Raw genomic sequence first — 116,335 nt, 5'->3', positions numbered from 1 at the left:
CAACATCTGCACAGGATCGGTACATCCGAACATCACACCTGGTACAGGATGGACAGGTACAGGATGGCAACAACAGGAAAGCACTCCATCAGTGCTCAGACTGTCCGCAATAGGCTGAGAGAGGCTGGACTGAGGGCTTGTAGGCTTGTTGTAAGGCAGGTCCTCACCAGACATCACCGGCAACAACGTTGCCTATGGACACAAACCCACTGTCGCTGGACCAGATAGGACTGGCAAAAAGTGCTCTTCACTGACGAGATGCGGATTTGTCTCAACAGGGGTGATGGTCGGATTCACGTTTATTGTCGAAGGAATGAGCGTTACACCGAGGCCTGTACTCTGGAGCGGGATCGGTTTGGAGGTGCAGGGCCCGTCATGGTCTTTCGCGGTGTGTCACAGCATCATCGGACTGAGCTTGTTGTCATTGTAGGCAATCTCAATGCTGTGCGTTACAAGAAAGACATCCTCCTCCTTCATGTGGTACCCTTCCTGCAGGCTCATCCTGACATGACCCTCCAGCATGACAATGCCACCAGCCATACTGCTCGTTCTGTGCGTGATTTCCTACAAGACAGGAATGTCAGTGTTCTGCCATGGCCATCGAAGAGTCCGGATCTCAATCCCATCGAGCACGTCTGGGACTTGTTGGATCGGAGGGTGAGAGCTAGGCCCATTCCCCCTCAGAAGTGCCCGGGAACTTGCATGTGCCTTGGTGGAAGAGTTGGGTAACATCTCACAGCAAGAACTGGCAAATCTGGTGCAATCCATGAGGAGGAGATGTACTGCAGTACTTAATGCAGCTGGTGGCCACACCAGATACTGACTGTTGTTGGGAATGAATCAGAATAGTTGGGTAACATAGATAAGATGTTTTATCTTTATTATATGCTTGTGAGTTACTTCTCATTTAGAATGTATCTTGTTGGACTATAGTGGGGGGCATTTGCAGTTATCCTTTCTCTGTACTGGGTTCAGTTACTTGGGCCACAGAAAGGGGAGAAGTCAAGCTTGTCTTCATATGTAAACATATCTTTTAACCTGTTAGTCCTATAGGGGCAGTATTTCATTTTGGATATCGTTTTAAACCATGTGACTATGCTGGGTGAGTTTTGAGAAGACACTCTTACGTTTCCAGAACTGAATTTTCCAGTGCCCTAGAACAAATGCTTCAGGCAAAACCAAGATGTTTGACCGACCAGGAAATGCAGGATTTCCACGTTTTCCATGATGTGGCTGTGTGCCAGGAATCACTTGTTTGTGTCTCATTGTGATAGGCCTGATTGACCAGGAGTGTCCCGCACGGGTGTATTTGTATTTTTCCATATCAGAGAAGAATGCAGGCTTAGCATTTCAATGGATGACAAAACAGATTGATTAATGTCTTGGTACGCTAAATGGTAAGCTAGCTATCACCACTCTTACACAAATTATTGATTTTCTCTGGTTCTAAAGCATATTTTGAAAATCTGAGACGACAGGATTGTTAAGAAAAGGATAAAGCTTGAGAGCAGGCATATTTATTTCATTTCATTTGCGATTTTAGAAATCGCTAACATTGCGTTATATGTGAGGGGGAACCAATTATCTCTTGGCTCCACAATGTCTGTGTGCCAGTCACTGTGTCTCTGTGATCCTGTCCAGGAGGGTGATATATGCTAGTGGATGAGGTAATGTCTTGGTACTATGTTGTAAGAAGTCCTACACGAAAGAAAAACCTTGTTTTACCAAATTATTGGAGAGCAAACTGAACGATAATTTATAGCTAATGCTGTCTGGCTATGGGATACTCCTCTCTCAAGTAAAGTCTTCCTTTGTAATGTTCCTAAGATCTGTTATTCGTCATGTGAGTTGAGATGGGTGTGTCTTGGCTATAAATGATACTAAGAACTGTTTTGTAAGGACTCTCAGAAAATTCATTTATAGACACTGAATTAATCTGAGAGTCACAGGGTTGTGATGGAGCTTATACAATTAAAGATGGACTTTATGATAACTCTGACTTGTGTGTGGTTTGCTCTCATGATTTGGTGATACAGGAAATTTCCACTACATTTGGCGACGAGGATGGGATGTGAATCTTCACTCGGTGACCGTTCCTGACGATCTAGGTAAATAAATCGTGCACGAGGGATCCCCCAAACTTGGGATCTTAGGGAAACCACACTTCGGGAATGATGGACCAACCTTTGATCTGAGAGGAAGTGAGCCGAGTGGATACCACATCTCGAACTGAGTTTTTAAAAGTTTTTTAAAGGTGAGCAAACCACACACAGATTTGAAGTCAAGTTTTTTTTAAATATGCCTGTTACGTATACTCTGAGCGTGAATTCCTTTGTAAGGAAGGAACCTTGGCGGCGTAAGCAGGGCCGAGTCAGAGGAGAGGAATCTGAGAGTTTGTGGACTCAAAAGATACTCTGCCACTGTCCGGTTGCGAGTGACCAAGAGCTGTCCTGACACTGAATTGATCACAGTGTGGATTGGTGCGGTCTGTAGGGGTGAGGGGCCAGGTGACTGTGTGTTCTGAGTGAAACATGGTATTTGGTGAAGCCCTATTGGAAGAAGGACCTCATTCTGTGCATCTGTGTGATTGTCTAAGTGACCCTCAGAGGTGGTGAATTCCAATTATTTTATATGTGCTAGCCAGGTATGCCCTGGGTTACTCTGTGCTAGCCAGGTATGCCCTGGGTTACTCTGTGCTAGCCAGGTATGCCCTGGGTTACTCTGTGTGAGTATTTTGTTATGGGATCACTAGGTAATAGCTGTCGGACCGTTCTGTGTGAGCGGGGTCGGTTGACAAAAGGTTGTGTGGGTAACCTTTTTGTGTTCTGATATGTTCTGTGTGGACGTCTGACCAATCCTGTGTGGGTGATCCTTAAAGTTCTGTGTGGACGTCTGACCAATCCTGTGTGGGTGATCCTTAAAGTTCTGTGTGGACGTCTGACCAATCCTGTGTGGGTGATCCTTAAAGTTCTGTGTGGACGTCTGACCAATCCTGTGTGGGTGATCCTTAAAGTTCTGTGTGGTACCTAAGATTTCTGATAATTCTGTGAATTATTTGAAATTATGATAAATTGTATGTGTGTATAATCAATTACTAGAGATTTGATAAAGTAATGCTGAGAATAATTAGTGTGGACGTCGTAGGTTTTGAGTTGGTATCTTAAAAATTGATCATTTGATAAAGATGGGTTTGAGCACTATTAAGTTCTACAAAATCTGGGAAATTGAGCTCTAGAAACTGATTAAGTGTCTCCACTTTTGTTATCTTACCCTAACGATGTAACTATAAAACCATATTATTATCTCCTTCTGTGAAACATTTGAAAGTAAACTTAAAGTCTGACCAATTTTTCTTCCCAGTATGAGGTGATCATTGAATAAACTGTTTTCTAAAGTTGTGAAGGACTCTGACCATTTATAATGTGTACAAAGCCTAAGGTTTTCCATCAAACTAATTATCATTGCGTGATTAATGTGGTCTGTAAAGTAATTGAAATACGTTGCATAAGTAAACATAATCTACTTTTATTGGGCAATATCTGTTTCTTAGTCATTCTGTGATTTTATTCGTTGATTGCTAATCTATTCATTTGGCATTTGAGAATCATAGCTGGAGTAACGTTTGTACTATTAAACTTGGGCTATTATTTTTCTGGGAATTGCCGATAGTGACGTGTCTTGTTTTTACTTGTAAAGTGGGTTTATTTCTGGAGAATCTTAGTCATTTATATAGCATTGGTGGTTCAGTGGGAGGCCCGGGTTCGTTTCCCAGTCAATGCGCTAACTGAGTTTTTGATTGTCAATAATCCATTTGTATGTTTTGCTGGAAAGTTATGGTCGCTAGTGTTTGTATAAGATATTAACTGAACGTTTTAATAGCTTGTTTGGTTCAAATTGATAGAAGGGATAAATTGAATGTTTTTAATAGATTGTTTAGGTTAAATTGATAGACTAATTCATTCAACTTAAAATAATGAAGCGAATTTTGATGCAAGACGATGTCTGTTCACTAAATTATCTGCTGGAATAATGTATTGAGACTTGAGTCGTATTTAAATTACTGTATCAATAGAGAAGACAGTTACCTAAATTAAAAATCAGAATAGTTGTTACTAAATTTATATCAACAGGTTGAAATTATTAGATTGCTGATTTGTGGTTTGTTTATTTGTTTATTGTTTGTTTTAGGAGTTGATTTAACTTAATTAAACATTGTATTCTGATGTGTTTGAGTAGGATTCTTTCTTCCGGGATGGATGGAAATGATCTAAATATGTAAATTGAAGGAGACATGGGAGAACACGTCTCATTTTTATTTAATAATAATAATATAATATATGCCATTTAGCAGACGCTTTTATCCAAAGCGACTTACAGTCATGTGTGCATACATTCTACGTATGGGTGGTCCCGGGGATCGAACCCACTACCCTTATTATTATTATTATTATTATTATTATATTATTTTATTTAATGCCTGGGATTAAATGACTGATTTCTTACGCAGAGGAAAAAATATTTAGATAGTAAGGATAAATGTATCTAAGGGTAACATGTTCAATTAAGCATACATATACGTTGGTGTTGATTAAAATGTATGATTAATGATTTGAGGTACAGTGGAATTATCATTAGGTTTGGTTTATAGTTCACTTTTGAGTTTCTGAATCGAAGTAGTAACAATAAATATTAACAAAGTGTTTTGTGTTTTTTTTTCTGGGAAAATGGGTATTTCATTGTCTCTCTTTGGAATGTTTCCAGGGACTATACTCTTGGGGAGAGTGAGTGAGATTGAGGTCCAAAAACTACCACACTACCACACCAAAGGGCCTGGAAGTTTTTGTTTTAGTGCAAAGGTATCTTAAAGGGGCACTCACGCACATGGGATTTTAATTAGTTTTTATTTTCTGAGTTTTAATTACACACACAAATGATTTTGATAAAGGAATGTTCTGGGAACCTGGGATACAACATGTAGGAACTATTTGACTATTGTTTGCAATTTTTTTTATATAGTGAAAAACACTGCTTTGAAGGGTTTTGCATGACCTATGACCTTCTGATGACCTTCCGTTGTGGCTTGATCACCCGCATTGGAAAGCCATTTGGATAATGAATTTATGGTCATTTGTAATACTGCTTTCATGATAATTTGTGTAATTGGTAAATATGTTTGAGTTTATAGTTCTTAGCCATATTTGTAATTTGGACCACTGTGAAGAAGGAGATGGCATTGCTTTTAACTAAGGGTATGCTGCTTTAAGTCTATTTTCCTATGACCATAGGGGTTAAATCATTTTTCTTTCTGGAGTTTTTTTCAGTTTAGTGATTTTAATTTGATTAGGTTAGTTGAAATTTTGTTTTAGATTTTTTTCAGTTTAGTTTTACATTACTCTCATACGAAGAGATGTGTGTAAAACATGGGGGAGGATTCAGTTTTTTGAGGGTTTGAAGTTATACATACACCTTAAGTGATATGTGAAGGAGTGTATTGTATTGTTGAGTGTATTGTATTGTTGTGTTTGTTTTGTTCTATTCCCGAGGGGTATAGGTCTAACTTCTTGATCCTTGGCTCTACGATGGAGTTGACAGTGAGATGGGGAGTATAAACCAATTTGAAAGAATAGTTTCAATAGAATGTTTTGATGTTCTCTTTGAGATATGTATAGATATGTGTATTAATAATAATTGGTAAAAGTAATAATTTATCATGTAGTTAATGAACTGAACTAAACTGTTGTTCTAATCTGTTCTTTCGAGGTTATCATGAAAAGTGACATCAGATGGGATCTTAATGCATGTAAATGAGATCTGTATTTCAATTTCAATAAATGAGTCCAATTCTTTACATTTTTTATGTTCATTCAGGCTGAAACAACAAAATGTGGAATAAGTTGGAGTATGAATACTTTTTGAAGGAACTGTATAACTTTATAATGTTACCCCCACTCTAGATTTATTTAAATTAGATGTATGTTTTATTGTCACGCCCACCAGAATGCTCTAACCACAAGGCTACCTGCCTCTCTACAGGCTTTATGTTTCCTTCTAGGCTTTATTTAACTCTATGGTGTGACCCCCACTCTAGAATAGTTTCCTTCTAGGATTTATTTAACTCTATGGTGTGACCCCCACTCTAGAATTGTTTCCCTCTAGGCTTTATTTAACTCTATGTTATGACTCTATGGTGACCCTCAGATGCTGGCCAAGGTGCGTGGGCTGGAATGGGGGCAGCTGCTGAAGCTGTCCCAGGTGCAGGCAGAGCTGGAGGCCTCTCTGGAGAGGATTCTGCGTCTGGTGGCTGTAATACAGCAGAGAGGAGGTCTGTAAGACCCTGGGAATGACCACAGAACAGCTTTGTACAGACCTCCTTAGCCCCAACACACAGCACGATCAGACACCAGTATTACTACTGTATAACTAGTACAGTGTAACTGGTAGACTAGCAAAGAGGAGGTCTGCAAGACCCTGGGAATGACCACAGAACAGCTTTGTACAGACCTCCTTAGCCCCAACACACAGCACGGTCAGACACCAGTATTACTACTGTATAACTAGTACAGTGTAACTGGTAGACTAGCAAAGAGGAGGTCTGCAAGACCCTGGGAATGACCACAGAACAGCTTTGTACAGACCTCCTTAGCCCCAACACACAGCACGGTCAGACACCAGTATTACTACTGTATAACTAGTACAGTGTAACTGGTAGACTAGCAAAGAGGAGGTCTGCAAGGCCCTGGGAATGACCACAGAACAGCTTTGTACAGACCTCCTTAGCCCCAACACACAGCACGGTCAGACACCAGTATTACTACTGTATAACTAGTACAGTGTAACTGGTAGACTAGCAAAGAGGAGGTCTGCAAGGCCCTGGGAATGACCACAGAACAGCTCTGGACAGACCTTAGCCCTTAGAACCCAAACCGTACTGTGTGTGCAGACTGGGAGATGTTATTTTCAGAACAGTTCATTCTCCACATCTGCCTATCCTGCTGTCCCTCCTCGCGAACCGTCTCCTCCATATAATATCCATACTGTCTACTAAAGGTAAATGACCAATTAAATAACAGGTTTGACCTGGTATACCTGTCCTCTCCTCCCAGTGACCCAGTTCAAGCTGTACCAGTGGGCCAGGCATGTATACGGCGATGCGACGTGGTGCTGCGGTTCAAGAGCGTGTGTGTGATGAAACTCCCACCGCCCCGAACGGCGTGCAGAGTCTAGGAGACCTAATGAAGCAGAGCCATACCAGCTGCAGAGACCTGTACGAGTGCAGCTGTCCAGAGCTGGACTCGCTGGTGAAGATGTGTCTGGGAGTCCAGCATCAGCGGGAATGACTTCATTATCTTAGCAAACAGGCAAAACTGGTTGACATTACAACGACGTCCTTTCAACCAAATGATGTGGCAGTTTCTAGGTATAACGACGTCATGTCAACTAAATGATGTGACAGTTTCTAGGTATAACGACGTCATGTCCACTAAATGATGTGGCAGTTTCTAGGTATAACGACGTCATATCCACTAAATGATGTGACAGTTTCTAGGTATAACGACGTCATGTCCACTAAATGATGTGGCAGTTTCTAGGTATAACGACGTCATGTCCACTAAATGATGTGGCAGTTTCTAGGTATAACGACGTCATGTCCACTAAATGATGTGGCAGTTTCTAGGTATAACGACGTCATGTCAACTAAATGATGTGGCAGTTTCTAGGTATAACGACGTCATGTCAACTAAATGATGTGGCAGTTTCTAGGTATAACGACGTCATGTCAACTAAATGATGTGGCAGTTTCTAGGTATAACGACGTCATGTCAACTAAATGATGTGACAGTTTCTAGGTATAACGACGTCATGTCAACTAAATGATGTGGCAGTTTCTAGGTATAACGACGTCATGTCAACTAAATGATGTGACAGTTTCTAGGTACAACGACGTCATGTCAACTAAATGATGTGACAGTTTCTAGGTACAACGACGTCATGTCAACTAAATGATGTGACAGTTTCTAGGTATAACGACGTCATGTCAACTAAATGATGTGACAGTTTCTAGGTATAACGACGTCATGTCCACTAAATGATGTGACAGTTTCTAGGTATAACGACGTCATGTCCACTAAATGATGTGACAGTTTCTAGGTATAACGACGTCATGTCAACTAAATGATGTGACAGTTTCTAGGTATAACGACGTCATGTCAACTAAATGATGTGGCAGTTTCTAGGTATAACGACGTCATGTCAACTAAATGATGTGACAGTTTCTAGGTATAACGACGTCATGTCAACTAAATGATGTGACAGTTTCTAGGTATAACGACGTCATGTCAACTAAATGATGTGACAGTTTCTAGGTATAACGACGTCATGTCAACTAAATGATGTGACAGTTTCTAGGTACAACGACGTCATGTCAACTAAATGATGTGACAGTTTCTAGGTATAACGACGTCATGTCAACTAAATGATGTGACAGTTTCTAGCTATAACGACGTCATGTCAACTAGTTTTCACTGGGTAGTTATTACAATGAAAATATTGCAGATTTCACAGGCTATCTATCCTGTAGTTGTTTGCCAAATGAATGCTACCAACTTATATGCATTGTGCAAAACACTGTAAAAGCACTTTGTGACAACTGTTGATGATAAATGGGCTTTATGCATACAACTTCGTTCAATTATTGATTGATGGGGAGGCTGACCGGAGCAGGCTGGGGAGGCTAACCGGAGCAGGCTGGGGAGGCTAACCGGAGCAGGCTGGGGAGGCTAACCGGAGCGGGCTGGGGAGGCTGACTAAATGATGTGCAGGCTGGGGAGGCTGACCTGAGCAGGCTGGGGAGGCTGACCGGAGCAGGCTGGGGAGGCTAACCGGAGCAGGCTGGGGAGGCTAACCGTGAGCAGGCTGGGAGGCTAACCGGAGCAGGCTGGGGAGGCTGACCGGAGCGGGCTGGGGAGGCTGACCGGAGCAGGCTGGGAGGCTGACCTGAGCAGGCTGGGGAGGCTAACCGGAGCAGGCTGGGGAGGCTAACCGGAGCAGGCTGGGGAGGCTAACCGGAGCGGGCTGGGGAGGCTGACCGGAGCAGGCTGGGGAGGCTGACCTGAGCAGGCTGGGGAGGCTGACCGGAGCAGGCTGGGGAGGCTAACCGGAGCAGGCTGGGGAGGCTAACCGGAGCAGGCTAGGGAGGCTAACCGGAGCAGGCTGGGGAGGCTGACCGGAGCGGGCTGGGGAGGCTGACCGGAGGAGGCTGGGGAGGCTGACCTGAGCAGGCTGGGGAGGCTGACCGGAGCAGGCTGGGGAGGCTGACCTGAGTAGGCTGGGGAGGCTGACCGGAACGGGCTGGGGAGGCTGACCGGAGCAGGCTGTCAAGGTGGAGTCTTTCCTAAAGTGCGTCAGAGAGTTGTACTACACACCAGACCCACACAGAGCTAGAGAAACACAGTTTTGTCACCAAGCCTGGTGGAGGGGGCCATCTTCCTTGAAGACTGAAATCAAAGATTCTTGAATTTACAATTTGACGTGAAATGTGTTTCTTCAGGTTTCACCTTTTCAGTATTGGCATGCAAAAATTACACTTTGATGATTCTGGAGTTTCAATAGTAATGATAATCAAAGCTAGCCAGGTCCCAGACCTGTTGTCTCCTTCTATAGCCTGGTCCCAGATCTGTTGTCTCCTTCTGTAGCCTGGTCTCAGATCTGTTGTCTCCTTCTATAGCCTGGTCTCAGATCTGTTGTCTCCTTCTATAGCCTGGTCTCAGATCTGTTGTCTCCTACAATAGCCTGGTCCCAGATCTGTTTGTGCTTTTGCCAGGTTCATTATTTTTATTTATTTTTATTTCACCTTTATTTAACCAGGTAGGCTAGTTGAGAACAAGTTCTCATTTGCAACTGCGACCTGGCCAAGATAAAGCATAGCAGTGTGAACAGACAACACAGAGTTACACATGGAGTAAACAATTAACAAGTCAATAATACAGTAGAAAAAAGGAGAGTCTATATACATTATGTGCAAAAGGCATGAGGAGGTAGGCGAATAATTACAATTTTGCAGATTAACACTGGAGTGATAAATGATCAGATGGTCATGTACAGGTACAGGTGTGCAAAACAGCAGAAAAGAAAAATAAATAAAAACAGTATGGGGATGAGGTAGGTAAAAATGGGTGGGCTATTTACCGATAGACTATGTATAGCGGCAGCGATCGGTTAGCTGCTCAGATAGCAGATGTTTGAAGTTGGTGAGGGAGATAAAAGTCTCCAACTTCAGCGATTTTTGCAATTCGTTCCAGTCACAGGCAGCAGAGAACTGGAACGAAAGGCGGCCAAATGAGGTGTTGGCTTTAGGGATGATCAGTGAGATACACCTGCTGGAGCACGTGTTACGGGTGGGTGTTGCCATCGTGACCAGTGAACTGAGATAAGGTGGAGCTTTACCTAGCATGGACTTGTAGATGACCTGGAGCCAGTGGGTCTGGCGACGAATATGTAGCGAGGGCCAGCCGACTAGAGCATACAGGTCGCAGTGGTGGGTGGTATAAGGTGCTTTAGTGACAAAACGGATGGCACTGTGATAAACTGCATCCAGTTTGCTGAGTAGAGTGTTGGAAGCAATTTTGTAGATGACATCGCCGAAGTCGAGGATCGGTAGGATAGTCAGTTTTACTAGGGTAAGTTTGGCGGCGTGAGTGAAGGAGGCTTTGTTGCGGAATAGAAAGCCGACTCTTGATTTGATTTTCGATTGGAGATGTTTGATATGAGTCTGGAAGGAGAGTTTACAGTCTAGCCAGACACCTAGGTACTTATAGATGTCCATTATGAGGAGTTGGCATGATAGCACAAACAGTCTGGCTCTCAGGCTAAATCAAAGCCTTCTATTTTGAAAACAGAATAAATAGAGGGTTGTAACTAGGAACTAGAGTTGTAACTAGGAACTAACTTTTTTTTTACAAGAAGGGGAATTTGCTTTGTACTTTGAGTGTGGGGATTTAGTAAGGGACTGTGCTATAGATACATACAATGATTTCCCACTACATTCCTTCCATGTCTGTGTGTGTTGTATGTTTGAAGGGATTAAGAAGTAAAGGCATATTGTTTACTATGTCTGGCTGTTCTATTTGTCTTGTTTCCACGGAAACAGACCATGAACACAATATGAACCAGCTGTATAGTTGTATAAAAATGCACTGCCATTGAAAAACATGATTTCCAAAGCAGCGGACATTAATAAATAAAATTATGGTGTTTCAGTTTGTCGGTAGAAACAAATGTAAAATAAAATGATACATCAGCAATATTTATTTATTTACCTTTATTTAACTAGGCAAGTCAGTTAAGAACAAATTCTTATTTTCAATGATGGCCTGGGAACAGTGGGTTGTACCTTGTCAGCTCAGGGGTTTGAACTTGCAACCTTCTGGTTACTAGTCCAACGCTCTAACCACTAGGCTACCCTGCCATCCAATACAATTTTTTTATTTTTTATTTAACTAAAAAATAAAATAAAACATTCCAATGAAATATTTTCAACATTAACAAATGTACATAATAAATTATTGAATAGAATTATAGAGCACAATGTATCGGCCTAATGGGGAAAAAACATCATTCCTCTTTTGATTGTGGAAACAGCATGTCCTCTGATCTGGCAGACACACTAAACACAAATGCTTTGTTTATAAATGGTGTCTGAGTGTTGGACTGTGACCCTGGCTATCCGTAAATAAATAAAAAATACAATTGTGCCGTCTGGTTTACTTAATATAAGGATTTTTAAATTACCTTTGATACTTAAGTATATTTTAGCAATTAAATTTACTTTTGGTACTTAAATATATTTACAACCAAATACTTTTAGACTTTTACTTAAGTAGTATTTTACTGGGTGACTTTCACTTTTACTTGAGTCATTTTCTATTAAGGCATCTTTACTTTTACTCAAGTATGACAATTCAGTACTTTTTCCACCACTGGCTGTGCTACAGAAGGCGATATATCGATCCTCTAACGCGGGACTAGTAAAGGCCCAGTGCACTACTTTTGTGGGGGTAAAAAAGTTAACGTTTTTTTTTTCTACTGAGAAATACTATAACAGCAAATGAATAAAGACATTCACTACGATAAAGCTGTCTGTCTTTGACAAATAAATCTCTGTGTGAAAAAGGCATCCCATGGTCTGTTTTGTCAACGAGCTTAATCTATTCCAAACACTAGCGATAAGATGATGCCAATAATCTAGGTCGTCCAGTAAACGACCCCCCCCCGGTATGTTCTATTGCCAACTGTTTGTGACTCGTCGTTGTTTCCCTGTTTACTACTCAAAAATATTTTACTTATTAAGTCAAAGTCTAAATTAACTTGCAATAGAGCCCGACAGTGGGGGTGTCATCATATCCATAAAACCCTAGCGGTCAAACAAGGAAATGGTTCTAGTCATTTTTCCACCATAATTTTCCCCCATAGTGCATTTTATATACACTCAAAATAAGGGCAGTGTTGCATGTAGGCTTACCCTGGCATGACATTTTTGGTAACCATTTAAATCTCTCTTGGACAAGGTGACATTGATCCATATTTGATCAATATTCTGTATTTGTTTGTGTTATCTGTGATCGTTTAGTTTGTCTCGTGTAGTTTCTTAATCAGTGTACCTAAACTGTATGTGTAAACATGTATACGCAGGGCCAAGCTGTAAAAGAGACCTTGGTCTCAGTTTGTGTTCCTTGTTGAAACAAAGGTACAATAATAATATTAATAATATATTCGGCTCTATTTACTCTGATTCGAAAATTATCATTAGCATAAAAGTAGACATCATGCAAGACTACAAATCCCTGCAAGCTCCTGCATGTCATCTCTAGCTGACACCTTTGCTAACGGCTATTGTGTTCTTTAGGATAGCCACATTAGCATCTAATTAGAATTTCATTTTGTGGGGGTAAATAGAGACAAATATATTGATAAGTCACCTTGTCCTAGAGAGTTATCAAAACGTCACACCTATCCGAAACACAGCCCTTATTTGAAGTATTTCTAAAATGCCCTATGGGGAAAATGAATGGTGGAAAAACTATTGGAACCATTTCCTTGTTTGACCGCTTGGTTTTATGGGTATTGTTACTCTTAATGTGGTACTCTATACATTGATCTCAAATATATTAGCATAACTGGGCTACACAGAACCATGGCGGACCCATTGTAAAATTAGGATTTTTTTCACTGTATTAAAACGTGTCCCAGTGCAACATGCCTTGTTGCTCTTCCCACATGGCCGTGGCTTACAGAGCAGCGCATGTATCGTCATATACCAACTGATCGACTTATCTCACCACACCGGCAATTAAGGAGAATGAGAGGCTCAATTGAAAGATGTTACAAAACTGCTGTATTTGAAGCACAACTGCCCAGTTTTCCTGATGTTGCTATGGCATTCAAGCTGTTTTTATTTTATTTTTTTTACCATCCCTCATCATTAAAGTGAAGGAGGAAAATGTCGACTCATCTGCAGTCTGGAGAATCTGTGCGTTTCTCTCACTACTGCCAGCAGAACTAACGATAGCTTCAGTTTCCTATGGTAATGAGGAGCCCTTCAAAATAAAAGCCCACATGTCAAAACATTGCAAGGTGGATAACGCATTCAAAATACAGTATATTACATTTTAATCAATGTCAATTTGTATTGAGCTTATAAGCAAATGCAAGAAGGATTTATTTTTATTTTTAATTCAGATATGGAAAAATACAACGTTCAGACTGGTATGTTGACAATATTGGGCTTATAGTGAGAAAAAAACGATTATTTGTGCTGATGTAAAAGTGGGGTTGGGAGTAGTCTGTAGGGTCTGTAGAATCTAGATGTGGTGTCATTTCATGGGGCTCTGAATAATACAGAGTGTTGCTGGCTTTTCAATTAATGTTCCCATTCACTGTGTTGGTGGTGCTCATAAAATGTATCAGAACTTCAAAATGAATAAGAGAGCCGTCTCTGGAAATGTGTAGTGCTTGTAGAGTATATTGTTCCAGCGGGTATACGGTTGTAAGAAAATGAAGAAGAGCAAAAACTTATTGATTTGAGGAATCTTTACTTTAGTATCCGTCCAGGCAACAGAGCAGAAGACAACAGCAGCAATGAAGCAGTGTGACCATGTTCTTAACTCTGGCTCCAGTGGAGAACACTGAACCGAGAGCTGAGTTTGCTCTCATCTCTGGGTAGTGTTTTAACTCTTTGATCTCTGCCCTAACCTGAAGAACCAATCTAACCAATAGCATGTGCATGTCTTACGTGTATGTTAATTGCTTTGATAGTTCCTGTCACACCAAACGTGATTCCTCCCCATCACTGGGTGTGGTGAGATGTTCTCCAAATGAATTACCTGATAAAGCAAACGGAATATTCCTTACACAGTAAAGGCTTCATGGGCTTAGTTCAACTGTTGATAGCCCATCAAAACCCAACATATAAGCTTGTTTTACTAAAAAAAATTGTAAACAAAGTAAATGTAAACAAATACTGTAAAGCTAAAAAATAAATAAAAAAACATGGTTAAAAGTATCATTTTGATATCACGGATGGTCAGTCCTTGCATCCATAGCTCTGTCTATGAATTTGAAAGTGGTACATTTCTCCAAGTCCCAAAACCCAAGTCCTAGAGGCAAATATTGTATTTGTCAGGTCAAGTGGTTGACCTGATTACAATTTTTTGGAATATGTCAAGGCTGGTCTAGGGACGATGTAAATGTGTAAAGCCAAGGCACGGCCGGCACATCAGACATCAGGTTAATCTAGGTTATTATGAGATATGCCAGTCTATCATCGTTTACATTGAAGCAATTTGCTTCTCAACTTAAACACCTACTTGTAGGCCCACTTGGCATCTCCATTAGGGCAAGAGTAATGTATTTACAGTGTAATGCACTGGTGCCAATGGAATCGACAGAGCAAAAGGTCAGCAGTACTTTAAGCTGGACAAAGGCCTAAAACAGGTATGCCTGTCTGTTAGCACTTCATGTAATGACAAACCAGCTTTCCATTGTGTTTTTGCGTTCTCATGTTGATATTGGTATTTGGGTCAAAACTATATTTTTAGTACTTTGATGCAACCTGCTCAAGTAAACATGGACACATTTTTCACCTAATCGGTTTAGGGAATCGAACACAGCAACCCTTCGGTTACTAGCCCAAAGCTCTTAACTGCTAATCTACCTACCACCCTGCACAAGAGCACGATGACTCCAGACCCCTCTGAGTGAACATTTCAAACCTTAATTCCCCTCACTTCTCACGTTTTTATCTAAGATCTTACTGGAACAGTGTTGTGGACTAAAAGATTAAATCACATTTATATGCTTTTGGGCAACGTATTTGTAGATTGGCTGACAGCGTTCCATTCTAAAATGGCAGCTGTCCATGGTTCTGATATGTGTGCCACTGTTCAAACGTCAACCTAAAGCTACAGAAGCAACATGACCTAGCGTTTTGTCCTAACTCATCTGTTTTGTATTCTAGGGATTTTAGTGAGTAGACTGGCATCTGCAACTAGATGCGTTTTTTTCCCCTTATATAAGCCATTATGCAATGCATATGCAGTGTATTGCATTGCAGGAAACTGAGTGAGTGTAGTAAGGAGTCACAAGCACTCTGTATGAAACCCGTTGCCCAGCACAATAGACCAATGTACGTTTTGGAGACTATATATTTGCATTAAAAGTGTATTTTCTAAAGAAATGCTGGTACAAATAATACAATAATAAAAATATATAAGTATGTTCAATTATCCATACATTCTTTTAAAGGTGGTTGCAAACAGTTGTACTGCACAAGAGTACAAAAAAAATCCATATCCCCAAGGTTTATCATGTCTTTGTAAAGGGTCCCGTTCTGTGAGCTTGACCTACCGCTTTGTAACTGAGCCGTTGTTGCACCAAGACATTTCCACTTCACGATAACAGCACTTACAGATGACTGGGACAGCTCTAGCAGGGGAGAAATTTGACGAACTGACTGGTAAGGAAAGGTGGCATCCTATGACGGTGCCACATTAAAAGTCACTAAGCTCTTCAGTACGGGCCATTCTACTGCCAATGTTTGTCTATGGAGATTGCATGGCTGTGTGCTCGATTTTATACACCTGTTAGCGACGGGTGTAGCTGAAATAGCCAAATCAACTCATTTGAAATGGTGTCCACATACTTTTGGCCATGTAGTGTAACAGTAATATATAGTATTTTCGGAAAGTATTCAGACCCCTTCAGTTTTTCCACATTTTGTGACGTTACAGCCTTATTCTAAAATGTATGAAATAAAATACAATTCCTCAACAATCTACACCCCATAATGACAAAGCGAAAACAGGTTTAGACATTTTTGCTAATTTATTTAAAATGAAAACCTTACTTACATAAATATTCAGACCCTCTGCTATGAGACTTAAAATAAAGCTCAGGTGCATCCTGTTTCCATTGATCATCCTTGAGATGTTCCTACAACATCTCAAGGATGTTGACAAAGATTTTTTCTCAGAACGCCCGACAAGGCCAACATCCAAGTTATTTGCAAGAGGAAGTGACACAGGTACTGAGGACACAGAGTGGTGGGGTGCCTCGTAAGGATCCGCAGAATGAGAGTGAGAAAGCTGCCGTTTATCAGCAATATTACTCGCCAACGTGCAATCATTGGACAATAAATTAGATGCGGTACGATCACGAATATCCTATCAATGGGACATCAAAAACTGTAATATCTTATGTTTCACAGAATCGTGGCTGAATGATGTCATGGATATTCAGCTCGCGTGATATACGCTGCACCGGCAAGATAGAGGGGGGGGGGGGCATATTTGTAAACAACAGCTGGTGCACAAAATCTAAGGAAGTCTCTAGATTTTGCTCGCCTGAAGTAGAGTATCTTGTGATGAAATGCAGACCACACTATTTGCCTAGAGAGTTTTCAGCTATACTTTTTGTGGCTTTCTATTTACCACAACAGACGGATGCTGGCACTAAGACCGCACTCAGTCAGCTGTATAAGGAAATAAGCAAACAGGAAACCACTCACCCGGAGGCGGTGCTCCTAGTGGCCAGAGACTTTAATGCAGGGAAACTTGAATCAGTTCTACCTAATTTCTATCAACATGTTAAATGTGCAACCAAAGGGAAAACAATTCTAGATCACCTGTACTCCACACACAGAGACACAACATAACACAACACGACATGACACAATACAACACTCCACACACAGAGACGCATACAGAGCTCTCCCTCACGCTCCATTTGGTAAATCCGACCACAATTCTATCCTCCTGATTCCTGCTTACAAGCAAAAATTAAAGCAGGAAGCACCAGTGACTCGGTCTATAAAAAAGTGGTCAGATGAAGCAGATGCTAAACTACAGGACTGTTTTGCTATCACAGACTGGAACATGTTCTGGGATTCTTCCAATGACATTGAAGAGTACACCACATCAGTCACTGGCTTTATCAATAAGTGCATAGAGGACGTCATCCCCACAGTGACTGTACGTACATACCCCAACCAGAGGCCATGGATTACAGGCAACATTCGCACTGAGCTAAAGGGTAGAGCTGCCGCTTTCAAGGTGCGGGACTCAACATGTCCCTGATTGAGTCTGTAATAACAACATGCTTCAAGTAGACCACCATAATCCCTGTGCCCAAGAACACGAAGGCAACCTGCCTAAATGACAACAGACCCACAGCACATTTACATTACATTTAAGTCATTTAGCAGACGCTCTTATCCAGAGCGACTTACAAATTGGTGCATTCACCTTATGACATCCAGTGGAACAGTCACTTTACAATAGTGCATCTAAATCTTAAAAGGGGGGGGGGGGTGAGAAGGAATACTTATCCTATCCTAGGTATTCCTTGGATATACACAATAGTACCCTCAAAGCTCATCACCAAGCTAAGGATCCTGGGACTAAACACCTCCCTCTGCAACTGTATCCTGGACTTCCTGACAGGCCGCCCCCAGGTGGTGAGGGTAGGTAACAACACATCTGCCAACACTGGAGGTCCTCAGGGCTCAGTCCCCTCCTGTACTCCCTGTTTACCCATGACTGCATGGCCAGGCACGACTCCAACACCATCATTAAGTTTGCTGACGACACAACAGTGGTAGACCTGATCACCGACAACGACGAGACAGCCTATAGGGAGGAGGTCAGAGACCTGGCCGAGTGGTGCCAGAATAACAACCAATCCCTCAACGTAACCAAGACAAAGGAGATGATTGTGGACAAGAGGAAAAGGAGGACTGCGCACACCCCCATTCTCATCGACGGGGCTGTAGTGGAGCAGGCTGAGAGCTTCAAGTTCCTTGGTGTCCACATAAACAACAAACTAGAATAGTCCATACACACCAAGACAGTCGTGAAGAGGGCACAACAAAGCCTATTCCACCTCAGGAAACTAAAAAGATTTGGCATGGGTCCCCAGATCCTCAAAAGCTGCAACATCGAGAGCATTCTGACTGGTTGCATCACTGCCTGGTACAGCAACTGCTCGGCATCTGACCGCAAGGCACTTCAGAGGGTAGTGCGTACGGCCCAGTACATCACTGGGGCTAAGCTGCCTGCCATCCAGTACCTCTACACCAGGCGGTGTCAGAGGAAGGCCCTAAAAATTGTCAAAGACCCCAGCTACCCTAGTCATAGACTGTTCTCTCTGCTACCACACGGCAAGCGGTACCGGAGTGCCTGGTCAAGGTCCAAGAGGCTTCTAAACAGCTTCTACCCCCCCCCAAGCCATAAGACTCCTGAACATCTAATCAAATGGCTACCCAGACTATTTTCACCCCCCCCACCTCTTTTACATTGCTGCTACTCTCTGTTATCATCTATGCATAGTCACTTTAATAACTCTACCTACATGTACATATTACCTCAATTACCTCGACTAACCAGTGCCCCCGCACATTGACTCGGTACCGGTACCCCCTGTTTATAGTCTCGCTATTGTTGTTTTACTGCTGCTCTTTAACTATTTGTAACGTTTATTTCTTATGGTTTCCACCTGTTGTATTCGGCGCATGTGACTAATAACATTTTATTTGATTACACACACACACACACACACACACACACATGCTAACTTCGGTCATCACTAGTTGCCACAGCCAGAAAGTCAAAAAACCTGCCTATTTCTACAATTTCTCTTGTGAAATCATATTTTAAACGGAACCCTAACCTTATCCACACTGCTAATCTTATGCCTAACCTTAAAGCGAATGTTTGTTTTCAGGAATTTTGCCGATATAGCTAATTTTGACTTTGTGGCTGTGATAGCTAGTGACAACCTCCATTTTGGCACTCCTCCCCCCCCCCGTTGTAAAAAGTATTTATTAAAGTCTACATTAGTTTTTGCCAAATGTATTATATTTCAGACAGCTTAAAGCATACTTCTAAATTATATTATGTTAGCTAAACGCCATTTTTTAGACAACTAATGTAAATGTCACCACTAAAATACAAATCATGCTTAAATACATGTCATTTTGTCCTTGATTCATTTTATGGAAATACTGTAGAATTCCATTCTTCCTGTGGAGGACTGCCAATATGGCCGAACGGTGGTATCAGCATTTCAAATCGTCTCTCAATGGCCAATAGATAGCAACTGCAATCCAGTGTTTTTTTTAAATATTTTTTTATTAACAACAAATCAATACAGGAAGTACATGTGGGAACACAAGTATATATATAATATACAATGGACAATTGGGCTAGAGGGTACAATATCACATTACACAAGGACCTTAAGGGTTTATATACTGTTCATCATTGGCAGTGACCCATTGCCAGGCATTTCTTTTGACAATGGTGCCATCATGTGGACAGCTGCACTCAGCAGCTGATAGACGTTCAACAGGTCGATGAGCTTACGCAGTGCAAGTCATTTATGTTTACAACTCATGTTTCTGCACAGCTTCCGTTTGAAGAGGTTTGATCTAGCAGTCGTGCATGTCTTTATTGTGGGCGGAATGTTTTTTTCAAGCGTCATGTCGTCTGGGTTTTGTGAAACGAGGCCAATTTGTACTTACTGTATGTAGTGGTTTACTACGAAAACAATACCACGCAATCGGTGAGACGCTCTCGAGGTGTGTTTAAGACTGAAGGTAGATCGACAGTAAGTTTGACCAGAGCAAGGAGTCTGAGTTGCCAGTCATAGATCGCCAGCCTGCAAGGATCATATCCCGTTTTCGCAACTTTCTTCTTAAATAAGGTAGGTTTCTAACTTCGACGCAACTAATTCTGGGAGTCTGTTGGGACATTGGGCCTCGACTCAGTCCCAGCCCAATGTATTTTTAAGCAATTCAAAATATAAAATATAGTAGGAAAAAAAAGTATACAAACATTACAAAGAACAGTCATGGAATACATACAATATATTTAAATAAACATCTTGTAAAAAGTACAAGCATTCAACGTTTTAATAGCTTTTTATGTTCTGATAAGAAAATGTTTGTTTAATTTCATTCTCAAATAATAGAGGTTTTCAACTCTTACATTTACGAATTTGGAATTGAGCTAAAATAACAATGATTTTGATTAAGAAGGCTTCGCATAGCCTTTGCTATACTTTGTAAAAAAAAAATATATATATAACATTTTCAACTGGAAGAGAAAAATATGCATGTATATAATCTAAAAACATCTTTCCACAACTTCCGGGTATAAAATACATGTAAAACAGTCCAGTTGTTAATTACAGAAGGTACAATAAACATCAATGCCTTTAAAAAAACGTTTTTAAGTTCATGTTTAGTAGAGTAGCATATTTGTATTCATTTTTATGAAACGAATGTAATGTTATTAGTTAAAAAATAAACTTCTGAGAAAGAGAGTAACCAAAGAGATGCATCCCTTGTAACCACTGATTCCCAGCTAGCACAGTGGAGCTGGGATGATTCCTCATTGCTAGCTGGGTTACATTTATTTTGAGTTCTCTCAATGATAGGGTTAAAGTTCAGAAAACATCTAGCTTTTGTTTCTTAGTTATTGCTATTCCCAGATAAGTCATTGTATCCTTAACTGGGATGTCAGATTATTGCGGGCATTTCAATCAAATGACTTGCCTAGTAAAATAAAGATAAAATGAACATACAGACGAAGTAATGAGGATCATTTAGTTGCTAATGGCAGCCTGCACCTGCAGTACCTCGGTCTGCCTTCAATTTGAGAAACTCCATAAGGACAGCATTGAGCTAACCTGCAACATCATTTCCTAGAGTAGCTCAAACTACACATGCAATGTTTCCCCCCCCAAAAAAATCCATGTCGCAAGATTTCGACACTGAAATCACACTTCCTGATCATCAAATACGCCACCGAGCATCCTCATGAAACCCATGGGTTGACGTCATCGATGACATCGCCCATATGTTTTACAGTCTATGGGATCATCAGAGATCCTATCATTCACCATTTAACTGTTGACGAGTGTTTAGAGCCCAATGTCCCGACAGACTCCCAGAATAAGTTGCATTGAAAGGGAAAAGGGGAATAGCTAGTCAGTTGTCCAACTGAATGTATTTAACTGAAATGTGTCTTCTGCATTTAACCCAAGCTAGTAGAGGTCTTGGTAGAATGATGTGAATAGGAGTGAATTGGCTGCTCTGCATAGACTTCAAATCATTTTGCTCAATGTTGTTGTTATTTTTTTGACACTGGGGCTATGAAATATGCATATGTAGTATGTGGGTTGGCATTTAAAAAAAATGTTTTATATATTTTTTACCTTTATTTAACCAGGCAAGTCAGTTAAGAACAAATTCTTATTTTCAATGAGGGCCTAGGAACAGTGGGTTATTTGCCTTGTTCAGATGCAGAACGTCAGATTTTTACCTTGTCGGCTCGGGATTCCATCTGGCAAACTCTCGGTTACTAGTCCAACGCTCTAACCACTAGGCTAACCTGAACTAGCTAGGTTACAGAAGTCCGATTGATAGAACGGTTACCCCTACACATAAGACGAATATAACCAGTAGCCTCAATAAACTGATAATTGTAAGTGTGTGTTTTATGCTTGCACATCTGCTGTTTTTTCCTTTGACTATACTGCCTGTCAATAATCTGTCAGTCACTCGACCTAGGCCCTATGGAATCACTTCCTGTCAATAATCTGTCAGTCACTAGGCCCTATGTATTCACTTCCTGTCAATAATCTTTCAGTTACTGGGCCCTATGGAATCACTTCCTGTCAATCTGTCAGTCACTAGGCCCTATGGAATCACTGGAACTGAATCCTGACTTTGAATCCATTCTAGAGATCCTACAGAAAGGAAAACATGGCTACAGTCAGAGTGGTGCATCGGCAGCGAGCCCTGTGGAGGCAGTGCCATAGGACTGCTGCTATTGGCATCTGTCATCTCCACACCACCACCAGCAGCAGCAGCAGCCATGCCTCCTCCTCCAAAGAGCATTACAAGGTCCTAGTGCTGGGAGGAGGAAGTGGTGGCATCACAATGAGTGCTCGGATGAAGAGGAAGCTAGGGGCGGAGAACGTGGCCATAGTGGAACCCAGTGAGGTATTAAAGACAGTGGGTGGGTCTCAAATGGCCCCCTATTCCTATACAGTCCACTATTTGACCAGGAGCCCGTAGTGCATTACATAAGGAATAGGGGGCCATTTTGGATGTGGAACATGTAGTCTCGTGCACAAGAGTATATATTTAAGCATTAAGGCCCGAGGAGGGGGTGTGGTATATTGGCCATATCACAAACCCCCAAGGTGCCTTAATGATATTATAAATTTGTTACCAATGTAATTAGAGCAGTAAAAATCGATGTTTTGTCATACCCGTGGTATACTGTCTGATATACCACGGCTGTCAGCCAATCAGCATTCAGGGCTCGAACCTCCCAGTTTATAATAAGCAACATTATTCCCGTAGATGCACTACTATCAGCCTATCTGGACATTGGTTGGCGCTGGGGCTAAAGGTGTGGCCTCTTCCGGTCGACCAACCGCCAGTGTTGTGCCGTCTGGTGTCAAGTGGGTTAGATCCAAGGTTCAGGAGATCAACCCAGACACAAACACTGTGCGCACAGGAAATGGCATGGAGGTAGGTAGGGTTGTTTACTTTCCATATCGTTTATTTGATTTAATACACATTGATTGAAGTTTTGAAAAATTAATTATAGGGCTTGGTCTCCATCTAAAGGCAAAGGTCAGTCAAGTGTTGTCATAATCTGTGTTGCTCCTCCTTCCTGCGGATAATAGGCTGAATCTACCACACAGCAAAACCGATTAGTGAAGGTGCTGGAGGCAAAATGCTAAACTGGAGAAAAACAACAGAAAAAGCCATAACACTTAAGAGATAAAATGCTATAGAGCAGGGCTCTCCAATCCTGTTCTTAAACCCTGTTCTCGTAGGTTTACACCAGGGCCTTCCAACCCTGTTCCCAGGGGAGCTACCCTCCTGTAGGTTTACACCAGGGCCTTCCAACCCTGTTCCCAGGGGAGCTACCCTCCTGTAGGTTTACACCAGGGCCTTCCAACCCTGTTCCCAGGGGAGCTACCCTCCTGTAGGTTTACACCAGGGCCCTCCAACCCTTTTCCCAGGGGAGCTACCCTCCTGTAGGTTTACACCAGGGCCCTCCAACCCTGTTCCCAGGGAAGCTACCCTCCTGTAGGTTTACACCAGGGCCCTCCAACCCTTTTCCCAGGGGAGCTACCCTCCTGTAGGTTTACACCAGGGCCCTCCAACCCTGTTCCCAGGGAAGCTACCCTCCTGTAGGTTTACACCAGGGCTCTCCAACCCTGTTTCCGGAGAGCTACCCTCCTGTAGGTTTACACCAGGGCCCTCCAACCCTGTTTCCAGGGGAGCTACTCTCCTGTAGGTTTTCACTCCAACCCCAGTTGTAACTGACATGATTCAGTTTATCAACCAGCTAATTATTAGAATCGGGTTCACTAAATTAGGAACAGGGCTGGAGAGGCCTGCAATATAGATCCTCTTGATATGCAACTGGACAAATGACAGTGAAATCATTCAGCTTTACATGTCCTTTACACTGAGTATACCAAACATTAGGAACGCCTTCCTAACAGTGAGTTCCACCCCATGTTCCCTCTAAACTGCACGCCCGCCTCGGGACTGCCGCCCAGGAGAAACATTGGCCCACGTAGAGAAGCACGAGATTGAACTTTACTCAACTACCTAGAGGTTTTCCCTGTTAGTTAACACTATCAACCTTTCCCTTTTACTGTGGCAATTGATAAAAATCAACACAATATTATCCACTTTCAATGCAACATACCGAAACAAAACTAACTATGCAAGAGATTTTTTTGTTGGCAGAATGCAATGTAGTAGGATTCTATTGCATTGACACGCACGACACCTAAAGCGGCTACAGCCTCAGTGTTCACAGTAAAACTGTAACCTAAAGCAGCTACAGCCTCAGTGTTCACAGTAAAACTGTAACCTAAAGCGGCTACAGCCTCAGTGTTCACAGTAAAACCGCTCTCTGGAAGTTGCACAGAATTTTCACAACGTTCAAGTTTGCGCTCAGCAGACCTGAAATGTGCTGACAATGTTTTGAGGGAACATTGTTTTGTTTTTCCTATGCACCCTCTAAATGGCTCACATACACAATCCATGTCTCAAGGCTTAAAAAATCCTTCTTTAACCTGTCTCCTTCCCTTCATCTACACTGATTTGAAATGGATTTAACAAGTGACATCAATAAGGGATCATAGCTTCCACCTGGTCAGTCTAAATCATGGAAAGAGCAAAGTTCTTCATTGTTTTGTATGCTCAGTGTATGTTTGTTAATAACAAGGAAGTAGGCCTACAATAATTTTACCTTACAACTGACTGTAACTTGTATTGTCTTCCCTGTAACAGATCTCCTACCAATATCTGATAGTGGCTTTAGGTTTACAGCTACACTATGAAAAGGTAATAAGCACCATATTGTTTATTTTATTCCTTTCACCACTCCCTCAATATTGTTTTAAAGGTCTAATGCAGACATGTTTATCTCAATATCGAATCATTTCTGGGGAACAATGAAATAACTTTACTGTGATTTGTTTTCAATTAAAATGTTCGAAAATAAACAAAAATAGCTTCTTAGCAGACTGTCTGAGTGGGGAGGTTTGGAACTCTCTTATTGGTCTATTGATGAATTTATTGCCTGGTGATGTCACCAAGCAGGCCAAAACTCCATTCTACCAAAACAGGCAGAAATTTCAGGTGGCCTTTTCAAACAGCTCTGACACTAAAAGGGCATTATCATTTTTATTTTTTTAAATGTTTTATTTCACAGTATTATTCCAACCTTAGTGTGTAAATATATATATAAAATACAAGTAAATCAAATGTTTTACTGCACTGGGCCTTTGACATAAGTCCTTTTATTGTATGAGTCAGTCTCTGCCAATGATCATCTATTTTTGTCTCTCACAATCACTCTCTAGATCAAGGGTCTGCCTGAGATTGAAGATTGGGTCAAATTTAAGATTGGTTCAAACTATTCTGTACAAACTGTGGAGAAGACTTGGAGTGCACTGCAGAACTTCAAGGAGGGAAATGCTGTATTCTCTTTCCCCAACACTCCGGTGAAGTGTGCAGGAGCACCGCAGAAGATCATGTACCTGACCGATGCTTATCTCAGGAAGGTATTTTGATATAAAATGCATCAGATAAACTGTTGTAAAAAGGTTGCATCTGGGGTGACTTCTGTTCATTAGTGCACATGTAACGGATGTGAAACGGCTAGCTAGTTAGCGGTGGTGCGCGCTAAATAGCGTTTCAATCGGTGACGTCACTTGCTCTGAGACCTTGAAGTAGTAGTTCCCCTTGCTCTGCAAGGGCCGCTGCTTTTGTGGAGCGATGGTTAATGATGCTTCGAGGGTGACTGTTGTTGATGTGTGCAGAGGGTCCCTGGTTCACGCCCGGGTATGGGCGAGGGGACGGTCTAACATTATACTGTTACACACACCATAGCAAAACGTTTTGAAATTGTGTATTTCTTACTGGTACCTAATAAACACAACCCAGCTCTCATCTGTGTCATACCCTTCCTCAATATTATAACAGGTTTATTCTGATCTGATCCCTCTCGAAGACAGGAAAAAGGGCTAAGGCCAACGTTGTGTACAACACATCACTGCCAGTGCTGTTTGGGGTCAAGAAATATGCAGATGCATTGTGGGAGATTGTGAAGAGTCGCGACATCCAGGTGAATCTCAGACAAAATCTCATCGAGGTCCGAGCCGACAAGCAGGAAGCTGTGTTTGAAAACCTCGACAATCCTGGAGAAACCAAAGTGTTTGAGGTAATTTGCTAATGGAAAACACAGAATGTAGCCGAGGGGTTTGTTCACAGATTTCTAACATATTATTTAAGTTGACATAGAAAACTGATGCTCAGTAACGTAGTATGCAGATGTAGTCATAGTTATTGTAGCATTCATAGTTATTGTAGCATTCATAGTTATTGTAGCATTCACTATCTCAGTGGTCTTGTGGTTGGTGTTTCTCCCTGAAGATAAGAAGATTGGGAGTTCGATCCCTGGGTGAATCATACCAAAGACTCTAAAAAATGGTACCTGATGTCCCTCTGTTTGGCACTCAGCATTAAGGAGATAGATTGGGGGTAAGGCCCTGTGATAGACTAGCATACCAGTATACCCCCTGGACAGGACATCAAGCTGACTCGCACTACAGAAACAGGAGATAGATTGGGGGTAAGGCCCTGTGATAGACTAGCGTACCAGTATACCCCCTGGACAGGACATCAAGCTGACTCGCACTACAGAAGCAGGGGATAGACTAGCATCATGTCCAGGGGGTGAACTGGTACATCAAGCTGCCTCACTACATAATTCGGAGATAGGGCAGGAGCCTATGGGTCATTCTGGCTCAGATAAGGCTTACTTGTCTGAAGCTTAACTTACCAACTATCGGAGTATTTGCTGAGCAACAACAAGACAGTAATAGTTTGATTTGTTTGTGCTAATTTTCAGTCAGGGAATCAAGCTTTTCTTTCTTTTTCAGTATGAGATGCTTCATGTCACTCCTCCGATGGGACCCAACCCGGTGGTTAAAGGATCCTTATTGGCTGATGAGGCTGGCTGGCTGGACGTCAACAAAGAGACCCTTCAACATAACAAGTATCCCAACGTGTTCGGGATCGGAGACTGCACCAACCTGCCGACATCCAAAACAGCTGCTGCCGTGGGTAAAGTCATTTTGTTTTTTCAGTTTTGCCACTTGTAAAAAAATTATAATACCACAACTAAACACCAGGGGAAACGGTATTTACCTGCCGAGGTTGAAAACATGTACCTACATGTCCTACGTTTGTTGTTGAGCATGGGGAAGGGCATCAGTAAGAATATGGTGCATTTTATTTCCAGCTGCCCAGTCTAGTATTCTGGACAGAACCATTTCAAAAGTGTTGAAGAATGAAAAGCCGGATAGTAAGGTACGTTACCTTACATAACACTAATTACACTTAACCTACTATTATTATTAGTATTAGTATTTTTAGAATCTTTAAGATGACACAGGATATGTCCCAAATGACACACTTTATAGTGCACTACTTATGACCGGGGCCCTGGTCAAAAGTAGTGCACTATGGGGGGTTGTGGTATATGGCCAATATACCATGGCTAAGGGCTGTATCCAGGCACTCCGCCTAAGAACATCCCTTAGCCGTGGTATATTGGCCATATACCACACCCCCTCGTGTCTTATTTCTTAAATATAGCGCTAAAATACTTGTGTTTACAGTATGATGGCTACACATCCTGCCCTTTGGTGACGAACTACAATGCCGTCATCCTGGCTGAGTTTGACTATAGTGGGCAGCCATTGGAGACATTCCCTATTGACCAAAGCAAGGAGAGATGGACCATGTACCACATGAAAGCTGACGTGATGCCTCATCTGTACTGGCATGGACTTCTCAAGTAAGTAGCTGTCAAAGATAATTACTGGGTCGTATTCGTAAGGCACCAAGTGTGGGAGGGGAGGAGGAGGGGGGGGGGGGGGCAAACAGGGATGGATTTACTTAATTTTACCAATAAGAAATGCTCATTTTTATTTTCCATCGCTAAATGTTTTCTGTTGTGTGCCCTAATAAACCCAACCTTTTATGTAGACTAAACAGCAAATACATGTTTTACAGAGCTTGTTGTTGCTAATATTAGTCTGATATTTTTCCCATAGGGGGTTTTGGGGTGGACCAGGACCATACAGGAAAATCATGCACCTTGGGATGAAATAGAAGCTTATACATCAAATTCAGCTGTTTCACTGTTACAATGTAATCCACTTTTTCTCTGATCTTTGATTCCCAGATAGGGTTGCAAAATTCCTGTGACTTTCCCAAAATTCTAAGGATTTCTGGAAAACCTGGTAGTTTTGGAACGTTCCTAGAATGTTACAACACTATTCCCAGACCACTATTTCAATAACCATAATTTCATAATACAATTAAGCAAGGTATTGAAAATACCATTAGATTATTATATATATAAATACCATTAGATTATTATATATATAATATCCATAAAACCTCTAGTAATACTGTCAGTGCTTAATTTGAGCCAAATCACCTATTTTCTGGGATCTGGTACCTGTTACGGCATGATTTATTAATTGTTTCACTGTTCGCACTATAAACATTCTAATAAAAGCTATCACAGTCCAATAAAATTGCCTACTTGTTATTTCTCCCGACCCCTGGAAAAAACATCAGCTAAAAGCGCGAGGATCCTGTGTAATCATCCTATCCTCCCACACTGATTCCAGACCTGCTTTCTTATTTGTACTTAAAGGTTATGGGTAGGGTCGTGGGGGGGGGTAAGTAACTGATCTTGACACAGGTCTTGGTAGTGGTGGTCAGCTAGGGAAGTGGTCCCTACTGTCTGTAGTCATGTAGCCTAGGCTAGTCATCTCCCTACTGAATTTGAAACGTGGGAAAGACACATTTTTAAAATGGATAAGAAGAAGCAATGATGTTTTTCAAGTAAAAAAAATCCAGAGAAAATCAATCCCGAAACGAGCCAGAGAACTGTCAGTGCCAGAAGAGAGGAGTGGGGAAAAACTGACCCTGATGGCGACGCCTTAGCTAGCAGCGCTGCTAACCCTGCCACCTCCACTACCAAGTAGGCCTTCACATCTCATCACAGACAACTTTAGTATTTCAGCTACTTTTCAACTACTTAGCACGTTAGCTAACCCTTCCTCTAACCTTAACCTAACTCCTAAACTTAACCCTAACCCCTAGCTTATGTTAGCCACCAAGCTAAAATTCATAACATTGTACGTTTTGCAAATTCGTATCATGTAATACGAATTGTAAATCGTAACATACCATACGAAATGGGTGATGGACATTCACAAATTAATACATACCATACAAAATGTCACATATCATACTTAAAGGAACATCTCAGATTTACGTACAGAATCATACGAAATGCTCTGAGACCAGGTTGATCCACTGAAGGGAGGCTCAGTTCAAGAACGAGCAATGGTATGACCCCTGGCTTGTCATGTGAAATTAAAATCTGGGCTGTACAACATGCAGAAATGTAGTGAGATTTGGTCTAGAAACGACTGGATGGATTAAACTAACAAAAGATTGAGTGGAATGTACAGTAATGTCCTCTGCCTCCGATGGAAAAACAAAACAAAGCCCTCTGAAAAGTTTTTTTTACCATGACTGAACCAAGGAGCATTTAGTGGAAGCAAGCATTGTAGACGAGGCTAAAGAGGACAACCAAGTTACCGTTAACATTCAAAATGAGGAAAAAAAATAGGCACTACTGCCAGATTCTTCTGAACAGCCTTACAAGGAGGCTAAACATCACAGATACAGGCCCGCTCATGGCTTTGAGCAAGACATTTACTGTCATGGAAAGTCATTGTGGAAGGTTTTGAAAACCAAGGTAGGAAAGTATTTTCCTTAATCTGAATATGTGTGCTTCATGTTATAGGCAGGGGGCCTATACATTCTCATGTGCTCTGCTGCAACCAACATAAAATAAGAAAAATCTTAAGTTGTATTGTGATGTGCGTTCTACTGTTAGTCTTGATAATGATATGAAATACGGTTATTGTAAACTGAGTATGTGTGCGTGCATATGGCAGGAGATCTGCAGTGACTTAAAAAAAAAAGCTGTACATTTGTCTTGACAATTAGGCTACAAGAAATTGACTTGTGTAAACACCACAGCTACATTCGAGTATGTGGGCATATAGTCTATGCCCCCTCTCGCGCTGAGTGTTCCGGGACCTCCCAATGTGACAAATTAAGCACTGCATATTGGGGCGGCAGAGTAGCCTAGTGGTTAGAGCGTTGGACTAGTAACCGGAAGGTTGCAATTTCAAACCCCCAAGCTGACAAAGCACAAATCTGTCGTTCTAACCCACTGTTCCTAGGCTGTCATGGTACATAAGAATGTTTTCTTAACTGACTTGCCTGGTTAAATAAAGGTTAAAAAAAACAAACACATTGTTTAAAGTGCCATAAGGAAGGGTTTCTCACCTATAAGCTATGTTTTTTATTTATTTAACTAAGCAAGTCAGTTAAGAACAAATTCTGATTTACAATGACGGCCTACCAAAAGGCCTCCTGCAGGACAGGTGCTGGGATTAAAGACAAATCAAATATAAATATAGGACAAAACACACATCATGACAAGAGAGACAACACGACATAAAGAGACCTAAGATGACAACACAGCACGGTAGCAACACAACATAACAACAACATGGTAGCAACACATAAACATATTTATCTGTATATGATAAAGGCTTGTATATAATTAAATGTCTTATAAATGGGAGTAACAGGGATTCTCACAACTCATGAGGATTATTAGGAGAGAATTGACCAGCTTTATACTAACATGTATTTAAATGTGAATTTCCAAAGCAAACATTAGATATGTTTTTATGATTTTATTACATATGATTGTCCTGCTTTCATTCCTATAGGAAATTATAAATATAAAAGTTGAGTAATTTTAATAAATAACACGTATTATTTTTGTTCTATTTTGCTGATAAGCTCCACTGAAGGGCTACTCCTAAACTTCTATAGTATGACGTCCTTCTCTGTTTATAGTACTCACTGTGCTTAGTAGGCTTTGGAAGTATATGAGATCAGACTTTGCTTTCCAAACCTATTTTAGAAAATAAATTGTGTACCAGTAATGCTGAGGTGCGCCTACGCAGGTCATATGTGTGGCGCTGCGTCAAAGGCACTGCATCTCAGTGGTAGAGGAGTCACTACAGACCTTGGTTCGATTCCAGGCTCTATCACAACTGGTCGTGATTGGGAGTCCCATAGGGTGGCGCACAATTGGCCCATCGTCCGGGTTAGGTATTGGCCGGGGTAGGCGTCATTGTAAATAAGAATTTGTTCTTAACTGATTTGCCTATACATTAAAGTATGTGTGTGTATATATATATGTGTATATATAATATATATATATATAGTGTGTGTGTGTGTGTGTGTGTGTGTGTGTGTGTGTGTGTGTGTGTGTGTGTGTGTGTGTGTGTGTGTGTGTGTGTGTGTGTGAATCAATCATCCGGGATTTCTGACGAGTTAGCTCGGATTCGCATTACAGTGGGTACACTCGGTTTACTCCGGTGCAGCAGCCACATATATGCTCCGTATCGCAACACGTGATCCGTCAAACCATGTCATGAAAATAATATCTCTCACAAACCGTTTTACCGCACACTTTTATGACGTTATTCAGTGGTTACTTTTAGCTGCTTTTGCGATGGCGGTGGTACACTGTAAATTGCATGTAATATAATCCACATTCCTTAAGACATCAAAGTAGCGCTGGAGTCCCGAGTAAGCTTTATCGAGTGCACCCTCTCGGGAATTTGTGATGAGGCGGGAAATGGCGTCCGAAGAGCCCGTCGATGGTCTGTGGTTCTGAACACAGCTGGCAGCGATAACGACGGACAGACCTCTCTCTCGGTGGCCGCACCGTTGCGGCTACCAGTGTGGACAGGCAAGCGGCAAGTTTGGTTACGAATTTATTTGCACCATCGGTAAGTAACGTTAATTGTTTAAGGGCTGTGTCAACGGTTTTTTGTTGTTGTTGATTCAAACGATTGCCATATCACCAGTGAGCACCTAGCTAGCCAGCTTGATGTAGCTTTTAAAAATGCTACCAGCTAACGTGACTAGCTAGCTATATCTAGCGACGATACTAGTCATTTGATTTATTAAAACTTAATATTAAAACTGCCGACCGATGTTATGCATGTTGTTTGGTTAGCAATCGTGAAATCAAAATGGCTAGCTAGCCTGCTAATCTTAAGTGATTGATACCGTTAGCTAGTCGACAGACAACTATTCCGTTACTTTTTACAAATGTTAAATCGTTAGTCCCAATTTTGTTGGCTAGCTTTGCCATCTTACTACCTGTAAAACCTGTATCTCGTGTTAGAATGGCCGGAATAAAATAATTGGGGTCGCTAACTGTTTTGGTTAGCTAGCCAAACACTGGTTACATAACAGTTAACTAGCTAATGTAATGTTCATGCTTGTCACTCACTGTTCACTGGCTTGCTAACAACTGCTAGCTAGATACAAGCTAACACATTACTAATGTTTGGAGCTGTGTGTGTGTGTGTGTGTGTGTGTGTGTGTGTGAATGTGGTGGTGGCGGCATTTGGTCAAGTCTCATATTTATTTGGTTTAACGTCCTATGTGACTTGTGTTGTGAAACGGAGTTCTCGTCTTAACTAGTTACCTAGGTCTCGTACTAGCACCTAGTTAAGTTTGCCAACAACTTCAGCTAGAAGGGGGAAAAAAAACTTTGCAGAACGAACACCGCCCACTTTCCTGGTAGTGTTCATAAAATAACTGGAGCATAGATCCCACTGTGGATATGTTATTGTGAATGTAAATCTGAAATATTTATACATTATAATTACATAATTAATAGCTTAATTATATAGTCGTTTTTGGGGAATACAAATGTCAAGAATATGCCAAACAAAGTAAAAATAAACACATTGTTAGGGCTACTTGTAATATATATATTTCCCTGTCTGCTTGCTGTGCTGCCACACCAGTCTTCCATGTAACGTGTAGGATGATGAGGTTGAGAGTGCGGAAAGCTTCTCAGCAGACCAGCGCCAAACCAAAACCTGGTCCCAAATCCAGCCCCGGCCATCCAGCCCCAGCCTCGGCCCCCCGCCCAGCCCAGGCCAAGAGGAAACACTGTGAGGTGGAGCCCACTGCTGCGACCAGGAGAGGCCCCAGAATGCAGAAGAATGAGACAGGCCTGTTTTCCACCATCAAGAAGTTCATCAGGGGAAATGCTGTCAAGGTGTGTTTGTGTGAACTGTTTGCAAATGCTCACATTTTGGGTGGCAGGTAGCCTAGTGGTTAGAGCGTTGGGCCAGTAATGGAAAAGTTGCTAGATCGAATCCCTGAGCTGAAGAGGTAAATATCTGTTGTTCTCCCCCTGAAAAAAGTAGTTAACCCACTGTTCCTAGGCCGTCATTGTACACTGCTCAAAAAAAAATAAAGGGAACACTTCAACACAATGTAACTCCAAGTAAATCACACTTCTGTGAAATCAAACTGTCCACTTAGGAAGCAACACTGATTGACAATCAATTTCACATGCTGTTGGGCAAATGGAATAGACAACAGGTGGAAATTATAGGCAATTAGCAAGACACCCCCAATAAAGGAGTGGTTCTGCAGGTGGGGACCGCAGACCACTTCTCAGTTCCTATGCTTCCTGGCTGATGTTTTGGTCACTTTTGAATGCTGGCGGTGCTTTCACTCTAGTGGTAACATGAGACGGAGTCTACAACCCACACAAGTGGCTCAGGTAGTGCAGCTCATCCAGGATGGCACATCAATGCGAGCTGTGGCAAGAAGGTTTGCTGTGTCTGTCAGCGTAGTGTCCAGAGCATGGAGGCGCTACCAGGAGACAGGCCAGTACGTCAGGAGACGTGGAGGAGGCCATAGGAGGGCAACAACCCAGCAGCAGGACCGCTACCTCTGCCTTTGTGCAAGGAGGAGCACTGCCAGAGCCCTGCAAAATGACCTCCAGCAGGCCACAAATGTGCGTGTCTGCTCAAACGGCCAGACTCCATGAGGGTGGTATGAGGGCCCGACGTCCACAGGTGGGGGTTGGGCTTACATGCAAGACAATGCTAGACCTCATGTGGCTGGAGTGTGTCAGCAGTTCCTGCAAGAGGAAGGCATTGATGCTATGGACTGGCCTGCCCGTTCCCCAGACCTGAATCCAATTGAGCACATCTGGGACATCATGTCACGCTCCATCCACCAACGCCACATTGCACCACAGACTGTCCAGGAGTTGGTGGATGCTTTAGTCCAGGTCTGGGAGGAGATTCCTCAGGAGACCATGCCCAGGCGTTGTAGGGAGGTCATACAGGCACGTGGAGGCCACACACACTACTGAGCCTCATTTTGACTTGTTTTAAGGATATTACATCAAAGTTGGATCAGCCTGTAGTGTGGTTTTCCACTTTAATTTTGAGTGTGACTCCAAATCCAGACCTCCATGGGTTGATCAATTTGATTTCCATTGATCATTTTTGTGTGATTTTGTTGTTAGCACATTCAACTATGTAAAGAAAAAAGTATTTAATAAGAATATTTAATTCATTCAGATCTAGGATGTGTTATTTTAGTGTTACCTTTATTTTTTTGAGCAGTGTAAAAATAAGAATTTGTTAATTGACTTGCCTAGTTAAAGGTTAAATATAAAATAAATTGCGGCACATCCCATTCATGTCACGGTATGGATATTTAGCGGTTTTACACGCTTCGTATTCAAATAATCCAAGTGACTTTGTTGAGCTTCACAATCAATTTGAGATACTTTCAAATGATTTGGACATGATGCGGGAAAGATGCTAATATCGGTCTCATGACTTGAATGGGATTTGTACCTCAAATGCTAAAACATTAGCATTTAGGAACAGTACCAGGGGAAACTAAAGCAAAGCATGGATTCCTGTCGTCAAATTTTATTTGTCTCATGCGCCTAATACTACAACAGGACTTTACCGTGAAATGCTTACTTACATACAAGCCCTTAACCAACAATGCAGATCAAGAAATAGAGTTGGGAAAATATTTACCAAATAATAAACAAAAGTTTAAAAAAAGTAACAATAACATACAATGACAAGGATATATAAAGGGGCTATCGGTACTGAATTAATATGTGGGGGTACAGGTTAGTCGAGCTAATTGTACAGGTAGGTGGGGGTAGGGTGACTTTGCATTGATAAGTGGGATCAATGTTAATAGTCTTTGTGGCCATTTGATGAATGGTTATAGCTTGGCTATAGAAGTAGTTAGGTACCTTTTGGACCTAGACTTGACACTCCGGTACTGCTTGCCGTGCGGTAGCAGAGAGAACAGTATGTCACTAGAGTCTTTGACAGTTTCTTTGGGCCTTCATCTGACACTGCGTTGTATATACAGTACCAGTCAAAAGTATGGACACACCTACTCATTCAAGGGTTTTTCTTTGTTTTTACTATTTTCTACATAGTAAAGACATCAAAACTATGAAATAACACACATGGAATCATGTAGTAACCAAAAAAGTGTTAAACAAATTAAAATATATTTTATATTCTTCAAAGCAGCCACCTTTATCTTGATGACAGCTTTGTACACTCTTGCCATTCTCTCAACCAGCTTCACCCAGAATGCTTTTCCAACAGTCTTGAAGGAGTTCCCACATAAGCTGAGCACTCGTTGGCTGCTTTTCCTTCACTCTGCCGTCCAACTCATCCCAAACCATCTCAATTGGGTTGAGGTCGGGTGGTTGTGATGCCAGGTCATCTGATGCAGCCCCATCACTCTCCTTGGTCAAATAGCCCTTACACAGCCTGGAGGTGTGTTGGATCATTGTCCTGTTGAAAAACAAATGATAGTCCCACTAAGCCCGAACCAGATGGGGTGGCTTTTCGCTGCAGAATGGTATGGTAGCCATGCTGTTTAAATGTGCCTTGAATTCTAAATAAATCACTGACTGTGCAAAGCACACCAGCAAAGCACCATCACACCACCTCCTCCATGCTTCACGATGGCAACTACACACACAGAGATCATCCGTTCACCAACTCTGTGTCTCACAAAGACGTGGCCTTCACCTGCAACCGTTTTCAGTGGCTCATCATTTGTAAAATATATATATATATATATATATATCACACACACACAGAAGGTTACCCACTTCATTACTTTGATACACTTGATAACCCAATTGTAAAACAATTTATGTAAACTGTCATTATTTGTTGCTTTTATTTTCTACTTCTTAGATGCGTATAATCTCCAGGCTATAACCTAGCCTGGTGGGAACCAGCCTGATCACTGTGTTCACCATATAATCTCCAGGCTATAACCTAGCCTGGTGGGAACCAGCCTGATCACTGTGTTCACCATATAATCTCCAGGCTATAACCTAGCCTGGTGGGAACCAGCCTGATCACTGTGTTCACCATATAATCTCCAGGCTATAACCTAGCCTGGTGGGAACCAGCCTGATCACTGTGTTCACCATATAATCTCCAGGCTATAACCTAGCCTGGTGGGAACCAGCCTGATCACTGTGTTCACCATATAATCTCCAGGCTATAACCTAGCCTGGTGGGAACCAGCCTGATCACTGTGTTCACCATGCTATTTCACTTCACATTTTCTGATATCTGAAGAGAAATAGAAAGGCAAATCCATTGATCAGGTTGGTTCCACCAGGATAATCATAACCAGTATTGATCATGTCTGATCAGTGCTCTGTTTGTGTGTGTGACCGTCCAGTATCTTTGAGGAAGGGCTGGGAGCTGATCTACACTGCTGTGTCCATTTAATGAAACGCTGGTAAAGACATATCCTAACTGCCATTGATAATAGAACAGTGACTGTGTTCTCAGAAACATGTATGGAGCCAGCACATGGAGACTTGCGAGATGATGTGATGAAGTCCAGACTGACACAGGCTTGATACTGATGTCTCTGAATGGAGAGAGACCTGGCACTCTGTACTGATGTCTCTGAATGGAGAGAGACCTGGCACTCTGTACTGATGTCTCTGAATAGAGAGAGACCTGGCACTCTGTACTGATGTCTCTGAATAGAGAGAGACCTGGCACTCTGTACTGATGTCTCTGAATGGAGAGAGACCTGGCACTCTGTACTGATGTCTCTGAATAGAGAGAGACCTGGCACTCTGTACTGATGTCTCTGAATAGAGAGAGACCTGGCACTCTGTACTGATGTCTCTGAATGGAGAGAGACCTGGCACTCTGTACTGATGTCTCTGAATGGAGAGAGACCTGGCACTCTGTACTGATGTCTCTGAATGGAGAGAGACCTGGCACTCTGTACTGATGTCTCTGAATGGAGAGAGACCTGGCACTCTGTACTGATGTCTCTGAATAGAGAGAGACCTGGCACTCTGTACTGATGTCTCTGAATAGAGAGAGACCTGGCACTCTGTACTGATGTCTCTGAATAGAGAGAGACCTGGCACTCTGTACTGATGTCTCTGAATGGAGAGAGACCTGGCACTCTGTACTGATGTCTCTGAATATAGAGAGACCTGGCACTCTGTACTGATGTCTCTGAATATAGAGAGACCTGGCACTCTGTACTGATGTCTCTGAATAGAGAGAGACCTGGCACTCTGTACTGATGTCTCTGAATAGAGAGAGACCTGGCACTCGGCATTAAACATTTTACTAGACAACTTTTACTTGTATTGTCTTTTTTTATTATTATTGAATTCAATGGTATCAGTCAATATGGGGAAGGGGGAAAACCCTTTGTATTCTGCACCAGGATCAGGGATCTCCTGGTGTGTGTGTGTGTGTGTGTGTGTGTGTGTGTGTGTGTGTGTGTGTGACACCAAACAGGAAGGTATTACCATGTTTGCCAAGGTCGGCCCCATTACCACCAGAAACAATGCAGATGGGCGCAGCATCTGTATCGCCTGGGAATGACAATGACAGATTAAATATGCACATTGTTATATTAGCAAAACACAGCTTCGATGGTATTATGTAAAGGGTGGTTTATTCTACATCGACCTGTTGATGCAATGTTAAAGTTATCAAGACACTTTGTTTAGAACATCTACATAAAATCAGAAATTGCATTCTTCTCATATGACTGTAGGCTATTGATCTATTCAAAGCTTCCTCTGGCATCTCACCATACATCTGCCTGTAGTTGTACAACACAACCCCCCCAAAAAAGAGGCCAACATCTGCAGGTCCAATTCACCTTTTTTAAAGTTAAAATGGCATTTTGATCGTGAAACGGTTGAAGAGGATTAGCATCCTAAATTAAAGCTACAAGTCAGAAGGGTTCAATATTAAATGTTGCTTTCAGCAAGTTGTGACACTAAATACTAGTCCCTCTACTCTGCTTCCTTTCTGTCAGATGGAGCATGACATCCCAGCTAAGAGGAGTCGTGTTGATTGTAAAGTGGACAGCAGCAACCTGATCACGTCTTCTCCTCATCCTCCTAACAAAGCTATCCCCAGGGGCTGCAGGAGAAGCGCTAACAAACCTGGTGAGTCAAGACATTCCTCTGGCATAATTAAGCAATGAGGCACGAGGTGGTGTGGTATATGGCCAATATACCACGGCTAAGGGCTGTTCTTATGCACGATGCAGCGCGGAGTCCGTTGTATATTGGCCATACATCACAAATCCCAGAGGTGCCTTATTGATATTATAAACTGGTTACCAATGTAATTAGAACAGTAAAAATGTTTTGCCATACCTGTGGTATACAGTCTGATATACCACGACTGTCAGCCAATCAGAATTCAGGGCTGGAACCAACCGGTTCTATAGTCGTTCATAGCGCGAAATGACAAACTGTTGTCACGACGTCATCTTTGAACATCTGCTTTTGGAAATGTTGCAGTGAGTCAATTGGTCATTAATGTTCATGAGATGGAAATGTTCTGTTTTGCTGTAACAGTGTGGATGTTGTCGTGTCCATTGTAAGAGTTCTGGCTGTACGACCACGTGGATAACACTTCCCCTCCGCTGTAAGGAGGCGATGATCATTAATGCTCAGGAAATCGGAAATATCCTGCGTTGCCAAAAAAAGCAGGTGGATTTTGCAGGTTTCATTGTAAATAGTGAAGTTCCTTGTTTTTCCCCTCAGATCCAATGACGTTGAACAGTAAGCCCCTGAAGCCCAACGGTAAACTGGAGGTGCCCGTGGAGGTGGCCATCAGCCCTCCTCGCACTACTCTCCTGGGCACCATCTTCTCTCCCGTCTTCAACTTCTTCTCTCCTGCAACCAAGACGGGTAACAGAATCTGCCTCAAGTCTCTTCATTGTGTCTTGTGTTTGTTTTTTGTTTTTTTCTCAACCAGGAAGACTGGTTACAGATTAAGGCTGTTATTGGACTGAAACACATTTACTCAATGGAGTTCCTCCAACGTGCTTTACTGATCCATGACTCTGTCTGGGATACCAGCCCCATGGTTTATTTTTTTTACCGGTCCTAAAGGAATTCTCTTATATACCTCCCTCCTCTCCACGTCGCTCCTGTGTATTCCCCTGGTCCAGCCAGAGGTTTTAAATCTAAAACATATCTGTGGGTTACACACTTTAAAAACATTTTTTTAAATGTTTTTTTACATGTTCACTCTTCTCTCGTCATTGCCTTATTCCTCTCTGTGTACGGCGTTAACGAGAGAAGATTCAAAGAAAATACTTTTTGAGATTAACCCCCAGTGTCTCTCCTGTATCTCCCCGATCCAGCCACTCTTGGGTCTGACTCACCTGGGCAGGAGCTGGAGGCTGAGGAGATTGTGAAGGAGGTGGAGGAAATGTCGACCAGTACCCCCACATCTACAGAAGGCGTCGTCCTGTCTCCTGTTGCTCCAGTACCACCACCTGCTCCTCTGGCTACGCCAGAACCACCTGTGGAGGAAGGGGAGATGGTTACAGAAACAGATACGCCCCTTTTAACAGGTAACCATGGCGATATGCCCCTTCTAACTTGTAACTGTGGCGGTACGCCCCTTCTAACGGGTTAAAACCCAGTGATTAGTAATCTGGAATATTCAGTGGAATTTTTTACTTGCTGTGTTTGCTATGTTGAAATACCAGGGGAGAAAAGTAAATGCGAATAAATAAAACCTGTGGATATGTGCCATTTTTAAATATGTCATTCAGCTCCGGTATGCACCCCAGTCAGCTGTTACCCCCACGCCCCTCCCATGGCCCCTGCAGACGGCACCTACGAGGAGGACTGGGAAGTCTTTGATCCGTGAGTACCTACCTCTTAGTTTATTTACCAACCAAACAACGTTTGAAGTGCCCCTCTTTAAATGTCTGTAGAATAATTAGTAGTAGAAGTAGGTCGCCCATCTGCGTGTCGTAATCACCATCAAACCAACTGAAGAAAAGTATTGTGTGTGTGCAAATGTTTGTTTTTTTCTTTACTTGAACCAACTAATATCTTCTGTGCCTGCTCTGTTTTCAGGTACTTCTTCATCAAACATGTGCCTCCATTGACAGAGGAGCAGATAGCCAGGAAACCAGCACTTCCTCTCAAAACACGCAGCACACCAGAGTTCTCCCTGGTCCTAGATTTGGTGAGTAGCACTTTTAAAAATATTTTTGTATATATTTGAGTCATTAGCAGAAGCTCTTGTTTAGCCTGGGTGCTGGTGAGTTTCTGCTCTCTTTTAATATAGCCTGGGTGCCAGTCTACGACAGTTGCTTTCCCATTGGAGCGCTACGATTGGTTTCTCAAAATTCTGGGGCTAAGCAAAGGTTAAATTTGGCTTGACAATCGGAGTAGGCAGAAGAAGCACAAACCAATCTGCGACTAGGCTAGCTCTCATCTACAGCATCTCACAGTCGGTGCATTCAACTAAAGAAGGTTGAACAGCCGCTAACCAGAAGGTGTACTGTTTGTCTTCATCAGGACGAGACGTTGGTGCACTGTAGTCTGAATGAGTTGGATGACGCAGCCCTGACCTTCCCTGTCCTGTTCCAAGACGTCATCTACCAGGTACAGGCTGTGACTCTATAGAAATCCACAGGTGTTAAGTGATTGTCAATGGGCTTTTTCTCAATTCTTCTTTCCTTGTGTCCTCTCTCTCCTCACTTTATTCTCACACCACATTGTAAGAGAATATCCAAGGGCTTTTTCTCAATTCTTTCCTTGTGTCCTCTCTCTCTCTCTCTCTCTCCTCGCTTTATTCTCACACCACATTGTAAGAGAATATCCAAGGGCTTTTTCTCAATTCTTTCCTTGTGTCCTCTCTCTCTCTCTCTCTCTCTCTCTCTCTCTCCTCGCTTTATTCTCAAACCACATTGTAAGAGAATATCCAAGGGCTTTTTCCCATGGATTATTTCTCATCATGCAAAACATTTATCTTTCACTGAACAGGGAACGCTCTTGACATAAGGTTTCCATATGATTCTTTCTTCTCTGCAGGTGTATGTGCGTTTGAGGCCGTTCTTCAGAGAGTTCCTGGAGCGCATGTCTCAAATTTACGAGGTGAGGTCCTATGTGTTTAATACATAGACATCAGACCACTGTAGACGAGAGTGAAAATTAATTCCTGTCTTGTTCTGTCAATAAAAAAAAAATCCCCCACCTGTACTATCCTGATCCTACAACAGTTTTATAACCCCAGAACATTCTTGTCCCTTATCACAAAAAAATCGCTGACACCTGTGCTAAATTTTGTGCGCAAAAGTATGTAGGCTATTCAATCAAATGTGTGTTTATAAAGCCCTTTTTACATCAGCAGATGTCACAAAGTGCTATACAGTAACCCAGCCTAAAACACCAAACAACAAGCAATGCCTGTGTATGCGAGAATGTCAAGAGTGTGCAAAGCTGGCATCAAGGGTGGCTACTTTGAAGAATCTCAAATATAAAATTGATTTGTTAAACACATTCTTGGTTACTACATGATTCCATGTGTGTTATTTCACAGTTTTCATGTTTTTTTAGTTTATTCTACAATTTAGAAAATAGTTTAAATAAAAAGTCTGTGACATGACTCTGTATTTCCACCCCTATTACTGCACTGTCCTGTCTGTCCTGTCTGTCCTGTCTGTCTGTGACATGACTCTGACCCCTATTACTGCACTGCCCTTTCCTGTGGACTGTCTGTCTGTGACATGACTCTGACCCCTATTACTGTCCCGAACTTGACTCTCATTCCCTGCCAGATTCCCTTATCATCATTTAGGTCAACATTGGATCATTCAGAGATCCTCACTGAACTTCTGGAGAGTTTTTGCACGCCCAATTATTCAGTTTTTGATTTGTTAAAAAAGTTTGAAATATCCAATAAATGTCGTTCCACTTATGATTGTGTCCCACTTGTTGTTGATTCTTCACAAAAAAATACAGTTTTATATCTTTGTTTGAAGCCTGAAATGTGGCAAAAGGTCGCAAAGTTCCAGGGGGCCGAATACTTTCGCAAGGCACTGTATATAGCACATTAATGGAACGATTTGGAATATATTTCTTTCAAAGTAATATTATCCTTTGTTTTGTATTCTATTTGATATATATATGGGTTTCTTGTCGTTCACAGATCATTCTGTTCACTGCCTCTAAGAAGGTGTATGCAGACAAGCTGCTCAACATCCTGGACCCTAAGAAACAGTTGGTCAGGTCAGTTAAATTAAGTTATTGCATTTGAATGATTACAAATAACCCATGTTGAGTTGCACCGTGACCTGTATCCCAAATGGCACAATATTCCCCAAAAGTAGTGCACCTATGTAGGGATAAGGGCGCGTCTATAAAGCTTGTGCTAATGTCCTAACACCCACTTCTACACTTGGCTAATCATTTGGGTTATTCCGCTACCTCTCCTACAGGCATCGTTTGTTTCGTGAGCACTGTGTATGTGTTCAAGGAAACTACATCAAGGACCTAAACATTCTTGGAAGAGATCTTTCAAAAACAATAATAGTCGACAATTCACCTCAAGCCTTCGCCTATCAGGTAAAAGCCTTTACAGTACAGCTACTCATTCTAATCCCGCAGGAATCGCATACTTAAATTATATGCCCTCAATTTACAATAAGTATTTTGTATAAAAGTTAGGGCAAAGTGGCATATATGCGATTCAAAACGTCATGGTTCTTCATCACAGCTTTCCAATGGGATTCCCATCGAGAGCTGGTTCATGGACAGGAACGATAACGAACTTCTCAAGCTGGTTCCTTTCCTGGAGAAGCTAGTGGAGATGGTATGTACTCATTCTGGAGAAGCTAGTAGAGATGGTATGTACTCATTCTGGAGAAGCTAGTAGAGATGGTATGTACTCATTCTGGAGAAGGGGGAAAATGTTAAATAAATTATTTTTTCTTTTTTTTGAATGTGCATCCAATTCAGACTTCCTTATGTACTCACTCAAACATTTGCCCTTGTACCTGTTAGACTGTCTGTATCCGGCTTGCATAAACAGACCGGTTTCTGTTCTTTCTCTTCCTCCACGAAAGTCACCTCGGTCATTTGTGTTGCTGTACTATTTTATGCAACCTCTGCTGTCTGTTCTAACACTCCTCCACAGAATGAGGACGTAAGGCCTTACGTCAGAGAACGGTTTCGTCTTCACGATCTCCTTCCTCCAGACTGATTTGTGATTGGTTGACCCAGCAGGCTAACCAATAGAAATATAGAATGTATATTTATATTAGAATGTTCATTCTAATTCTATGGATTAGCCCTGCAGTACTTGGAGAGGGATTCCTTCCCTTCAACACAGCGGAGATGAGGAGAATCAAGTTTAACTGACTCTCATGAGGATGTTGTTTTAAATGGATCTCTGTCTACAACTACAACATTTTCATTACTGATGAAAATACCAACAAAACATCATTACAGAGGATTTTCTTGTTACAGAAAACAACAAAACACAAATCTTTATAATTCCTGAAGCTATGTACAGTTTGAGTATTTGTATATGTTTTGTATTCTCGAACTAAACTGTTATACTCAAACTAAACTGTACCCCCAGGGTAGAGCAGTCCCCTTGTATTGTAAAAGGCTTCTGCCTAGACGGATGGACCTCTTTGTTTATTCTTGAAAGCAGGGCCGTGTTCGTTAAGGCACAAACGTTTTGCAACTAAGGAAAATAAAGCGTTTCTGATTGGACAAGTCCGGGCAGAACCTCTCCAATTCGGACCGTTTTCTTCGTTTTTGGTGCCTAATGAACAAGACCGTGGCGACTTTCTGGGAGATTTGTTTCTCATCTGCAGCTACACTTTTGGACTGAATGTCATGCAGTATTTGAGTGTGGGGACCTGACTGCTCCAGACTCATTTTAACAGGAATGGGCAGTCAAACCTGTATAATATACACACTCGATTACATGTGTACATATGACGTATATATTTTTCAACTTTTCACTGTGCTTCTGATTTTATTATGTGTTCCTCTTTTAACTGACGACTGCTTTTACTTTCTTTTCTTTTTTTACGTCTTTTGGAGAGAAAAAAATAGTGATTTTTCTGTTGTCTGCCTGCCATTTTTACATCCCAAATAGCAACCTATTCCCTATATAGTGCACTGTTTGACCACAGTCCTATGGGACCTATTCCGTATATAGTGCACTGTTGGACCACAGTCCTATGGGACCTATTCTCTATATAGTGAACTATACAAAAAGAATAGGGTGTAATTTGGTATGCATGCTTATTTCCTAGTCTGCTTTTTAGTCCCATTTTTAAGTGCAGTTATGTGGTCTCTAACAAGGTGCGGGTTTTTAAGAGGAAATGTTTATGAACTCATCATGATGTGTGTGTATAGGTCGTAATGTTAATGTAGTATAAGGTTTCACTTGGAAGAACATTCAACAAGCCATAATGATGGCCCAGATATTCATTTAGAAAATGTATATTTGAGATTTCACCCCCTTTTTTTTGTAAAGATGTTTAAAAATACCCTTAAGATGCTCTGTTTTTAGGGTGTGATGAAGAGTTTGAAGAAGGAAGGCTCCGGAGCTCCTGCACTTTTTGTATAAAAAAAAAAAAACTTTTAAATGCAGCCCTATGTAAAAAAAAAAAATTTTTGTACACAAGTTATCACCTCAATTGTTATATCTGGACTATTTCGAAATCGTAGCACCAGCAAAACGGCTAACATTTTGTTTTTATCTTTTAAATCATGTTTTTCATTGCTGTTCTTAGTTGTGGGTGTGTGTGGAATCTCTTATGTATGAGTCTAAAAGTTTGGCTGATAAGACTCCGTTGTCATTGACCAGCTTGGACGGTCACTCCTGTTGTACTCGGTGTTACTCAATGGTGTCCTTAAATACATAAATACATTTTTATACAATTAATGAAAATGAATGATTTACGTTTTGTTTTTGAACTGCATCAGTATGAGCGGAGACGCATACATTATTTAGCAAGATACTCTTAGTCACATTTGTATTTTTTATTGTGTGTGTGGACACTCCTACAAATTAGTTGGATTTGACTATTTCAGCCACACCTGTTGCTGACCGGTGTATACAATTGAGCACAGCCATGCAATCTCCATAGACAAACATTGGCAGAATGTTCCGTACTGAAAAGCTCAGTGACTTTCAACGTGGCACCATCATAGGATTCCACCTTTACCTTTTAATGGATTAAAATACTTTTATCCCCCCTCATCAGTCTACACACAAGACCCCATAATGACAAAGCAAAAACTGGTATTTAGACATTTTTGCAAATGTCTTCAAAATAAAAACAAATTAAATACCTTACGTAAGTATTCAGACCCTTTGCTATGAGACTCAATTGAACCAAGCCATTTAGATGAATTAATTGTCCGTAGAGCTCAGACAGGATTGTGTCGAGGCACAGATCTGGGGACGGGTACCAAAACATTTCTGCAGCATTGAAGGTCCCCAGGAACACAGTGGACTCCATCATTCTTAAATGGAAGAAGTTTGGGACCACCAAGACTCTTTCAAGAGCTGGCCACCCAGCCAAACTGCGTTCGGGGAAGAAAGGCCTTGGTCAGGGAGGTGACCAAAAATGCAGTGGTCACTGTGACAGAGCTCCTCTGTGGAGATGGGAGAACCTTCCAGAAGAACAACCATCTCTGCAACACTGCACAGATCAGGCCTTTATGGTAGAGTGGCCAGACGGAAGCCGTGCCTTTTAATGAAGAATGGCTTCCATGACAGCCCTCTTGGAGTTTGCCAAAAGGCACCTAAAGGACTCGGACCATGAGAAACTAGATTCTCTGGTCTGATGGAGCCAATATTGAACACTTTGGCCTGAATGCCAAGTGTCACGTCTGGAGGAAACCTGGCACCATCCCTACGGTGAAGCATGGTTGTTTTTCAGCAGCAGGGACTGGGAGACTAGTCAGGATCGGGAGAAAGATGAACGGAGCAAATTACAGGCGCCAGCTGTTTCATCAGAGTCCCTGGGTTCGCGCCCAGGCTCTGCCAAAGGTGCTTCAACAAAGTACTGAGTAAAGGGAGTAAAAGGGCTGAATACTTATGTAAATGTCATTTCAGTTTATACATTTTTGCAGACTTGTTTAAAGTCTACATATTTTTTGGCTTTGTCATTATGGGGTATTGTGATGTCATTATGGGGTATTGTGTGTAGATTGATGAGGGGGGAAAAAGCTATTTAATCTAATTTTGAATAGAGCTGTAACCTATCAAAATGGAAAATATTGAAGGGGTCCGAATACTTTCCGAATGCATTGAAACAGTACTTTTTCCGTTACTCTCCTCTCCCCAACTTGGGACTTGAACCAGGGACCCAGTGCACACATCGACAACAGTCACCCTCGAGCATCTGTCGTGGAAATTCTACACAGGGACACTCAAAGTCAATCTTAAATGAATCGTTGTTTATTAACAGTTAACTGGAGAGGTTCCAACAAAACTTGATCCACCGTCATACACGTCTGTCAGGAGCTCTATCGGGGCAGTCCCATTAGATATCTACTACTTACGGTCTCGTTATATAGGCATGATTTAGCTTATTCATCATTCATAATTAATTCATTAACGTTTGATTCGTTGCATGAGACCCACCAATACCTCACGAGGCTTCTTCTCTCCAAGCTGAAACCTTAACTGAGATCCTTTCATTCTTAAAACAAAAGGTTCTGTGCGTTCTGCCAAATTGCAGATACTGAGAGTGAGGATTTGTTCAAATCAGTCACTTAAATGAACACAGAAATTGGTTATTAGAAAAGCACAAACATAGCCTCCCGAGAAGCGTAGTGGTCAAAAAATCCATTCTTACTGAAACATATATAACTTGTTGGCTTATCTCTCTGTACTGGTACAGATCTACTACTCACACCACTCCTCTCAGGATTCCTCACCCTTGACCCATCTCCCTCTACTTTCTTCACTGCCTCAGCAAACGACAACTTCTACACTACTCTAATCCTGATAACCTCAACCTGCCTCTCTCTCACCGGACATGCCTGGCACCCCAGCCCCATGGGCACCCCTACAATTACCTCATACCTCTTCTTTCCCCAATGCTACACATTCCTTTGTCTCATGCCCTTCTGCACACCTAGAAACGTCCCTCCTATACACTGCTGCCACATGCCCGTAAGCTTGACACATGTAACAATGTAATGTATTCGGTTACGAAAGCTTACTGATATCCTAACATCACTTTGTCGGGCAAAGACTCAACAACAAAACTCACAAGAAGAGACAACTTTTTTTTGTTTCATCACTCACGCCTCCCTGTCTGCATCGCACCAAACGATAAGCATCACAAACACCGTGAAACTCAGCATAAGACTCACAAACTTTTACAGATGCACAATTGAGAGCATCCTGTCAGGCTTTATCACCGCCTGGTACGGCAACTGCGCCGACCGCAACCGCAGGGCTATCCATTGAGTGGTGCGGTCTGCCCAACAGATCACCTGGTGCACACTGCCTGCCCCTCAGGACACCACAGCACCCGATGTCACAGGAAGGACAAAAAGATCAAGGACATCAACCACCGAGCCACGGCCTGTTCACCCCACTATCATTCAGAGGGCAAGGTCAGTACACGTGCATCAAAGCTGGGACCGAGAAGCTGTTTTTCAGTCTCCATCTCAAGGCCATCAGACTGTTAAATAGCCAAACACTAGCCGGCTACCATCCGGTTACTCAGCCCTGCACCTTAGAGCAACAGTCTCTATGTACATACACAGGGAATCATTGGTCCCTGTAATAATGGAACACTTGTCACTTTAATAATGTTTACATACTGCTTTACTCATCTCATATGTATATACTGTGTTCTATTCTACTGTATTTTTGTCCGTGCCACTCCGACATTGCTCGTTCTAATATTTATATATTTCTTTATTCCATAATTTTACTTTTAGATTTGTGTGTATAGTTGTGTATTGTTAGATACTACTGCACTGCTGGAGCTAGGAACACAAGCATTTTGCTACACCCGCAATAACATCTGATAAATATGTGTATGTGACCAATAAAATTTGATTAGATTTTTCGTTGGTCCACTTTCACCGCTACTCCAGTAATCACTTCTGTCAATGGCGCCATTTTCTTGAGAGCAAAATAATTCACATCTCTTGCCCCCATTCGTTTAACGTGGAGCACCTACTCCCTCTGACCAACAGAAACACAAATATTATCACAAGTCGACTGTGGGTTACCTTCACCGATTCCACAGCACCTAAAGTTCGTTTTCACCCATCATTGAAACCACAAATGGATCAGCCAAAATGCAAGGGTCCACTTTTTCCAAACATGTCAGTCCTACCGTCACAGACTCATCTTTTATCCTGATCCTTGGTGCTTCAGGCTCCGAGAACTTCACCACACCTACCACCTCTGATACTTCGCCCTCATTCACTTCCCTTTCTCATCCTGTCTTCAGCACTCTCTGCTTACACTTTCTACCAGTCTTCTTTAACAAACCATCTCCCTTTTTCCCGACATTTTAATCCAATTCAAGCTCAACCTCTTCCTCCTCCTCTTCTCTCTTCAACCTCCTCTTCCTCTCTTTTTCCCCCCATTCCTCCTCCGCAATCCAAGTATACATCTCCTTATGATAATACTGCACGTCTCCTTTCATACATTTCGTTCTTGCCCTCTCAAGGGATGCCATTCCCCGCTCGCTCCAGCCCTCCACCTCCACAAGTGTGCATTGCACACACTTCAAACCAACGTCTAGCTATCTAAGTCACACATCGATGAGGATTTCTCGCTGTAATAAAGCCTTTTGTGAGGGGGAAAACTCATTCTGATTGGCTAGGCTTGGCTCCGAGTGGGTGGGCCTATGCCCTCCCAGGCCCATCCATGGCTGTGCCCGGGTCATGTGAAATCCATAGATTAGGGCCTAATGAATTGACTGAATTCCTTTATATGAACTGAAACGGTCAAATCATTGAAATTGTTGCATTTGTATTTTTATTCGGTGTCAGAGCAAGGTGTCAGAGAGAGTGGCGTCACCGATTGAAACACCACAAACCAGCTCTTCACAGTCCTCAAGTCCAGAACAGACTATGGGAGGCACACAGTACTACAGAGAGCCATGACTACATGGAACTCTATTCCACATCAAGTAACTGACGCAAGCAGTGAAATTACATTAAAAAATATATTTAAAAACACCTGATGGAACAGCGGGGACTATGAAGCAAGACAAACATTTAAGTCATTACATTACATTTAAGTCATTTAGCAGACACTCTTATCCAGAGCGACTTACAAATTGGTGCATTCACCTTATGACATCCAGTGGAACAGCCACTTTACAATAGTGCATCTAAATATTTTAAGGGGGGGTGAGAAGGATTACTTTATCCTATCCTAGGTATTCCTTAAAGAGGTGGGGTTTCAGGTGTCTCCGGAAGGTGGTGATTGACTCCGCTGTCCTGGCGTCGTGAGGGAGTGTGTTCCACCATTGGGGAGCCAGAGCAGCGAACAGTTTTGACTGGGCTGAGCGGGAACTGTACTTCCTCAGTGGTAGGGAGGCGAGCAGGCCAGAGGTGGATGAACGCAGTGCCCTTGTTTGGGTGTAGGGCCTGATCAAACAAACATTGGCACAGACACATGTATACACACACATGATAACATATGCACTATACACATGGATTTAGTACTGTAGATATGTGGTAGTGGTGTAGTAGGGGCCTGAGGTCACACAATGTGTTGTGAAATCTGTGACTGTATTGTAATGTTTTTAAAATGGTATAAATTCCCTTAATTTTGATGGACCCCAGGAAGAGTAGCTGCTGCTTCGGCAGCAGCTAATGGGGATCCATAATAAATACAAACTAGCGAGCCATTTCACACTGGTTACGCATACACACCAACAGTGGTGGGAAAAGTATCCAATTGTCATATCTGAGTAAAAGTAAAGATAGATTCATCGAAAATGACTCAAGTAAAGAGAAGCTTAATAGAAAGTGACTCCAGTAAAAGTAAAAGTCTCCCAGTGAAATACTACTTGAGTAATTGTCAGATATTTTTTACTTTTTTAAATCTTTTTTTTTTTTACGGATAGCCAACACTTAGATATAATTTACAAATGAAGCATTTGTGTTTAGTGAGTCGCCAGATCAGAGGCAGTAGAGATGACCAGGGATGTTCTCTGTTTAGTGAGTCCTCCAGATCGGAGGCAGTAGAGATGACCAGGGATGTTCTCTGTTTAGTGAGTCCTCCAGATCGGAGGCAGTAGAGATGACCAGGGATGTTCTCTGTTTAGTGAGTCTGCCAGATCAGAGGCAGTAGAGATGACCAGGGATGATCTCTGTTTAGTGAGTCCTCCAGATCAGAGGCAGTAGAGATGACCAGGGATGTTCTCTGTTTAGTGAGTCCTCCAGATCAGAGGCAGTAGAGATGACCAGGGATGTTCTCTGTTTAGTGAGTCCTCCAGATCGGAGGCAGTAGAGATGACCAGGGATGTTCTCTGTTTAGTGAGTCTGCCAGATCAGAGGCAGTAGTGATTACCAGGGATGTTCTCTGTTTAGTGAGTCCTCCAGATCAGAGGCAGTAGAGATGACCAGGGATGTTCTCTGTTTAGTGAGTCCTCCAGATCGGAGGCAGTAGGGATGACCAGGGATGTTCTCTGTTTACTGACTCCACCAGATCAGAGGCAGTAGAGATGACCAGGGATGTTCTCTGTTTAGTGAGTCCGCCAGATCAGAGGCAGTAGAGATGACCAGGGATGTTCTCTGTTTAGTGAGTCCGCCAGATCAGAGGCAGTAGAGATGACCAGGGATGTTCTCTGTTTAGTGAGTCCTCCAGATCAGAGGCAGTAGAGATGACCAGGGATGTTCTCTGTTTAGTGAGTCCTCCAGATCAGAGGCAGTAGAGATGACCAGGGATGTTCTCTGTTTAGTGAGTCCTCCAGATCAGAGGCAGTAGAGATGACCAGGGATGTTCTCTGTTTAGTGAGTCCTCCAGATCGGAGGCAGTAGAGATGACCAGGGATGTTCTCTGTTTAGTGAGTCCTCCAGATCGGAGGCAGTAGAGATGACCAGGGATGTTCTCTGTTTAGTGAGTCCTCCAGATCAGAGGCAGTAGAGATCACCAGGGATGTTCTCTGTTTAGTGAGTCCTCCAGATCAGAGGCAGTAGAGATGACCAGGGATGTTCTCTGTTTAGTGAGTCCTCCAGATCAGAGGCAGTAGAGATGACCAGGGATGTTCTCTGTTTAGTGAGTCCTCCAGATCAGAGGCAGTAGAGATGACCAGGGATGTTCTTTGTTTAGTGAGTCTGCCAGATCAGAGGCAGTAGAGATGACCAGGGATGTTCTGTTTAGTGAGTCCTCCAGATCGGAGGCAGTAGAGATGACCAGGGATGTTCTCTGTTTAGTGAGTCCTCCAGATCAGAGGCAGTAGAGATGACCAGGGATGTTCTCTGTTTAGTGAGTCCTCCAGATCAGAGGCAGTAGAGATGACCAGGGGTGTTCTCTGTTTAGTGAGTCCTCCAGATCAGAGGCAGTAGAGATGACCAGGGATGTTCTCTGTTTAGTGAGTCCTCCAGATCAGAGGCAGTAGAGATGACCAGGGATGTTCTCTGTTTAGTGAGTCCTCCAGATCGGAGGCAGTAGAGATGACCAGGGATGTTCTCTGTTTAGTGAGTCCTCCAGATCGGAGGCAGTAGAGATGACCAGGGATGTTCTCTGTTTAGTGAGTCCTCCAGATCAGAGGCAGTAGAGATCACCAGGGATGTTCTCTGTTTAGTGAGCAGATCAGAGGCAGTAGAGATGACCAGGGATGTTCTCTGTTTAGTGAGTCCTCCAGATCAGAGGCAGTAGAGATGACCAGGGATGTTCTCTGTTTAGTGAGTCCTCCAGATCAGAGGCAGTAGAGATGACCAGGGATGTTCTTTGTTTAGTGAGTCTGCCAGATCAGAGGCAGTAGAGATGACCAGGGATGTTCTCTGTTTAGTGAGTCCTCCAGATCGGAGGCAGTAGAGATGACCAGGGATGTTCTCTGTTTAGTGAGTCCTCCAGATCAGAGGCAGTAGAGATGACCAGGGATGTTCTCTGTTTAGTGAGTCCTCCAGATCAGAGGCAGTAGAGATGACCAGGGATGTTCTTTGTTTAGTGAGTCTGCCAGATCAGAGGCAGTAGAGATGACCAGGGATGTTCTCTGTTTAGTGAGTCCTCCAGATCGGAGGCAGTAGAGATGACCAGGGATGTTCTCTGTTTAGTGAGTCCTCCAGATCAGAGGCAGTAGAGATGACCAGGGATGTTCTCTGTTTAGTGAGTCCTCCAGATCAGAGGCAGTAGAGATGACCAGGGATGTTCTCTGTTTAGTGAGTCCTCCAGATCAGAGGCAGTAGAGATGACCAGGGATGTTCTCTTGATAAATGTGTGAATTGAACCATTTTCCTGTCCTGCTAAGCATTCAAAATATAACAAGTACTTTTGGGTGTCAGGGAAAATGTATGGAGTAAGAAGTATATTATTTTCTTTAGGAATGTAGTGAAGTAAATGTTGTCAAATATAAAAATAGCAAAGAACAGATACGAATTAAGTGGTACCTTAATGTATTTTTACATCACTGCACACCATACAATTTAAATGAACTTGGCCATTCCAACCGGTAATGTGTAGCCTACTACATTATCCTGCTATTCAAAACACTGAACTGAACAAACTACAAGCATCCTCACTTGCAGTGGCAGAAAAAGTACTCAGATCTCATACTTGAGTAAAAGTAAAGGTGCCTTAATAGAAAATGACTCAACTAAAAGTGAAAGTCACCCAGTAAAATACTACTTGAGTAAAAGTTGAAAAGTATTTCGTTTTAAATATACATAAGTATCAAAAGTAAACGTGTGAATAATTTTAAAAAATCCTTATATTAAGCAAACCAGAAGGCACAATTACCTTGTATTTTTATATATTTATGGATAGCCAGGGTCACACTCCAACACTCAGACATCATTTAAAAACAAAGCACGTGTTTCGTGAGTCCGTCAGATCAGAGGCAGTAGGGATGACCAGGGATGTTCTCTTGATAAGTGTGTGAATTGGACCATTTTCCTGTCAAAATGTAACCAGAATTTTTGTGTCAGGGAAAATGTATGGAGTAAAAATTACACAATTTTCTTTAGGAATGTGGTGAAGTAAAAATAAAAGTTGTCAAAAAATATAAATAGTAAAGTACAGATACCCCAAAACACTATTTAAGTAGTACTTTAAAGTATTTTTACGTAAGTACTTTACACCACTGCTAATTGGTGACATCTATATTCAATGGTCTAAAAATTACTATTTTAATGGATATTCTGAAATGATATAACTGACATTATGTTTTGGCTTGAACGAATGATGCTACTAAATATGGGAAAGCAATGACTGAAGAATAGTAATGGGAGCATGACAGCGCACGTCGGTGTGTGCATCATTCTCTCTCGGAACCAAAGAGCCAGTTACCGATTGTACACCCACGGAATTAGTTCTGATCAGATACACAGGCAAATATGGCGGAGGGAGATTCATGGGGTAAGAATCCAATCCACTTGTGTGGGAATGGATCATTCTCCAAGTTTACCGACACATTGCCAATTAGAAATACAAGAGATGCTAGTTGACATTTGTAACATGTGTATTTGTGTTGTCTTAGATGCTGACACTTTCGATCCGGACGAGCCCGCAATCGGGGCCAAGAAGGCTGTTGTGGCAGACAAATGGGAAGGCGAGGATGAGGATGAGGATATCAAGGTAACGATAGCAGGCTAACGTTAGCTAGCAACCACATACACCGTAGTTGATTTCAAGAGCATCTAATCTAATAATCTAAGCATCCTCTTCGCATCCTAAACTAGATCAGTACATATGATGATAGTAGTGTTAACTACATAACAGAGGCTATCTAACCAAAGTTAGCCTAAAGTGACAAGTCAGGAGTAGGACAGACTCGGAAAAAGTGTCCAGAATATTCGGCCTGTCATGCCAAATAGTGTTCCCCCCCTGCGTCACAATGACATTCGAGAAGCTATTCGCTTCCGTTGCTATATCAACGGCGTGATGAGCGAATCCAGGCCTGGGCAACTCCAGTCCTCTAGGGTGGGGCCAGATTGGTGTCACACTTTTGCGCCAGCCCCAGCTAACACACCTAACTCCAATAATTAGCTAATCATGATCTTTAGTTTAAAAAATGCAATTAGTTTAAATCAGGTGTGTTTGCTAGGGGGGGGTGAAGCCAATCAGGCCGGAGGACTGGACTTGCCCAGGCCTGAGCTAATGTGTTGAATTTTGGAGAGCGTTACAGCCAAAATGACTTTATTTTCATCCCTACAATGTAAACAAAGCTTATTTAATGAAAACATTACTTTGAACTACTTTTGGGTACCTTAACATTTCAACAACATTAAAGGTAAACGGTACTTTCAAAATAGCAAAGAACAACAATACAATACCATTATACAGCTATAGACTGAACTAAATAAGTAGAGGCTAACATCAACACAAACAATACAATACCATTATACAGCTATAGACTGAACTAAATAAGTAGAGGCTAACATCAACACAAACAATGCAATACCATTATACAGCTATAGACTGAACTAAATAAGTAGAGGCTAACATCAACACAAACAATACAATTCTATTTAGTTGAAAAAACAGAAGTATGAATGACATGTGCATAATATGATTGGGGGGGGGTGGTCTTGGCAGAAGTAGGGCATGGGTTTTATCTCAGTTCTGGTGTGTGGGACGGAGGAGAGGTGGATGCTACAGGTTGTTCTGCCGGTCACTTTCCCTCGACAGGCAGCCGGTCTCAGGAGGTGGACTTGAAGAGGGAGATTGTAGTCCAGGCACAGCTGTTCTCTTCCCTCTTGGCGTGTTTACAGTGCTAGTGTATGTAGTGCATCTCACTGTGTCCAGGATGATATGTCGAGCTCAGGTCCCTTAGCAGATTACATTCTACAACATGACATTAACAGTAGCTGTAGGTAATTGTAATGAAAAGTGGGATCTTGGAGGGTGGTTGATCATGGAGGACATCATGGGGACCCAGGTCTGGGGAAGGTAGGTTGTCTCAGAGCATGGCAGAACCCCTAGAGGACATCATGGGGACCCAGGTCTGGGGAAGGGATACGGTCGGTGTCTCAGAGCATGGCAGAACCCCTAGAGGACATCATGGGGACCCTGGTCTGGGGAAGGTAGGTGTCTCAGAGCATGGCAGAACCCCTAGAGGACATCATGGGGACCCAGGTCTGGGGAAGGGATACGGTCGGTGCCTCAGAGCATGGCAGAACCCCTAGAGGACATCATGGGGACCCAGGTCTGGGGAAGGGATACGGTCGGTGCCTCAGAGCATGGCAGAACCCCTAGAGGACATCATGGGGACCCAGGTCTGGGGAAGGGATACGGTAGGTGTCTCAGAGCATGACAGAACCCCTAGAGGACATCATGGGGACCCAGGTCTGGGGAAGGGATACGGTAGGTGTCTCAGAGCATGACAGAACCCCTAGAGGACATCATGGGGACCCAGGTCTGGGGAAGGGATACGGTAGGTGTCTCAGAGCATGACAGAACCCCTAGAGGACATCATGGGGACCCAGGTCTGGGGAAGGGATACAGTAGGTGTCTCAGAGCATGACAGAACCCCTAGAGGACATCATGGGGACCCAGGTCTGGGGAAGGGATACGGTAGGTGTCTCAGAGCATGACAGAACCCCTAGAGGACATCATGGGGACCCAGGTCTGGGAAAGGGATACGGTAGGTGTCTCAGAGCATGACAGAACCCCTAGAGGACATCATGGGGACCCAGGTCTGGGGAAGGGATACGGTCGGTGTCTCAGAGCATGACAGAACCCCTAGAGGACATCATGGGGACCCAGGTCTGGGGAAGGGATACGGTAGGTGTCTCAGAGCATGACAGAACCCCTAGAGGACATCATGGGGACCCAGGTCTGGGGAAGGGATACGGTCGGTGTCTCAGAGCATGGCAGAACCCCTAGAGGACATCATGGGGACCCAGGTCTGGGGAAGGTAGGTGTCTCAGAGCATGACAGAACCCCTAGAGGACATCATGGGGACCCAGGTCTGGGGAAGGGATACGGTCGGTGCCTCAGAGCATGGCAGAACCCCTAGAGGACATCATGGGGACCCAGGTCTGGGGAAGGGATATGGTCGGTGTCTCAGAGCATGGCAGAACCCCTAGAGGACATCATGGGGACCCAGGTCTGGGGAAGGGATATGGTCGGTGTCTCAGAGCATGGCAGAACCCCTAGAGGACATCATGGGGACCCAGGTCTGGGGAAGGGATACGGTAGGTGTCTCAGAGCATGACAGAACCCCTAGAGGACATCATGGGGACCCAGGTCTGGGGAAGGGATACGGTAGGTGTCTCAGAGCATGACAGAACCCCTAGAGGACATCATGGGGACCCAGGTCTGGGGAAGGGATACGGTAGGTGTCTCAGAGCATGACAGAACCCCTAGAGGACATCATGGGGACCCAGGTCTGGGGAAGGGATACGGTAGGTGTCTCAGAGCATGACAGAACCCCTAGAGGACATCATGGGGACCCAGGTCTGGGAAAGGGATACAGTAGGTGTCTCAGAGCATGACAGAACCCCTAGAGGACATCATGGGGACCCAGGTCTGGGGAAGGAATACGGTAGGTGTCTCAGAGCATGGCAGAACCCCTAGAGGACATCATGGGGACCCAGGTCTGGGGAAGGGATACGGTCGGTGTCTCAGAGCATGGCAGAACCCCTAGAGGACATCATGGGGACCCAGGTCTGGGGAAGGTAGGTGTCTCAGAGCATGGCAGAACCCCTAGAGGACATCATGGGGACCCAGGTCTGGGGAAGGTAGTGGTCTCAGACCATGGCAGAACCCCTAGAGGACATCATGGGGACCCAGGTCTGGGGAAGGGATACGGTCGGTGCCTCAGAGCATGGCAGAACCCCTAGAGGACATCATGGGGACCCAGGTCTGGGGAAGGGATACAGTAGGTGTCTCAGAGCATGACAGAACCCCTAGAGGACATCATGGGGACCCAGGTCTGGGGAAGGGATACGGTAGGTGTCTCAGAGCATGACAGAATCCCTAGAGGACATCATGGGGACCCAGGTCTGGGAAAGGGATACAGTAGGTGTCTCAGAGCATGACAGAACCCCTAGAGGACATCATGGGGACCCAGGTCTGGGGAAGGGATACGGTCGGTGTCTCAGAGCATGGCAGAACCCCTAGAGGACATCATGGGGACCCAGGTCTGGGGAAGGTAGGTGTCTCAGAGCATGGCAGAACCCCTAGAGGACATCATGGGGACCCAGGTCTGGGGAAGGTAGTGGTCTCAGAGCATGGCAGAACCCCTAGAGGACATCATGGGGACCCAGGTCTGGGGAAGGGATACGGTCGGTGTCTCAGAGCATGGCAGAACCCCTAGAGGACATCATGGGGACCCAGGTCTGGGGAAGGGATACGGTAGGTGTCTCAGACCGGTGTGACCTCGACCTGTCGTCCATAATAAATGACTTGTGTGACCTCGACCTGTCGTCCACTAATAAATGACCGGTGTGACCTCGACCCGTCATCCATAATATATGACTGGTGTGACCTCGACCCGTCATCCACTAATAAATGACCGGTGTGACCTCGACCCGTCGTCCATAATAAATGACTGGTGTGACCTCGACCCGTCGTCCATAATAAATGACTGGTGTGACCTCGACCCGTCATCCACTAATAAATGACTGGTGTGACCTCGACCCGTCGTCCATAATAAATGACCGGTGTGACCTCGACCCGTCATCCACTAATAAATGACTGGTGTGACCTCGACCTGTCGTCCATAATAAATGACTGGTGTGACCTCGACCCGTCATCCACTAATAAATGACTGGTGTGACCTCGACCCGTCATCCACTAATAAATGACCGGTGTGACCTCGACCCGTCATCCACTAATATATGACCGGTGTGACCTCGACCCGTCATCCACTAATATATGACCGGTGTGACCTCGACCCGTCATCCACTAATAAATGACCGGTGTGACCTCGACCCGTCATCCACTAATATATGACCGGTGTGACCTCGACCCGTCATCCACTAATATATGACCGGTGTGACCTCGACCCGTCATCCACTAATAAATGACCGGTGTGACCTCGACCCGTCATCCACTAATAAATGACCGGTGTGACCTCGACCCGTCATCCACTAATATATGACTGGTGTGACCTCGACCCGTCATCCACTAATAAATGACCTGTGTTCTCGACCCGTCATCCACTAATAAATGACCGGTGTGACCTCGACCCGTCATCCACTAATAAATGACCGGTGTGACCTCGACCCGTCATCCACTAATAAATGACCGGTGTGACCTCGACCCGTCATCCACTAATAAATGACCGGTGTGACCTCGACCCGTCATCCACTAATATATGACTGGTGTGACCTCAACCCGTCATCCACTAATAAATGACCGGTGTGACCTCGACCCGTCATCCACTAATATATGACTGGTGTGACCTCGACCCGTCATCCACTAATAAATGACCGGTGTGACCTCGACCCGTCATCCACTAATAAATGACCGGTGTGACCTCGACCCGTCATCCACTAATATATGACCGGTGTGACCTCGACCCGTCATCCACTAATAAATGACTGGTGTGACCTCGACCCGTCATCCACTAATAAATGACCGGTGTGACCTCGACCCGTCATCCACTAATAAATGACCGGTGTGACCTCGACCCGTCATCCACTAATAAATGACCGGTGTGACCTCGACCCGTCATCCACTAATAAATGACCGGTGTGACCTCGACCCGTCATCCACTAATAAATGACTGGTGTGACCTCGACCCGTCATCCACTAATAAATGACCGGTGTGACCTCGACCCGTCATCCACTAATATATGACTGGTGTGACCTCGACCCGTCATCCACTAATAAATGACCGGTGTGACCTCGACCCGTCATCCACTAATAAATGACCGGTGTGACCTCGACCCGTCATCCACTAATAAATGACCGGTGTGACCTCGACCCGTCATCCACTAATATATGACTGGTGTGACCTCGACCCGTCATCCACTAATAAATGACCGGTGTGACCTCGACCCGTCATCCACTAATAAATGACCGGTGTGACCTCGACCCGTCATCCACTAATAAATGACCGGTGTGACCTCGACCCATCATCCACTAATATATGACCGGTGTGACCTCGACCCGTCATCCACTAATAAATGACGGTGTGACCTCGACCCGTCATCCACTAATAAATGACCGGTGTGACCTCGACCCGTCATCCACTAATAAATGACCGGTGTGACCTCGACCCGTCATCCACTAATAAATGACTGGTGTGACCTCGACCCGTCATCCACTAATAAATGACGGTGTGACCTCGACCCGTCATCCACTAATAAATGACCGGTGTGACCTCGACCCGTCATCCACTAATATATGACTGGTGTGACCTCGACCCGTCATCCACTAATAAATGACCGGTGTGACCTCGACCCGTCATCCACTAATAAATGACCGGTGTGACCTCGACCCGTCATCCACTAATAAATGACCGGTGTGACCTCGACCCGTCATCCACTAATAAATGACCGGTGTGACCTCGACCCGTCATCCACTAATAAATGACCGGTGTGACCTCGACCCGTCATCCACTAATAAATGACCGGTGTGACCTCGACCCGTCATCCACTAATAAATGACCGGTGTGACCTCGACCCGTCATCCACTAATATATGACCGGTGTGACCTCGACCCGTCATCCACTAATAAATGACCGGTGTGACCTCGACCCGTCATCCACTAATAAATGACTGGTGTGACCTCGACCCGTCATCCACTAATAAATGACCGGTGTGACCTCGACCCGTCATCCACTAATAAATGACCGGTGTGACCTCGACCCGTCATCCACTAATAAATGACCGGTGTGACCTCGACCCGTCATCCACTAATAAATGACTGGTGTGACCTCGACCCGTCATCCACTAATAAATGACTGGTGTGACCTCGACCCGTCATCCACTAATAAATGACCGGTGTGACCTCGACCCGTCATCCACTAATAAATGACCGGTGTGACCTCGACCCGTCATCCACTAATAAATGACTGGTGTGACCTCGACCCGTCATCCACTAATAAATGACCGGTGTGACCTCGACCCGTCATCCACTAATAAATGACCGGTGTGACCTCGACCCGTCATCCACTAATAAATGACCGGTGTGACCTCGACCCGTCATCCACTAATAAATGACCGGTGTGACCTCGACCCGTCATCCACTAATAAATGACCGGTGTGACCTCGACCCGTCATCCACTAATAAATGACCGGTGTGACCTCGACCCGTCATCCACTAATAAATGACCGGTGTGACCTCGACCCGTCATCCACTAATAAATGACCGGTGTGACCTCGACCCGTCATCCACTAATAAATGACTGGTGTGACCTCGACCCGTCATCCACTAATAAATGACCGGTGTGACCTCGACCCGTCATCCACTAATAAATGACCGGTGTGACCTCGACCCGTCATCCACTAATAAATGACCGGTGTGACCTCGACCCGTCATCCACTAATAAATGACCGGTGTGACCTCGACCCGTCATCCACTAATAAATGACTGGTGTGACCTCGACCCGTCATCCACTAATAAATGACTGGTGTGACCTCGACCCGTCATCCACTAATAAATGACCGGTGTGACCTCGACCCGTCATCCACTAATAAATGACCGGTGTGACCTCGACCTGTCGTCCACTAATAAATGACTGGTGTGACCTCGACCCGTCATCCACTAATATATGACCGGTGTGACCTCGACCCGTCATCCACTAATAAATGACTGGTGTGACCTCGACCCGTCATCCACTAATAAATGACTGGTGTGACCTCGACCCGTCATCCACTAATAAATGACCGGTGTGACCTCGACCCGTCATCCACTAATAAATGACCGGTGTGACCTCGACCCGTCATCCACTAATATATGAATACCACAGACATCACATGTTAATAACCCACTAAAACCGTGTCTATGTCTCATTGTTCTATCTGTGCCAATAGGGGGGGGACTCTATTTGGCATGACAGGCCCGCTGACTTTACTAACGATGTTGCTCTACTTGTGACAGCGTTAACTAGCTAGCCACCCTAGGATGACAGCTGGCAAGGATGGTCTTGATGAGTCCGTTGGCTACCGTTACTCGACAGCTATGCACTATTGGCCTGCTAATGATTAGCTACATCTGTCTGTCATTCTATTTCTAGTTTAGAAGCTATCTAGTTATGTAATTTAGCTGTCAGGAATAAGCACCGTATGTGACACCTTTTACTGAGGTTCAAGTTTTCTTTATTTCACCAAGTAGGCAAGTTGAGAAAAAGTTCTCATTTACATTTTTTTTTTTAAACCTTTATTTAACTAGGCAAGTCAGTTTAGAACAAATTCTTATTTTCAATGACGGCCTAGGAACAGTGGGTTAACTGCAGAACGACAGATTTGTACCTTGTCAGCTCGGGATTTGAACTTGCAACCTTCCGGTTACTACTCCAACGCTCTAACCACTAGGCTACCCTGCTGCCTGGCAAAGATAAAGCAAAGCAGTGAGACACAAACAACAACAGAGAATGGAATAAACAAGTTTACAGTCAATGAAACAATAGGGAAAAAAACTAAGTGTACAGTATGTGCAAATGGTGTAAACAGGCCATAGTAGCGGAGTAATTACAGTTTAGCAGATTAACACCGGAGTGATAAATGAGCAGATGATGATGTGCAAGTAGTGATACTTGTGTGCAAAAGAGCAGAAAAGTAAATAGAAACAAAATGGGGATGAGGTAGGTAGATCAGTGTACTGGTAAGAAAAAAGAGAAGGAACCCGTATGTGCGAGTGCCTTGTGAATTTTGATTTACTGTACTGGTTAACTTCAGTAGATAGCCCAAATGGTGCTAGCATATCAGTCTGATTTAATCAATAACAAAATGAGTTCCTAAAAGGAATGACTGCAAAATCGTGTAAATGTTAGTTACAAGCCAGAAGGTTGTCGCTGGTTACAAGCACCACAGGAGTCGCTGGTGCGCGATGAGACAAGGATATCCCTACCGGCCAAACCCTCCCTAACCCGGACAACGCTAGGCCAATTGTGCGTCGCCCCACGGACCTCCCGGTTGCGACAGAGCCTGGGCGCGAACCCAGAGTCTCTGGTGGCACAGCTGGCGCTGCAGTACAGCACCCTTAACCACTGCAGTATTTGTTTACCCAACTTTTTTGAGCATCATTACTGAAGTTGACATTTTCTATCAACTGTCACAATGCTCAAAACCATGTAAACACCGGCTGACTTCAGTTTTACTACGTGTGCATCTCGTACACACGTGTGTTTGCGAAGGCACGTGCACGAGACTGACGTCAGCAGGTGTTTGCTGATCATTTAACTTTCAGTTTGAATTTCAGCACTCTTAAAAAGTTGGGTTTAACAATACTTTCCTATGGATATTCTGTCTAAAATTGACCATCCGGAAGGACTAACCGAAAGAGTAAGTTCAAATGTAATTTTATTCAACATTCCTGTTTGTAAGGAAAACATTTTTACATGATTTTGCAGTCATTCGGTTTCAGACTGCGTTTCAGACTGCGTTTCAGACTGCATTTACCAATGGTGAACAATGAATAAGCTAAATAGTGATGGCTTTGGTTGTAACTAAAAGCTAGATCCATGACTGGACGCCACATTCTGAAGCATACATCCATTTTTCCCATAACCCTGTGTTCTCTTTGTAGGATAACTGGGATGATGAAGAGGAGGAATTGAAGAAGGCAGAAGAGAAAAAAGCAGGTATTTAAACCGCATGACTTGAACCAGTGAGTTCCTATTATATTAATACAAGTTCAAATTAAATCAAATTCTTTTCCGTTTTCTTTTATTTTGTAGCAGAGACAAAACGTTCAGAAAAGAAGAAATTAGCCGAAAAAATCAAAGAAAAAGAAAGTTTACAACGAAAAAAACAAGAAGAGTTGAGAAAGAGGGTAAGTGCCTTGCATACTGGGATTTCTGCTTGTCGTTGCTATGGACTACATGATAGTAGCCACGGTAACCAATCCAGCTACTGCGACTGCTGGTTTGCTTCTCAAAATTCAGCAGAAACTTGACCTATGCTTCCATAAATATTAGCAAATTTGGGATGCCTTGATGATTTTAATTGTCTTTATCATTTGGATTGGGTACAAATTATTACACTGTACATCCGGTATTCCCAGAGACTATTTTTGTTTTGTTTTCCAGACTCAGATTAAACCTCAAATCCTCCCGAAGGGCTTCACAATGTGTGTGTGTATATATAGACTGAGTATACAAAACATTAAGGACACCTGCTCTTTCCATGACATAGACTGACCAGGTGAATCCAGGTGAAAGCTATGATCCCTTATTGATGTCACAGGTTAAAGAAGGATTTTTAAGCCTTGACCATTGAGCCATGGATTGTGTGCCATTCAGAGGGTGAATGGACAAGACAAAATATTTAAGTGCCTTTGAACATGGTATGGTAGTAGGTACCAGGAGCACCGTTTTGTGTCAAGAACTGCAACACTGCTGGTTGTTTCATGCTCAACAGTTTCCTGTGTGTATCAAGAATCGTCCACCACCCAAGGGACGTGCGCCACTTAGTGTTAGGAAGGTGTCCTTAATGTTTTGTACACTCTGTGTATAGCCTAAAGTGTCCATGACTGACAAGTCATTGTCTGCTGAATTTGAAAGTATACTATTTCTAATTTATTGCTTGGTAGTTAGAGGAATCTAATGAGACAGAACTCACACCAGAGGAGGAGCTAGCAGAGAAACTACAGGAAGAGAAAACGGAACTCACACCAGAGGAGGAGCTAGCAGAGAAACTACAGGAAGAGAAAAAGGAACTCACACCAGAGGAGGAGCTAGCAGAGAAACTACAGGCAGAGAAACTACAGGAAGAGAAAAAGGAACTCACACCAGAGGAGGAGCTGGCAGAGAAACTACAGGAAGAGACTGGTCTTCTACTGGCTCAGGATGCTTTTGGTAAGAGATCAGGGCCCGGTTTCCCAAAAGCATCTTAAGACTAAGTTCATGATTTGAACCATAGATCCTATAGTTCCAATGATGAATTTAGCCTTAAGATGACTTTGGGAAACTGGTCCCAGTATTACAGGAAAAGGAAAAGTTTGGCCTTGTCTCTTTTATATAAAAACCTGTTTGTCTGTTTATATCAAATCCCCGAGCTGACAAGGTAAAAATATGTCGTTCCGCCCCTGAACAAGGCAGTTAACCCACTGTTCCCCAGTAGGCCGTCATTGAAAATAAGAATTTGTTTTTATCTGACTTGCCGAGTTAAATAAAGGTAAAATAAAATAAAACATTTCCGTTACACGTCCCAAATATGTTTTTGCACCATTGCTTGTGTCTGGTGGAAAGCAGATTGAACCTTGTTTTCCTCTAGGATTTTGCCTGTGCTTAACTCCATTTTTTAAAGCGTGTTGTATTGGATTTGCCCCATACATAAGACTGTGTTCAGAACAAAAGTTCATTGCTTTGACAATTTTTTGCATGATTACTTTAGTGCCTTGTTGCAAACAGGATACATGTTTAGGAATATTTTTATTCTGTACAGGCTTCCTTCTTTTCACTCTGTCAATTAGGTTGGTATTGTGGGGTAACTACAATGTTGTTGATCCATCCTCAGTTTTCTCCTATCACAGCCATTAAACTCTAACTGTTTTAAAGTCACCATTTGCCTCATGGTGAAATCCCCGAATTTCCTTCCTCTCTGGCAACTGAGTTAGGAAGGATACCTGTATATTTGTAGTGACACACCATCCAAAGTGTAATAAATATTTGTAAACATTTTGGAAAAACATAATTTCACTTTGACATGGAGGTACCTGTTTTAAATTCTTGCTGCAACACAACAAAATATGGGAAAAGTCGAGGGGTGTGAATACTTTCTGAAGACACTGTATGTATTATAAACATTTTACAGTTGACAGGTTACACATTCCAGATCCATAAAAAGCTTTACAGAGATTCTGTGATTAAAACCAGCCATTTTGCTAGAAGTATAAAGTTTTTTTTTTTTTTTTTTACATTACATTTACAACACAAGTTGTCAGTGGAAACATTTAATATCATAGTACTGAAATATTATTATTTTTCTTCTCAAATCAGGTGTCGTCAACAATGTAAAAGGAATTGACGCTGTAAGCCCCTCTTCTAAAGATGACTTTACAGATTTTGAAAAGTTGCTAAAAGACAAGATAACACCGTTTGAGAGTTCCATACACTATTCCGGTTTCCTAGAGTCCTTGTTTCGAGACCTCTGTCTCTCATGTGAGTATTTGTTTAATAATCCATTGTAAATTGTAATAATATACATTTAGAAATTAACCAATGTTATTAGTCAAATCATATCAACTCAGTGGGTACTGTATTATATGATTTTTTATTTTTTTTAACTGTGCACCTCTTGTGTTACAGTGGAGGTAGAAGACCTAAAAAAGGTCAGCAACTCCCTGACAGTATTACTAAGTGAGAAACAGAAACAGGAAAAGGTAGGTGGTCTTTTTAAATGATAGAAAAGTACACTTTTTTGGCTTGTAATCAGTCTTATCCGGGTCCTGTTCATTAGGCATCAAACAGAAGAAAACGGACTGGAACAGTGAAAGAGCTACTACTAATTTATTTTTGATTTTCTTCTCCATTGCAAAATGTTTTGTAACGTTTTCTATTGCTTGCCCTAATGAACACGACCCTCATTCAATTTGTAGTCCTGTGATATAAGTCAATGCTAATCATCCCCTCTTCATTTCCAACAGCAGCTGAATAAAGGAAAGAAGAAAAAGAAAGGTGTGGTTGCTGCCGGAGGGATGAAGGCCAAGATGAAGGATGACCTAGCGGACTACGGAGAGTTCGATGGAGGTTACGCACAAGACTACGAGGACTTCATGTGACACCAACCGACTGCTGAGTCTCAAACGGCGACCTGTTCAAGTAGTGCCCTTATATTGGGGACATCCACTGTCCTTCCCATTCCCTCTCAGCTCTGCTCGATTCATCCACCTCGGAGCATGACCTATGATCTATTCTGCTGCCCAAAGCCATCCAATGAAAACCACCCTTGTGTCGCCCGCTGCACACAAAGAAGATTCTGAAAGAAGTGTTGACTGGTTTGACGAAGAACACGAACATCTGATCTCGATATGTTTTTTTTTTCTCCTCGTTAGGATTCCTTCAACGATTCCTCGAAACTGATCAATAAAGACAAGAAACTGATCCTTGAGTTCTCTTCACTGTAAGAATGTTCTGAGTTCCAACATGTTTTTACCAGCATACTTCGTTTTTTCCAAATCTACAATGAATTTAAATTTTATCTTTTAAAATAAACGTGTCAACAAAATGAATTGTTACTGTTTGACGACTGAAAGTAGAAGGAAAATAAATGTGTTATTCTATGCAAATGAGATTGACTATATTTGTCTCCAGTATCATTCAATATTATATGTATTTTAATGGCTACTGGCGTTCCATAATATGAGCTACATTTTTTTTTTATTGTGAAAAATGTAGGTCTTCAAATGTCAGTTTGCTTATCCCATATTCCACTGTATTTATCCTTGAGTAGAGATCACATCGACTGCGTTTACACCGTCAGCCCAATTCTGATATTTGTTTGAACTAATTGGTCTTTTGAGCAATCAACAGATTTGATGTGAAAATATCTGATGTGATTGGTCAAAAGACCAATTTGGTGGGAAAACATCAGAATTGGGCTGCCTGTGTAAATGCAACAATAGTATTTGCAGGAGAAAATGTCCAAATAAGACCTGGAGCATAAAATCACTTGAGAAAAGCCACATTGCTATGAAAATGTTGGGTACACACTCAGGAATATGTTTGCGTACTTACAGTGCATTCGGAAAGTATTCAGACCCCTTGACTTTCTCACATCAACACCATTATCCCAGAAACCTTAGACCCACTCCAATTTGCATACCGCCCAAACAGATCCACAGATGATACAATCTCTATTGCACTCCACACTGCCCTTTCCCACCTGGACAAAAGGAATACTTATGTGAGAATGATATTCATTGGCTACAGCTCAGCGTTCAACACCATAGTACCCTCAAAGCTCATCACTAAGCTAAGGATCCTGGGACTAAACACCTCCCTCTGCAACTGGATCCTGGACTTCCTGACGGGCCGCCCCCAGGTGGTGAGGGTAGGTAGCAACACATCTGCCACGCTGATCCTCAACACTGGAGCTCCCCAGGGGTGCGTGCTCAGTCCCCTCCTGTACTCACTGTTCACCCAAGACTGCATGGCTAGGCACGACACCAACACCATCATTAAGTTTGCAGACAACACAACAGTGGTAGGCCTGATCACCGACAACGACGAGGCAGACTATAGGGAGGAGGTCAGAGACCTGGCTGTGTGGTGCCAGGACAACAACCTATCCCTCAACGTAACCAAGACTAAGAAGATGATTGTGGACTACAGGAAAAGGAGGACCGAGCACGCCCCCATTCTCATCGACGAGGTTGTAGTGGAGCAGGTTGAGAGCTTCAAGTTCCTTGGTGTCCACATCAACAACAAACTAGAATGGTCCAAACACACCAAGACAGTCGTGAAGAGGGCACGACAAAGCCTATTCCCCCTCAGGAAACTAAAAAGATTTGGCATGGGTCCCCAGATCCTCAAAAGGTTCGACAGATGCAACATCGAGAGCATCACTGCCTGGTACGGCAATAGCTCTGCCTCTGACCGCAAGGCACTTCAGAGGGTAGTGCGTATGGCCCAGTACATCACTGGGGCTAAACTTCCTGCCATCCAGGACCTCTACACCAGGCAGTGTCAGAGGAAGGCCCTAAACATTGTCAAAGACCTCAGCCACCCCAGTCATAGACTGTTCTCTGTACTACTGCATGGCAAGTGGTACCGGAGTGCCAAGTCTAGGACAAAAAGGCTTCTCAACAGTTTTACCCCCAAGCCATAAGACTCCTGAACAGGTAATCAAATGGGTACCCGGTTTATTTGCATTGTGTGGCCCCCAATCACTCTTTTACGCTGCTGCTACTCTCTGTTTATCTTATATGCATAGTCACTTTAACTATACATTCATGTACATACTATCTCAATTGGGCCGAACAACCAGTGCTCCCGCACATTGGCTAACCGGGCTATCTGCATTGTGTCCCACCACCCACCAACCCCTCTTTTACGCTACTGCTACTCTCTGTTCATCATATATGCATAGTCATTTTAACCATATCTACATGTACATACTACCTCAATCAGCCTGACTAACCGGTGTCTGTATATAGCCTCGCTACTTTTATAGCCTCTCTACTGTATATAGCCTCTCTACTGTATATAGCCTTGCTACTTTTATAGCCTCACTACTGTATATAGTCTGTCTTTTTACTGGTGTTTTATTTCTTTACCTACCTATTGTTCATCTAATACCTTTGTTGCACTATTGGTTAGAGCCTGTTGTATTCAGCATTTCACTGTGAGGTCTACTACACCTGTTGTATTCGGCATTCCACTGTAAGGTCTACTACACCTGTTGTATTCAGCATTTCACTGTGAGGTCTACTACACCTGTTGTATTCAGCATTTCACTGTAAGGTCTACTACACCTGTTGTATTCGGCATTTCACTGTAAGGTCTACTACACCTGTTGTATTCAGCATTTCACTGTAAGGTCTACTACACCTGTTGTATTCGGCATTTCACTGTAAGGTCTACTACACCTGTTGTATTCAGCATTTCACTGTTAGGTCTACTACACCTGTTGTATTCAGCATTTCACTGTTAGGTCTACTACACCTGTTGTATTCAGCATTTCACTGTTAGGTCTACTACACCTGTTGTATTCAGCATTTCACTGTGAGGTCTACTACACCTGTTGTATTCGGCATTTCACTGTGAGGTCTACCTACACCAGTTATATTCAGCATTTTACTGTAAGGTCTACTACACCTGTTGTATTCAGCATTTCACTGTTAGGTCTACTACACCTGTTGTATTCAGCATTTCACTGTAAGGTCTACTACACCAGTTGTATTCAGCATTTCACTGTAAGGTCTACTACACCAGTTGTATTCAGCATTTCACTGTAAGGTCTACTACACCAGTTGTATTCAGCATTTCACTGTAAGGTCTACTACACCTGTTGTATTCAGCATTTCACTGTGAGGTCTACTACACCTGTTGTATTCAGCATTTCACTGTAAGGTCTACTACACCTGTTGTATTCAGCATTTCACTGTTAGGTCTACTACACCTGTTGTATTCAGCATTTCACTGTGAGGTCTACTACACCTGTTGTATTCAGCATTTCACTGTTAGGTCTAATACACCTGCTGTATTCAGCATTTCACTGTGAGGTCTACTACACCTGTTGTATTCAGCATTTCACTGTTAGGTCTAATACACCTGTTGTATTCAGCATTTCACTGTAAGGTCTACTACACCTGTTGTATTCAGCATTTCAATGTTAGGTCTACTACACCTGTTGTATTCAGCATTTCAATGTTAGGTCTACTACACCTGTTGTATTCAGCATTTCAATGTTAGGTCTACTACACCAGTTGTATTCGGCATTTCACTGTTTGGTCTACTACACCTGTTGTATTCAGCATTTCACTGTTAGGTCTACTACACCTGTAGTATTCAGCATTTCACTGTTAGGTCTACTACACCAGTTGTATTCGGCGCACGTGACAAATAAACTTTGATTTGATTTGTAATATTCATTATTTTCTGGATTGGTATTGGACATAGGAGCATTGTATTAGACTGAAGTGTTGTTGTTGTTTTTCATGCCCCCAATTTAAAAAAAAAAATGAATTGTTACAATTATACCTGAGGAATTGTAATGTTATTTTTGTGGGTTGATCTGCTAATTGTGCACAGAGCATAATGGGAAGAGGTCTGGCGAATGAGTTTCTAACTACATTACGTTAATAAACCGTTTCATTCCATTGACGTGAGGGACTTCATCTCCATCAGACTTTTCCCTTTAACTTGTTTCTGCCATAATAGTTTTCAACTGTTGATATTTCATCATTCTTGCGGCAGAGCGGCCCGTTGATTGATGTCAGGTCAAGGGTCAGGTCAAGGGTCTGACCTCAGAGACGTCGTGTACATATTCGTTTTAAGGCACACGACTCGCTAGACGTTTATTACGGGGCCTCCAGACTTCTAGAAAGCACAGAGGGTTGTTCAGATAACCTGCCAATGTCTAATCTTGTCCTTTTGGCCTTGTAAGAAGGTGACTATCTGATCCCACTGAATTGCCCCATTTGGTTGTCGTCATGTGACCTGTATTACAAAGGGTCTTTGTAAGAGTCTTGTACAGCAGACCTGGATCAAGCTAATCTACTGCAAAAATCACTGCGAAAGAAAGATTTATTTGGAATGAACAAACAACAACGAAGGAGATGGTAAAGATAAGGGGGTTGATGGATAACACACACTACACACACTACACACACACCCACTATACACACACACACTACACACACACACACTACACACACTACACACACACCCACTATACACACACACACTATACACACACTACACACTACACACACTACACACACACACACTATACACACTACACACACACCCACTACACACACTACACACACTTACACACACACCCACTATACACACACACACTACACACACACACACTACACACACTACACACACACCCACTATACACTACACACACTACACACACTACACACACTACACACACACCCACTATTACACACACACACACACACCCACTATACACACACACACTACACACACTACACACACACCCACTATACACACTACACACACTACACACTACACACACACCCACTATACACACACACACTACACACTACACACACACCCATTACACACACACACTACACACACACCCACTATACACACACACACAGGTCTACTACACACTACACACACACCCACTTGTACTTACACACACACCCACTATTCACTACACACACACCCACTATACACTACACACACTACACACACTACACCTGTTACACACACTACACACACACTATACACAGCTATACACACACCCACTATCACTACACACACACCCACTATACACACTACACACACTACACACACCTGTTACACACTACACTACACACACTACACACACACCCACTATACACACACCACACACACTACACACACTACACACACACCCACTATACACACACACACTACACACACTACACACACTACACACACACCCACTATACACACTACACACACTACACACACACCCACTATACACACACACACTACACACACTACACACACTACACCACTACACATGTATTCCACACACTACACACACACCCACTTCACTGTACACACACACCCACTATACACACTACACACACTACACACACACCCACTATACACACACACACACTTATACACACACACACATACACACACTACACACACACCCACTTTCACTACACACACTACACACACACCCACTATACACACACACACTACACACACTACACACACACCCACTATACACACACACACACTACACACACTACACACACACCCACTATACACTACACACACTACACATACTACACACACACCCACTATACACACTACACACACTACACACACACCCACTATACACACACACACTACACACTACACACACTACACACACACCCACTATACACACACACACTACACACACTACACACACACCCACTATACACACACACACACTACACACACTACACACACACCCACTATACACTACACACCCTACACATACTACACACACACCCACTATACACACTACACACACTACACACACTACACACACACCCACTATACACACACCCACTATACACACACACACTACACACACACCCACTATACACACTACACACACTACACAAACTACACACACACCCACTTACACACTACACACACTACACACACTACACACACACCCACTATACACACACCACACACACTACACACACTACACACACTACACACACACCCACTATACACACACACACTACACACACTACACACACTACACACACACCCACTATACACACTACACACACTACACACACACCCACTATACACACTACACACACTACACACACACCCACTATACACACTACACACACTACACACACACCCACTATACACACACACACTACACACACACACACTACACACACTACACACACACCCACTATACACTACACACACTACACACACTACACACACTACACACACACCCACTATACACACTACACACACTACACACACACCCACTATACACACACACACTACACACACTACACACACACCCACTATGGGTTACACACACTACACACACACCCACTATACACACACACACTACACACACTACACACACACCCACTATACACACACACACTACACACACACCCACTATACACACACACACACACTACACACACTACACACACTACACACACTACACACACACCCACTATACACACACACACTACACACACTACACACACTACACACACACCCACTATACACACACACACTACACACACTACACACACTACACACACACCCACACACCTACTGCAAAAATCACTGCGAAAGAAAGATTTATTTGGAATGAACAAACAACAACGAAGGAGATGGTAAAGATAAGGGGGTTGATGGATAACACACACTACACACACTACACACACTACACACACACCCACTATACACACACACACTACACACACTACACACTACACACACACCCACTATACACACACACACTATACACACACTACACACACTACACACACTACACACACACACACTATACACACTACACACACTACACACACACCCACTACACACACTACACACACTACACACACTACACACACACCCACTATACACACACACACTACACACACACACACTACACACACTACACACACACCCACTATACACTACACACACTACACACACTACACACACTACACACACACCCACTATACACACTACACACACACCCACTATACACACACACACTACACACACTACACACACACCCACTATACACACTACACACACTACACACACTACACACACACCCACTATACACACACACACTACACACACTACACACACACCCACTATACACACACACACTACACACACACCCACTATACACACACACACACACACACTACACACACTACACACACTACACACACTACACACACACCCACTATACACACACACACTACACACACTACACACACTACACACACACCCACTATACACACACACACTACACACACTACACACACTACACACACACCCACTATACACTACACACACTACACACACTACACACACACCCACTATACACACTACACACACTACACACACACTATACACACACCCACTATACACACACCCACTACACACACACACACTACACACACACCCACTATACACACTACACACACTACACACACACCCACTATACACACTACACACACACCCACTATACACACTACACACACTACACACACTACACACACACCCACTATACACACACCCACTATACACACACACACTACACACACTACACACACTACACACACACCCACTATACACACTACACACACTACACACACACCCACTATACACACACACACTACACACACTACACACACTACACACACTACACATACACCCACTATACACACTCCACACACTACACACACACCCACTATACACACACACACTACACACACTACACACACACCCACTATACACACTACACACACTACACACACACCCACTATACACACACACACACTACACACACCCCCACTATACACACACACACACTACACACACTACACACACACCCACTATACACACACACACTACACACACTACACACACTACACACACACCCACTATACACACACACACTACACACACTACACACACACCCACTATACACACACACACACTACACACACTACACACACACCCACTATACACTACACACACTACACATACTACACACACACCCACTATACACACTACACACACTACACACACACCCACTATACACACACACACTACACACACTACACACACTACACACACACCCACTATACACACACACACTACACACACTACACACACACCCACTATACACACACACACACTACACACACTACACACACACCCACTATACACTACACACCCTACACATACTACACACACACCCACTATACACACTACACACACTACACACACTACACACACACCCACTATACACACACCCACTATACACACACACACTACACACACACCCACTATACACACTACACACACTACACAAACTACACACACACCCACTATACACACTACACACACTACACACACTACACACACACCCACTATACACACACCACACACACTACACACACTACACACACTACACACACTACACACACACCCACTATACACACACACACTACACACACTACACACACTACACACACACCCACTATACACACTACACACACTACACACACACCCACTATACACACTACACACACTACACACACACCCACTATACACACTACACACACTACACACACACCCACTATACACACACACACTACACACACACCCACTATACACACACACACACTATACACACACACTACACACACTACACACACACCCACTATACACACACACACTACACACACTACACACGCTACACACACTACACACAATATACACACACGCACTATACACACACACACTACACACACTACACACACACCCACTATACACACACACACACTATACACACACACACTACACACACTACACACACACCCACTATACACACACACACTACACACACTACACACACTACACACACTACACACAATATACACACACGCACTATACACACACACACTACACACACACCCACTATACACACACTACACACACTACACACACACCCACTATACACACTACACACACTACACACACTACACACACACCCACACACCTACTGCAAAAATCACTGCGAAAGAAAGATTTATTTGGAATGAACAAACAACAACGAAGGAGATGGTAAAGATAAGGGGGTTGATGGATAACACACACTACACACACTACACACACTACACACACACCCACTATACACACACACACTACACACACACCCACTATACACACACACACACTACACACACTACACACACTACACACACACCCACTATACACACACACACTACACACACTGCACACACTACACACACACCCACTATACACACACACACTACACACACTACACACACTACACACACACCCACACACCTACTGCAAAAATCACTGCGAAAGAAAGATTTATTTGGAATGAACAAACAACAACGAAGGAGATGGTAAAGATAAGGGGGTTGATGGATAACAAACACTACACACACTACACACACTACACACACACCCACTATACACACACACACTACACACACACCCACTATACACACACACACACTACACACACTACACACACTACACACACTACACACACACCCACTATACACACACACACTACACACACTACACACACACCCACTATACACACACACACTACACACACTACACACACTACACACACACCCACTATACACACACACACTACACACACACCCACTATACACTCACACACACTACACACACTACACACACTAGACACACACACCCACTATACACACACACACTACACACACACTACACACACTACACACAATATACACACATGCACTATACACACACACACTACACACACTACACACACACCCACTATACACACTACACACACTACACACACTACACACACACCCACTATACACACACTACACACACTACACACACTACACACACACCCACTATACACACTACACACACTACACACACTACACACACACGCACTATACACCCCCCTTCATTCATTGGCTGCCACTGGGGGTGGAGAGGTGGTGCCTTGTACACTGCCTAGGTGTTGCCAATGACGCCCGCATAAAAGATCCTCACCAAGTCCTCTCACCTCATACGCGACACCGCCAGAATGATCATCAGTCATTGTCATACACAGATGTGGCTGTTGGTTGTAGCAGTAGCAGTATCACTGGGGGTGTCAGGGTCAGAGACCTCACACCGATCCGAGGCCCAGTCCCAGACCCTCCAGGCCCTCCACTGTCCGCCCTGTGAGAGGATCCACTGCACCCACCGCCGGGCCCTGAAGCTCCAGTGTAAAGGTGGCCTGACCACTGGGGTCTGTGGCTGCTGCCCAGCCTGTGCCAGGACAGCTGGGGAGAGCTGTGGTGGGACCTGGGACTACCTGGGCAAGTGTGACGAGGGGCTGGTGTGTGTCTACCAGGAGTCTGTCTCGGCTGCTGAGGGAATACCAGACGTAGAGGAACGTAAAGGTATCTGTAAAGCAGGTAGGATACACTGACGGACAACACCATGTTATTCAATGCACTTCTCTTATGGTGATCTGTGCAGGACAATTTGATCACTACAAGTGGTTGAACACTAAAACCATGTTCACTGTGAGCAGAGTGCACTGTCGCGAAATCAAGGAGAATATCCCTGGACCCAGATGATAGAACTGCAAGCATTCTAATACTTTACTACAGGGGGTGCGACTTTCACTGGGGACAGGGACAGGGGGGGACATGTCTGAAATTAGATTTTAGTCCCCCCCTAGTTTTGTAATTGGAATGTGATACAAAACGTGGCAACGGTGTGCTTTAGGACCATGGGGACGCCTCCGATTGGCCGGGTAGGCTATTTGGAGTGTTAATCCGACTGGATGGATAAAACAATTATTAGATATTTATATTTATGTGTCCCCTAAACGTCTAAAAACAAAGTTGCGCCCCTGCTTTACGATACACGATGCATGATAAAATCTCATTGGTTTTGAATGAGAAGCGATGAAACTGTGCTTCTGAATCACGGTCTGCTGCTCGTCCGTGTAATGAATCTTTAAATGATACGACGTACATTCCATACCTGAGATGTAATCAATTGAGCTGTGGAGACGTACGCACCAGAAATTGGCACCAACGAGGCTATTCTTATTTACGAGCTGTGAAATGCGAGTGTCGGTGAAGGAATCCTTTTTAATCAAATATACCTTCTCCTGTTAACAGGTAACACATAAATTACACCTGTTATCTAGACGTACGGTGAAATGAATGGTCCTACCCGTTGTCTAATCTCATGCTGATATTTATGGTCCTATCTGTTACTATCGTCTGTATAGTTAAGGATTCAATTGTTGTAGATTCTCCTATTTAATATATCCGACATCACAGAGAAATAGCCAAATCTGACCGTTACAGACAGCTCTATATAGGATGGATGCTCATGGTGGTCCCCTTCATTGTTTTATACACTATTACTAGTAGTAGTTTTACATGAATAGTAATGTATGGTTTAGGTTATATGACATGAATTTATTTATTTTTATTTATTTTATTTCACCTTTATTTAACCAGGTAGGCTAGTTGAGAACAAGTTCTCATTTACAATTGCGACCTGGCCAAGATAAAGCAAAGCAGTTCGACAGATACAACTACACAGAGTTACACATGGAGTAAAACAAACATACAGTCAATAATACAGTATAAACAAGTCTATGAATAGTAATGTATGGTTTAGGTTATATGGTTTAGGTTATATGACATGAATAGTAATGTGTGGTTTAGGTTATATGACATGAATAGTAGTGTATGGTTTAGGTTGTATGGTTTAGGTTATATGACATGAATAGTAATGTATGGTTAAGATTATATGACATGTATAGTAATGTATGGTTAAGATTATATGACATGAATAGTAATGTATGGTTTAGGTAATATAACATGAATAGTAATGTATGGTTTAGGTTATATGACATGAATAGTAATGTATGGTTTAGGTTATATGACATGAATAGTAATGTATGGTTTTTGTTATATGGTTTAGGTAATATAACATGAATAGTAATGTGTGGTTTAGGTTATATGACATGAATAGTAATGTATGGTTTAGGTTATATGACATGAATAGTAATGTATGGTTTAGGTTATATGACATGAATAGTAATGTATGGTTTAGGTAATATAACATGAATAGTAATGTATGGTTTAGGTTATAAGACATGAATAGTAATGTATGGTTTAAGTAATATAACATGAATAGTAATGTATGGTTTAGGTTATATGACATGAATAGTAATGTATGGTTTAGGTAATATAACATGAATAGTAATGTATGGTTTAGGTAATATGACATGAATAGTAATGTATGGTTTTTGTTATATGACATGAATAGTAATGTATGGTTTAGGTAATATGACATGAATAGTAATGTATGGTTTTTGTTATATGGTTTAGGTAATATAACATGAATAGTAATGTATGGTTTAGGTAATATGACATGAATAGTAATGTATGGTTTTTGTTATATGACATGAATAGTAATGTATGGTTTAGGTAATATAACATGAATAGTAATGTATGGTTTAGGTTATATGACATGAATAGTAATTTATGGTTTAGGTAATATGACATGAATAGTAATGTATGGTTTTTGTTATATGGTTTAGGTAATATAACATGAATAGTAATGTGTGGTTTAGGTTATATGACATGAATAGTAATGTATGGTTTTTGTTATATGGTTTAGGTTATATGACATGAATAGTAATGTATGGTTTAGGTAATATAACATGAATAGTAATGTATGGTTTAGGTTATATGACATGAATAGTAATGTATGGTTTAGGTAATATGACATGAATAGTAATGTATGGTTTAGGTAATATAACATGAATAGTAATGTATGGTTTAGGTAATATAACATGAATAGTAATGTATGGTTTAGGTTATATGACATGAATAGTAATGTATGGTTTAGGTTGTATGGTTTACGTCATTTACCGTCCTTTGTCTCATAAGCAGTTTTTTTCTTGGCAGTGCTGGAGACCCTGGATGTGGAGTCCTGTCGCCCAGAATGCACCTGGGAGTACTGTCAGGCCAATCCTAATGAGGTGTGCTCTGCCAGGTGGGTGAATATATCTGGACCGGGACATCTCAGTCCAAACCCGCAGTCCATTCCCTCTCTCCCTCTCTCCCTCCCCTCAGAGTTTCTACCTGTTTTCCTGGCCTGGAAACAGAACAATTCTCTCAAAAGTTAGGGTCAATTCTATTGAAAATCTGTCAGAATTGGAACGGAATTGATCCCCCCCAACTCTACCTCTCAGTTCTCATCACTTGCCTCCTCCCATGTACTACCCTTTTCGTGTCCTTTAAAAGCTGCATGAATTACTGTCTCTCCCTGCGGCAGGTCAGTGTCCCTGGAGAAGCAGGAGTGTCATGGTACCTGCCAGCACACGTCATGCTCCAGCTGTCTGGTCTTGAGACCCCCATCCTCAGCCTCCTGCCCACAGACCTGTGCCCCCTCAGACCCCACCTGCCTGCACCGCTTTGGGAGGTGTGTTCACAACCACCTGGCCGAGCCCCACCGTCACCACCACCACCCCATCTGCCACCACAACCTACAGGTGAGCTGCAAGCGTGTCAAGTTGCGAACGGACTAATCCTACCCAGAATTCTAACTGTATGATAGATATTTACATTTACATTTAAGTCATTTAGCAGACGCTCTTATCCAGATACAAATTGGTGCATTCACCTTATGACATCCTAAAAGATAGCAATTTCTCTTGTTGGTATCTACACCAGGGTAGCAGTGGTAAATGCTTTACATTCCTTATAATAGATTGAACATTCACAATCTGCTTTGGGATAATACATTTCTTCACCTTTTGAATGGTATATATATTTTCTCAACAGAGTAATGCGGAGGGGTATCTTGTGTGCTTGGTGCCTGGATGTCTGAACTGATGCTTTGAGAAGAAACTCCTGACTAAAATGTTCACTGATACAGTGTGTTACAGATACTGAATGGCAGCTATTTTCAAATACATTATTTGAATAACTTGACAATAATATTTTTTTTTGTGTTATATACAATGCCTGTGTACATTTTTCAATGTAATAAATTGACTGCATCTTGAATTTTGTGAATAAAAATGTTTGTTTTTTGTAGATTATAACATGTCTTTACATATACCAACACGCGCAATTGTATAATGTAGTGGATCAAATATCCATGTTGTTGTTGGGGTACAATAACAACACACATCTGAGTATCCTATCTTTCTGAGTACATGCTTGATTTGTAATAGATTTTAGACCGATGAGGTTGAGGGAGTGAATTTAGACAGAGCAATACTCTAATCCTCTCTGATAAAGTTTTATACAGAGCCTTCAGAAAGTATTCATATACCCCCCCTTGACATATTCCACATTTTGTTGTGTTATAACCTGAATTAAAATGTATAAAAAAAAAAAAATGTAAATGTATATTCTCACCCATCTACACACAACACCCCATAATGAAAAAGCTAAAAACATGTTTTTAGACATTTTAACAAATCTATTGAAAATAAAATACAGAAATATCTCATTTACTTAAGTGTTCACATCCCTGAGTCAATACTTTTTGTAGAGCACCTTTGGCAGCAATAAAAGCTGTGAGGCTTTCTGGGTAAGTAAGAGCTTTCCACACCAGTATAGTATTGTGAAACATTTGCCCATTATTATTTTTTAAATTCTTCAAGCTCAGTCAAATTGATTGTTGATCATTGCTAGATTTTCAAATAGACATATGTCAAAAATGTAACTCGGCCACTCAGGAACATTCACTGTCTTCTTGGTAAGTAACGGCAGTGTAGATTTCGCCTTGTTGTTTTTAGGTTATTGTACTGCTGAAAGGTGAATTCATCTCCAAGTGTCTGGTGAAAGCAGAAGGAAGTAGGTTTTCTTCTAGGATTTTGCCTGTGCTTAGTTCCGTTTCTTTTAAATCCTGAAAAACTCCCCAGTCCTTGATGATTACAAGCATACCTATAAGATGATGCAGTCAGCACTATGATGCAGCCACCACTATGATGCAGCCAGCACTATGATGCAGCCAGCACTATGATACAGCCACCACTATGATGCAGCCACCACTATGATGCAACCACCACTATGATGCAACCAGCACTATGATACAGCCATCACTATGATGCAGCCACCACTATGATACAGTCACCACTATGATGCAACCAGCACTATGATGCAACCAGCACTATGATGCAACCACCACTATGATATAGCCACCACTATGATGCAGCCACCACTATGATGCAGCCACCACTATGATGCAACCAGCACTATGATGCAACCAGCACTATGATGCAGCCAGCACTATGATGCAACCAGCACTGTGATGCAGCCACCACTATGATGCAGCCACCACTATGATGCAGCCACCACTATGATGCAGCCAGCACTGTGATGCAGCCACCACTATGATGCAACCAGCACTATGATGCAGCCAGCACTATGATGCAACCAGCACTATGATGCAGCCAGCACTATGATGCAACCAGCACTATGATGCAGCCAGCACTATGATGCAACAAGCACTATGATGCAACCAGCACTATGATGCAACCAGCACTATAATGCAACCAGCACTATGATGCAGCCAGCACTATGATGCAACAAGCACTATGATGCAACCAGCACTATGATGCAACCAGCACTATGATGCAGCCAGCACTATGATGCAGTCAGCACTATGATGCAACCAGCACTAAGATGCAACCAGCACCATGATGCAGTCAGCACTATGATGCAACCAGCACTATGATGCAACCAGCACTATGATGCAGCCAGCACTATGATGCAGCCAGCACTATGATGCAACCAGCACTATGATGCAGCCAGCACTATGATGCAACAAGCACTATGATGCAACCAGCACTATGATGCAGCCACCACTATGATGCAACCAGAACCATGATGCAGCCACCAACCACTATGATGCAACCAGCACCATGATGCAGTCAGCACTATGATGCAACCAGCACTATGATGCAACCAGCTCCATGATGCAACCAGCACTATGATACAGTCAGCTAGCTCTATGATGCAGCCACCACTATGATGCAACCACCACTATGATGCAACCACCACTATGATACAGCCAACAAACACTATGATGCAACCAGCACTATGATACAGCCATCAATCACTATGATGCAGCCACCACTATGATGCAGCCACCACTATGATGCAGCCACCACTATGATGCAACCAGCACTATGATGCAACCAGCACTATGATGCAACCAGCACTATGATGCAGCCAGCACTATGATGCAGCCAGCACTATGATGCAACCAGCACTGTGATGCAGCCACCACTATGATGCAGCCACCACTATGATGCAGCCACCACTATGATGCAGCCAGCACTGTGATGCAGCCACCACTATGATGCAACCAGCACTATGATGCAGTCAGCACTATGATGCAACCAGCACTATGATGCAGCCAGCACTATGATGCAACAAGCACTATGATGCAACCAGCACTATGATGCAACCAGCACTATGATGCAGACAGCACTATGATGCAGTCAGCACTATGATGCAACCAGCACTATGATGCAACCAGCACCATGATGCAGTCAGCACTATGATGCAACCAGCACTATGATGCAACCAGCACTATGATGCAGTCAGCACTATGATGCAACCAGCACTATGATGCAACCAGCTCCATGATGCAACCAGCACTATGATACAGTCAGCTAGCTCTATGATGCAGCCACCACTATGATGCAGCCACCACTATGATGCAGCCAGCACTATGATGCAGCCAGCACTATGATGCAACCAGCACTATGATGCAGTCAGCACTATGATGCAGTCAGCACTATGATGCAGCCAGCACTATGATGCAGCCAGCACTATGATACAGTCAGTCAGCTCTATGATGCAGCCACCACACTATGATGCAGCCACCACTATGATGCAGCCAGCACTATGATGCAGCCAGCACTATGATGCAGCCAGCCAGCACTATGATACAGTCACCACTATGATGCAGCCAGCACTATGGTGCAACCAGCACTATGATGCAGTCACCACTATGATGCAGTCAGCACTATGATGCAGCCACCACTATGATGCAGCCAGCACTATGATGCAACCAGCACTATGATGCAGCCAGCACTATGATGCAACAAGCACTATGATGCAACCAGCACTATGATGCAACCAGCACCATGATGCAGTCAGCACTATGATGCAACCAGCACTATGATGCAGTCACCACTATGATGCAGTCAGCACTATGATGCAGTCAGCACTATGATGCAACCAGCACTATGATGCAACCAGCACCATGATGCAGTCAGCACTATGATGCAACCAGCACTATGATGCAACCAGCACCATGATGCAACCAGCACTATGATACAGTCAGCTAGCTCTATGATGCAGCCACCACTATGATGCAGCCACCACTATGATGCAGCCAGCACTATGATGCAGCCAGCACTATGATGCAACCAGCACTATGATGCAGTTGAGCACTATGATGCAGTCAGCACTATGATGCAGCCAGCACTATGATACAGTCAGCTCTATGATGCAGCCACCACTATGATGCAGCCACCACTATGATGCAGCCAGCACTATGATGCAGCCAGCACTATGATGCAGCCAGCACTATGATACAGTCACCACTATGATGCAGCCACCACTATGATGCAGCCACCACTATGATGCAACCAGCACTATGATGCAACCAGCACTATGATGCAGTCAGCACTATGATGCAGTCAGCACTATGATGCAGTCAGCACTATGAAGCAACCAGCACTATGATGCAACCAGCACTATGATGCAACCAGCACTATGATGCAACCAGCACTATGATGCAACCAGCACTATGATGCAACCAGCACTATGATGCAGTCAGCACTATGATGCAACCAGCACTATGATGCAACGAGCACTATGATGCAACCAGCACCATGATGCAGCCAGCACTATGATGCAGCCACCACTATGATGCAACCTGCACAATGATGCAGCCAGCACTATGATGCAGCCACCACTATGATGCAACCAGCACTATGATGCAGCCAGCACTATGATGCAGCCACCACTATGATACAGCCACCACTATGATACAGCCACCACTATGATGCAACCAGCACTATGATGCAACCAGCACTATGATGCAACCAACACTATGATGCAGCCAGCACTATGATGAAACCAGCACTATGATGCAACCAGCACTATGATGCAGCCACCACTATGATGCAGCCACCACCACTATGATGCAGCCAGCACTATGATGCAGCCACCACTATGATGCAGCCACCACTATGATGCAGCCACCACTATGATGCAGCCACCACTATGATACAGCCACCATCTATGATGCAGCCAGCACTATGATACAGCCACCACTATGATGCAGCCAGCACTATGATGCAGCCACCACTATGATGCAACCAGCACTATGATGCAGCCACCACTATGATGCAGCCACCACTATGATGCAGCCACCACTATGATACAGCCACCACTATGATGCAGCCAGCACTATGATGCAGCCACCACTATGATGCAACCAGCACTATGATGCAGCCACCACTATGATGCAGCCACCACTATGATGCAGCCACCACTATGATGCAGCCACCACTATGATGCAGCCACCACTATGATACAGCCACCACCACCACTATGATGCAGCCAGCACTATGATGCAACCAGCACCATGATGCAGCCAGCACTATTATTGCATAAAGAGTGAGTCCATGCGACTTATGTGACTTGCTAAGCAAATGTTTACTCCTGAACTTATTTAGGTTTGCCATAACAAATGGGTTGAATGCTTATTGACATCAAGACGTATCAGCTTTTCATTTTTAATACATTTGTTTAAAAAAAGTGTAAAAACATAATTCCACTTTGACATTATGGGGTATTGAGTGTTGGTCAGTGACAAAAAAAATAATATATATATATATATATATATATATACAAAAATCAGGCTGTAACAGAAAATGTGGGAAATAATCAAGGGGTGTGAACACTTTCTAAACGCATTGTCCACCTGCATAGAGGTTACTGAATAACCGTCTTTATGAGCCTACAATAACAAAGTCAGTAGAAGACAGGAATACTGCCTGGCCCAACAATAGGCTGTTTGTTCTCTGAACGTCCTTCAGATGTCTGTCTGGCTTATATAAAGTGGCTTCTGGTGAAGAAATAGTCATCAAGAAAGGGAGGGGGGAAAAAAACGAATTCACAAGTACAGGTGGTCATTTTTGTGAGAAGTAGGTGTTCATTGAGCAGCTGAGTTATCAGTCATTCCGCAGACATTTTTAATATCTCAGTTACAATCACAGGCTTCTGAAAGACCACACACGATCAAATTTAAGGACGGCGATAAAACAAATAAATCAAGATGATGTCAGCTGCTTCTCCGCAACAATTTTAATTCCAAAAGGTATTAATTAATAAAAACATTGTGAAATCTGATAAACCACAGTTAAGTAGGACACAGTCTGAAAGCATTAAAAAAATATATATGTATATATATATTATACACCTAGTTGGATGTTTAGGTTGTTTTCCAGAGGGAATGTAGGGCACGAAGGTACATCAAGGTTGATAAATTAAAAATTAAAAAACTGACAGATTAGTGATTAGATTAGTTTTCAGCTATTAACTTTTTTCTGGAACCAAATTTGTTCTAATGCAAATGTTTAATAAATCTGGTCCGAGGGAACATACTGTATTTATTGATTAAAATATCAGTTGAGAAATATCATTGTTTAAAGTCATAAAATGCTAAGCTATAAATTGTTTTGCAAACCGACCCTTTGCTAAATGTTTTCAGTTTGTAAGTAAACTATTGATACAAGATTGCACAACATATTTCCATATTATTACTACGATTCAAAAGCATGTTCATTAACATAAATACATCCTCACTGACTAAACTAGTGTTTCTTCTTCTCTCCAAAAGCTGATATCCAAGAACATTGACAGGGACATCCTTGTGTTATCTGGACAGGGACAGCCTTGTGTTATCTGGACAGAGACAGCCTTGTGTTATCTGGACAGGGACAGTCTTGTGTTATCTGGACAGGGACAGTCTTGTGTTATCTGGACAGGGACAGTCTTGTGTTATCTGGACAGGGACAGTCTTGTGTTATCTGGACAGGGACAGCCTTGTGTTATCTGGACAGGGACAGCCTTGTGTTATCTGGACAGGGACAGTCTTGTGTTATCTGGACAGGGACATCCTTGTGTTATCTGGACAGGGACAGCCTTGTGTTATCTGGACAGGGACAGTCTTGTGTTATCTGGACAGGGACAGTCTTGTGTTATCTGGACAGGGACAGTCTTGTGTTATCTGGACAGGGACAGCCTTGTGTTATCTGGACAGGGACAGCCTTGTGTTATCTGGACAGGGACAGTCTTGTGTTATCTGGACAGGGATAGCCTTGTGTTATCTGGACAGGGACAGGCTTGTGTTATCTGGACAGGGACAGCCTTGTGTTATCTGGACAGGGACAGCCTTGTGTTATCTGGACAGGGATAGCCTTGTGTTATCTGGACAGGGACAGCCTTGTGTTATCTGGACAGGGACAGCCTTGTGTTATCTGGACAGGGATAGCCTTGTGTTATCTGGACAGGGACAGCCTTGTGTTATCTGGACAGGGACAGCCTTGTGTTATCTGGACAGGGACAGCCTTGTGTTATCTGGACAGGGACAGCCTTGTGTTATCTGGACAGGGACAGCCTTGTGTTATCTGGACAGGGACAGCCTTGTGTTATCTGGACAGGGACAGCCTTGTGTTATCTGGACAGGGACAGTCTTGTGTTATCTGGACAGGGACAGCCTTGTGTTATCTGGACAGGGACAGCCTTGTTGTCACGTTCTGACCTTTATTTCCGTTGTTTTGTATTTATTCAGTATGGTCAGGGCGTGAGTTGGGTGGGCAGTCTATGTTTGTTTTTCTATGATTTAGGGATTTGTATGTTTCGGCCTAGTATGGTTCTCAATCAGAGGCAGGTGTCATTAGTTGTCTCTGATTGAGAATCATACTTAGGTAGCCTGGGTTGCACTGTTTGTTTGTGGGTGATTGTCTATGCTAGTGGCTTGTGTCAGCACCGGTCTCATTTGTAGCTTCACGGTCATTATTGTTTTTGTATGCAGTGTTCAGTACTTTCTTTAATTAAATATTCACTATGAACACATACCACGCCGCGTTTTGGTCCTCTGATCCTTCTCGCCTCTCATCTTCAGATGAAGAGGAGGAAGACCGTGACACTTGTGTTATCTGGACAGGGACAGCTTTGTGTTATCTGGACAGGGATAGAACAGGCAGTGATATATTTACATAATAGCTTGTGTATGGCAGACTCCTCGGTGAACAAAGCTAGCCGCCACTGTTATCAAGCCCGTGTATTGGTCCTGTTGTCCACTGATAATAAACACAGATAAGAATGGACCTTCAGGGATCCAGCTGTCATAAAACATTCCCACGGACAGGCAGCATGATAAAGTTACAATATGGAGGAACACACAGACCAATAAGATGTTATACAACAAATAAGTGTTTTGAATGCTTTTCTGGTTCTTCTCATCTCTCCACAGGATAACATCCACATTCTACTCTCTGTCTACACCTATAGATGTACACTATATATTATACAAAAGTATGTGGACAGCCCATTCGAATGAGTGTATTCGGCTATTTCAACCACACCCGTTGCTGACAGGTGTATAAAATCGAGCACACAGCCATGCAATCTCCATAGACAGACATTGGCAGAAGAATGGCCTTACTGAAGGACTCAGTGACTTTCAACATTCTAACAAGTCAGTTCGTAAAATTTCTGCCACGCTAGAGCTGCGCCGGTCAACTGTAAGTGCTGTTATTGTGAAGTGGAAACATCTAGGAGCAGCAACGGTTCAACCGCAAAGTGGTAGACCACACAAGCTCACAGAACGGGACCGGCGAGTGCTGAAGCACGTAAAATTCATCTGTCCTCGTTTGCAACTGTCACTACCGAGTTCCAAACTGCCTCCGGAAGCAACGTCAGCACAATAACTGTTCGTTGGGAGCTTCATGAAATGTGTTTCCATGGCCAAGCAGCCGCACACAAGCCTAAGATCACCATGTGCAATGCCAAGCGTCGGCTGTAGTGGTGTAAAGCTCGTCGCCACTCTGGAGCAGTAGAAACGTGTTCTCTGGAGTGATGAATCACGCTTCACCCTCTGGCAGTCTGACAGACAAATCTGGGTTTGGCGGATGCCAGGAAAACACTGCCTGCCCGAATGCATAATGCCAACTGTAAAGTTTGGTGGAGGAATAATGGTATGGGACTGTTTTTCATGGTTCAGGCTAGGCCCCTTAGTTCCAGTGAAGGGAAATCAACGCTACAGTATACAATGAAGATTCTGTGCTTCCAACTTTGTGGCAACAGTTTGGGGAAGGTCATTTCCTGTTTCAGAATGATAACACCCCTGTACATGTAACAGTATAATTTTAAACCGTCCCCTCGCCCATACCCGGGCGCGAACCAGGGACCTTCTGCACACATCAACAACAGTCACCCTCGAAGCATCGTTACCCATCGCTCCACAAAAGTCGCGGCCCTTGCAGAGCAAGGGGAACTACTACTTCAAGGTCTCAGAGCAAGTGACGTAACCGATTGAAACGCTATTTAGCGCACACCGCTAACTAAGCTAGCCGTTTCACATCCGTTACATACACAAAGCGAGGCCCATACAGAAATGATTTGTTGAGATCGGTGTGGAAGAACTTGACTGGCCTGCACAGAGCCCTGACCTCAACCCTTTGGGATGAATTTGAACGCCGCCTGCGAACTAGGCCTAATCACCCAACATCAGTGCCCGACCTCACGAATGCTCTTGTCGCTGAATGGAAGCACGTACCTGTGGCAATGTTCCAACATCTAGTGGAAATCCTTCCCAGGCGAGTGGATGCTGTTATAGCAAAGGGGGGACCAACTCCATGTTAATGCCCATGATTTTGGAATGGGATGTTCAACAAGCAGGTGTCCACATACTTTTGGCCAAGTAGTGGATCATCCAACAAACCAGTACATTTTTAATTTACAGCAGGCCACAGTCACCAACAGTATCTACACCAAGAGTATCTACACCAAGAGTATCTATACCAACGGTATCTACACCAAGAGTATCTACACCAAGAGTATCTATACCAACGGTATCTACACCAACAGTATCTACACCAACAGTATCTACACCAAGAGTATCTACACCAACAGTATCTAGAATTCTTTTCACTTTTTGTTTACATAGAAATATCTGAATTACTCCCAACCTCAAATCCTTTGGGTTTAAGAGAAACAGTCCACTAGCTACGCTGGCTTTGTCTAAACTTGTATAGTTTGTAAAGTGCTGTTGAGATGTGATATTTCATGAGAAACAGCCTACTAGCTAATCTTGATGTGTGTTGCAGCTATAATCCACCATTTAAATAAAAATCCCAAATGTATTTGTTACGATTAAGATCCAACTGTAAGAAATTAAAATGTCATAAGCGATACAAAAGCACATTTTATTTGATATGATTGTTGTTTTGGGAATATCGTATAACAATAAAACAATTAAATGATGTATAAAGAATATATAACAGCTCTTTGAGATTTAGGGTCCTCTTGACAAATTCAAGTGGTTTTTCATTATACAAAGGACAACAGCAAAGCATAAGCCAACTCAAATTGTTTAATAACAACCAGGGAAAGTCCTTCACTTGTCATGAGGTAAAAAAAAATTAAAAAACAGATCAACGAAGACGTTGACCACAAAGATGTACAGATACAAGGACTACATTGACAGGACTCCTTGTCCAATAAGAAACACATTTTGTTTTGCTACTGTGTGCCCTAATGAACACAACCCAGAAGTACACTCACTATTGCAGACTGATATAGCAGTGATTACTGATGAAAGCAACAATCTTAGCAGTATTTTATATTCGCTAAGCGTAAGGCAGATGCAGGCAAAATGTAAGTAGTTGTGCAACAAAAACATTTTTTTAAACTGAGCACAATTTAACTGCCTACAATGCATTCGGAAAGTATTCAGACCCCTTCACTTTTTCCACATTTTGTTAGTTACAGCCTTATTCTAAAATTTATTAAAACATTTTTTAATTTGTTTTTATCAATCTACACAATATCCCATAAAGACAAAGTGAAAACAGGGTTTTAGACATTTTTGCAAATGTATTCAAAATAAAAAACAGAAATACCTTATTTACATAAGTAGTCAGAACCTTTGCTTTGAGACTCAAAATTGAGCTCAGGTGCATCCTGTTTCCATTGATCATCCTTGAGATGTTTCTACAACTTGGAGTCCACCTCTGGTAAATTCAATTGATTGGAGCCAAGACTGTAATCGCTTCCAAAGAGGCTTCAACAAAGTACTGAGTAAAGGGTCTGAATACTTTAACAAATGTTATAAATTTGCAAATATTTCTACAAACCTGTTTTTGCTTTGTCATTATGGGTTATTGTTAGTGTGTGTGTGTGTAGAATGGGGGCAATGTAATGCATTTTAGAATAAGGCTCTAACATTTAAAACATGTGGGAGAAGTCAAGGGCTCTGAATACTTTCCGAATGCTCTGTATTTTTGTTAGGTTCAATTCCATTTTAAATCCAGTTATTTTAGGAAGTACACTGAAATTCTTATTCTCTTCAATGTTTTTCAATTGTCCTCTGTTGCGCTTGCTACGCCAAAATAGTGGGTTTGATTCCCGGGACAACCCATACGTAAATATGCATGCATGACTAGGTCGCATTGGATAAAAGCGTCCGACATATTAATGAAGGAAATATGACATTTCAATGTACTGAAATTGACCTCAAAACCTGTTTGTTAGTGATTAAAAAGGGTACTCGGCGATATTACATAGTACTTCATGATAACGTTTACTTTCAACAACAGGAAATGACTCAAAGCATGGTTTCCTTCATGTGAAAACAGTCTTATGTGCTGACCACACCGCTCCGCGTGCGTCCGCAATCACGCGCATGTTGATTTTGTCCACCCAGGTCAAAAAGCATTAAACATATGGCAATTAAGCTTGCTTGCTGTCGCTAGCTAATTTGTCCCATTTGGCTAGGGATATAAACCTTGGGTTGTTATTTTACCTGAAATGCCCAAGGTCCTCTAATCGGATAATTAATCCACAGATAGAAGGGGAAACCTAGTTAGTTTCTAGTAATCTCTCCTCCTTCAGGCTTCTTCTTCGGACAACTACCTCTTCCCCTACTGTATTTATTTATTTAGCTCCTTTGCACCCCATTATTTCTATTTCTACTTTACACATTCTTCCACTACAAATCTACCATTCCAGTGTTTTACTTGCTATATTGTATTTACTTCTCCACCATGGCCTTTTTTTTGCCTTTACCTCCCTTATCTCATCTCATTTGCTCACATTGTATAAATACGTATTTTTCTACTGTATTATTGACTGTATGTTTGTTTTACTCCATGTGTAACTCTGTGTTGTTGTGTGTCGTAAATGAGAACTTGTTCTCAACTTGCCTACCTGGTTAAATAAAGGTGAAATAAATAGAAAATAAATATGGTGGTTGGCAACCAACTTTAAGGTGCATTTACCACCACCAACTGGAGTGGATAGTGGACCTCAGTTCATCTTTCAATCACCCATGTGAGTATATGCTCCTAAAAACCAATGAGGAGATGGGAGAGGAGAGACTCACAGCACGTCAAGCGACACAAAGCGCTGGCCGTCTTCGCAAGACGCTCGTTGACACGCGTGAACAGTGTGGCTGCAATGATTGAATAACATGTATGTGTACACGTATTTTTGCAACGCTCGCTCATGAGACGCGGGCGATGTTGTCAGCATGTGAGGGTGTTATAACCATAGCTGTGATAACCATGTATACTGTACATACAAAGGGATGTAAGATGGAAAACACATGAAATGGGAACAGTGTTAAGGTGTTTGTCCTGTTTGTCCACGTCGCCTGTGCTGTCCATCCATCTGTCCGGTCTGTCTCCTGTGCTGTCCATCCATCTGTCCGGTCTGTCTCCTGTGCTGTCCATCCATCTGTCCGGTCTGTCTCCTGTGCTGTCCATCCATCTGTCCGGTCTGTCTCCTGTGCTGTCCATCCATCTGTCCGGTCTGTCTCCTGTGCTGTCCATCCATCTGTCCGGTCTGTCTCCTGTGCTGTCCATCCATCTGTCCGGTCTGTCTCCTGTGCTGTCAGTCCGTCCGGTCTGTCTCCTGTGCTGTCTGTCCGTCCGGTCTGTCTCCTGTGCTGTCTGTCCGTCCGGTCTGTCTCCTGTGCTGTCTGTCCGTCCGGTCTGTCTCCTGTGCTGTCTGTCCGTCCGGTCTGTCTCCTGTCCGTCCGGTCTGTCTCCTGTGCTGTCCGTCTGGTCTGTCTCCTGTGCTGTCCGTCCGGTCTGTCTCCTGTGCTGTCTGTCCGTCCGGTCTGTCTCCTGTGCTGTCCGTCCGGTCTGTCCCCTTTGCTGTCTGTCCGTCCGGTCTGTTTCCTGTGCTGTCTGTCCGGTCTGTCTCCTGTGCTGTCTGTCCGGTCTGTCCCCTGTGCTGTCTGTCCGTCCGGTCTGTCCCCTGTGCTGTCCGTCCGGTCTGTCCCCTGTGCTGTCCGTCCGTCCGGTCTGTTCCCTGTGCCGTCTGTCCGTCCGGTCTGTTCCCTGTGCCGTCCGTCCGTCCGGTCTGTCCCCTGTGCTGTCCGTCCGTCCGGTCTGTCTCCTGTGCTGTCCGTCCGTCCGGTCTGTCTCCTGTGCTGTCCGTCCGTCCGGTCTGTCTCCTGTGCTGTCCGTCCGGTCTGTCTCCTGTGCTGTCCGTCCGGTCTGTCTCCTGTGCTGTCCGTCCGGTCTGTCTCCTGTGCTGTCCGTCCGGTCTGTCTCCTGTGCTGTCCGTCCGGTCTGTCTCCTGTGCTGTCCGTCCGGTCTGTCTCCTGTGCTGTCCGTCCGGTCTGTCTCCTGTGCTGTCCGTCCGGTCTGTCTCCTGTGCTGTCTGTCCGGTCTGTCTCCTGTGCTGTCTGTCCGGTCTGTCTCCTGTGCTGTCTGTCCGGTCTGTCTCCTGTGCTGTCTGTCCGGTCTGTCTCCTGTGCTGTCTGTCCGTCTGGTCTGTCTCTGTGTTAGGGAAGGCACTATGAATGAGAAGAATGGTCCATGTCTAGATGAACTATTCCTTCTCATAAGAAACTGTTGAAATTTCACAGGTTGTTGAACTTGACACACTGCTCTTCCCAAGTTTGAAGTGCAGTGGTGTCAAACTCATTCCATGGAGGCTCTAGTGTCTGCTGGTTTTTCTTTTCAATTAAGTCCAAGACAACCAGTTGAGGGGAGTTATTTACTAATCAGTCACCTTAATTCATCAATCAAGTACAAGAGAGGCGCGAAAACCTGCAGACACTCGGCACTCCGTGGAATGAGTTTCACGCTCGTGCCTTAGGGTCAAGCCCAAGGGTTGGAAAGGAAACTATTTCCCTAGTAAAACACCAGGGTTTAAGCCCATAGGAAGCCTCAGGCTGGACCATCTTGGGCTGAAGTGGAAAAGCACCATGACGTCACCGGAAGAGCCGGTTCCAGAAGGAGAGGAATGTGGTGGAGTTGAAGGTACCGATGAAGATGAGAAGCAGTAGGTAGAGACTCATCATAATGGCAAAGTGATGTCTGACCAGCCACGACCTGCCCTGGGAATGTCTGGAAACATCACAAAAAAAAAAAAAAAAAAAAAAAAAAAAATCACACAAAGTCAAAAGACTACATCTGCACTACAGAAGAAGTAAACGTATATAGGAGTTGGAACGGCAATGAAAATCTGAAGTGGCTGCTGACGCCAAGCTGGAATCCTTTTCCCAATGTACTGGCAACACACCAAGACACCACTAGAGGGCAGCAAAGATAACACAGATGGTAAAATATATAGGCACACTTGCATGATTCTCTATTTTTGATCAAATCACTTGAAGTTGAAAAAATGTATTTGTTTGATTTACAAATGCACAGGAACAATAAAACAATAATAATCTAAAGTGAAATTGAAGTAAAAATCGACTAAATTATTCTAAATTCAAATACATTTCATTGGAGGCAATGATTCTTGTTTCCTGTGTAATTTATCATCTCACATGTGGTAAATTGCAGGTAACATTGAACCAATTTTGAAAAGAAAAAACAGAACATTCTGCTCTATTTTTAAGTGCAAGGTGCCAATATATTTGACCGCATTTGTGCATCCAGTTAGCAGTTTGTCAAAGAGGTGTTGGACTTTAACAGTAGTGCTCCATCTATACAGGTGACTTACCTGGACAGGTCTCTTCTCTGAGAGTACACTAGCAGGTACTAACCTGGACAGGTGTCTTCTCTGAGAGTACACTAGCAGGTACTAACCTGGACAGGTGTCTTCTCTGAGAGTACACTAGCAGGTATTTGACTCGGAGCAGCTGATTGTTGGTGACCACAAAGTACTTCTGAGGGACCTCTCCTCCTTCACTGTTCCTGGCTCTGGATCGCTGCCGGTCAATGGTCTCCGAATCTGAAACATGTTTAGGGAAATAATTATTGACAGGGTTTAGGAGGTAGCTGTTGTTTACATTTCGGTAGCATTGTCCATCAAATTAATCAAAAAGCCCTTTTTTTTTTTTTTTTTTTTTACATAAAAAGAAGTGCATTACAGTAACCCGGCCTCAACCCCTAAGAACAAGCAGAAGAAAACCTCCCTAGAAGGAAGAAACCTTGAGAGGAACCAGACTCCGAGGAAAGTCATATCCACCTCTGCCTGTACTGGGTCTCCACTCATCTGTTATGAAGTATCCTAGAGGTTGTGCAAACGTACCTTTCCTCTTTGCCTGGCACTTGACGTCTGGGTGGTCAATGACCTCACACATGGCGACGCAGCTTAGCAACGGTCCCAGGAGGCTGTCGCGCCAACCGTTGCCATGGGGACTGTAGAGGACCGCCATGCTGAGGTCACTGGTGAGGTAGGTGCCCTCTCCGAACAATGATGTCTGTGAGGGAAAAATCACCAAACACAACAGCCAGTCAGTCAAAAAAATAAAATAATGGTCTGACAAATTATTAGATTTTACTCTGCAACTTCAAATGATGCTATAGATAATATTGGCTATTGACTCAACATAACAATGATCTGTGAACATATCAACCACACTCAAGTAGGGCGACTGGGAACCAAAGATCATCTCCGTCATGACAGGCCTGGTGGGACTGCCACATTTTCTGCACTAACCTTGTTGAGGTGGCAGTGTAGTCCGTTGTGTATGATAGAATGGAAGTTCTCCAGTCGGCTGCCGTGGAATGCATAGAAGAGGTCACGTCCCGCCCGCGTCTTCTCAAACTTAACGTTCATCTGGTCGCAGTACTCTAGCTCAAACAGAAAGTCTGGGACCGGCGTAGAGATCCCCTCAGCCTCTGTCAGGTTACAGAGCTTGACATACTGGTGAAGGGGCAGCAGAGAGGAGAGAGGGAACAAGGATATTCAAGGGCCGCCCTGGCCAGGACTAAAACCCGGGACCAGCAACTGTCAGCAGAATACCGTAGCAGTTTACGCCAAGAGATCCAAACCCCTTTGACGTGAACGCTATGTGTAGGTTATAAGATGGTAATGCTGAGCTGACAGGAACATCCAATAATCTGAGAATGTTGAAAGTGAGGTGATCATGTTATTGACTTTGCCTTTACCTCGTCTTTCTGTAGTGTCTTCACAGCGAAGCTCTTGGAGAAGAGAACCCAGTGTGTGAGGGCCAGATGATGGTCAGCTTTGCCAGGTCTCAAACTCACCAGCTCCCTCACACCAGGCAAACTGCTCACATCTGACAGCTGGGAGGAACACAAGAGGAGTCTATAACCTAGGAGAGCCGGCTACATCAACACAGTACAGTACTGATTACAGTACATTGCATCACCAACTGGACAGGTGTGGTACACAGTGACGCTGAATAATGTGTTTGAATTCTAGCAGAAAGGCTGCATCTGAAGGTTTAAATTATAAGTCAAAAAGTATCTTTTGATATGAGAAAATATCAGTGTTTCCTGTCCTGTCTAACTCCTCACCAGCTCATCAAACTCCTTGGTGTCAGTGTCTCTGATGTATCTGGGGGGGTAGGGTCTGAGCAGTGAGTCCCTCTTGTAGCTCTGAGCAGCAGCAACAAACAGGCTGCATCTCAGGTCAGCAGCTACTGGGTCCCTGTGAAGACAGGAACACACCAGCTCCCTGACTTCATCTGGTGGGAGTGGCGGCTGCATTTCCAACACTGTAGACAATGGAGATAAGAGACGCCGTCGCAGGTCCCAAGTGTACACGGACATCACTGACAGCTAATAATGGACACGTATAAACAGAATGATTGATTGTGCGAGAACTGCTACTGTGTAAAACCATTCAAATGTGGAGGGACCACTATCAGATTTACATAGAGATATGGCTGGACCTTTCTAATCAGAATTGATTCAGAAAAGCATTAACCTAGTTAACTAACTTAATCTTTACCACCAAAGGCTGAGTGCAAATTGGATGTGTAGCCAGCCACAGGCTATAGCTAGTTAGCTAATAATGTTTATATAGTTGTGCCATATGTCAAAAAACCTGTTGGTTCATTATGACCATGTTAAATAATTAATACACTTCGTTTAAAGAGACACAATGCTACTTTACAAACGTAGCTTAGGCTATCTTTAAAAAAAAACTTGGGTCAGTCATAAAGATGAAAGATAAGTTTAACTAACGTTAGATGAAGCTGGTAGCTAGCTGGGTAGCTAACGTTAGCGTAGCATAAACTAATTAGCATATCCGACAAAAAAAAGCAATACATCTGGCTCACAAACAATACTAAAACGTCTTTATGTACTTGTCAACTTGTAATAGCTAGATGAGATATTAAAAACGTATTGCTTTATAAACCTACCTGAGTGAGCCCGTTACCAACCGCTGGTTCGACTGGTAACGAAGATAATGTAATATATTGACAAGATAGCTGAGTGACCGCTCTAACAATGGAAATGTGCTCAGTGATCGAAGGCAGGCGCGAACAGCTGGGACAATTCTAGTCGACGAGAGGGCAGATACGCGTGTGAACAACAGGCAAAACCAAGTCGTTTTTCTCAAAGTTGTCAGAATTCCACGTGCATCCAATTATATCAGTACATTTTAACAGACTAAACATTGCGAAACTTCTATTCGATCAATTAAGCCTATAGACCTCTTATAGACCTCAATAGAAAAAAAAGGCTTATCTCCACTAAGGTAAAACAAGAACACTTACCTCACGCTGACAGATTTTGGGCTGAGTAAATCCTCTCGCTTTGCCTCTTCCTCTCTGCTGGGGACATCACTTGTTGCCACATCTACAAAGTCATAAACCACGCCCATTTATATAATTGTTCTTCTTAAAATGTGATTTTAAACCTAACCACACTGCCAACCTTATGCCCAACCCTAACCTTAAATGAAGACCAAAAAATACATTTTTGTTTATATGCATTTTCACAATATAGTACATTTTGACTTTGTGTCTGTGGTAAACTTGTCGAAACCCTCTGCTGGTATCATGTATCCGGCCACGTATTGAAGACACACGATTAAAAGATAACTAGTCTTGCAGAGTGTCTCCGGAGTTGTGTCTGTTGCTCACAGGGTTGGATGATGGAGGACGTTGGGTGGCGTGGGCTGGGGGAAGTTGGAATAGTCCCACAGTGTATTTTACTGAAAATGTGCCTCTATGCAGGGGCTGCTTCTTGAGATTATATATACAGTTGATGTCGGAAGTTTACATACACTTAGGTTGGAGTCATTAAAACTAGTTTTTCAACCACTCCACAAATGTCTTGTTAACAAACTATAGTTTTGGCAAATCGGTTAGGACATCTACTTTGTGCATGACACAAGTCATTTTTCCAACAATTGTTTACAGACAGATTATTTCACTTATAACTCACTGTATCACAATTCCAGTGGGTCAGAAGTTTCCATACACCAAATTGAATGTGCCTTTAAACAGCTTGGAAAATTCCAGGAAATTATGTAATGGCTTTAGAAGCTTCTGATAGGCTAATTGACATCATTTGAGTCAATTGGAGGTGTACCTGTGGATACATTTCAAGGCCTACCTTCAAACTCAGTGCCTCTTTGTTTGCCATCATGGGAAAATCAAAAGAAATCAGCCAAGACCTCAGAAAACAAGTTGTAGACCTCCACAAGTCTGGTTCATCCTTGGGAGCAATTCCCAAATGCCTGAAGGTACCACGTTCATCTGTACAAACAAATGTACGCAAGTATAAACACCATGGGACCATGCAGCCATTATACAGCTCAGGCAGGAGATGTGTTCTGTCTCCTAGAGATGAATGTACTTTGGTGCAAAAAGTGCAAATCAATCCCAAAACAACAGCAAAGGACCTTGTGAAGATTGTGGAGGAAACAGGTACAAAAGTATCTATATCCACAGTAAAATGAGTCCTATATCGACATAATCTGAAAGGCTGCTCAGCAAGGAAGAAGCCACTGCTCCAAAACCGCCATAAAAAAGCCAGACTACGGTTTGCAACTGCACATGGGGACAAAGACTGTACTTTTTGGAGAAAAGTCCTCTGGTCGGATTAAACAAAAATAGAACTGTTTAGCCATAATGACCATAGTTATGTTTGGAGGAAAAAGGGGGAGGCAGGCAACCCAAAAAACACCATCCCAACTGTGGCAGCATCACCCCTTTTTTTCTACTGTGTTATTGACTGTATGTTTGTTTATTCCATGTGTACCTCTGTGTTGTTGTTGTTTGTGTCACACTGCTTTGCTTTATCCTGGCCAGGTCGCAGTTGTAAATGAGAACTTGTTCTCAACTGGCCTACCTGGTTTAAATAATGGTGAAATAAAAAATGTTGTGGGGGTGCTTTGCTGCAGGAGGGACTGGTGCACTTCATAAAATAGATGGCATCATGAGACAGAGAAATTGTGGATATATTGAAGCAACATCTCAAGACATCAGTCAGGAAGTTAAAGCTTGGTTTCAAATGGGTCTTCCAACTGAACAATGACCCCAAGCATACTTCCAAAGTTGTGTCAAAATGGCCTAAGGACAACAAAGTCAAGGTATTGGAGTGGCCATCACAAAGCCCTGACCCCAATCCTATAAAACATTTGTGGGCAGAACTGAAAAAGTGTCTGCAAGCAAGGAGGCCTACAAACCTGACTCAGTTACACCAGCTTTGTCAGGAGGAATGGGCCAAAATTCACCCAACTTATTGTGGGAACCTTGTGGAAGGCTACCCGAAATGTTTGACCCAAGTGAAACAATTTAAAGGCAATGCTACCAAATACTAATTGAGTGTATGTAAACTTCTGACCCACTGGGAATGTGATGAAAGAAATAAAAGCTGAAAGAAAAAATTCTCTACTATTATTCTGACATTTCACATTCCTAAAATAAAGTGGTGATCCTAACTGACCTAAAACAGGGAATTTTTACAAGGATTAAATGGAATTGTGAAAAACTGAGTTTAAATGTATTTGGCCAAGGTGTATGTAAACTTCCGACTTTAACTGTATATATATATAATACCAGTAAAATACCAGTCATAAGTTTGGACTCACCTACTCATTCAAGGGTTTTTCAAAATGTTTTACTATTTTCTACATTGTAGAATAATCTTGAAGACATCAAAATTATGAAATAACAGATATGGAATCATGTAGTAACCAAAAAAGTGTTAAACAGATTCTTCCTTGATGACAGCTTTGCACACTCTTGGCATTCTCTCAATCAACTTCACCTGAAATGCTTTTCCAACAGTCTTGAAGGAGCTCCCACATATGCTGAGCACTCGTTGGCTGCTTTTCCTTCACTCTGCTGTCCAACTCATCCCAAACTACCTCAATTGGGTTGTCTGTGATTGTGGTGATTGAATTCTAAATAAATCACTGTCAGTGTCACCAGCAAAGCACCCCCACACCATCACACCTCCTTCTCCATGATTCACGTTGGGAACCACACATGTGGAGATCATCATGTGGAGATCATCATGTGGAGATCATGTGGAGAAGGAGGTGTCACATGTGGAGATTATCAGGTGACTAACTCATGAAGCTGGTTGAGAGAATACCAAGAGTGTGCAAAAGCTGTCATCAAGGCAAAGGATGTCTACTTTGAAGAATCTCAAATATAACATTTATTTTGATTTGTTAAAAAAAAATGGGTTACTACATGATTCCATATGTGTTATTTCATCATTTTGATGTCTTCACTATTACTCTACAATGTAGAAAATAGTCCAAATAAAGAACAACCCTGGAATGAGTAGGTGTGTCCAAACTTTTGACTGGTACTGTATATAAATGAGAGAGAGAGAGAAAGAGAATTGTAGCATATTATGCGCCTCAACAGCTATCATCTACATTTTAAACTATAGTAGTGCAGGCTTAACGCTAATATGTGAAAACAATATTTTTAGTTTTTGCAATATCAGCATGTAAAGTAGCTAGTTTGCAATAACATCGCCTAAACAAACTGCAGTATCAATTTAGGACTACAATCTCACCGTGTTCAAACTGCAGATCATTCGTAACAGCAGATGCACTTCTGAGGAGACGGGAAACGTTTCCCATGCCGCAAAGGGCCGCGCAGTGCATTATGTGTGATTCTGGGACAAGGGGCGCTCTCCTTCAATGATTGAATGGGAGTCTATTGAGCGCAACAAAAAAAAACATTATCACGAATTTCGTCAACAAGAAGTTAACATTACAAATATTTTCCGAGATGTGAAATAATTAACTTACTATGTGTAATATCATATAGTTTTGGAATCGTGACATTACGTACTTTCGAGGAAAATAGGCACGTTATTCGACAAAATACACTGATATTGAGAAGGCATTGCTTGACGAAAAGCTTGGCAACCGCGTTACGTAGCATGACAACGTGAACACGATTGGTCGACTGTCTGCCGGGTCGGGAGTTAAAACTTTCTTCATTAATTAGATTCCCATCTTCTTTGGATAATATCTCTGGTAGACAAATAGGACAAATGTGCTAGAATTCTCTAGGTAGGAATATCGCAAAAAAATATGATCAATGGCTCATTCGAGAGAAGACATCCTTTCCGAGTTATGACATCGGCCAGTATTGAAATCTGACATCAGTGACAGGAATGATAGATGTTTTCGCGATCTAATGAACTTTCAGTGTAGCGAGAGAGACTTTATCACAGTGCTACATCATACCGGACGAATTTCTACCTGCTTGAACGCCAATAAATTAGACACACATGAAAACATGAAACTACCCAGGGAATCAATAGAGCATCACTCGGAGATGCACGAAAACAATATAACACTGAACATGGGTGAACCTTTCCTTTAAGATAGTGAGAGTGAAATACCGCTCGTAAGCAGTTTTCTTGTTGGACAGTTCTGTCCAGCAACGATTCCGTTTCCTCAAACCATTTCCTAGTAGGACCGGTATGTGCGTAAAGAGAGAGGAGAAACGTCACGTCACGGAATAGCTTTCTACCCCCAAACTCTCGTTTGGTTTTTGCAGATTTTAATCGAATATTGAATTTATGTCTCTCGTTTTAATTTCACCAGCGTGTGTTGTGTTTCATAAAGAATATCGTCATATAATGCAATTGGAGAACGTTGCATAGTAACAGCATTCCTGGTTTTGGTAAGAGAAAAAAAAAGAGGTAAGCGATAGATCCTTTCCAAAGTAACGAATCCATACCCTTTTATTTACATTTAATTTCATTCACTCATTCTGTTTCAATTACACGATTGGGAGAATTATAGATGTACTAAATGCCCCGTGCATTAATAGAATGTAGAATAATCATGCGGCAAGATTGGTACAGGATTGGATCGTTTGACTTGTTTATTGAGTCCTGCTGAAAATACTCCATCGTGTCGTAGGCTAGGTCTCTACTACGGTTACTCATCTGAAGGGCGCCCCTTTCTCCATTGACAGTAGTGCTCATCACGATGCAATTGTAGCATACAAACAGCGGAATCTTACATCCTGCCCATCCTTTAAAATGAATAACAACATCGGAGAAACGTAAAATGTTGCATTGATTCGTGCTCTCATAACATCGTTTGTTATCAGTCTGGTGGTATAGGCCCATTTGGTGCAAAAATATATGCTGGGAAAATGCCCTTCATCCAAACACCCTCAACCTATGAGTGTTTGAACGGTAGCTGCAAATATCATAAATATTCATCATCACACTATCAAAATGTATTAAAATTAAATAACAGATTATTTTATGCAGTCTACAATGTATATCTCACTGACAACAATGGCCGTATTCAGGAGGCTATCAGAATGTAGGGTTTGTAGCCATTGAATATTATGCATAATCGACGTAACATGTTACATTGTAATTCCATATTGTAGGTGCGGGGGCGGTGGGCTATAAAGGCTACGAGCGCAAAGCACACTGGGAGGGAGAGTCGGTTTTGGCGTAATTTCACTGTTAGCCGACCCATGCATTGGGCGCTCAAGGTTTTTCATATTTTTTACTGATAGCCTACATACCGGTTTGTTGCTTGGAATAATATGAAGGCAGTTATGGTGTTTATGATCATAAAATTATACTTTCCTTTGCTGAAATATTGATACAATGTAATATTCTTTTCAGGATAATTTCTAAGGTGTTGAGTTTTAGTCTGAATTATATTTATTTCCAACTGGAGGAAAATATCAAATTGTAATGGCAGGTAAGAACAGTCTTTATACATACAAGGATGGTATAGTAGTGGGAATATTTTGTAGAGTGTGATTTCTGTATTGAATATTGAATCATGCTACTCTTTTGTAAGATATATAAGTCATTAGTAGTAAGTTGCTAATAAGCATTTTACTATCATGCAATTATAGCACACAGTGCGTAACCTGACTGCTTTAATATAACTTGTGTGTTGATCAGGTTGAATGCTTATACTTTTAACTTTAATATTTTATCTTGGATTTTTATTTTTTTAATTCAATATTTGACTAACTAAGTAAGTTAAATTCTGAGCCTCTTACTTTTATCCCCCGCAGAAAACAATTTCCCTCCCCTGCCTGGCTTCATCCCTCTGAAGCCGTGTTTCTATCAGGACTTCAATGAGATCCCAGATGTACACCGCTCCATCTGCAAGAAGCTCTACTACCTATGGATCTGTGAGTGTGTTGGTATCCCAAATCGCACCCTATTCCCTATTTAGTGCACTACTTTTGGCCAGGACCAATAGGGTTCTGTCTGGGAAACCGACACAGATGACTCAGTCTCTAACCACAGGATGTCTTCCAAATGGCACCCTATTCCCTATTTAGTGCACTACTTTTGGTCAGGACCAATAGGGTTCTGTCTGGGAAACCGACACAGATGACTCAGTCTCTAACCACAGGATGTCTTCCAAATGGCACCCTATTCCCTATTTAGTGCACTACTTTTGGCCAGGACCAATAGGGTTCTGTCTGGGAAACCGACACAGATGACTCAGTCTCTAACCACAGGGTGTCTTCCAAATGGCACCCTATTCCCTTTTTAGTGCACTACTTTTGACCCTATGGGTCCTGGTCAAAAGTAGTGCACTAAATAGGGTTTCCCAGACAGATTAAGCAAGCCTTATACACCACTTTTTCCATCGAGAATGCTTTTTAGTTCTGAACTTGGTTAAACTGGGTTTTAGTCATCAAGTATAAGAGCTAATATTCTACAAGAGTTGGTCGGTACTCAAGCAGTAGAAGATTAGAGGTTCTGGTGCTGTACCGGGCAGCGCCGGCCCATTCTAACCAAGTCCTTTGCGTATTCATTGTGTAGATTGCTTGAGTGACGTCATAACGGCAAGCTGTTAAGTGCTACTGCTACCGCTTGGCCTTTCTTTTCAGATGACTTTTAACGTCACCCAATGCATTATGGGAAACAAACACAGGTATAGCAGGAAGGCGGGTGTAGCTGGTTTGAAGCTCTTTGATAAGACTTTCAGGCATTCAGACAAGAATTGTTACTAGACGTGGTTTTTCATCTAAATCAACATCCGCTAGTTCAAAGCCTCCCATCTATACCGTTGGCTTGACAACAAGAGCTGAAACTGCAGCTAATAGTTTCAATGGTGATCTTTATAGATGGATGGATGATCGTATACCTTTCATTATCATTTTCATTTCATTTGCATTATCACTCAGGTTGGGGATTGTATAAGTAAGTCCTGTGACATATATGTTATAAATAATCCCAATAGTTTATCATTTGTTTGTGACCTTTAGCCTAGTAGTCGTTGTATTGTGTGTTGAATAGATAGCTTTTTAATTTTGTGTTTGTTTTTTAATACAAATCATACAAATTACAGCATATTCTCTTTATCGTTCAATATTTATATTTGGGACACAGACCATAGAGATCTCTCCCCTATACCGAAGATACAAAATCATAAAGTTACCTTTCCTGTCTCTGCGAACTGTCATACAAATCTGAAGCAACCAATTAAACTTTACTTTGCTCGATTAATCATCCAATAACAGACGGTGCTGTTGTACTTTAATTACATAAGGTCCCCGTCCCAGACAATGTAATTGTACTAACAGGAAATGGGAAAACAGTAACATGATGGTCCTGTTTATTTGGCACCAAACCGTTGAAAACAGACTGAAACAGAGAGGGACTAGCTGGACTTGTCCAATCAGACACCCTCATTCTCCATTACCGTTGAATGCCCTAATGAACACCAGGCCATCATTGTAAATATGAATTTGTTTTTAATTGACCTGAATGGTTAAATAAATTAAATTTAAAAACATGACCAATGCTACTGCATTGTAAATAATGCAAGGTCCACCGTTAATATCATTATTTAATCTTTTTTGACCACCTGTGATCATTACAGTCAACAGTGCCACCTTGGCGGTCAATCTGATTGGCTGCCTGGCATGGATGTGCGGCGGGGGCGGAGCCACTAACTTTGGCATGGCTATTCTGTGGCTCATCCTGTTCACCCCCTGCTCCTACGTGTGCTGGTTCAGACCCATCTACAAGGCCTTCAAGTAAGTACATCCTTCTTTCTGACATCTGGGGTGCGTTCAGTATGGTTTAACGTTCGCCAACATTTTGGTGGTTCAGTACTGTCTTTGTTGAATTAAACGTTGGAATACCGTTCTGACTTACTGAACGCAGCCCGTGTTACATTAGATGAGGCAGAGAGACGTGAGTAAACCCTTTCTTCAGGCTATTCCCCCCCCCCAGATATACAGTGGTTACAGGAGGACGGTCTCGTGGTAATGACTGGAGTGGAATCAGTGGAATGGTATCACATACATCAAACACATGGTTTCCATGGTTTCCAGGTGTTGGATGCCATTCCATTTGCTCTGTTCCGGCCATTATTATGAGCCGTTCTCTCCCCTCAGCAGCCTCCACTGTCTAGGTTAAATCTTGGATTTCTGATCGGATTTACTTCTCTCCTCCCCCCCCTTGTAGGACTGACAGCTCGTTCAACTTCATGGCATTCTTCTTCGTGTTCATGGCCCAGGTGGTGATCAGCATCATCCAGTGTATAGGCATTCCAGGCTGGGGCATCTGGTAAGGATGGAGCCTGGGTGTCCTCTCGGGAATCTGGTTCCTCTCAAGGTTTCTTCCTTCTAGGTTCAGTCTGATGAAGGCCATTGATGGCCAAAATGTCATGTTTTAAAAAAAAAATGTTTTACTTGGAAAAAGCCTGATAAAACACCAATGTTTTTTTGTGGGAGAGTCATGCCCATTATGGCCCTCCAGTCGCCTCTGAGTCTGGTTCCGCTCAAGGTTACATCCTTCTAGGGAAAGGTTCCTCCATAGTTGCCTTGCCACTTCTCCTTGCTCTTTGGGGTTCTAGATCGGGTTACTGTAAAGCACTTTGTGACCACTGTTGATGTAAAAAAGGGCTATACAGTTTGATTGATTTGCTTGATTGATTGACCTGATTTTCGTCCGTAGGCCTAACAGCTGATAGTATTGTTATCATTAGGGAAAACCTGCCTTTAGAACAGGCGTGGACTTGCTGTGACCTTGTTGTGGTTTTCTTCCTCTTTCCTTCCTCCAGTGGCTGGCTGGCTACCATCACCTTCTTCAGCACCAATATAGGCTCCGCTGTCGTCATGCTGATCCCCACCATCATGTTCACTGCCATGGCTGTCCTCTCCTTCACCGGGCTCACCAAGGTACCATAGTACTACGTGTGTGTGTGCTACATACATTTTCACTTTGTTGTGGAATATTTCTGTCCAAAGGAGAGAGACTTTTAGATTTCTTCAAAACAATCAAACGTTATTATTTAATTATAAAAAACTTTTTTTTTTAAATCACCTTTATTTAACCAGGTAGGCCAGTTGAGAACAAGTTCTCATTTACAACTGCGTCCTGTCCAAGATAAAGCAAAGCAGTGTGACACAAACAACAACACAGAGTTACACGTGGAGTAAAAACAAACGTACAGTCAAACATACAATCATACAGCAATAATGGAGCTGGTCAACAATCATCCGGAGGGGATCGCTGAGAACCCACCAGCAGATTTAGGTCACAGCTCTTCAAGGCAAAGTACATCCTCCTGAATGTTCATGACAATCAACAGATGTGTAGAATTATACGAAGGTACATTGTGTTATCGAGTAACAGACAGCAAGATTTACATGTCGCCAGGTTTCTGTCTCTAGGTCATTTTACTGCTTGTTTATACAGGGTCACCTTCTCAGCTTGGCACTCCTTAATAACACACAGATACTAATGCAACAATGGGACACTGGATCCTCCTCACAAGTCCAGTGTTCATCTGCATGTGAGAGAGAAACTGGACGGTTCACCTGGCCCTGGCAGACAGGCCAGCCTTTCACATGCACTAATCATTCAATGGAAGAGGCTCAACTCAGTCCCACAGACACAGATAAGAGAGTACTAATCCAAGTATTTGATACATAAAACAATATTAAAACATTATCTTGTAATGTTCTACCATAACTTCCACACTTTACTCTAAAGCCCTGACTTGTACATTTCTCACTCTGACTAGAGTATAATGGACTTGGCAACACGTTTCTCACTCTGACTAGAGTATAATGGACTTTGTCAACACATTTCTCACTCTGACTAGAGTATAATGGACTCTAGCAATATGTGCAGTGTGGTTTCTGTATATACAGTTGAAGTCGGAAGTTTACATACACTTAGGTTGGAGTCATTAAAACTTGTTTTCCAACCACTCCACAAATCTCTTGTTAACAAACTATAGTTTTGGCAAGTCGGTTAGGACATCTACTTTGTGCTTTTGTGCAAGTCATTTTTCCAACAATTGTTTACAGACAGATTATTTCACTTATAATTTACTGTATCACAATTCCAGTGGGTCAGAAGTTTACATACACTAAGTTGACTGTGCCTTTAAACAGCTTGGAAAATTCCAGAAAATTATGTCATGGCTTTAGAAGCTTCTGACAGGCTAATTGACATAATTTGAGTCAATTGTAGGTGTACCTGTGGATGTATTTCAAGGCCTACCTTCAAACTTAGTGCCTCTTTGCTTGACATCATGGGAAAATCAAAAGAAATCAGCCAAGACCTCAGAAAAACAAGTCTGGTTCATCCTTGGGAGCAATTTTCAAGGTACCACGTTCATCTGTACAAACAATAGTACGCAAGTAGAAACACCATGGGACCACGCAGCCGTCATACCTCTCAGGACGGAGATGTGTTCTGTCTCCTAGAGATGAACGTACTTTGGTGTGAAAAGAGCAAATCAATCCCAGAACAACAGCAAAGGACCTTGTGAAGATGACTTAGGAAACAGAGTCCTATATCAACATAACCTGAAAGGCCGCTCAGCAAGGAAGAAGCCACTGCTCCAAAACCTCCATAAAAAAGCTAGACTAAGGTTTGCAACTGCACATGGGGACAAAGATCATACTTTTTGGAGAAATGTCCTCTGGTCTGATGAAACAAAAGTAGAACTGTTTGATCATAATGACCATAGTTATGTTTGGAGGAAAAAGGGGGAGGCTTGCAAGCCGAAGAATACCATCCCAACCGTGAAGCACGGGGGTGGCAGCATCATGTTGTGGGGGTGCTTTGCTGCAGGAGGGACTGGTGCACTTCACAAAATAGCAAGGAAAATTATGTGGATACATTGAAGCAACATCTCAAGATATCAGTCAGGAAATTAAAGCTTGGCCGCAAATGGGTCTTCCAAATGGACAATGACCCCAAGCATACTTCCAAAGTTGTGTCTAAATGGCTTAAGGACAGCAAAGTCAAGGTATTGGAGTGACCATCACAAAGCCCTGACCTTAATCCCATAGAAAATGTGTGGGCAGAACTGAAAAAGTGTTTGCAAGCGAGGAGGGCTACGAACCTGTCTCAGTTACACCAGCTCTGTCAGGAGGAATGGGCCAAAATTCACCCAACTTATCGTGGGAAGCTTGTGGAAAGCTACCTAAAACATTTGACTCAAGTTAAACAATTTAAGGCCAATGCTACCAAATATTCATTGAGTGTATGTAAACCCACTGGGAATGTGATGAAAGAAATAAAAGCTGAAATAAATCATTCTCTCTACTATTATTCTGACATTTCACATTCTTAAAATAGGGTGGTGATCCTAACTGACCTAAGACAGAGCATTTTTACTAGGATAAATGTTTAAATGTATTTGGCCAAGGTGTATGTAAACGTCCAACATATGATTCAGCTGAAAAAAAACAGTTCCTCCTAACTACTACCGTACTTCTAGTACTGCTCTTGTCTGTTGAGGCAATAGCAAACTGTCAAGACAAACCCACAATTGTATCATCTTATCTTTCTGACCATATTTTCTTGGTGTACGTTCTCCAGGAAATATAGCTTTAGTGTCTTTGACCTGAAGAGGACAACAACTTGATGGGCTGCTATAATAACAGGAGATCAGATCTCTCTGCATCCTTTAGTGTCTTTGACCTGAAGAGGACAACAACTTGATGGGCTGCTATAGTAACAGGAGATCAGATCTCTCTGCATCCTTTAGTGTCTTTGACCTGAAGAGGACAACAACTTGATGGGCTGCTATAGTAACAGGAGATCAGGGCCCACATTCATAAAGTGTCTTAGAGTAGAGGAGTGCTGATCTCGGCTCAGTTTAGCCTTTTATATCAGAATGAATAAGACAGGAAATGGACAGGAGGGATCTGATCCTAGATCAGCACTCCTACTGTAGACACTATGTATTCAGGCCCGGATCTAATTTACAGCAAAGTCCGTATTTCTTTCTTACAAGCTTTAGTTTGACTTTGGCTGTAATATGACTCACATCTCAGGTACTACAGGCGGGTGAATATGATCTCTTCTGCTAACTCAGGCACATTTACCCTTCATTGATGTGAACACTGAAATGTTCATTAATATCCCTGTAAAAAAAATAAAAGTGTACTTTTATTTAACTAGGCAAGTCAGTTTAAGAACAAATTCTTATTTACAATGACGGCCTACCCCGGCCAATTGTGCACAGCCCTAAGGGACTCCCAATCGCAGCCGGGTGTGATACAGCCTGGAATTGAACCAGGGACTGTAGCTACACCTCTAGCACTGAGATGCAGTGCCTTAGACCACTCGGGAGCACAATAGATTCCCTAAATATACAAGAGTAAAAAATATTTCATAAATATCCCTGATTTGTCGACTACATAGTTGATGGACAAGTAATATATATGGCCTGAACTGTGTTATACTTCAGGTAATATAAATATATCTCAAACACCAATCTCAATCTCTCCCTGACTCTCTCCAGGAAGCACAAGGATCCCCATTAGTTCCTGCCAAGGCAGCAGCTACTCTTCCTGGGGTTTATTATGGATCCCCATTAGTTCCTGCCAAGGCAGCAGCTACTCTTCCTGGTGTTTATTATGGATCCCCATTAGTTCCTGCCAAGGCAGCAGCTACTCTTCCTGGGGTTTATTATGGATCCCCATTAGTTCCTGCCAAGGCAGCAGCTACTCTTCCTGGGGTTTATTATGGATCCCCATTAGTTCCTGCCAAGGCAGCAGCTACTCTTCCTGGGGTTTATTATGGATCCCCATTAGTTCCTGCCAAGGCAGCAGCTACTCTTCCTGGGGTTTATTATGGATCCCCATTAGTTCCTGTCAAGGCAGCAGCTACTCTTCCTGTGGTTTATTATGGATCCCCATTAGTTCCTGCCAAGGCAGCAGCTACTCTTCCTGGGGTTTATTATGAATCCCCATTAGTTCCTGCCAAGGCAGCAGCTACTCTTCCTGGGGTTTATTATGGATCCCCATTAGTTCCTGCCAAGGCAGCAGCTACTCTTCCTGTGGTTTATTATGGATCCCCATTAGTTCCTGCCAAGGCAGCAGCTACTCTTCCTGTGGTTTATTATGGATCCCCATTAGTTCCTGCCAAGGCAGCAGCTACTCTTCCTGTGGTTTATTATGGATCCCCATTAGTTCCTGCCAAGGCAGCAGCTACTCTTCCTGGGGTTTATTATGGATCCCCATCAGTTCCTGCCAAGGCAGCAGCTACTCTTCCTGGGGTTTATTATGAATCCCCATTAGTTCCTGCCAAGGCAGCAGCTACTCTTCCTGTGGTTTATTATGGATCCCCATTAGTTCCTGCCAAGGCAGCAGCTACTCTTCCTGTGGTTTATTATGGATCCCCATTAGTTCCTGCCAAGGCAGCAGCTACTCTTCCTGTGGTTTATTATGGATCCCCATTAGTTCCTGCCAAGGCAGCAGCTACTCTTCCTGGGGTTTATTATGGATGCCCATTAGTTCCTGCCAAGGCAGCAGCTACTCTTCCTGGGGTTTATTATGGATCCCCATTAGTTCCTGCCAAGGCAGCAGCTACTCTTCCTGGGGTTTATTATGGATCCCCATTAGTTCCTGCCAAGGCAGCAGCTACTCTTCCTGTGGTTTATTATGGATCCCCATTAGTTCCTGCCAAGGCAGCAGCTACTCTTCCTGTGGTTTGTTATGGATCCCCATTAGTTCCTGACAAGGCAGCAGCTACTCTTCCTGTGGTTTATTATGGATCCCCATTAGTTCCTGCCAAGGCAGCAGCTACTCTTCCTGTGGTTTATTATGGATCCCCATTAGTTCCTGCCAAGGCAGCAGCTACTCTTCCTGTGGTTTATTATGGATCCCCATTAGTTCCTGCCAAGGCAGCAGCTACTCTTCCTGTGGTTTATTATGGATCCCCATTAGTTCCTGCCAAGGCAGCAGCTACTCTTCCTGTGGTTTATTATGGATCCCCATTAGTTCCTGCCAAGGCAGCAGCTACTCTTCCTGGGGTTTATTATGGATCCCCATTAGTTCCTGTCAAGGCAGCAGCTACTCTTCCTGGGGTTTATTATGGATCCCCATTAATTTCACAACACACTGTGTGCCCTCAGGCCACTACCACATACGTATCTACAGTACAAAATCGTGTGTGTGTGTGTGTGTGTGTGTGTGTGTGTGTGTGTGTGTGTGTGTGTGTGTGTGTGTGTGTGTGTGTGTGTGTGTGTGTGTGTGTGTGTGTGTGTGTGTGTGTGTGTATGTGTGTGTGTGTGTGTGTGTGTGTGTGTGTGTGTGTGTGTGTGTGTGTGTGTGTGTGTGTGTCTATGCCTATGTTTGTGTTGCTTCATGTACTGTGGCACCGGACCAGTACTCTATAAATCACTCTCTCAGTCTGAGAGACAACATGTACCGTAGCAGGGACAACATGTGTTGTAGCACCAGGCACAACATGAGCAAAGACAGTACTCTTTATTGTGTCCTCTGTTTGTGCTACAGTAATACAACTCACGCTAACACCATCTCCCTGACTCTCTCTCCAGGTGCACAACATGTACCGTGGCACTGGGGGCAGTATGAGTAAAGCCCAGGAGGAGTGGACCACCGGGGCCTGGAAGAACCCTCACGTCCAGCAGGCAGCGCAGCAGGCCGCCGTGGGGGTGGCGCAGGGAGCCATGCAGCAGCAACAGCCCCAGTACTCACAGGCACCCACCTACAATTATGACGACCCGGGCATGTAGGGCAGGGAGGAGGAGAGGGTGGGAGGTAAGGGGTGAGGAATAGCCAGGGTGACAGTCTGTTTCTGATCTCGCGTCAGTTGTTATGAGAGCAGAAACCGAGCCTCCCAGGCTAGGTGAGGGACAGACTGGGGAGATGAAAAGGGATGATCATCAAATGAGAACCACAATTCACGATTACATTCAGATAATTCTTAGATAACAAAAATATATACAGTGGGGAGACAAAGTATTTGATACACTGACGATTTTGCAGGTTTTTCTACTTACAAAGCATGTCGAAGTCTGTAATTTTTATCATAGGTACACTTTAACTGTGAGAGAAGACGGAATCTAAAACAAAAATCCAGAAAATCACATTGTATGATTTTTAAGTAATTCATTTGATACAAAATTATAGACCTCTACATTCTTTGTAAGTAGGAAAACCTGCAAAATCGCCAGTGTATCAAATACTTGTTCTTTCATACTGTTTTGATTTTGCTTCAAAAGGTTTTTCCTAAATGTAGGAATAATAATTTTACAAAACTCTGAACACCTATTTCCTAACATGGACCAGCACTCCAACCATGCACATAGTTATTACACATAGTAATAACATATTACACACACACGCACACACAATATTAATTTCTCTGCTTCCATGTGCCAGACAGACACTTGCACTGCCCTGTAATGCTCATTAGCTTTGAATAGAAGAACCCAACACTGTCTTACTAGAGCCATTGCAACGTTTCAAAAAAATACATTAGTTTTAGTACATTTGACTTGACGCTCTTATCCAGAGAAACTTACAATAGTGAGCATACATTTTTTGTACTTTATGTTTGTACTTGTCCCCCGTGGGATTTGAACCCACAACCCTGACATTGCAAGTGCCCTGCTCTACCAACTGATCCACACAGGGACCTAGTGGGGTAGGTGTGTGATGTTCTGTCATGTTTTTGAAAAACAGTTTATACTTGTTTTTGCAGTACTGTATTATTGTCAAGGATGCAGTTTTGCCACATGGACATGACAAAAATGCAGAAAGATCGAATTTAATCCTATTTAAAAAGGATTATCACAATTTTGTCCATGTTGAATTTTGATTTTGTATCACTTAGATTCTCAGGAATAGACATCTACTTTGTTTTAGACATAAAATGACTTTATTGTATTCATCTTTTTTTTAAATTTTTTTTTTTAGATCTTAGCTAGTTGCTAGATGGCTAATAGCTACATGTTAGTCTGTCTACAGTAGAAATAGCAGACGTTCTGTTGGCGTCGTCAACATTAGCCATATTAGAGGTGTTCAATTCCTCAACATTTACAGATTTATTTCAGGTTATGGGGAGTGTGTTTTGAGCGAGCATGTTATTCTGTTGACTATAAAGTGAAATAATTCATAGATGTTTAATAATAACAACCAATTTAATCACACGTGTACAGTGTTAAGGTCTTACGTATAGGATGGAACATTCCAGATAAGTCTATGACTACTGTAACCCAGTTAAGAATTTAGACTAGGTGAAACAAAAATCGTTCCATCTGTAAAGGGGCAGATAGTTCTGTCTATAGGGGGCAGATAGTTCTGTTTATAAGGGGCAGATAGTTATGTCTATAGGGGGCAGATAGTTCTGTTTATAAGGGGCCAGATAGTTCTGTCTATAGGGGGCAGATAGTTCATTCTATAGGGTGCAGATAGTTCTGTCTATAGGGGGCAGGTAGTTCTGTCTATAGGGGGCAGATAGTTCATTCTATAGGGGGCAGATAGTTCTGTCTATAGGGGGCAGGTAGTTCTGTCTATAGGGGGCAGATAGTTCTGTCTATAGGGGGCAGATAGTTCTGTTTATAAGGGGCAGATAGTTATGTCTATAGGGGGCAGATAGTTCTGTTTATAGGGGGCAGATAGTTCTGTCTATAGGGGGCAGATAGTTCATTCTATAGGGGGCAGGTAGTTCTGTCTATAGGGGGCAGAAGGGAATGATGGGAACAATGGAACATTTTCAAAACTTGGTCTTAATTCCCCATTGAAGATATAGTATTTGCTATTTGTAGATGGACAGATGTTAGATGTTATGAATGTTTATTCCCATTGGTCAATCCTCTCACTAATCCTAAAGTGAACCCTGTGAAGCAAATGCTTTAAAAGAAAAAAAGACTACATTACCCAGGGGGCAAATCTGGTTGCAATGATGTCAACGTGACATCATTTCAAACACTTTTGCCTGCTGGGTAATGGTGGAGTTGAACCTTTACAAGTGAAAACATAAAATGTGGCTGTCAACGTTAGTACATGAGTATAGATGTGATTATGGTATATATAGAAAACATTGAATATTGTTTATACAAACATCTCATTTTATGAACTGAAACGGGAAGAAAATAACTGTAGCCTTTATGAGTATCGATGTTTTCATTTAGAGATGGAACTACCGCATAGCTACATTTGACTGCAGTGGAAAATGTTTTAGTCTCAAGAAAGTTAACTCTGAAAATGTAAAAGATGGATATTACAAAAATGTGTAATACAATATTAGACTTGAAACATATGTGAAGATGTGTACATGAATGCCAGATATTTAAAAAACAAACAAAAAAAAACAGTGAATTGTCTTGTCTGATTGTGTGATGATGTTCAACATGATTTTATTTTAAATATTTCTCAAAACTTTTGTTGTTGTTGTTGTACTTTTCCTGTAAATGTTCTAGAAGTTATGTGAGGCAGAGTGTATATGTTCTAGAAGGTATGTGAGGCAGAGTGTATATGTTCTAGAAGGTATGTGAGGCAGAGTGTATATGTTCTAGAAGGTATGTGAGGCAGAGTGTACATGTTCTAGAAGGTATGTGAGGCAGAGTGTATATGTTCTAGAAGGTATGTGAGGCAGAGTGTATATGTTCTAGAAGGTATGTGAGGCAGAGTGTATATGTTCTAGAAGGTATGTGAGGCAGAGTGTATATGTTCTAGAAGGTATGTGAGGCAGAGTGTATATGTTCTAGAAGGTATGTGAGGCAGAGTGTATATGTTCTAGAAGGTATGTGAGGCAGAGTGTATATGTTCTAGAAGGTATGTGAGGCAGAGTGTATATGTTCTAGAAGGTATGTGAGGCAGAGTGTATATGTTCTAGAAGGTATGTGAGGCAGAGTGTATATGTTCTAGAAGTTATGTGAGGCAGAGTGTATATGTTCTAGAAGGTATGTGAGGCAGAGTGTATATGTTCTAGAAGGTATGTGAGGCAGAGTGTATACGTTCTAGAAGGTATGTGAGGCAGAGTGTATATGTTCTAGAAGGTATGTGAGGCAGAGTGTATATGTTCTAGAAGGTATGTGAGGCAGAGTGTATATGTTCTAGAAGGTATGTGAGGCAGAGTGTACATGTTCTAGAAGGTATGTGAGGCAGAGTGTATATGTTCTAGAAGGTATGTGAGGCAGAGTGTATATGTTCTAGAAGGTATGTGAGGCAGAGTGTATATGTTCTAGAAGGTATGTGAGGCAGAGTGTATATGTTCTAGAAGGTATGTGAGGCAGAGTGTATATGTTCTAGAAGGTATGTGAGGCAGAGTGTATATGTTCTAAAAGGTATGTGAGGCAGAGTGTATATGTTCTAGAAGGTATGTGAGGCAGAGTGTATATGTTCTAGAAGGTATGTGAGGCAGAGTGTATATGT

At 42.8% G+C, this 116,335-nt stretch overlaps 6 protein-coding genes and 3 long non-coding RNA genes across 19 annotated transcripts; 6 read left to right on the top strand and 3 right to left on the bottom strand.

Moving 5' to 3' along the window:
* The first annotated feature begins 19,845 nt into the window (after positions 1 to 19,845).
* Positions 19,846 to 28,707, top strand: LOC118371254 (sulfide:quinone oxidoreductase, mitochondrial-like). The gene is made up of 10 exons (XM_035756629.2): positions 19,846 to 20,253; positions 22,298 to 22,558; positions 22,925 to 23,095; positions 24,884 to 24,937; positions 25,459 to 25,659; positions 26,109 to 26,318; positions 27,040 to 27,223; positions 27,402 to 27,469; positions 27,781 to 27,959; positions 28,219 to 28,707. Exons 2-10 carry the CDS (start codon positions 22,319 to 22,321, stop codon positions 28,274 to 28,276), a joined length of 1,365 nt encoding a protein of 454 aa, XP_035612522.1. The 5' UTR covers positions 19,846 to 20,253; positions 22,298 to 22,318; the 3' UTR covers positions 28,277 to 28,707.
* A 3,000-nt stretch (positions 28,708 to 31,707) lies between these two features.
* Positions 31,708 to 45,390, top strand: LOC118371255 (CTD small phosphatase-like protein 2-A). Of its 2 annotated transcripts, XM_035756631.2 has the most exons (13): positions 31,718 to 32,070; positions 33,103 to 33,359; positions 38,477 to 38,609; positions 39,216 to 39,362; positions 39,821 to 40,033; positions 40,238 to 40,331; positions 40,548 to 40,659; positions 40,995 to 41,081; positions 41,511 to 41,573; positions 42,628 to 42,707; positions 42,917 to 43,043; positions 43,195 to 43,290; positions 43,615 to 45,390. In XM_035756631.2, the coding sequence occupies exons 2-13, from the start codon at positions 33,123 to 33,125 to the stop codon at positions 43,678 to 43,680; spliced, it is 1,455 nt and encodes a 484-aa protein (XP_035612524.1). In that variant the 5' UTR covers positions 31,718 to 32,070; positions 33,103 to 33,122; the 3' UTR covers positions 43,681 to 45,390. The 2 variants fall into 2 exon arrangements, with proteins under 2 accessions (XP_052336822.1, XP_035612524.1); XM_052480862.1 differs by lacking the exon at positions 33,103 to 33,359 and having other exon boundaries at positions 31,708 to 32,070.
* LOC127912109 (uncharacterized) lies at positions 36,373 to 37,672 on the bottom strand. Of its 2 annotated transcripts, XR_008080774.1 has the most exons (4): positions 37,559 to 37,672; positions 37,293 to 37,444; positions 37,179 to 37,254; positions 36,373 to 37,102 (listed from the first exon to the last, which is right to left on the bottom strand). It is a non-coding gene; the product is annotated as an uncharacterized LOC127912109 (long non-coding RNA). The 2 variants fall into 2 exon arrangements; XR_008080775.1 differs by having other exon boundaries at positions 36,373 to 37,216.
* Positions 45,391 to 53,856: 8,466 nt separating the features above from the next.
* LOC118371256 (eukaryotic translation initiation factor 3 subunit J-A-like) lies at positions 53,857 to 67,005 on the top strand. Of its 2 annotated transcripts, XM_035756633.2 has the most exons (8): positions 53,857 to 54,015; positions 54,137 to 54,234; positions 63,301 to 63,355; positions 63,452 to 63,546; positions 64,306 to 64,570; positions 65,714 to 65,875; positions 66,023 to 66,096; positions 66,361 to 67,005. In XM_035756633.2, exons 1-8 carry the CDS (start codon positions 53,994 to 53,996, stop codon positions 66,493 to 66,495), a joined length of 906 nt encoding a protein of 301 aa, XP_035612526.1. In that variant the 5' UTR covers positions 53,857 to 53,993; the 3' UTR covers positions 66,496 to 67,005. The 2 variants fall into 2 exon arrangements, with proteins under 2 accessions (XP_035612526.1, XP_035612527.1); XM_035756634.2 differs by lacking the exons at positions 53,857 to 54,015; positions 54,137 to 54,234 and adding an exon at positions 62,913 to 63,056.
* Positions 55,872 to 57,113, top strand: LOC127912108 (uncharacterized). Its single transcript, XR_008080773.1, has 3 exons — positions 55,872 to 56,084; positions 56,155 to 56,224; positions 56,778 to 57,113. It is a non-coding gene; the product is annotated as an uncharacterized LOC127912108 (long non-coding RNA).
* A 1,853-nt stretch (positions 67,006 to 68,858) lies between the features above and the next one.
* On the bottom strand, positions 68,859 to 69,600 carry LOC127912239 (uncharacterized). The gene is made up of 3 exons (XR_008081615.1): positions 69,533 to 69,600; positions 69,190 to 69,455; positions 68,859 to 69,113 (listed from the first exon to the last, which is right to left on the bottom strand). It is a non-coding gene; the product is annotated as an uncharacterized LOC127912239 (long non-coding RNA).
* Positions 69,601 to 76,759: 7,159 nt separating this feature from the next.
* si:ch73-330k17.3 (IGFBP domain-containing protein) lies at positions 76,760 to 80,769 on the top strand. The gene is made up of 4 exons (XM_035756647.1): positions 76,760 to 77,139; positions 79,666 to 79,753; positions 80,036 to 80,252; positions 80,545 to 80,769. Exons 1-4 carry the CDS (start codon positions 76,764 to 76,766, stop codon positions 80,593 to 80,595), a joined length of 732 nt encoding a protein of 243 aa, XP_035612540.1. The 5' UTR covers positions 76,760 to 76,763; the 3' UTR covers positions 80,596 to 80,769.
* Positions 80,770 to 91,587: 10,818 nt separating this feature from the next.
* LOC118371263 (protein mono-ADP-ribosyltransferase PARP16-like) lies at positions 91,588 to 101,301 on the bottom strand. Of its 4 annotated transcripts, none has more exons than XM_052480857.1 (8): positions 101,232 to 101,301; positions 97,964 to 98,045; positions 96,756 to 96,888; positions 96,384 to 96,521; positions 95,932 to 96,138; positions 95,521 to 95,692; positions 95,076 to 95,220; positions 91,588 to 94,385 (listed from the first exon to the last, which is right to left on the bottom strand). In XM_052480857.1, the coding sequence occupies exons 1-8, from the start codon at positions 101,296 to 101,298 to the stop codon at positions 94,250 to 94,252; spliced, it is 1,080 nt and encodes a 359-aa protein (XP_052336817.1). In that variant the 5' UTR covers positions 101,299 to 101,301; the 3' UTR covers positions 91,588 to 94,249. The 4 variants fall into 4 exon arrangements, with proteins under 4 accessions (XP_052336817.1, XP_052336818.1, XP_052336821.1 ...); XM_052480858.1 differs by lacking the exon at positions 101,232 to 101,301 and adding an exon at positions 98,199 to 98,265; XM_052480861.1 differs by lacking the exon at positions 101,232 to 101,301 and having other exon boundaries at positions 96,756 to 96,955.
* Positions 101,302 to 101,715: 414 nt separating this feature from the next.
* On the top strand, positions 101,716 to 115,343 carry LOC118371257 (secretory carrier-associated membrane protein 5-like). 5 transcript variants are annotated; one of them, XM_035756636.2, is made up of 8 exons: positions 101,716 to 102,374; positions 103,082 to 103,189; positions 103,326 to 103,404; positions 103,730 to 103,849; positions 105,556 to 105,712; positions 106,146 to 106,247; positions 106,744 to 106,861; positions 112,492 to 115,343. In XM_035756636.2, the coding sequence occupies exons 3-8, from the start codon at positions 103,398 to 103,400 to the stop codon at positions 112,687 to 112,689; spliced, it is 702 nt and encodes a 233-aa protein (XP_035612529.1). In that variant the 5' UTR covers positions 101,716 to 102,374; positions 103,082 to 103,189; positions 103,326 to 103,397; the 3' UTR covers positions 112,690 to 115,343. The 5 variants fall into 5 exon arrangements, 2 of the variants coding, with proteins under 2 accessions (XP_035612529.1, XP_035612528.1); XR_008080772.1 differs by lacking the exon at positions 103,082 to 103,189 and having other exon boundaries at positions 101,717 to 102,374; positions 112,492 to 114,392; positions 114,623 to 115,343; XR_008080770.1 differs by lacking the exon at positions 103,082 to 103,189 and having other exon boundaries at positions 101,717 to 102,374; positions 112,492 to 114,392; positions 114,462 to 115,343.
* The last annotated feature ends 992 nt before the right edge of the window (positions 115,344 to 116,335 follow it).

This window comes from Oncorhynchus keta, chromosome 26, assembly GCF_023373465.1.
Source record: "Oncorhynchus keta strain PuntledgeMale-10-30-2019 chromosome 26, Oket_V2, whole genome shotgun sequence".
NCBI classification, from domain to species: domain Eukaryota; kingdom Metazoa; phylum Chordata; class Actinopteri; order Salmoniformes; family Salmonidae; genus Oncorhynchus; species Oncorhynchus keta.
Note: the sequence above shows the minus strand (reverse complement) of the source record. Positions and strands in the feature narration are given on the sequence as shown.

Coding starts and splice junctions, on each gene's coding strand:
- LOC118371263 (XM_052480857.1), bottom strand. CDS start 101,298: ATGGGAAACGTTTCCCGTCTCCTCAGAAGTGCATCTGCTGTTACGAAT. Junction 96,889..97,963: donor CCAAAATCTGTCAGCGTGAG/GTAAGTGTTCTT, acceptor CTGTCTTCACAG/GGACCCAGTAGCTGCTGACC. Junction 94,386..95,075: donor CAGAGAAGACACCTGTCCAG/GTTAGTACCTGC, acceptor TGATGTTTCCAG/ACATTCCCAGGGCAGGTCGT.
- si:ch73-330k17.3 (XM_035756647.1), top strand. CDS start 76,764: ATGATCATCAGTCATTGTCATACACAGATGTGGCTGTTGGTTGTAGCA. Junction 77,140..79,665: donor TAAAGGTATCTGTAAAGCAG/GTAGGATACACT, acceptor TTTTCTTGGCAG/TGCTGGAGACCCTGGATGTG. Junction 79,754..80,035: donor AATGAGGTGTGCTCTGCCAG/GTGGGTGAATAT, acceptor TCCCTGCGGCAG/GTCAGTGTCCCTGGAGAAGC.
- LOC118371256 (XM_035756633.2), top strand. CDS start 53,994: ATGGCGGAGGGAGATTCATGGG. Junction 54,235..63,300: donor ATGAGGATGAGGATATCAAG/GTAACGATAGCA, acceptor TTCTCTTTGTAG/GATAACTGGGATGATGAAGA. Junction 63,547..64,305: donor AAGAAGAGTTGAGAAAGAGG/GTAAGTGCCTTG, acceptor ATTGCTTGGTAG/TTAGAGGAATCTAATGAGAC.
- LOC118371257 (XM_035756636.2), top strand. Junction 105,713..106,145: donor CCCATCTACAAGGCCTTCAA/GTAAGTACATCC, acceptor CCCCCCTTGTAG/GACTGACAGCTCGTTCAACT. Junction 106,862..112,491: donor CCTTCACCGGGCTCACCAAG/GTACCATAGTAC, acceptor CTCTCTCTCCAG/GTGCACAACATGTACCGTGG.
- LOC118371255 (XM_035756631.2), top strand. CDS start 33,123: ATGATGAGGTTGAGAGTGCGGAAAGCTTCTCAGCAGACCAGCGCCAAA. Junction 39,363..39,820: donor CTCTCCTGCAACCAAGACGG/GTAACAGAATCT, acceptor TCCCCGATCCAG/CCACTCTTGGGTCTGACTCA. Junction 42,708..42,916: donor CCTAAGAAACAGTTGGTCAG/GTCAGTTAAATT, acceptor CCTCTCCTACAG/GCATCGTTTGTTTCGTGAGC.
- LOC118371254 (XM_035756629.2), top strand. CDS start 22,319: ATGGCTACAGTCAGAGTGGTGCATCGGCAGCGAGCCCTGTGGAGGCAG. Junction 23,096..24,883: donor GCACAGGAAATGGCATGGAG/GTAGGTAGGGTT, acceptor TCCCTGTAACAG/ATCTCCTACCAATATCTGAT. Junction 27,224..27,401: donor CAAAACAGCTGCTGCCGTGG/GTAAAGTCATTT, acceptor TTTTATTTCCAG/CTGCCCAGTCTAGTATTCTG.